Below are 144,179 nucleotides of genomic sequence, written 5' to 3'. Positions count from 1 at the left end.
TAGCAACAAATAATTGTTGTATCAGGGCATAGTTTTAATCATCGTGGTAAATGATGGATTATCAACCAATGACATTGGCTAAACTGTATCAATTATAAATTCGACAATAAGTTTATAAGCCAGTTTCTGAGAAATATTGGCATGTACAATATTATTTATCAATTTAGCTTGAATTGAATTTGTCGTTTTGAATGTAGTCTCCTTTATAACTAAATTATTAAGATATTTTTCTATCTCTTAATAACTATTGGCATGAACATTCTCATAAAATAAAAATATTATTAGAATTTAAATATGACAATTACCTTTAGGTGTTATTTGAGATTCATTTGAGGAATATTTTTTTACAGTTTGAACAAATAAATAGCCATCTTTTGTTTTTACATTAATTTAAAAATATTTTTCTTTTGGAAATGAAAATTTGTATTAATCTTATCAAGAACATTTCCTTCCAGGGCTGTCTAACTCACTTACATCAATTTGGATATCCATTTGTGATGATAAATAATTTACACTAGATGAATTATGTTTATAATACAAATTGAAAATATAAATTTCCATTTCAAAATTAAATAATGAATTATAAAAATTATAATTAAGTATGATATTATATTTAAATTTTCATGTTATTCATTATATTTTTAAGCGTGCTTAAAAATAAATATTTGTAAAAAAAGTAACACGTTATTAGCTATAGCTACCAGAAATGATAGCACACTACTTTAATAACTCTAGGTGAAAGTCATCTTATGAAGAGTTAAAATAATCTTTCATCTTTAAAGCGATTTTACATAAATCTGCCTATACCACATCATCAATTTTCCTTGGAAATAGTAATTAAAAATTAGATTTTCAAAATGATTACAAGCTTAAAAAATTTATTTGTTAACTATATTTCTAATAATTTATAAAATGACACTTATAAAAATATTAGAAATAATATATGAAGATATGAATAAATGGTGCTGTACATGAATGTTTTAATGCATATTAAATATATTATTTTTTAGAAAATTAATAAAAATAGGAAATAAATTCCCATCAAATATTTAAAAATTATTGAAAAAATTAACATAATATATATATTTCCTAGAAAATATATTCCTGAAAAAGATTCCCAAATAAAATTATTTTACAAAATTATAATGTTAAACTCTTTAACTAATTAAATATTACAGATTAATTCTAAACCATATAATGTGTAATGTTATGGTCTTATCCCAGATCCAGTTTTAATGAAATTTTTAACAAAAAAAATAAACTAATATTTAACTATATCATACCTCTAACCTAAATTACCTATAGCTTCTGTGATACTAAGCAAATTATTATTATAAGTTAACATTTAACTGAAATCAGCCCATATTTTTATTTTATTAAATTCTTAGTATCTACTTTTAAATCATACCAATTTTTGGTCTTGACCAGCCAATCTTTGCTTTAAATAGATCTTAATTTGTTCTTTAAATTCACCTCTCAAAGTTTTGAGGTTTCAAGTAATTAAAAAAAATTAAATATATTTTTGCTTGCCTTCATTAAATATTTAGGAGTAAATCCATGACAAATTAAGGCAATTTTTCGAATACAATTTTAATAATAGATGAAAATTGATATGAAGGTTAATTAGATTGTTTAATTTATACAAATCAAAATTTTAATGCTCTAGTTCATATATATCAAGTTAAAACCCTTCGAAATTCAATGAGAGCCTTTTATTTTTTAGCGAATATCTTAATACTCAAAATATTTTTGGTTAGTAATAAATTATATATCATTTTGTAGCCCTCAAATATCTCCTTCAGAAAATGCAGATTATTTTAAAATATCTTCAGTGATGTTTTATTTCCGGTATAATTAATTGAGAAGGGCCTAATATAGAACTCACTAAATATGTTTATTACCAACATACTTAAATATTTAAGAAAAAATATTAATGGAGAAAATAAAAATTTAATTTCTTTTTGTAATTTTAGGTATAAAAAATCAATTATAAATGCTATTTTATGTAACTCAACAAATGTCTATTACTAAAATATTTAAATATTAATGGAGAAAATAAGAACTTAAATTTTATTTAAAATAAATTATAGAAGGTGCTATTTTTGAAGATAATTATAATGTTTTTTCAAATAAAAATATCAATTTGATATTATATATAACTATTAATATTTCTATAAAATATTGTATATACAAGAAATTTTTTAAAAATACGTTTTTTTATACCCCAATAAAAAGAATATACATTATAATGATTTATTTATTCCTAAAATTATAAAAACTAAATAAAATTTTAATTCAAATTATAAGTTATTTTCTTTTGAAAAAATATTCAATTTTACATTTAAAACCTAGTTTTTTAAAATATACAATTTAGGAGATTTTAATGATATCACAATTGCCTTCAAAAAAGTTTGGTCATAAATTTTTCTTTAATTAGCTGGAAAATATATTATTTCAGATATTCCCAATTCTCGTTTAAAATATAGTTATCACTATAATTCTTTATTTTAATATTGTAATAGTTTCATTTCATCATAGGCATTACTTCTTAATTTAATGTCACATTTTCTTTCCAAGATGTCAAAAATATTTGAATACTTTTATGCTATCACTGCTAAATCATTAAGCATCAAAGCTATTAGCAGATTTATGGAGTCTCATCTTTCAAACAAAACTACCAACAGATTTATCGAGTCTCATATTTGAAACAACGCTACCTTCAAAATTAACCTATCTAATACAGCATCATCAAAATAAATAGAGTGCTTAAAGCTCATTCAAGAATTATTTCTTAGTGCTGTATAAAATTTATATTCAGTGTAAAAAATAAATTGTTCAGAAAAATATATGTAAGAATAAAATAATTTCTTCTATTTATTTTTTAAAAAAAATCACTATTAGCAATTAATGCAGTTATGCTTTTGCATTTTTTCCCTGATTTATGATTCGTTAAATTGTCTTCGCAGTATGATTTCATCTTATCTATAATATTTTTTGCTTTTGTAAATTAATAATAAAATAGCTGTTAGGTGTTAGTATAAACAATCCTCTGTAAGAGTTCTGACATAAAAAATGATCATTATGGTCTTTGCTAATAGCATGCAAATGAGGATTCACAATAAGTTTATCCATAAAATCAATACTCTTTAATAAACATCCACAATAAAATCAAGGATGTGAACCCATACCTGGACCTTAGTATTTTAGCGGTACCCAAACCTTGACACAGATCCTTTTTAAAAGTGGAGGGTCCAAGGATTCTAGATGTCATAAAAAATAATATAAATTTTTTTATTTTATTAACTTTTTTTGTAGAATCATTTATTTTATCTTCACGTTTTTCTTACAATTTTCTTCCTGAACTTCCATTTTATTTAGAGGTTGATATCATAAATTATTTTCTAGTGTATGTAATATTTTATTATGTAAATTATATTGCATCAGATGTGCCCATGCTCTACAATTGGCTATTAATGATTGCCTAAAAAATAATCACTTTAAAACTATTATTGATAAAGCATGCAAAATATTTAGAACTCCCACAATTGTAAGAATATTAAAATCAATGAAAAGGTCAATGACAATATTAAATTGCACAACACATTGATCCTTAATTTTATGATGTTAGAAAGATTAATAAGTTTAAAAGATTTCTGTAATGACTTTATTATAGGAGCATGTGAAGTCATTTTGCAGAAGATTATTGGTGCCAAATAAAGGACCTAACTAATGTATTAGTTCCTTTAAAAATAACAAAATTAAATCAGAACAATTATGTTTATCTTATTTTTATTGCATATGGATTAGATACTGATTAGAGTTAGAAAGAATTACTAGTCTTTTCATATGAAATATTAGAAACATGAAAATTCGAGAGCAATAATATTTGCAAAGACCCTCAATATCAAGTTTCATTGAATATTGAGCAAAAACTAATGGCTAAAGACAAAGGATTTATGGCATACACAAAACTCCATAATTTGCAATATATTGGAGGCTATGACAATAATACCTACTGATTGTAGTGATAATAATGATAGCAATATTGATGATCTTGAAATTTTACGTTTAGATAGAGAAAAAAAAACAAATTATCATCAGATAGAAAAGAGGATCAAAAAATACTTATCACATCTTTGATAGAAAAGTTCTCGGAAGTTAAGATAATAAATAAGGATATAAATATTTTAAAATTTTGGAAAGAAAATTCTTCAATATATCTAGAATCATCTTTGTGTATCAGCAACACAAATACAATAATTTATGTATTAAACTCTAAGGTAAGTGTATATGAATTTTACTCTTTGAAATATATATTGCCTAATTTAAGTGGAAATCTCAAGGATATGTTAGAAGATATTATGATTGTGTGATTGAATAAAACATTTATAATATAAATTGTTTCATTATTAAATATTTTATTTATAAATCATGAATGTGTATATATTGAAGTATAATAATAAATTAATGAAAAAGAGACTTATTTTAAGTCATTTTTTATTTTCCCTGAACCTGGACCCTTTTTTTGTCAAAGGGTTTATCTGTTAAAATTTCCTAAGTTTTGTTGTCTTATTGGTTTGTTAAATTTAAAACGGTATTGAGTTTGAAAAAAAAACTTCAAAAAATTTGAGAATTCATTTTTAATATAAATTGTGATTTTAATTTGAGAAATTTTTTATATATAGAAATTGCAAATATACATACATAAAAGAACTTTTATAAAAAATATTTTTAGGTAAAATTTGATCAATCCATCTTCTTCAAAAAAATATTTTTGCTCAAAATATTATAAGGATTAAAACAATGAAAATTTTTAATAAATTATTTTTGACCAAGACATCCATTATATTTCTATTTAATATTTTTGAAAATAGAGAACCCCCTTAAAAACTTTGCAGACACCCCCCCCCCTCCCTTGTTTTCATTGAAATCATAATATACAAAATGATTTTACTTATTTTTTTCAAAATAAAGTTTAAGAATAACAATTATGATAATTGTTTATTTTTATATATTTCTTCTTCACTAAAATTATAGACATACATAGGTACCATTTGCACAGCCCAGCAAGGATTTTATTAAAATATATTTTACTTATTTTTAATTTTATAGCTATAATTGTGATTTAAAACATTTGATTTTAAAATAGAAGGTCTTATGTAATTTTCCTAAAAAAATTTAGACCTGGCTTGGAGATTTTTAAAAAAATAATTTATGCCCAGTCCAAGCTTTTTTAAAAATACCTAGTCCTGGAGGTCTCTGATATTTATATTCATTTTTAACAATATATCTTCACTAAGGCAATATTTTAAGAAATATAATTTTTTTTTGTTGGCAGGATATATTTATAAGAAAATTGTTAAAATTCTTTTTTTCCTGCAGAATAATTTCCACTTAATTTTTTTTAAATCAAAAAATGAGCAATTATCTAGGGAATTTGTTTTCAGAATTATTTTAGGTATCATATATTATGTTACATATAAATAGGTTATGCCTTAAATGGTTTTAAACAATAAAAAGAGGAGCCTTTTATTGCATTTGATTATAGTTAAAATAATATTTAAGTCTTGAGATTTTGCTCATAAATGGCAAAGATTTTGACATCTATTTGCCAAATCTTGAGGCTTAAATCTTAATAGGGCCTTAAAAAATCAACCCAAATCAGGGTTAAACATTAACGAATTAGAAAAAATCATTTAGGCCAACATTTTACATTAAAAATGGTATATTTTTTTTAATTTATATAATTGTCAAGTTTAATTTTTTTTATATTTAGGACATAGGATATAAAGAAAAATTAATATTTTAGGAACACTACATAATATTTATAATTAAATAATACCAATTTGGTCAACTCTCTCATTCTTTTTTGAATTTGCAAAATTTTGATTATAATATTGAGGTACTTCATTCAGTTTGTTTTTGCTTAATAGTTGGGCATATGTTTTAGTTGGACCATTATCTATTTATTCTTTTACTAAATATTTTGTAAATTATTTTAACTTATGTCTTGAATTTCATCTGATAATTCTATAAATTTTTCTTGATTACAATTTGTATTTTTGTTAAGTAATAACTCATCCTTAATTAAAGCAATATTGTTTAAATTTTGAGATGAATCTACCAAATTAAGCTCATCATTATTTTTTATATCATGCTCTTCAGAATCCCAATTTTCATGGCCATTAGTAAGTAAATGATTTTGACCTAAAGAAATATAAAGTGTTTAGAATTAAATCTAACTTGGCAAGTAGTTATTTTTATCTAAATTTATATTTGTCAGGGTTTCTTCCTGTGTAGATCTTAAATTTGATGATTCCTCAAAAAAAGAAGCATATTGTGTAGTTGTAGAATTTGCTATTGGCAGATTATATATATTTCTAAATATTTCTTTTTATTATTAAAATTTCTAGTTATTAAACTTAATGTTTTTAGAAGGTGATTCATGTATAATATCTTTAGATATAGTTGTTAAATTGTTTGAAAAAAGTACATTTTGATGTGAGGAGTCAAATAAATTATTACTAATATGTGATTTATTGTTGTCAACCGAAGTTTCATTATCATATTCAGTATTATTAAAAATATTCTGATTTTGTCTAGTTTCAAGTGAATGAATAGATGGACCTAAATAAAATAATTTTTTTATAAAAAAATTTATAATTTCAGTTTAAATTTTCATCATTTTCAGTGAGGGCAAGTTTATCATCATTAAAATAAAATTATTACTTAGATTATGATTGGATTCCTCGTGTTCATCAAATATTTCATCTTGATAACGAAATATATCATTGATAACATAATATCTTCTAGGTTTTTGAAATCCAAGAACAAATGTTTGCATAAACCTTCGCATAGGACCACTATTATTTGATATCTCACCAGCTACCTAAATGGATTATTTTGAAAACAATTGTTTTTAAAAAATTACTTGAAGTACAATCCCATCACTTAAAGTAGGGTGACTATCTACTTTTCTAATTTTAGTTCTACAATCACGAAATTGTAAAGATTGAATTTTTTTATAAATAGCCTAAATCAACATTTTAAAATCTCAGTAAATATAAATATTAACCTTTTGTCCAATAACTGGGAGTTCTTCATCGTCCTGCCCAATCCCACCATGAACAAAAGATGATTTATCAGTATAAAATCTTTAAAAAAAATGATTGATAAAAATAATATTATCTACCTAAAGAGAAAATCAGGGATTTTACTAAGAGTTGTGTAATATTGCTTAACAAATTCTGAGCCTACGCATTGTGGATTAGGTTGTTCATATTCGTCATTTTCATTTTCTAAATTTAGTATTTTATTCTCCTTAACCATCTTGACTTAGATTATTCAACTTTATTTACAATAAGATAAACAATGGTATAAATTGGATTAAAAACTTTTAGCACATGAAAAGCATAATGATTACTAATTTTAATCCATTTAGAAGTATACCGGAATAAAATTTGGTTGGTAATTGGCTAAAATTAAAATTTATCAGGAAAGATCGAATTGAAACAAGATGTTATTTTTAAAAATAATTAAATTAATTTATTCTGTATTTTTTATCAACCTATACATTTTACAAAAGATTATTTTTAGGTTACATTTTATAATTATTTTATTGAATCATAAAATTATAAAATTACTGATTCTTGTATAATTATTAAAGGATCATATAGATATATAGGTATTAATAATATAATACAAATCCATATTACTATTCTTTGCTAATTATAAAAAAAATCAAACATATATATTTTTTATTATTATAAGAATGTTTAAAGTTTTTTGAATTTTATAAGTCATATTGCAGGAAAAAAAATATAGATATTAAAAATATGATTTATTATAAAATTTATTAGATAGATACATTAAATAATATCACCCCCTCTTTAATTACATCTTTCCAATTATTATATGGTTATAGGAGTTTTTCTAGGTTTATTATAAGCTTAATTACAATGCAACTTTATTTAGATTCATGGAATATTCCGATTAGAAGGGTCATTAAGTCGCATATGTCTATTCTCCTAATTCGATTTATTACTCTGAATTTACGGACTCAATTTTCAACTATTGAACCGAATCTATAATTCAATTAATGACCTCCTGACCTTGAAACGACTTGCGAGTTCAATTATTTTAGTTATACTCGTTTTAAAAATTATTTTTACAATTATTTTGATAATAATATGATGTTTAACTATTTTGCTTAACAGACCTTTTAAGTTAACTATTATGAATTAGGATTAATTATTGAAATAAATACTGTGGTAAAAATTTTTAGTAAGTTTTTCTGTTTAAAGTTTAATTTATTAGTATGTGTCAAATTCAATAATAAATTAATGATAAAAGAAAATAAATATACGAAATATTTAATAGATTAAATGGATAAGTGGTTAAGTGAATTCATTTAATTTCTAATATTTAATTGTGGATATACATACTAAGTGATGGTATGATAGTTGTTAAATATAAAGTTATAAATTAAAATGTTTCATTATTTGAATATAAATTTTGTAAATTATTTAACCATAAAACAAAATTTTATTCTTACTTTGTTAATTTTTCACTTTGTTATATGTAAAAACCTTCAAATAAATTCTTTTTCTTTAACCTTAAAATAAATTCTTTTTTTCTTAAATTTTATATATGTAAATAATTATAATATATATTGTTAAACATGGATTATTATTTTATTATAATGATTGTTATATAGCGCAAATTTTTATTTTAATTAACACCATTTATATTAACTTAACTTAATAGTTTCATTTAATTGTTTAATAGATTTTTTGTATATATAAAGAATAAATTTATTATACTTTTTTAGTTAAATTGTAGTTGTAATATTTTTAAAATATATTTATTTAATAAAAGTTTTAAATCTTTTTGTCTAATCTTGCTTTACTCCCTGCCAACCTTAACATGGTGGCAGCGAAATTTACAATTTTAAAATCTTTTAAATTTATTTTTTTCCACAAAATATAATTTAGATCAAATGGATCAATCAACAATGAGGAGAATTGTTAAACTAGATATCAAACTAGAATGAAGTTGTTATAAATGGAAATGATTATTAAAATTAGGTATATCAACTTACAAGAACCAATATGATAGTTAGACAATAGGTTATGAATTCTATGTAGTAAAACCAATGATGATTTATAAAATATTCTAAATCCAAGTCAAAAAAAAAAGAAGTTATTATAAAATTCTAATATAACTTAATAAATTAAATATAAATCAGTCATAATGAATATATATGAATACTTAGATAACCTTAAAAAATATTTGCTTATTAACGAATTAACAGTTAAATTTCTTGATGACCTACCCCTGGGAATTAACGAAATTGCCTAAAGATAAATTCTTAGCTACAATTAAAATATATTACGTAAATAGGCCGTATTTAATTCAATTCCCAGATCATTATAGATATCAAATTGACAAAATTCAGTCTAAAAAAAATAACAATACTAGTGACATAGGTTATTATTATAATAATAGAAATATTAATTATAACAAAAGAAATTATAATGATTATAAATCTAATGAGCATTTTAAAAACAACTTTGGACGAAATTAAAAGATATGATATTAATTATAATAATAATTGCAATTTTAGATATTATGAAAATTGTAATTGTAGGAAATTTTAACTTTAGAGGTCATAACTGTGAATCCCATGATAAGAAAAATGTTCATAATAAAAATTTATTAAATCTAATAATGAGAATAGAAAATTAGACAAAGAAACACATTATAATAAAAGAAGTTATCATTGTAATTGTAAATCTCTTAGTAACAAGAAATTAAAATATTGAATTAGAACCAAATATTCAATATGAAAGAGATTCTTATAAAATAAGAGAGATAAATTATATAATAAAATTTGAAACATTTGTGATTATAGAAAATGAGGAAATATAAATATTTTTAAAATCATGTTAATTGGCAGGGAGTTAGGCAAGATTAAACAATAAGATTTAAAACTTTTATTAAATAAATATATTTTAAAAATATTACAACTACAATTTAACTAAAAAAATATAATTAATTCTTTATATATACAAAAAATATATTAAACAATTAAATGAAACTATTAAGTTAAGTTAATATAAATGGTGTTAATTAAATGAATGTAACATATAAAAATTTACGCTATATAACAACCATAATAATCTAATATATATAATCTCCATAATCACATGATGATCGTTTTCGTATCTCCTTAATGTATTTAAAATTTAAGGTTTTAAAATTTTTTTTTGCCATCCCAGGGATTCGAACTTGTGACTTCATGATTGGAAAGGCAAACGTTCTTTCAATGCAGCACTCATCAACTTTTTATTTTACGATAATAATAAATTTACATTTTTTTTATTTTTTTTTGCCATCCCCGAGATTCAAACTTGCGACTTCACGATTGGAAGGCAAACGTTCTTTCAACGCACTTTTTATTTTACTATAATTCTTCATATATATTTAATTTAAATTAACAATCATTTTATGCACCAATTTCAACATAATTAATTATATAGATGTTATTATTTAGTTTTATACTTTATTAATAAATTTTATATAAATATTAAAATTTAAGAATAAGATAGGTAAAATTGTCCAATGTATACTGTGAGCATGTATAAGAAATATCAAATTAAAAATGTGATGGAAATCATATTGAATAAAATTTAAAATAGAGGTGCTAAGATTTTTGAATTTTAAATATGTATAGATTGGTCTGAAATTTTTTTTGCAGACAGCCAGAACTGATCAAAAAACCATGTGTTAAAGGGTAATTATTTAGTTTGTGTGTATGGTATTAAATATACTTTATTAATAAATTTTATATAAATATTAAAATTTAAGAGTAAAAGAGATAAAATTGTTAAATGTATACTGTGAGCATGTATTAGAAATATCAAAATTTAAAAATGTGATGGAAATCATTTTGAATAAAATTTAAAATAGAGGTGCTAAGATTTTTAAATTTTAAATATGGGTTATAGATTGGTCTGAAATTTTTTTGCAGACAGCCAGAACTGATCAAAAAACCATGTGTTGAAGGGTAATTATTTAGTTGGTGTGTATGGTATTAAATATACTTTATTAATAAATTTTATATATATATTAAAATTTAAGAGTAAAAGAGGTAAAATTGTTGCAATGTGTACTGTGAGCATGTATTGGAAATATCAAAATTTAAAATGGTTTGTTTAAAATTTAAATTAGGATGAACATATTTTCAGAATGGTACTTTAATATGTATTCATGAATTTCATATAAATACCAGGAGCTCACCAGTAGAATCATAGGCAAATCAGAAATTTACCCTTCATTTGATTATAATTTTGAAATTAGACAGATTTAATTCTTATAAGCCCCTTACATCAGACCTATTTTTCTGGATCAAATAAATTATTTAGGATTTCCTGGGCTTGGGAAATATTTTTCACCATTAATATGGACTTGGACCTAGCTTGAGAAACATTTTTCATAATTATTATAGTCTAAGATTCCTGTGAATTTTTTAATTTTAAATATGGACTAGAAATTGGCCTGAAAATTTCTTTTGAAGACATGGCAAGGCCTGATCAAAACCAAGGCCCATGCAAATTTCATATTCTGATTGTATTTTTAAATGCATTGTGACTTTTATATATTTTATTTCAGTCCTCAACTATCAAAACTATTATGGTCTTTTGCGGGTTTAAGAAAACCAAGTGCGAGGACCTGGCTTGGGATTTTTTCAAATATTAGGTATAGGTGTAATATTTAACACAGAATATTTATATGGCCCTCAGGTAAAATCTAATTTAAATATATTTTTATTCAAAAAAATAGTATTCACTCTTAGTCTTAATGGATTGGCCTTGGTTGGAGTGAGCTAGGTTAAAATAGACAAAAAAATAGATATGATTTTTAGTGATTTACCTATCTCCAGGCTTGGAAAATTACTATCGGTTAGCCAGGTTTGAGAAATTTTTTTTATAAAATTATCATGGGTTGGGCTGGGCTTGGAAAATATTTTTATATATTATATTGGGCTGGGCTTGGGGAAAATTTTTCAAAATTATTATAAGCTTGGACGCTTGAGAATTTTTTTATTATTAATTATAGGTCAGGCATTGGCCCAAAACAAATATTTTTGCAGGCCTGGGCTCGACCTGATCAAAAAATTAAGGCCCATGAAAATCTAAATTTTGATTGTATTTTTATGATTATTTAAATATTTTATTTCAGTTCTCAACAACCAAAATTATTATGATCTTTCATTGGGCTTGGAAGAATTTCCATAATTAATATGGCTTTTGACTTTGCCTGGAAATTTTTTTTAATATTAAATATTAGGTATAAGTAATCAGTAATATTTAACAAATAATATTGGTATTATCAAGTAAATGCTTTAAATTTATTTTTACTCAAACCATAGCACTTAGTTTTAATGGATTATCCCTAGCCTGAAGGGATGAGGGGGTAAGAAGAATAAAAATTGGATATTATTTTCAAATAACAGGTAACATGAGGGCCATTCTATGTCAAACGATCAAAAAAGGCCCATTTTCGACCGACCCCTTTTAAAATTGTTAAAAATTTCTGGAATTATTTAGAAGGGGAAATAAAAGAGAAAGCCGTTTATTTTAGCTCGCTAGCACACCTGGTTCTTGAGATATAGGGGCTTATAGGTACAAAAAAGAGCCAATTTGGAATCTGTAAAATTTTTAAAATGCTTATATCTCAAGAACTATTTTTAGTAAAAAATAATATAATATATCATATTGTAGGTAAAAAAAATCTCTAAAGGACTATCAAAATAAAATAAAAATTGAGCCAATTTGAGTCTTTAACTTCCGGTTTACCTATAATGCTTTACCTGTATTTTTAAGCAAAAAAGGGAGTTTGTTTTCGAAATTTTTTTAATGCTTTTTATTTAGACACCTTTTATAAATATATGTATGATGTCAAAACCTTGGCGATGCTATCGACTCCTCCAAAATATACATTTTTATCAAAAATCGTAAAAAAAAATAGATGGCGCTAATGTTTAAAAAAATATTATTTCTAAAAATGAAAATGTTTATTAGTTTATAAGAAATGCGATAAAAATTTCCAGTTCTGCCCCCCCCCATCACCATCCTTAAATTTTTTTACATATTTTAGATCTCTGCTTTACTACTATAATAGCGAATGACTTTTTGGCACGATAATGTATAACAGCTGCATCAAAAAAGAATTTATATTAGACATATTATCGATTATATTTTACGATAATAATATTTTAAAAAATTAAAAGTTTAAAACAATCTCTCTTTCTGTTTAATATAATTTTTTTTCTGATCAGATTAATTTTAAACTAGCCATATTCTAGGTTCAAATTAAATAAAATTTTATTCTTTAAAAAAGATGGATATACCAAATATTAAAATATCAAGATGTTGTAACCCATTTAATTAAAAACATGCAGTAAGAATCTACGAAAGATTCAACCTTGGATGACCAAAAAAAATTTACCAATCAATTTAAATATGCTAATATGCTCTTCATGCCGACAAAAATTAGCAAAGCTTCCTTATAATGACAATGATATTGATTCTCCTCCTCATATAGTTAATCAAGAGACAATTGAAAACATTAATATATCCCTACAATCAATTGGGGAATCTCCCATTAAAATAAAACGCTTACGTGAAAAGAAATATCCAAAGAAAAAAATATCTAGCATGAAAAAAGTTTTAGCGACTAAAATTATACCATTATCTTCATCAAATGATGAAAAATTCGATGAAATTCTCGATACCTTAAAAATCAATTTCCCACAGCTTTCGATAACAAACAAATATAGATTATTAACATTATTACCATCAAATTGGACAGTAAGAAGAATTATAGAAGAATTCAATATTTCATATCATATGGCGATAAAATCTAAAGGTTTAATAAAAGAAAAGGGGTTTTTTTCAACACCTAATCCTAAACCCGGCAAAACAATAGATGCCTCCACCGTTGATATTGTCAAATCTTTTTATAACAATGATCAATATAGTAGATCGATGCCTGGGAAAAGGGATTTTGTAACCATAATAAAGAACAGTGAAAAGATTCAAGTCCAAAAAGATTAATTTTAATTAATTTACGAGAGCTATATCTTAAATTTAAAGATATTCATTCAAATATTAAAATTGGATTCTCTAAATTTTGTGATCTTCGTCCCGAGAATTGTGTATTTGTTGGCAGTAGTGGTACCCATTCAATATGTGTTTGCTCCATTCATCAAAACACAAAATTAATGCTGTTGAGTTTACTCAAAATTACTTTAAATGAAGATTTAATTAAGATTACATATAAGGATATATTACCAAAAATAATTTGTAATCCAGCATTACCAAAATGTTTTTTTGGTGATTGTGCTCAATGCCCTGGATCTTCTAATTTAAAGGCCATGATAAGTGAAATATTATATTCAATTGATATCGAATATATTACCTACAAGCAATGGGTAACAACAGATCGTACAGATCTTTTAACTATCACTTCATCAACCTTTAATTTTTTAGAAACGCTTTTCGAAAAGCTAAATATTTTACTATTACACTCATTCATAACAAAGCAGCAAACAATATTCATGAATTCTCTTAAAATTAATTTAAAGGAAGGAGAATATATCGTGCAGGCAGATTTTGCTGAAAATTATGTCTTTGTGGTTCAAAATGAAGTACAGGAGTTTCACTGGAATAAATCTCAAGTTACCATTCATCCTTTTGTCATTTATTACAAGTCACTTAATAATTTAAATCATTTAAGTTTCGTAATAATATCTGAATCTCTCGTTCATAATACAATTGCGGTTCATATATTCCAAAAATATTTAGTTCAATACTTAACAAAGAAATTTCAATGCCTGCCAAAAAAATTCTTCTATTTTTCAGATGGAGCAGCAGCTTAATATAAAAATCGGAAAAATTTAATCAATCTTTGCCACCATGAATATGATTTCGAGATAAAAGCTGAATGGCATTTCTGGGTTACATCTCATGGCAAATCAGCTTGTGACGGGGTCGGAGGTACCGTCAAGCGTTTAGTGGCTAGAGCAAGTTTACAAAAACCTACTTCAGAACAAATAACTTCTCCTAAAGAGTTTTTTGCCTATTGTAAGGAAAGTATAAAAGGTATATGATTTATAATTTATTAATATATATATTATAATTTTTTTATTAAGGAATAGAGTTTTCCTATATTATGGAAGATGAATATGAGAAAGAACAAATAATTTTAAAAGAGAGATTCGACAAAGCCCGTACTATAATTCATGCTTTTTATCCAATTTCTCAGGATAAAATTGAAACAAAATTTTATTCTAATTCAACAGAATCGCAAATATTAAATATAACATTTCACAAATTTTAAATTATGGAATGAATATGATTTTCTATCTCTATTTCTATATTATTAATAAGAATGAATAATAAAAAAAATATACGAAAGATTTTATTATTGGAAATATATTACATTATTAAGTGTCTAATGGGCATTTACCCACACTGCCCCTAATTTATTTAGTATATTTAATAGAAATTTAAAATATTTTTAGTATAAAAAGTGAAAATATCCGTTTATTGATAAGTTTGCAGCAAAATTTTAACCAAAATCCGTAATTTCATAAAGCGCCATCTATTATTTTTTAAATTTTTGGAGTCGATAGCGTCGCCAAAGTTTTGACATCGTATATATATTTATAAAAGGTGTCTAAATAAAAAGCAATAAAAAAATTTCGAAAACAAACTCCCTTTTTTGCTTAAAAATACAGGTAAAGCATTATAGATAAACCGGAAGTTAAAGATTCAAATTGGCGCCAATTTTTATTATTTTTTGATAGCCTTTTAGAGATTTTTTTTACCTACAATATGATATATTATATATCTTTTTACTATAAATAGTTCTTGAGATATAAGCTTTTTAAAAATTTTACAGATTCCAAAGTGGCTCTTTTTTGTACCTATGAGCCCCTATATCTCGAGAACCATGTGTGCTAGAGAGCTAAAATAAACGGCTTTCTCATTTATTTACCCTTCTAAATAATTCCAGAAATTTTTAACAATTTTAAAAGGGGTCGGTCGAATCGTGATCGATTTGACTTGGAATGGCCAATAAAAGTAAGAAGAAAATTTTCATTTCCCGTCATTTTTGACAGGCTATTTACTAGTAAAATAATAATTCATAAATACTGTCTTGCTAAACTGTCTTGCTAAACTGTATTGCTAAAAAGCAATTAATCATAATCAATCATAATTTGATGATATATCTTTTAAAAAAAAATTTTTCAAAAACATTTTTTTTATTTTATATAAATTAATTTTTAATTAATTAAAAAATTGATATTAAATATCAAATAATTTAAAATTCTATTTTTACTTAATATTATTAGAAAAAAAATATATTTACTAGCTTATTACAACTTATATTTTATTTTTCAATTACAAAATTTATAAAATTTATATCCATAAGAGGGCGTTAAATACATATATATGAAAATATATTCTTAGGAAACCAGAATAAATATTGGATAGCGCTTTTTTTGTATTTGGGTGTAAATACATGTGAAAAACCTAAAAAAAATTTAAAAAATAGAGGTTTCTTTGAGATTTAATTAATGAGTAGGTTTAGAAGCGAAAAATAGTAGAAAGTTTGTAAGGAACATATTGCTGGCGTTATTGATCAAAATCTCTTCATTTTTGGTTTATACGTGTATATTTAGGTGTTAAACATTATCCTAAAAAATATTTTAAAAATATTATGATTTGACCGAATGCCGGGCTTAAAACCGACCAATTACTAAATATTCGATCGACCAAATTTGGTGTTAATATTATTTGGAAAATAATCATTTTTGGTTTATTTATCTATAAATACGTGCAAATCATTATCCCAAAAAAATATTTTAAAAATATCGTGATTTGACAGAAAACCGATTTGAAACCGGCCCAATGACTAAACACTGTCTTGCTGGCGTTATACATTGAAAATTCTTTATTTTTGGTTTATACGTGAACAATAACGTGTTAAGCATTATTCTAATAAATTTTTTGAAAATATTATGATTTGACCGAATGCCGGGCTTAAAACCGACTACTTACTAAATATTCGATCGACCAAATTTGGTGTTAATATTATTTGGAAAATAATCATTTTTTGTTTATTTATCTATAAATACGTGCAAATCATTATCCCAAAAAATATTTTAAAAATATCGTGATTTGACCGATAACCGATTTGAAACCGAAATACTGTCTTGCTGGCGTTAATAGAAAATTCTTCATTTTTGGTTTATACGTGAACATTAACGTGTTAAGCATTATCCTAATTAATTTTTTGAAAATATTATGATTTGACCGAATGCCGAGCTTAAAACCGACTACTTACTAAATATTCGATCGACCAAATTTGGTGTTAATTATATTTGGAAAATAATCATTTTTTGTTTATTTATCTATAAATACGTGCAAATCATTATCCCAAAAAATATTTTAAAAATATCGTGATTTGACCGATAACCGATTTGAAACCGAAATACTGTCTTGCTGGCGTTATACATAGAAAATTCTTCATTTTTGGTTTATACGTGAACAATAACGTGTTAAGCATTATCCTAATTAATTTTTTGAAAATATTATGATTTGACCGAATGCCGAGCTTAAAAACCGACTACTTACTAAATATTCGATCTACCAAATTTGGTAGTAATATTATTTGGAAAATGTTCATTTTTGGTTAATTTATCTATAAATATGTGCAAATCATTATCCCAAAAAATATTTTAAAAATATCGCGATTTGACCGATAACCGATTTGAAACCGAAATACTGTCTTGCTGGCGTTATACATACAAACTTCATTTTTGGTTTATACGTGTATATTTATGTGTTAAACATTATCCTAAAAAATATTTTAAAAATATTATGATTTGACCGAATGCCGAGCTTAAAACCGACCAATTACTAAATATTCGATCGACCAAATTTGGTGTTAATCGGTTTCAAATCGGTTTTCTGTCAAATCATAATATTTTTAAAATATTTTTTGGGATAATGATTTGCACGTATTTATAGATAAATTAACCAAAAATGAACATTTTCCAAATAATATTACTACCAAATTTGGTCGATCGAATATTTAGTAATTGGTCGGTTTTAAGCTCGGCATTCGGTAAAATCATAATATTTTCAAAAAATGTTTAACACCTAAATATACACGTATAAACTAAAAATGAAGAGATTTTGATCAATAACGCCAGCAATATGTTCCTTACAAACTTTCTACTATTTTTCGCTTCTAAACCTACTCATTAATTAAATCTCAAAGAAACCTCTATTTTTTAAATTTTTTTTTAGGTTTTTCACATGTATTTACACCCAAATACAAAAAAGCGCTATCCAATATTTATTCTGGTTTCCTAAGAATATATTTTCATATTTATGTATTTAGCGCCCTCTTATGGATATAAATTTGTTAAATTTTGTAATTAAAAAATAAAATATAAGTTGTAATAAGCTAGTAAATATATTTTTTTTCCAATAATATTAAGTAAAAATAGAATTTTAAATTATTTGATATTTAATATCAATTTTTTAATTAATTAAAAATTGATTTATGTAAAATAAAAAAAATGTTTTTGAAATTTTTTTTTTAAAAGATATTATATCATCAAATTATGATTAATTGCTCTTTAGCAAGACCGTTTAGCAAGACAGTATTTAGTCATACCCTATATATATATATAGGATATAATTTTTACAAATAGATATACATATATATTTGTTAATGAATTAAATAAAAAAGATAGAAATTAAATTCTTTGATCTCTGCCTTTCCGTGTAGCATTCAATAGTATATACCAGTGGCGTCGCTAGAGCCCCCTGAAAAATTTAAATAGCCCTCTGAAGCAAAAAAAATTTTTTTTAAGGGCTCCTTAATATCCCCTTGAACTAAAAATAAATTTTTTTGATTGCCCACTGAATGATTTCTTTTAATATTCCATTAAGTAATATATAGATATAATTTTATTATTTAGAAATTAATAAGACTATTTAAATTTTTATTAAATGAATAATATTTTAATTATTAAATTGGATTAATACATATAAATTATATTTTCACTATGTCAGCCTGCAAACAAATTTTGTATTAAAAATATAATATCAATAACTCACTAAATATTAATTTAGCTTTAACAGTTGAAGTTCAATTGACTTTTATTATTTAAATTATTATTTAACCCTATGATCATATATTATTTGAAAATTAACAAATTTAATATTGTAATTAGCCGAGTTCAAAATGACTATATTAAATTTTATTATCATACCTTAAAAATATTTTGAAGGTCGTAGACATATAGTTTATAATCCTCTACTATATATAATTTTTTATAAAATATTAGATATAATGCCACTTATAGACGTATTTGACAGTTATAATATATTACAGTTAATATTATAATAAATTTTACTAATAAATGGTTTTGATAATAAATATAATAATAAATTGTATTCAAGTGTTTAACGCCATCTATTTAGATATAAATAATTTTAAAAATTAAACATTTTATTATTCATCTTGCAATAGATGTAATAAATTTGATATCTTTTCTTCTCTTTTTTACGTGTTTTTAGGAAAGCATTTTTTTCTTTTTTGAAAAACAATCTTGAGTTAAATTTTTAATACAAGTATATTTTTGATATTATTACAAACTCCTATTATTTTAAGATATAATATATCAAGGTGGTGTGACAATATGTAAAATCTTAATTGTTTCATCATATCATTCTGGTCTATATTTTATGTTAGAAAATGTTTCATTTCGATGGCATTGCCGTATAAGTAACTCCAGCCTTCAATATATTTGCATAATTATTTCTTCCAAAGATTTTTAGTGTTTTTATTTTATCAATTCATCCAACATAATAAATTTTGATATTAGTTTACATCGTGAGTGTCATAGCTATTACTGCAAATTAACCGGCATCTATTATTTGTGTTGCTATGTAATTTAAGATTATTACTATATGGCTGAGAGGATATAATTGCATATTTTAGATAAACAATAATGGTCAACTGTGCAGTGGCCCCTACACTTTCTGAGCGATTGAAGCAGAATACCCCCTGAAAAGTACCCCCTTGAAAAGTGCCCCCCCCCCCCCGAAAAAATTATAATTATTTTATGACACCCATAAATTTCAAAAATAATTTTTTTGCATAAATTTTTAATATATATAAATAAAATGCAAAAAATATATACTTTATAAATATTATTTTTAAATTAGTAATTTAGATAAATTAGGGAAAGAGAAAGAGAAAGAATTTATAATTTCAACAATATTTAATTGTTTAAATAAATTTTTTTCCATTGATAATATGGTTAAATTATTGAGAAATTAATGTTTTAATTAATTTAATTTTACTCATGACTCTTTCGGCAGTACAGGAGGTTGTAGGAATGGTTAATAAATTTTAAATTAGGGGAAAGCAGAAAAATTTTAAAAGTAGACGACAATGTAAAATAAATGAATAGTTTTTCCAATCTGAATCGTAAGTCCCTGATTTATCATCATCATCAGAAGAAGCTAAATAATGTATTGGTAAAAATATTTTAATTAAATAAATTTAAAATTATCAGAATCTGACAAATCTTTAGATTCTTGAACCTCTAGGTTATGAGTAATAATTACATTCCCTATTTTGGCCATCTTATAAATATTTCTAAACTTCAACATTTCTTCGAAAATTTGACTTGAATTTAAATTGTAAAATTCACAGATATCCTCGATATCTTCTTTAATAAATAATTTTTCTGCCACATTATTTGGCGTAAAAAATGATGTTTGATGTAAAAACTTCATCGAATAATCATTAAATCTTTCGTTAAACTGCATAATAATTAAATCGAGTGCAGCATAAAACACACCTATTTTAAAGCTAAAAAAAATTTCTATATTTAATGATGAAAGTATATATACCTTCTCTGCTTTTGGATTGTAATGTTTGAAGTTTAGAACTTTTAAAATCAAAAGGTAGATTTCTCTTCTTCATAAAATCTTGTGCCTTTGAAAAAACATCCAAAAATTCAGTGTTATTATCTATTAGATTAAAAAATAATTAAGACAATAATTTATATTATACTTCTCAAATTAATCAAGCAATCTTTTGCCAATTTAATTTGATTTATTGCAAACCCTATATCCTTCGAAATGGTTTGCAATTTTGTACAAGCCAAACTTGTTATCAACAATATTTTACCCAAAACACAAAGTGATAAGATAAAATCAAATTTTTCTATTCTAAAGACTATAGCACTATCCATAGTGGAAGTGGCAGGATCTTCAGAATCCTTTAAATTTGTTAAGGCTGCCCTCAAGGCATCATAAAGTAGAAAAAAATTTACAATAGCTTTATATGACGATAGCCAGCTTCTAAATAAAAAACATTTTAAATATAAATAAATAAGGTACTATTACCGAGTGGTATTCTTGATGCGTAGAAATCGTTGCGATTTTTTCAGATCATTACACTGAAATTTTTTGAGTACCTCATATCTTTTTACACCATTAAAATAGTTATAAATCTCATCTAGTATTCCTAGAACATTTGAAGTTTTTTAATTGATTGGCATAATTGAACAATGATTAAATTTAATCAATGACAATAACACCAAATAAAAGCTGCCTTTGGCGCCGCTGCTCTAATCAAGGCCTGCACACCATTGATTCTTCCACTCATGTTTGAGGCGCCATCATAACTTTGCCCAACTAGGAATTCAAGGGGCAAATTCATCGAGCCAAGTTTGGACATTATATTATGCTTAATATCGAGACCTGTGGTATTTCCCGTACAATATATGTCAATCAGTCTTTCAACAGCTTCGGCGTCTCACTATTTTCAACATATCTTAGTCATAGCTATTGCTTCTGATTTCGAAACATCATATGTGCCATCAACTATGATTGAAAAGCACCTGTTAAATTCAATCTCATTTTGAATTTTTTTTATAACCATATTTTTCATGGTTTAATGAGAATATTTATGTTATTATATGTTAATAGATTTGCATATGATTTCGTTTTTAATCCCTTATTGTTTTTCTCCCAGTACAGGTTCAGAATCTGCAATGAGTTTAATAAGGCCCGTCATATTGCCTTCTTGTAGCCTGTTCCCCAGAAGGCTTGGTTACGAGATATTAAATAACCTAGACATCTTATTAATATTCTTATGATAGAACGGTTATTATACACACATTCTTTCTGGGTATTATAAATTGTAATATGGAATTTTTGTTCTGTGAAAGCTTTCCATAATCGGCCATCATATTTGTCTGTGTTCATGGACAATAATATCACTATTAAATTTTATGATCATTATAAGAGTCAGATATTATATTTTTTTCTAACACATTTTATTATTTTTGGTTAATATTTTTAGGCATATTTTGAAATTGGGAAAATAATTTATGGCAAGAAATCTCGGATAACAACCTAATTTACTAAACATCGATCTAAAATTTCCGTCAATACATATTAAATTAATAAATAAGTGGGGGGGGGGGGTCTTATTATTACATACATAAACCAGAAATCAATTGGTTATGGATGGATGTAGCAAAACAATAAAAAAAATTTTAAAATAAAAAATTTTACCACTTAAATTTACTGAAGCAGTTGCTTCAAACCCCCCCCCCCCCGTTGTAGGGGCCACTGCAACTGTGTAGTCGTTTCATTTAAAATGATTGATATACTTTTAAAAATTTAATATCTCACAATAATTTTCTCGATTGTTTATCTAGCTTCCATCATGTCATCTAAGAGGAAGCTCTAACCACCTATATAGTTTTATGATTTGGATTGGTCGTTTATACCTCTCCTTCAAAAATTGTTGATTGGGTTTAGGCCAATGAATTTTTCCTTATTAGTCCATTCTATAAAACATTGTCTAAAATGGTTACAGAGAGCTATGATAACTTTTTGTCAATGTAAGTTGCTAAGAATTATATTATTGCATTATGTCGTTTTTTATATGCCCGTTTATTCTGCATGCATAATATAATAAATGACAAAATATGAAAATCAGAATAATTGTTCAGAGTTAGCAAATTTTAAAAAAGTATAATATTTTAATATAAAACCCGGATAAAATTTTTTTTAGTTGAGCCCCTGGAATTGTGATGGCTAGCAACGCCCCTGGTATATACATAGTATACAGTATACACTCATGTGAAAATATTTATTAATTTATGTAAGCATAATTTGTTCATAAATATAATGAGTAAATTGCACTGTTGTTAAAAAAGATTTAGGTGCAAGGTGCAACAGAGCTATGCTAGTTATTTTTTATTTCCATCTAATTGGATTTAGACAGAATTTAGGGGGAAAATATGACAAGCCCTTTACACGTATGTAGGCAAGCCATACGTACTCGTACGCACAAAAGTCCAAAGACTATTGTTTAAACGTCTGTGGGCTTATTAAAGGGAAAGGACCAAAAATAGATGGCCTACACCAATACCTACAGCCCTATTTGTATTTAAATGTAATTGGGACAAGTGAAGGCTGACTTCAATTTAATGTTTAATAAGTCTGAGTTAAAAATATGATTTTTAAATAAGAAAAGAACCTGTACTCTTGTTCAAGGTATTTGAGTAGTTGAAGAGAAGAAAGAGTAAAGTCGAATGAGGGGATATTATTTTAGATAGCTAGATTTAACATTAAGAAGCTTTTTTTATAGATTTTTTATTGTTATTTAATTTTGTGAATTGTTTCGAATTTATCAGAACTGCCACATCTTTCAGTACTCGGTAAAATCAACGTGTCTTGTACCTACTGTACGATTTTTTCCCTTGCAGGTAAAGATCCATGTTAAAGCATCCTGGACTAAATTGCAGTTGGAGTGTTTCAGTATGCTAGGAATTGGATGCGTTTTTTCTTTATTGTAGTGTGAATTGGAGTATGTTTTGATTATTTCCATAATTTATCATTCGATATTAGTCTAGGGTAGAAAACGCCGTTTATAATTCTTAAGCACTTATTGATAAAACGTCTGAAGTGTTCTGTTGTCAGCTTTGCTAATTTCCGAAGTTTCATAGCCATGCAACAGTATAGAGATCACGGTGGAAATAAAGATTCGTAATTTTGTGAAGGCCGGTATCTCCCTTGACTTACAAAGCTTGAAGTATTTATAGATGGTTATCCTAGCATTTTGTATCCTTAAATTGAGTTCTTCCTTACAACCTCCTCTATTGTACAGGGTAATTCCGTGAAATTTTATTTTAGTGACTACCTTAATCACTTCAGATTCAATATCAATACTCTTTATGGGAGGTGTGTGTCTCGCTAACACAGCGTCTACATGAGCGGGAGGGGTAGGAACAATTTGCATCCTATTCTTGTGGGGGGTAAGGCTGCTTTAATGTGGGGGTAGGATAATTTTTTTGTGGGGTTATCTACTAAATTCTTGAGATGAAATAGGACAAAATTTATTGCTGTAAAAATTAATACTTTTATTATTGAAATATTATAATACAATTATCGACCAAACCTATATATTGCAAACAATTATACACATTGTTTTTCAAATAAAACTTTCTGCTATCCTTTTTAATTTAAAAGGTTTAGATATATCAGCAAGCTCATAATGCCATAATAATTAATCTTCATTGCAAATAATGGAGGTTTTAATTGAATATATTATCTAAAAAATAAATTCTTTATATTCACAAATATCGATAGTTGGTGGTAGAAATAAATTAATTTAAGTTATCCTTATAAATTCTCTGAAAAGAGTGTTAATATAATTATAAAGGTGAAAATAATAATAAAGAGACACCGCCGCCGAAGCTGGCGTGAATTATTTAGGGGGGTAGGCAAAGGTTTTTGAAGGGGGTTTGCATCCAGTAGTAAATCCTTGTCATGTGAGACGCTGCGCTAAAAGGATCATGGTCTTCTTACAATATATCTCCAGCCCAACTTTCAACTTACAGATTTCAGTAAGTGGATAAGATTATAAGTTTCTACAAGGTATTTGGTAATAATTACTACATGATCCGCATAGGTAATCCTGTTCTCTAAATGGTACATATTGTTTGGAACTGAGTTGAGTTTCAGTAAATTGGCAGCATCTAAAGTATACTTTAAAATTTTGTTCATTACTATGTTAAAGAGAATAGGGGAAAGGACATAGCCTTGTTTTACTCCTTTCTTAATCCCAAAAGGCGGAGAGGTTTTGTTATTTGCACGAGGTAAGCAGATTGTTATAATGGTTTCTTATTACCTTAATTATGTTTGTATCAACCCCGATTTCTGATAGTATTTTCAAGAGAGCATCATGATTGACGTTATCAAACGTCCGTTTGATATCAATAAGCGTAAGAGAAAAGATAATTTATATCTATCGCATTTTTGGATAATGATATTAAGAGTAAGAGATGACTCTATTATATTTTTACCTGGGCGATAAACACAAATATATTTTGCGAAGAGGTTTAGCGACGTCTGTTGAATACGAATCTTAAGGGGGGCCATAATTAGATGCTGAAATGAGTGCTATTGCCCTATAATCGCAGAATTTAGTAAGGTTTGAGGTTTCGGGAAGTTGCAAAGAGTAGATAAATTCCAGTCCTTAGGTGTCATCCCTGAAGACCAGATATTATTGAAGATGATTAGCAGGAAACGTGGTACAGCATTTGATATATAGGATGGTATCCAGTGATGTTATCTGGGCCAGGAGCTTTGTGATTTTTGAGTTTCATAAGAACAGTGGAGATTTCAGTTGATGAAAATTGTAAGGTAGATTGGGAAGTAGATTGTTGTTCAGATAGTATTCTCGCTGGTTTCCTTGATTCAAAAATATTCATGTAATGAACTATCTATAGTGTCATCTGATCGTCTTGATCAATTATGACTCTATCTTCAATCCAATGGAAGGAAGTTTTTTAATAGATTTGAAATATTTAAGTTTACCATAAGCGTCAAAAAGCCTATTTCCTCTCAAATCTACATCAATCTTATATGCTTTCTTAACCATGAAGATTCTTCTGTCGCTCCTTAGTAATCTTTGAATAGTTTTCCAAAGTTTCCTGTCAAGGTAACCCCTTTAACGGACCTCCTTAATTTTTAGCATAGTCGTTAATATCCAGTCATTTCTCGTGAGTGGATTGTTGCTTCCTAGAAAATTACTTTTTTCGTGAATTCAACTATTTTGGACCGAGATATGTTTTTAAAATTCACTGCCTTTTAACATAGTCAATAGTCAAATAGCAGTCTAATCCCTGGTATTTGTAGATTGTTGATATTTTGTCTTCTAAGTGTATTTGCCGGTTGATTAGGATGTTAATCAATCTAATTGAGGCTCCCTGTAAATTTCTTACCATGATCTTGGCTTTGATCATTCTATGGTCGGATAAGTTGATATTCATCATGGCATAGGCGTAGCCAGGATTTTCCTAAGGGGAGGGAATTAAAAATTTCCTGAGGGCTTCGCCCCCGACCCCATTTTTGGCGGGAATTCGGCTGGGTTACCTTGGTCTATATATAGTCACAAAATATTTTTATAAGAGAAGAGGTTATTTTTGATAAAAAAAATAATCCTGGAACAAATATGAAATACATTTTTATTAGTTTATATAAAATATAATAAATTACTTTTATATACATTAATATAAAGACATGGTAATAATTTATTCCAAACAAGTATAAATTTTATTTATAAAAAGTAAGCAGAAAATATAGTTGATGTCCCTCTATTATATAAATTGGTTACAAATACTAGGTAAAATTCCACTTTTACAGACATATTTGACAATTGGAGACAGTTAATATTTTAACAAAATTTACTAATCAATGCTCTTGATAATAAATATGTATAATTTGCATTCAATTATTTAACGCCATCTATTTATTTTAAATAACAAATGATATTTATTTCCTTCATATTATTCATCTCATAATGTCTTTAAAAGATATTTTCTGATGTACTTATCAATATTTTAAAGTTTTCTGTAAAATATATAATTCGCTATATTGGTAAAATTATTTGATTGTCATATGATAATTGATAAAATTAGTTATACTGTAAATCTACCACATATAATATTCACTGTTTGCATTGTGCTTTAATTTTTAATTTAATTTATGATTTAATTTTATCAATAGTTTTATAATTATATTTTTACTTTTATTAAAATAAATAAATCAAAATTACTCACTTTATAAAAATATATTTGATATATTATATTATTTATTAATTTTATGGATCTATTATTAATAATTATAATACATTTCACGTCTTAAGACTTATCTTTGTCTTATAATCCATTTCTAAAAACATTTTTTGTTCACTTTTTTTATATATAAATGCTTTCCAAAAATGTATAAATTATGATGAATAGTTTTATAAAAAAATATCAACGTTTACATTCTTTCTTTCAAATTATTTTTAAGATATATTATGCATACATTTTGGGGTCAGGGAGTGGGGGAGGACTAAGGGGGATATTTTATTAGCTTAAAATGATATTCACAAAAGTGATAAATTTTTAAAGGGGGTAATTTCCTCTTGCCACTCACCTACACCTATATGCATCATAGTATTACATCTTTAAACCAGCCATGAATATTTGAGATGAAAAAATCTATCTGCGATTTATGACTCCCTCTTCTAAAGGTGGAGGTATTCTCCAAACTTAGAATCCAATAAAAAAAATTATTAAATCTTGAAGTTTAGGTGAAATCAGCTAAAAAAAATATATATTATAATGAGCCATTTTTAAATGTAAAATTGAAGAATTGTGAAAATTACATTTACAAAAGTTATGCAATTTCTTAAAACTTGGAATTATTATTACATTTTAAAAAAAAATTTGCATCAATATTAAAAATTTCCGTTAGTTTCAGTTAACCAAATATGTTAACATTATTGTGTCTTTCTCCAAGAAGTATGCGACAGCGCAGCGCGCCATGCCGTGGTGCTCTCCTCTTTTTTTTTTTTTTTTTTTTTTTTTTTTTTTTTTTTTTTTATTTTATTATTTTATTTATTATTTTTTTTATTTTTATTTTTTTTTTATTTTTTTTATTTTTATTTTATATTTTTTTATTTTTTTTTTTTTCCCCCCCCCTCTTTTTTTTTTTTTTTTTTTTTTTTTTTTTTATTTTTTTTATATTTTTATTTTTTTTTTTTTTTATTTTTTTTTTTTCTCCTTTAATTTTTTTTATTTTATTTTCTTTTTTTTTATTTTATTTTATTTTATTTTATTTTTATTTTATTTTATTTTATTTTATTTTATTTTTTTTTATTTTTTTTTTTTTTATTTTATTTTATTTTATTTTATTTTTATTTTATTTTATTTTATTTTATTTTATTTTATTTTATTTTATTTTATTTTATTTTATTTTATTTTATTTTATTTTATTTTATTTTATTTTATTTTATTTTATATTTTATTTTATTTTATTTTATTTTATTTTATTTTATTTTATTTTATTTTATTTTATTTTATTTTATTTTTATTTTATTTTATTTTATTTTATTTTATTTTATTTTATTTTATTTTATTTTATTTTATTTTATTTTATTTTATTTTATTTTATTTTATATTTAAAAATAATATTACTCGTTTCACTTCACTATAATCGGAAATTATATGGGGGAGAAATTTGTTTATAAAAAATATACATATTGTTAAAAGAAAAGTAAAATAAAAATTAATTTCTACATTTGAATAGATTCTGGCCGTGCCGGTAATTTTTTTTAAAAAAAATTGGGTTCGGGCCGGAAAACATTTTAATCAAAAGCACCCCAACTTTAAATAAATATTTAAATGGTAAGAAAATGAGAAAGCTTTAACTATTAATTAAGAATGTATAATTAATTTAAGATAAGTAAATGAGATTTATTTTTTCTTATCTTACTTTTCATTTATCCGAGCCCGGGTCTAATCCATAGGTGGGTTTTAATTCCGAGTCTAGACCCCGGGTTCGTGCTCAGAGCAGGCGGCCTGAGCGACATAAAAGCGGTTGTAAATTTTACGACCAAGCAAATTAACAACACTACTCTACCCTGAATTGATTTCATTATGTACCCACAGGTTGTGAAACCTAGAATTTCTGAACGTGTTCACATGAACTGCCTTTTGTCGCATGTTAGATCGTTCCATCTCATCCTCATTTGGAAGTAATCAATCTAATCCAGTTTTTAGATTGAACCTCCAGTTGATTGATGCTCGCCCATTCTGTATACTGTCCAAACTTCCTCAAAGCTACCTTTGGCTCATTATTATTTTTCTAGCAAAATATCGAATCTTAAGTGTTTGTATTGTTCGTTCAGCTATTTAATATTTATTTTTATATAGAATCTTCAAATTTATCCAGAAATAAACTGAAGGCCATTATCTGACGAAATTTGTTTTGGCGTTTCAAAACCTGCTAACTATTTCCTTAGTGCCCTGATCATTGTTGTAGACGTGGTATCTCTCATTAACTCGACCTCAACCTTTTTAGAATGTAATCAACTCTAACTAACTATGAATACGAATCGATAAGTACCATGAAATCTAGATGAATGCGTTCCTATGACATATTTGAGATGTTTCACGAATATAAAGGAGCCTCCATTATATTCGACCGGTTACTTTGGCATGAAATGCATTGACGAACATGTTGTACAATGTCTTTGCAATTAGGCCACCAACAATATATTCTAAAAATTGATTTCATAGCATTTATTCCTGGATGCCCTGTGTATGATAGATAATATTGATTTCCTCAACACGGTTGGAATTACCAACTTTCCATTCCATTCAATGATATCTCGATCTGCTGATAATCCCTCCCAACGATTATTAAAACAAACTAAAACTGCATCATTTCTCGCATCAAACCTCACCCACTCGTTTGATGCTTTTATTGCAATCTATCAATCTTTATTTCTTTCAATATTTATATCTAGCAAATTTAAAGCTCTAATTTTTAATGCATATTTCTAGCAGAAACCTTCATAGGCCGGGCCGTCCCGCAGGCCCATACTCACCCATTTTCTAGCGGGCCTGGTTAGATTTTTAAAATTTTTAATGGGCTTGGGTCTAAAATTATTAAATTTAAATTTAGATTATTTAAAACAGTTGCTAATTTAAAGAAATATTGCCTTTTTTCCTTCTAATAATAATAAATTTCAGTATTGTGTAAACACCTAAATATATTTAAATATTATTTATTTTCATTAAATAAAGAAAAACTAAATTTTTGGATATGGGCTTGGGCCGGGTTTGGGAATTTTTTTGAAACTTATCATGGGCTTGGGCCGAACTTGGGAATTTTTTTTAACATTAGATATGGGCGGGGCTTGGGCCTAAAATTTGTTTTACTGCGGACCTGAGCCGGGCTTGGTCAAAAAATTAAGGCACGAAGGTCTCTGACTTCCGGTCGTTATGTGACTCCTACTGGAAGTCTAGATAATGTATCAGCCATTATGTGTTCTTTTCCTGGGCGATATTCAATTTCAAAATTATGTTGCTTTATTTTATTAAATACATCTTGCTCTTTGTGACCAACCCCATGAACTTTTAATGCTTGTTAATTTAAACAGCGGAGCGGCTATACCATTTAAATGTGGTAAAAACCTCTCGTGATAATTCACAAGTCCTAAAAGAGAAAGCAATCGTAATTGGTGTATATTCTTAGGAGTTGGTATCCTTCGAATATTATCTACTATTTCCTTCGCTAGGTGCATGCCATTTTTATCTATTACGAATCCCAGAAAAGAAACTAATTAATGATTTGTTGGAAAGTGTTAATATTATGGAAAATGAAAAAAATAGAGAGATAAAAAAGGCAGTACCATGTAGGAAGTGTGTTAATGCGGGAAATAATGATGAAATAAAAATAATTATTAGTCAAGAAGTATGCAGGGAACTGGATAATGGAAGGAAGAATATACAGTGTTACAAAATTTCCCGGCAAAATTTGTAAGGAAAAAAGAGGAAGAGGAGAGTAATGTAGGGAAGGAGAATGAACAATTGCCGAATTTGGAGAGTTGGCGAAATGCCGTGGCGATTTTAATGAATAATTATAGTGAAATTTTTGAGTAGAAATTAGGATGTTTAGTAGATTATGAAGTTGATCTCCGTTTAAAGGAAGGCTTTATACAGCAATATTGTCCGGTGCGACGAGTTACATTTGAATGGAGGGCGGAAATGGGAAAAAAGTTGGATAACTGGGTGCGAGAAGGAATTATTTGTCCGATTGGCAACAGTGAATGGGCAACTCCATTGGTACCCAGAAAGGCTAACGGTAAGTCATTTTGCGTGGAAATTTAAGGTTGACATTGAATCCTTGAGTTGTGGAGGTGAAATACCCGTTACCGCGAATAGAAAAAATTTTGGCCAGTTTGAAAGGGGGAAAATATTTTTCCAAAATTGATTTTTCGTGCGCATATTTGCATATTTGCCATTACAGATGGCAAAAACGACTCGGAAGTTATTAACGATTACGACGTTTAAGGGATTGTTACTTTTAGTCGGTTACCGCTTGGGTTAAGTGTAACAGCCCCCATTTTCAGCGTACAATGGCCGCTGTTTTCCAGGGTTTAGAAGGTGTTTTTTATTATATGGATGATGTTTTGGTTGTTGAAATAACGATGAAACAGCATGATAATAAGCAGGAAGAAGTGTTCATTAGAATTCGAAATAAAGGGTTTTAAAGGCTAGTCGTGAAAGAGTGTGTTGGGAGTAACTGAAGTGACATATTTGGGTCATAAAATTAGGAGGTTAAACCGTTGGATAAAAATTTGTTGAGTATTGCGAATTTGAATAGGCCGACCAGTAAGGTAGCGGTCCAGTCGTTTATGGGAATGGTGGATTATTACCATCGGTTTATATCGAGTTTTGCGGAAATAGCTGCACCTTTATATGAATTATTAAAGAAAGGAGTACATTTTGAATGGGAAGAGGAACAAAAGATTGCCTTCAGAACATTGAAGGAAAGAATTGGAAAAGAGCCAATTCTGGTGTGTTTTAATAGTGATTTGGAAGTAATTTTGGCTGTAGACGCATGTAATAGAAGAGTAGGTGGGGCTATGTTGTATCTAATAGATGAGATAGAAAGACCTGTTTTATTTTTCTGGAGGATGTTTTGAGAAGTAGAAAAGCGATATTTGGTAATAGAACATGAAGCTTTGGCTATAATTTTTGGTTAACAAAGTGTCGAGTACCTTATAGGTAGGAAGTTTGTTGTTTTACATATCATAAGCCATTAATACATTTATTTAAAAAATATAATATTCAGCGATGCTTATTGTTAGTAGGAAGTTTTGATTTGGACTCAAAGTATCGAAGAGGAAAGGAGAATCAATTACCTGATATTTTGTCGAGATTAAGAGCGGGGGAAAGGGTGGATGAATCTGTTGTATTGGAAAGGGATAATTGGGAAGAATGTCTGGTACATACGATAATGCGAGATATAAAAGATAGCCCAACTGCCTGGGAAGATATACAAAAATATACAAGGAAGGATAGAGAATTAGCGGTAGTTAAATTGTGCCTAATGGGGAAAAGGTCATGGAAAGATGATGATAAAGTTTTCAAAATATTGAAACAGAATTAACTGTATTGGACGATTATGTTATGAGGGGACACCGAGCCGTTATACCCCGGCATTTGAGGGAAATATTTGAACGTTATACATGCGGGTCATCAAAAAGTTACTCGATGAAGCAGTGGGGAAGAGAATATGTATGGTGGCCGAGAATGAACGAGGATATTGCCAAGTTGGGAAAGGAATGTGAGATTTGCAATGCATGGTCAGACATGCCCCGTAAGGATAAAAATAGTGTATAGCCAAAAGTGGTAAAGCCAGGATAGGGGATTCATGTTGATTTTTTTGAATATGAAGGGAAAAAGTATATATTAAGTGGAGATGCATTCTCAAAATGGATAGAATTTGAAGAAGTTCATGGGTTAACTGCGAATATTGTGATTAAACATTTTAAGAAAGTATGGCTGAAGTTTGGTATTCCGAAAACTGTGGGTCGATGGAGGGCCAGCGTTTATTGATGAGGAATTTAAGAAATTTTGTGAGAAAATGGGTGTGTATCATGTGTTAGCGCCACTGTATCACCCCAGTTCAAATGGACAGGCGGTACGGATGGTGGCAACGGTTAAAGGATGGTTGAAGAAGACAAAAAGTGGGAAGGGAGAAATATGAGTGAAGCATTTGTATTAATAATGCGGTGGGAAAAGATGGTTTGTCTCCGGCAGAAAAAATGATAGGTCGGAAGGTAAGGATGTTTTTGGATATGTTGGTACTTAGTAAAACGGCTGTAATTATAGAGGATATCGATAGAAGAGAATTGAAATATACGGTTGGCAGTGTTGTTAAAAGATCGAATCAAAAGATCGCCGATCCTGGATTCGATCCTAAATTTGTCAATTTTCTCGGATTTAAGATCCTGACTTTAAATTGTGGATCGTGATCGTGAACATATTTTTAAATATTTGATCCCGATCCTTTTAATATTTTTTTTACTTATAAAGCAATAAATAAAATAAAAATTTTGAAAATTAAATTAAAATATTATTTTAAAAAAAATATCAATCTACATCATATTTTATCAACCACCATTCCATCAGATTTTATATTTCAACAATTTACCAATTGATTCATAATATTTTTAATGATTTTTGAGCCGTGAAATTTTTAAACTGATTTTTTTCCCCCGATTCACGCATAAAAACATGTGAAAATTAAAATATATTTCGGGATTTAATGCTTCAAAATGCCCGGAATGTATCCATTTTATATAGTTGAGCAAAAAGAATTTGTTAAAATGATGGAAGAAATATTATCTTGGGCGGTTCACCCGGTGCAAAAATTTTGGAAGTATAAGTAATTATTGTATGGATGATTCATCAATAAAAAATAATACTATATCATACTGATCAGGCAAATTTTTTTTATTTAATCATCTTTATTTACAGATTCTATGAACATCAAATCTTAATATTGATAGCAATCATTAAGACTTACACTAAAGAATTTAAACTTAAAATCAGCCACCATCCACCCTTAAAGTAATTAAATTATACTGTAGTTCTCGGGTATAAGCTCTTTTTCTGCCCCACTTTTTAATAAACTTATAGAGGTTTAAGTAACATTTTTCGAAATGTTGCGCTTACAAATACGTGCGGCTTGCCCACAAACGTGTTGAGGGCTCCTCATATTTTTACTTTTACACCCAAATTAAATTAGTTCCAATTAGATGGAAATGAGGAAAACCTAGCGTAGCTCTGTTGAACCTCCAACGCTAGAGGGCAAAAGTGCTATATATCACGTAACACAATTTACCAATTTTTTTATACTAACAAGTTATATTTATTTATTAGTTATATTATAATAAGATAAATAAATTCTAGGTTTTAATAATGTCCTCGATTATAGATTTAGAAGATGATACATCTTACTTCTATTGATGTGACAGCAGATATAAGAATGAGAATCTTTTACCATTTCATAATTTACGTAAGTATTTTACTTTATGTGAAACGGATGGAAGTAATGCTCTTTATGCAAAAACAAAATATCTTCTTCAATGATTAGCAGTTAAAACCTAAAGAGGTATTTAGAAGTAATTAATTCTTTTAAAAATACAATTATTATTTGTGAAGATCATAACAATATGCATATAATAAGAATTATTTACAATAATTAATAAAATATTTATTGGTGTGTTAATCTTAATTAAAATAAACAGGAATTTAATATTATTATTAATATTATCCCATTCTTAGCATTGATATGAAAGGGAGACTAATATTTTTAATGGGAGTTGAAATTAATTTTTAGCATTTAAAACCCTCCAACCACATATAAATATTATATTTAACAAAATTTGTGTTGAACCCTTTATTCATAAGTTTTTAAATGCTAAAAAAGTCTCATTTTACTCATATCATAGGAAAATATTTTCTTAAAATCTTTTACCCATATCATCTTGGGCAGCTTTTAATGATATACAATTTTAACTTGAATTTTTAAGATAACCTATATGACCCTTTTAACCACATGTAAATAATATAAATTTGTGTTGAACCATTAATTCGTAAGTTCTTAAATAACTAAAAAGCCTCATTATTCAAATGATAGAATATTTTCTCACAGCTTTTAATAAAAATTTTAATGGGCCATCATAGGCATTAAAAATTATTAAATTTAATCAATATTATACAGATGATTGGTCAGGCCTGACTGTAAAATTTAAAAGGGCTAACTTTTGCAGATACCTGATTTATATGAATGAACACTTATTTAATAATAAATTCATTATCATTTATTAATATAGATTTCCTTTACTATGTAATGTATTGGCATCAATAATTCACCCAAAGTTTAAGCTCAATTTGTTGCTAAAGGAAAGGTTAATTGCCCATTTAGAAAATATATAGGGTCAACCACATGCAGACCCTTCAAATGAAGGCATGGATGAAATCGATACCTTTTTTGGGAAAAATTCGTCACAAAATGCTTTTTCCATTAATAATTTTTTTTATTTTAATGAAGATTCTGTGAATATTTTTAATAATTATGTTAATTTAAAAAAAAATGTATTGAATATAAGACACCTTTATCATCAAGCTCTCCTGTGGAGCGTTTGTTTAGTAAAGCTAAACATATACTTAATGAAAAACATGGCTGTTTAAATGATGATAATTTAGAAAAAATTTTATTATTAAAGGCTAATTTTAATTATAAATATATTTATATTATAATTGTTATACTTATATTATATTATTCAATTACAATAAATTTATACCATATTTAATTAGTTTTTATATTAGTTAATTTTGATCGATCAGAAATTTAAATAAGAAAAGGATCATGAGCGCGATCCTTTTTTAAAAAAAGGTCGATCCTGGATTTCGATCCTATTTTTTCCAAAAGATCGTGATCGGGATTCAATCTTTTTAAAAGGATCGATAACAAGCTTGACGGTTAGACAATTAGTATGTATTAGATTATATGGAAGTTCAGAAAAATGGGAGAAAGGTGTAGTAATAGAAAATTTGGGAAACAAATTAAATAGGGTAAAATTTGATGATAAGAGTGAAGGGGTCAGGCACAGGGATCAATTACGGAAGAGATTCGTATAGAGATAGTTTAAAGAGAAAATTGTAAAAAAAAATAATTGTGTAAGAAAAGTACCGTGGGATTTTTTTGGGGTAATATGGGCATGAAAATTATAGTAAAGATGTAATATGTGCTAATTGAGTTGATACTGTAGTTTGGTGGCGTAAGATGTGGTAGTTTAATACGTGCGTTTTGACCAGCCATTATATGTATACTGACCAAGGTACGCAGTAACGTATATCGTTTTTTGAGAGTATTGTTACGTGAGGATGAAGTTAAACGCATAAATCTCTGATTTAATTAAAATCAAGGAAATTTGATATTGAATGTTTTTGGGTAATGGTTAAATAAAGGAAAACGAAATTGAAGGGAGCAAAACAAGGTTATAACGTTTCCCATAAATATGGAAAACAATTTTTGAAATTGCTGTGGGGTAATTAAATGAAAATGATTTTGAATTGAAATATTGCCTAACATTTGTGGGTAATTATTTGTTCGAAGAAATATTTGATTTTTTTTTTAAATAAAAATGGGGCAGTAATTTGTGTGTGTTGGAGTGTGAAAAATTGTTTGTTTTAATAAAATATAAAAAATGAGGTTAAATATAATGTTTTGAAGGCAAGGTTGTGGGAATTATGAAATATGGGTTTAATGAAAAATGTTTTGGTGTAGCTCGTTGGGTATATAATGTGCGTATTAATGGGAACGGGAATTGTGAAAAAAAATAGTAATAAATTAAACAGTATAAAATAGTGAAAAAAGTAGAATATATGGAATAATAGGCAGTTGGTGTTGTGAAAGCAGACGAAAATAAAATTGGGGTATGTAAAAAAAAGAAGTATAATAAAAAAATAATAAAAATTAAATAGTTAGTATTTTGGAAATGAAGTTGTTATTTATGTAAAAAATGGTGTAAAATATTTTTTTTGTATTTAACCCGATTAAAAATTATTTTTTTGATTATTAAAATTATTATTTTTTTGTAAATTAATAAATTTGTAAGTATTAAATAAATTTTGAATAAAATTGAAACGTGCAATGGAAACCTGGTATATTAAGACGAAAGGTGGGATGATAATGGAGGTGAATTTGGTAAAGAGCGATATACTATGGGTGTTGTATGGAATGAAAAATGGATGATTCAACAAGGTGTTACATTGGTGGATGGACAGATTGAAGATGAACTGATGGAGTCGATTCAGGGGTCGAGAGATGACGTGTTATGGGTGTGGCGGTGTTGGACATATCTCGAGGCATTGTCAGACAGTGACGACTTTTGGTTCTAGGAAGAGAGAGGGAACTGAAGCTCGTTTGTCCGTACATGACAACCTCCCGTTTCCAATATGGAGAAATTATCATGTGATGCGTAGAAGGGAAGTGGCGGGACGATGCTCGGCGGTGGGGAATGTTAGAGAGGATCCGTGTTCTAATACAGGAAGGGAAGCCGGCTGTCAAGATACGATAGGATTGATAAGAAAGAAGGTAACTGATACAGAGAAACGAGTAAGACCGGTGGGGGTGTTTCCTGTGACAACTATACCGGACGAAAGGGGTAATATTAGTGCAATGGGTGCAAGACGAGACACTGAAGATATAATGGAGGATTTGGAGGAATTATTATTGGAGCAATGAGTACATATTCATGATAATGAGTAAGCAATATTTTTTTGGGGGGAGGACGTGTTGTATTTAGAAGAATTATATGTTTCTTTTTATTATTATTTGTACGCGACGTGGTATATTTTAATTTTACCATCGATTTTGTTTATGTATTTTTGCGATATTATTTTTAATAATGTATTGATTATTTTATTTTTCGCATAAAATTATTAGGAAATTTTTTGATTATCGCTAAATAAATTAATTTTTGATTTTTTTTAATTGTGTCGAAAAAAGATTATTTAAAAATTGATATAAAAAGTTTGATTACAAAAATTGTGTGATATAAAACTATTATCTCTATATTTAAAATTGTTATAATTATTATTAAATAATTAAAATTTCCTTTTTCTTTTTATTATGTGGGTAATTTTGATTAAAAGGATTTCCTTGATTATTCTCCCTGCTCCTTAGGTTTATTGACCCTTTTTACCATCATATTTGTAACTTCATTCTCAGCTCTTTCCATTCCAAGGCCATATTTAAAACTTGTTGAAAGCTCACCCTTTCTCCAAGGTCATTTATTTATTCCAACTGGAAATCTGGCACTAATATCTTTATCCAATGTTGCTATTTTTGTTCTTGCCACCAATCTCTTAATCTTCTATCAAGGTCTGATTCAAACTTATATTCTTGTGCCAATTTTTTAAGCCACTCTGAAAACTCAGCAACTGTTTCGCATTCCCCTCTTTCTATTCGAATCAACTTAAAAATAGAGTTGTATTGGTCTAACTGCCCTACCTATTTCTACTATTAAGCATAATTTAGTTCCTTAAATTCTTGGATGTATAAATGACCTCATCTCTGCCAAATTATTAATCCACATGAATGCAAATGATTTTATTTTCTCTTGGTTTTCTTATATACCAATATTCCTCTTATCTCCAAAATATAATCTATATATTCAGTGTAGTCTTGAAAATAGTTTTGTTTCAAATTATTAAATTTTACTTGAGTTATATTTGTTTTTTTACTTGATTACCATTTCGTTTCACTTATAATATTAATTTCACCACTTCATAATTAGAATGTTTGATTCATCACTTTTACCAATTACAGTAGTTGACTTTTCTTCTTTATTCATAATAAGAAAATCACTCGTCGCCATCGAAGTAAAGTCTAAAACACAGTCACTTTATTTATTGCATTTCAAACGTCAATCATGTATATGATACATAATAATATTATACAAATAAACTGTAATATAAAATGCATTAAATATAATATCTAATATAGCATTTATCACATATAGCTCAAAATAGATCTAAAATCTTTTTTAGAAAATATTTTGTGATTTTTTAAAGATAAAATATTTGAGGTAAAATCCTTTATTTTATTTTTTGATCTTTTTTGAATAATTTTAGGCTTTAAATGTGACAATTGTCATATTACATTGTATATTTTTATATATTTGGGATAAATAATAATGATTATTTTAAAAATATATTGTCATAATTTTAATGTTTAATATTTAATGTAAACTAAAAGTGACAATTGTCATAATACTCATCTCAGAATATTTAAAATTTTTCTAGTTAAAATAGAATAAATATTCATGTTTCGAGATGGTTTTAGTGATTGTAAAACATATAGGTTACAATTGTCATAATACTCATCTCAGAATATTTAAAATTTACTAGTTAAAATAGAATAAATATTCATGTTTCGAGATGGTTTTAGTGATTGTAAAGCATATAATGGTTCTCATAATACTCATCTCAGAAAAATAAGTTTAGTAAAATAAGCTAGAATAAATATTTTGAGCATGTTTCATATAATTCCAACAATAATGTATCACTTAGATGTGACAATTGTCATCATACTCATTTCACATATTTTTTATTTAAAAATAGGTAAAAATGATTATTTTAAACATTTTTTGACATTGTATACTTGAAAAGTATTGTCATAATATTTATCTCCAAGGCCGTGCATGCCAAATTTTGTAATTTTACTCAATTATTTTAGTCTTGAAAATAAGAATGTAATATTATTCAATCACATTCCTCGAATTAAGAAAAGCAAAATTCATAATCATTACCTTGAAAGAATTCAATGAAATTATTAACTTGCTAGGAGATAAAATCGTAGAAAAAAAAACTGTTGATGCAATTAAAAACGCAATATTTTAGTATTTTTAGCCTGCACACCAGAAACAATTAACCGTAGTTATATGTTGCGTTGTACTTAACAACGACTCCGTTAAAATAAGAGCAATTTGTTAATCGATTCCAGTACTGGCCAGGGCTTAGTAGATGCATTTTTATTATTATCTAAAAAAATGGGTTTAGAGATAAAAAATAAACTGTCGTGGACATGTTTACGATAATGAATCAAATATAAGAGGATGTTATGAAGGGGTTCGAGCTCGAATATTACAAATAAATCGGTGAGATTTATGCCATGTGATTGCCACAGCTTAAATCTGCTACTTGATCTAGTGTTGTTAAACGGTTCGATTTAAGCTGATTTTTAAAAATGTCTAACTCAATATTTTAGCCAGAAAAATATTTTCTAGGCCTCGAGATTTTGCTTATGGATATCCAAACCTTTGTGCCATCTATGAACAAAATTTTAAGCTTTGAGTAATATTTTTCTGAATAAAATATTGAGTTAGCCGCTTTTAAAAATCTGCTCAAATCAAACCGTTTAACAACACTAATGACAACGATCATTAAGTCACAAAATCATTTTTTACCGTTGTATAAAAATATATATTCACTTTTTTGTTTCGACTGAGAGATGACAAATTTTGAAAGATTATATGAATAATTTTACGTTAACCCTGTTATCCGAAACTAGGGTGTAAGGTTAAGAGTGTAAATGCAATTAGAAATCTGGTTTATGATATTTACGATCACTAATAGACATATCCGAAAAAATGAATGACCCCAACTGGCACAAAAACATTTCATCGCATTAAAGAATTAAATTTTTCCATTTTTGGTAACTCTTGTCATCTGGTTTGATATATTAACCCAGGTGAATTTAGTAAGCAAGGTCATGCAAAGTGACAATATTGTGGAAAGAGGCACTTTTAGAAAGTAGGCAAGATATTTTAGTTAAAATAGGCTGGAATATTTTGACAATGTTTCATATAATTTCAATGATAATATACTAGTTGACATTTGTCATAATACTCATTTCATATTTTCTTAAATTAAAAATAAGTAAAAATGACTATTTAAAAAATATTTTGCATAGTTTTAATGTATTGACATTTAATGTAAACTAGAAAAGTGACAATTTTCTAATACTCAACTCAGAGCCTTAAATGATTTTAGTATGAATATTTTGAAATTGCCAAGATACTCATTCCCATTCTTTTTATTTAGGATAATATGATCATATTATTGGAAACAATAGTATCATTATTGTAAAATATTTAGACGTAATCGGGGATGGAGTTCAACTAGAAAGATCAATAATATAATATAATAAACATGTTTTGGGGGCAAAAACTTGTTTAAAAATATTTTTTCATTGACCTTTTAAAACAATTTTAGATCTTAGAAACTACCCTTAATTCAAGTAAGATACACCCCCCCCCCCCTACCCCATATTAATTTATAAAAAATCTAATATATTCATATTGTTATCACCCAAATTAGTGCTTTTATATGAATTTTTATTTATTAAAATTTAAATGTAAACTATATATATATAATTAAATAGATTATATAAATAATAATTTAAAACATCACATTATTTAATAATGTACGATTTGGTTTTACATTTATAATATCATCTAGTGTATCATTATCTAATCGTGTCCTTAGAGACTGCTAAAGCACTAAATTCTCACACGATTGTGACCAGAGCGCAAGGAACGGCAAGAATCACCTGAGATAGTTAAAATAATTCTATATCCTTATGTTTTCTTGAAAGCCAATATTTCAAGATATCTTGGTGAGATGGTAGTCATTTGTTGTATAGATATTTTATTTTTGTCTTGATATCGCTATTCTCCAGTTCATGATTTTGCGATCTCGCTCGATGCAGAGGCAGGGTTGCCAGGTCAAAATTTTCAAATTGCGGGACAAATTTGGTATTATGCGGGAGAAATATAAAAATTGCAGTAGAAATATAAAAATTGCCAAAAAAAATTTTTGCGGGCGCCTATTATTTTTTATTTAGTTTATATAAATACAAAGTCGCTACCTATTTTTCAAAATAAAATAGCATCTTGATTTATTAAAATATATAATTTATAAAAAAAACCAACGATCCTTTTTAAATATAAAAGAATGTAAACAAGATAAAATTTTATAAAAAAAAACGATTTTAATCTTACAATTAAAAATATATTTTATGAGAATGTCCCGCAAAACGACCACAATTGGAAATCGACCGTGTGTGTATAACATTATGGGGATAGGGGCTTAATTATCACGTATCACGTTTAAATACATAATGAAATTACAGTTGCGGCAATTGTAATCACTTATCTTGTAGTACAACATTCACAGAGATACTTATCATCACAATGTTGGTAGAATCTTCTTCCCATAATATTTAACGACTCTAATATAAATGAAAACTATACTTGTAGAACAAAAATGAGCAAGGCTATCATCAATGTTTTAGGATTTAAATCCATGAGGTCAATTCTTGATGATTTGAAAAATGGATATACATATGCAATTCTAAAAGATGCATCTAATAAGGGAAATATTAAAATATTTCCCTAGATCCTCCGCTATTTTATCAAAATTAAGATCGTTTCAATAAAACCATTAAATATTTTCCACCCAAATAGTGAAAAATCCAAAGACATAGCTAACCAGGTAAATATAGCAGATTCGAGATTATCATAAATTCCATGTCAGCTTTCTGATTTGATAATGTCTCAGTGAATTTGGTAAAAACAGAGTGTATTTACAGAATTGAGTCAGCACAATGTTGGTTACGATATGTTCCTAATACCCTCCATCGGAATTTTAAAATTATAAACCTTTAAAAAAATATTTCTTAAATAAAATATAAAAGCTGTCCTAATATTTTGAAATTTTTTTTCAATAATGAATGGCAGAGGCATATTTAGGAAAGATTTCACATGAAGGAAATCCCCTACATGCTGTTAATGTAGTTGCAGTCAGAAGAATCTTAACAAATATTCACAAAATTATGTTGCAGATGTGTTCATCTTTACAATTAAAAATTGACAATAAATTTTATGGCGCCATTGCTAAAACTTAATTATATTTTACTTGAGATTTAAATAATAGAACTAAATGTTTACCGTCGTTATTGAGATATTTATAAAATTCCTGGCATGACATATTATATATTTGTTTAACCATTTGCTCAGCCTTTAATGTTGTTAAAGCAATCCGATTTCTCTCATTTTTCCAGGCAGTCCTCGTCAGGCTAAAAATGCGCTCGGATAAGGCATTAGAATGAGGTAAGGAGAAGACATACTAGCATATTTTTTCCAAGCATGGGGATTTATCGTTATTACGAAAAAATTCTACTCCTCTGCTTTTAGACCATCTAACTTTAAGTATTTTGGCGAATCATAAAAAATAAAGAGAATTACAATCTCCTCAAACAAGAAATCAATGTATTTCGGTATTTTGAATGTATTTATTAATTATAAAAACCATCAATTGATGGTTTCTGTTCCAAGGTCATAATATTTATACATTGTAATAGAGTTATTAAAATCAAATTTTGATTGTAAATATTCAATTGTCTCAATAAAAATATCTGCTTCATTTAAAAATGTATTAATTAGAGTATTATTTGAACATTTTAATATAATATTTTTAACAATAGCGCCATAAAATTTATTATCAATTTTTAACTGTATAGATGAACAGAGTTGTAGCATGATTTTATGAATCTTTTTTATAAAGAATATTCTGATTGCAACTGAATATTAACTGCAAGAAGTAGATTTCCCACATGTGAAACGAATCCCAAATATGCCTCTGCCATTCATACTCGAAAAAATTTTTCAAAATTTTAGGACAGCTTTTAAAATCTTTATTTAAGAAAAGTATTTTTTTAAGGGTTTGTAAAATTTTCAAATTCTATCGATGGCAGGTATTAATGACAACCACCTGATAGGTTTATAACGCAACAACTCACACCATTCCAAGTCAGATCACTTTACAAACTCTTGTAATTCATTAACTCCTTTAGTTATTCGTTAAAACATTTCATCACAATTATTTTGACATTCAGATAGTACAATTATTGCCTTCTTGCAAAAATTATGAATTATGTAGTATATGGCATATACAGCCAATTATTAATTCATTATTGTGCTGCCTCAATTCGGTAACTTTGGTTTTTGCCAAAATTTACAGAGGCATTATCAGCGCAGAAAGTTGACATGCAAATCATTGATAACTCTGAATCAGCTATATTTACCATTATGTGGCTAGCTACATCGTTGGATTTTTCACTATCCGAGCAAATAGCGAAGGATCAAGGGAAATGTTTTAATATTTCCCTTATTAGACATCTGTTAGAATTGAATATGGATGCCCATCTTTCAAATCGTCTAGAATTGACCCCTAGGATTCAGGTAGTAAAACACTTGTGATAGCCTTACCCATTTTTCTTCTGCCACAAGTAAGGTTTGCACTTATATTGGAGTCGTTAAATATCATGAGAAAAAGATTCGATCCACATTGTGATGATATAGCTCTGTAAATGTTGAACTACTTGGTAGATGTATACGATTTCCGCAAATGTAGTTGCATCTGTATTATTTATTATTAGAGAATATTTTTGTATTGTAATCGATGTTGATATACTCCCCTGTACTGACTTATATGAATGAAATGATGTTGATTTATTATTGGATAAAAATAAAACAGGATAGAAAGAAATTTACAAACTAGACATGTTTTTCGAATAAATATTTAAAATTATTTTAAAAATATAAAAATCATCAATTAATGTCTCTCAAAATTATTATTTATATATTAAAAATGTTAAAATACAAAAAAAAAAAATTCCGGGATAAATTAAAAAATTGCGGTAGATTTTTGTGGGAGATTTCCAATTGCGGTAGTTTTGCAGGAGAGAGATGTCTGCGTATAAAATAAAAAATTGCGGGAGTCTCCCGCTGGTGGGGGGAGACATGGCAACCCTGTACCTGAGCATGCTATTGATGCGCTCAATCGGTGTAAAGAAACCTTGGCTCAAATTCCTAATATTTTGAAGTTGTTTTATATTCTACCATGTTTGTCTATTATAACATGTATGAATGAAAGGACTTTCCAGCTTAAGAAGGTTGAAAACATATTTATGAAGTACTACTTCCGAATCTCGGGTAAATGGGTTAGCTCTGTTAAATATCCACGGAGATTTGGTTCTAACGACAATCAAAATTCTTGATGAATTGGCACCATTCCCACGAAATTAAAAATCACATTATAAATAAAGTAATTAATAAAAAAATTTGTATAATATTGTATTTGATAAAAAGTTTGAAAAAACTTGTTTTTTAGATTATTTTCTAGTCAATATTTTATAGTGTTGTTAAACGCCTCGTTTTGAGCCGATTTTTAAAAACGGCTAACTCAGTTATTTATCCAGAAAAATATGAAAATTTTGCTCATAGAAGGAGCAAAGGTCTAGACATATAGTATCGAAATTTCGAGGCTTAATTAATATTTTTCTGGCGAAAATATTGAGTTAGCCGTTTTTAAAAATCGGCTCAAAACGAGCCGTTTAACAACATTAATATTTTATACACACTACTATTAGTATTTTCAATAAAAAAATTATATTATACTTATATTGTATGAGTATTTAAGTTGAGGCTAGTTTTTAAAGTAAATTTTATAAAAAAAATGACATTAAACTTTATTTCAACTTAACATTTAAAAAACTTTATTAAATATAATATACCTAACTAAAAATAATAAAAAATAGGCTTGTAATATCCATTAGCACGAATTAGTAAATAATAGTTACAAATAGAAATATAATTATTATTAAATTATAAATAATTTAATGGAATAGCTAAAACATAAAACCCGGCCAAAGGCCGGGGGAAAGCTGGCCGAAGGCCAGATAAGGAGAGTTTGGGGGCGAAGCCCCCCAAAAATTCCCCTCCCCCCACCCTTTATAAGAAAATCCTGGATACGCCACTGAAAAAATGTTTTATTTTTTTGACTCATTTTGTGTAAACTAATATACATAAAATGAAATAAATTTTCCTTGCAGTTATGATGTCAAATCTCAGTTTAGTTATATTTTTTAAGATTTTAAAATTTGAAAAGACCCGGGTCCGGGTTCGGGGAACATAAAAATAATGATACAAAATAAGATTTTTTTTTCATTCATTTATTTATTATACTTCAATATATACATATTCATAATCTACAAATGAAAAATTTAAAAATGAAATAATTTATATTTTAAATATTTTATTCAATCGCACAATCATAATATCTTCTAAAACATCCTTGAGATTTCCATGCAAATTGGACAATATATATTTCACAGATGAAAATTCACGTATACCCTTACCTAAAATAGATAGTTATCTTTATAAAATTATTGTACTTGCGATGCCGGTACAGCTATGAAGATTCTAGATAAGATTTATAATTCTAAATATATCGAAGAATTTTTTCCCAGAATTTTAAAATATTTATATCCTTATTTATTCTCTTAACTTCTGAGAACTTTACTATTAAAGTTGCAATAGGCATTTTTTGATCCTCCTTTCTATCTGATGATAATTTGATTTTTTTTCTCTATCTAATAGTAAAATTTAAAGATCATCTATTGCTATCATTATTATTATGACTACTACCAGTAGGTTTTGTCGTAACCTCCAATATATTGTAAATAATGTAGTTTTGCTTTTGAGTATGCCATAAATCCTTAAGATGGTCTTTAGCCATTTGTTTTTGCTCAATATTCAATAAAACTTGATATCGAGGGTCTAAATATATAGAAGCGTATATAACACTATTTTGCAAATATTGTCGCTCTCGAATTTTCATGTTTTCTAATATTTCGTATAAAAAGAACTGTAAATTTTTCTAAATCTAATCGGCATCTAATCCATATGCCATAAAAATCAAATAAACATAATTGTTCTGATTGTAATCGTAATATTGTTATTTTTAAAAGAACTAATACACTAGTAAAGTATTTTATTTGGCAACAATCATCACCGACAAAATGACTTCACATGCTTCTCTAATAAAATCATTACAGAAAATTTTCAAATTTAATAATCGTTCTAGCATCATATAAATAGAGGACAAACGTGCTGTGCGTTATCATTTAAATTAAAATATTATTAAACAATTCACTTTAAAAATAATCAACGTATTTTTATAACATAGCATATCACGTCGCTAGTTACAATCTCAGGGGCGCAACTAAAATTTTTTAGGGGGGCTTCGCCCCCATCCCCTTATTTGCAGGTGCTAACTTTAAACAATTATTCTAAATTCCATATTTTGTCATTTATTATATTTTGCATCAAAATAATCTAGCATATAAATAATTAAAACACAAGACATTTCTAAAAATAAAATTTTTTAATACAAAATTAATTAATTACAGTATAAAATATTTTCGATTGCTAATATAAAAAAATTTGCGTCTAAAGAATTACAAGAGATAAAAAAAGTTTATTTATTCATACATATGCCTCGATTGATAATAGTTTTTAAAAACCACATAATGCACTAATATAATTCTTAGCAACTTACATTGACAAAAGGTTATGAAACTAATATAACTTCTGTTGCCATTTTAGACAATGTTTTATAGAATGGACTAATAAGGAAAAATTTATAGTTCCAAACCAAATTAACAATTATTGAAGAAGAGATAAACGACCAATCCAAATCATAAAACTATATGGTGGTTAGAGCTTCCTCTTAGATGACATGATGGAAGCTAGATAAGTAATCGAGAAAATTATTGTGAAATATTAAATTTCTATAAGATTATCATCCATTTTAAATGATATATAATATATAAATACACAGTTGACCATTATTGTTTATCTAAAATTTGCAATCATATGCTCTAGGCGGCTGTATTTAAAATTACATAGCAACACACAAATAATATGCTGGTTAATTTGCAATCATAGCTATGACACTCACGATGTAAACTAATATCAGATTTTATTATGTAGGATAAATTGTTAAAATAAAAACACTAAAAATCTTTGGAAGAAATAATTATGCAAATATATTGAAGCCTTGAGTTATTTACACGGCAAGGATGTCATATTAGAAATGAAACATTTTCTATAAAATAAGGATCAGAATGATATGATGAAACAATTAAGATTTTATATATTGTCCAATGATATATCATTTATATTTTCGCACCACCTCTAGTTGGTATATTATATCTAGAAATAATAGTAGTTTTTAAATATCAAAAATATATTCATATTAAGAATTTAACTCAATGTTTTTCAAAGAAGAAAAAAATAGCTTTCCTAAAAACACGTAAAAAAAGAGAAGAATAGATATTTAAATTATTACATTTATTGTGGGATGAATAATAAGACGTTTAATTTTAATAATAAAATAAATAAATAGATGGCGTTAAATAATTGAATGCAAATTGTTACTTGTATTTATTATCAAAAGCATTTATTAGTAAAATTTTAAAAATATTAACTGTAATATATTATATAGATGCCAAAAACGTCTGTAAAGATGGAATTTTACCTAATATTTTATAAATAATTAATTATATATTATAGAGGATTATAAACTATATGTCTACTTACTTTTTATAAATAAATCTCTTATAGTTATTTGGATTTGGACCTTGAAAATAATTTTAGGAAGAGACATGATAATTAAATTTAAAAATCAATAATAGAGTTGATTAGTGATTTTGAACTCGGCTAATTACAATATTAAATTTGTTAATTTTCAATTAATAAATGATTATATTTATTTAATTAGGGTTATATAATAATTTAAATAATAAAAGTCAATTAAGCTTCAACGGTTAATGGTAAATTAATATTTAGTGAGTGATATTGATATATTTTTAACACATAATTTGATTGTAAGCTGACATAGTGAAAATATAATTTATATGTATTAATCTAATCTAAGAATTAAAATAATATTCATTAAAAATTTAGACAGTCTTATTAATTTTTAAATAATAAAATTAAATCTATATATTACTCAATAGAATTATAAAAGAAATCGTTCAGGGGGCAATTATTTATAGTTCAAAGCAGGGTTTCCAGGTCAAAATTATCAAATTGCGGGAGAAATTTGGATTATGCTGGAGAAATATGTAAATTGAGTTAGAAAAAAAATTGCTAAAAAATTTTTTTCGCGGGCCTCGGCCTTAGGCCGGGATTTTGAATTGATTTAATTATCGGCCTATTATTTTTTATAATTAGTTTATATAAATACAAAGTCGGTAACTATTTTTCAAAATAAAATAACATCTTGATTTATTAAAATAACACCAACGATTTTTTTTAAATTAAAAGAATGTAAACAAGATAAAATTTTATAAAAAAAATATTTTAATTTTACAATTAAAAATATATTTTATGCGAATGTCCCGCAAAACGACCGATTGGAATTCTACCGTGTGTGTATATAACATTATAGGGATAGGCACTTATTTATCACGTATCACTTTTAAATGCATAATAAGGAGAAGGACTCCAAAATAAGAAATAATACAGATGCAATTACAGTTGCGGCAATTGTAATGACTTATCTTGTAGTACAACATTCACAGAGATACTAATCATAACAATGTTGGTAGAATCTTTTACCCATAAAAAATGAAAACTATACTTGTAGAACAAAAATGAGCAAGGCTATCATCAATGTTTTAGGACCTAAATCCAGGAGGTCAATTCTTGACGTTTTGAAAGATGGGCATACATATGCAATTCTAACAGATGCATCTAATAAGGAAATATTAAAATATTTCTCTTGATCCTCCGCTATTTCAATAAAATTAAGGTGTTTCAATAAAATTATTAAATTTTTTCCCTCAAATAGTGAAAAATCCAAAGACATAGCTAACTAATGGTAAATATAGCAGATTCGAGATTATCAATAAATTGCATGTTAGCTTTCTGATCTGATAATGCCTCAGTGAATTTTATAAAAACAGAGTGTATTTACAGAATTGAGTCAGCACAATGTTGGTTGCGATATGTTCCTAATAGCCGCCATATATAGAATTTTAAAATTTTATAAACCTTTAAAAAATATCTCTTAAATAAAAATTATAAAAGCTGTCCTAACATTTTGAAATTTTTTTATCAATAATGAATGGCAGGGGTATATTTAGGTATGATTTCACATGTAGGAAATCTACTACATGCTGTTAATGTGCTGTTGCGATCAGAAAAATCTTAACCAAGATTCACAAAATTATTCTGCAGATGTGGTCATCTTTACAGTTAAAAATTGATAATAAATTTTATGGCGCGATTGCTAAACCTTATATTTTATTTGAGATTTAAATAATAGAACTAAATGTGTACCGTCGTTATTGAGATATTTATAAAATTCCTGGCATGACATATTATATATTTGTTTAACCATTAGCTCAGCCTTTAATGTTGTTAAAGCAATCCGATTTCTCTCCTTTTTCCAGGCAGTCCTCATTAGGCTAAAAATGCGCTAGGAGAAGACATACTCGCACATTTTTTCCAAACATGGGGGTTTATCGTTACCATGAAAAAATTCTACCCATTTCGCCTCTGCTTTTAGACCATCTAACTTTAAGTATTTTGGCGAATCATAAAAAAAATAGAATTACTATCTCCTCAAACAAGGCATCAATGTCTTTTAGGTATTTTTAATATATTTATTAAATTATAAAAACCATCAATTGATGGTTTCTGTTCCAAGGTCATAATATTTATACATTTGTAAATAGAGTTATTATAATCAAATTTTGTAAATATTCTAAAATTGTCTTAATAAAAATATCTGCTTCAATTAAAAATGTATAATTAGAGTATTATTTGAACATAATATTTTTAGCAATAGCGCCATAAAATTTATTTAAAATTTTTAACTGTATGGATGAACAGAGCTGTAGCATGATTTTGTGAATCTTTATTAATAAAAATTATTCTGATTACAACTGAATATTAACTATATTAAGTAGATTACCTACATGTGAAACTGATCCCAAATATGCTTCTGCCATTTCATAATCCAAAAAATTTTTCAAAATTTTAGGACAGCTTTTAAAATCTTTATTTAAAAAGTATTTTTTTAAGGGTTTATAAATTTTAAAATTTTATCGATGCAGATATTAATGATAACTACCTGATAGGTACATATCGCAACAACTCACAACATTCCAAGTCAGACCACTCCACCAACTTTTTTAATTCATTAACTCTTTTAGTTGATGAACTAGATTCGTTAAAACATTTCATCACAATTATTTCGACATCCACAGATAGTACTTTCATTGCTTCTTGCAAGAATTATGTAGCATATGGCATATACAGCCAATTGGTATTAATTCATTATTGTGCTGCCTCAATTCGGTAAATACACGGTTTTTGCCAAAATTTACATAAGCATTATCAGCGCAGATAGCTGACATGCAATTCATTGTTAACCCTGAATCAGCTATATTTACATTATGTGGTTAGCTACATTGTTGGATTTTTCACTATCCAAGGAAAATTTTTTAACAGTTTAATTAAAATGTTCTTATTCTTGTTGAAATAACGAAGGTTCAAGGGAAGTATTTTAATATTTCCCTTATTAGATGCATCTGTTAGAATTGCATATGGATGGCCATCTTTCAAATCGTCTAGAATTGACCTCTAGGATTCAGGTACTAAAACACTTGTGATAGTCTTGCTCATTTGTGTTCTAACACAAGTAATGTTTGCACTTATATTGGAGACATTAAATATGAGAAAAAGATTCGACCAACATTGTTATGCTATAGCTCTATGATTGTTGAACTACATGATCGGTTTATACAATTTTCGCAGCTGTAGTTGCATCTGTATTATTTATTATTTTGGAGAATATTTTTGCATTGATATCGATGTTGATATACGATATACTCCCTTTACTGACTTATATGAATGAAATGATGTTGATTTATTATTGGATAAAAATAAAACAGGATAAAAAGAAATTTACAAACTAGACATGTTTTTCGAAAAATATTTAATTTATTTTAAAAATATAAAAAATAATCAATTACTGTCTCTCAAAATTATTATTTATATATTAAAAACATTAAAATATTATTTTAAAAAAAATTAAAAATTACGGTAGATTTTTGAGGGAGATTTCCAATTGCGGTAGTTTTGCGGGAGAGAGATGTCTGCGTGTAAACTAAAAAATTGCAGGAGTCTCCCACTGATGGGAAGAGACATCAATTTTTTTTTAAATAATCTTGTGGGAGGCAAAATTAAGGATGGTGATTTTGTATGTGCCAACGACTTGCAATTTCCAGGCTGCAATTGTATGCCTTCTCTCATGTTTAAACATTCAATCATCATTATGAATAACTCATTATCCATTTATTCTGAAACAGGACCAATTTACGGCGATATTTAATATATTAATGAAAATAGGATAATGATGTCTAATGTTGAAAGTTATCGATTTTTCAATGTGTTTTTATTAAAATATAAAATAGCATCGTAATTTATACTTATATATATAAGAGGTCTGAGGCCAGGCCTGTTTTGTTCCGTTAAGAATTTTTGCAAGATATGTTTAGCCCATAAATTGTCAGCCCAGTCCTCTAAAATTTTTTAAAAAATTTATGTCCCTAGTCGGAATTACAAAAAAATTAGGCCCGGCTCGTTTTTATTTAAATAAATGATTTTATATAAAAAGAATGATATTTATAAAACACAATTAAAATTTCCACGCCGTAATAATATACATCTTAAATTAGGTTAAAATATACATTATGTGACTGATTAGTAGTCATATGCAATTAGTATTAATCAAAATATTGGCTCGAAATTCAAAAAAAATATATCAAAAAGTTTGTGCTGTCATATAAATTTTACCAAATGGTCATCCCCACCTACAATTTTATATAACATAATAATTTTTAATATGTAAAAATATTGAATAAAATTATATAATTATATTTTTATTCATAATGTTATAATTATCATTTCCATCCTTCATTCAAGATATGATATTAATAGTCTATTTATCTCAATCGTTTTTATTTATTTATTAAACTGTATGAATGAATCATTATTATATTTATAAAATAATATATTTAGGTTTGGTCGGCGGGGCTTAATGCCTCTTGTATGGATATATAGTTGGATCGACATATTTCGATTAATATTCATTGTCGTAGGTAGAAGCTTTCTTTTGGATCACCTGTGATTAAACGTAATCTTTGCCCTATTGTTTTGAATAATTTTATGGGGTCCAAATAATCCACAGGTATCTGAGAATACTAGAACAAACAAAAGATTATTAAGGTGGCTATATCTATTTGTTTTTGTATTTTCCGCTTTCGTGATGGAGGACAGAAAAAGATCTGGCAAAACGATCTACACATGTATATCCCAAGCGAGGGATATACCTTGGTTCCAAGGGACTAGCGTCATTCGATCAGGTTTGGTTTGATAATCAAGGCTGAGGCCAGAGTGTTCCAGCATAGAAGGAGGATGATGGCATAGTGCCTGGGTAATCTGCCTTTTGAAAAACGACAGTGTAGGGAGTTATGTCCAAGGCTATCGATATGAGTTTCCCATAGAGCACATGATGTCGGCAAGAGGTCTGCAAAGTAATTTTTTTGTAGGTAGGCCGAGCCCGAATTTAAAAAACTTTTTTGTCCTAGTCCGACCCGAGCATGAGCACACATTTTTTAGTCAAACCTAACCCAAGCCCGACCCGATCCTGAATAAAATTTTACAATTTGAGTTTGAATATTATAATAACTAAAAAAATTATGTGTATTTATTTATCACCACCTTAAATAAAAGTTTATTTGACGGCCATAATCTAATCAAGATATATATTAAGTTGCATTTTATTTAATTTGTAAAAAATATTATAAAAAAGTTAAAATACAATCGATTCTAAAAATTAAAAATAATTTAACCATATTTTTATATTTTTTCGACCCTTTTTCATATAAGCGTTTAATTTTGGAAATAATTTATTGCGTATACCATCAGCAGTATCTATCAAATTTCTAGAAATTGTCGTGAGATTTGGAATGATACTTTTAACATGAAATTTTTATTTATTGAGCCAATTTTGGCAAAATATTGGCAACAATCAACAAAGCCTTCCCCATGAATTGCATCAAATGATCTCAATTATGAGTCTTTTTACTCTCTACTGTAAATACTCATTTATGCTTTTTTAGTTAATTTATGCCTAAAATAATTTCATAATATTATATATTTTATAGATGTTGTTATAGAATTATAAGCATATATTTGCAAAAATTGAAACTTACATAATTAAGTTTTACTTTGTTTTCATCATATATAAATGAAAACGTCTTCCAGACCGCGGATTTGCCATTGGCATTTTCCCTTACTTCATATTCATTGCTCTTAATCTTTTCACCAATTTTTTAATTTGGCATCCATTGAAATAATTTTTTTATTATGAAAATATGAGGCTATTTAATTAAATAGATATTAGTAAAATATATTTTATTTAACTTGATAGAATATGATGAAAGTAAAGTATATAATAATATTGCTAACTATGCAATGTAATGTACTAAAATATTCACATAAAATAGTTTGGTATATGGTTGTTATGTAAATTATAAAATAATAATTGAAAATGAGATGTTATTCTGATTGATATTTTAAGAATTGTAGTGTGTTCCCACATTTAAAAATAATATATAATTTTATTTCTATCTATTTCTCTTTAAGAATTAACAATATATATATATATTTCTATATATAGAAATTTGAATACAAAAACAAAAAGTAATAAAATAAGTAACAAAAAGTAAAATTATAAAAGGTCAAATTCATTTAAGCCAAATATAATTTTAATTATATAACATTCTTCATCTTCTAAAAAGCCTTCCCACAAAATCTTCTAAGCTGTCATAGAAAGTTTACCGTTCAAATGGTTTATCGTTTTGATTTTCAAGTTGTTGCATCTTTGGCTTGTCTGTTTAAATCGAGTTTGCATGTTGGTTTGTTTAAATCGTAAGCTTGTTATCCTTATCATAAGTTGTCTTCATAAATCGTGATTTTATCAAGTAGCTTTGTTGTACTCAGTCGTTATTATTACCAATTTTCAAAATTGTTATTATCATCAGTCAGTCAAATATAATTAGAAACAATAATTCATCAAGTTGGATATAAGAATAAATGAGATTGTTATATAATATTTTTTGCGTTTCAGTGTTTAATTTATTTTTTGCGTTTTAGTGTTTGATTTATTTTTTGCGTTTTAGTATTTAATTTATTTTTATATTTTAAGTTATGTGGTCTTTTAAATAAGCAGGTTTTTGTTTAATTCGCATTGGTCTAGAAATCTGTGTTGCATTATTTTTATCAGTAGTTTTTATATTCTTGTCCACACTTCCCTCCTTAAAAGAATCCTTAGAATTAGAATCATAATTAATAGGTGTGTTAAAACAATTTCTTATTCTTATTTGATCTAAGTGTCTCCTCAAAATACCTTTATCTGTCTTAATTTGGAACATCATGTCACTTTCTTTGTGTGTGACCATACCTTTCCACCACTTGTACTTTTTACCAAACAAAATCTCCTATGTTAAAGGATCTATTGCGTGGTAAAATAACTTTGATTTTGTTCTCATGTTCTTCCAACGGTTTTAATAAGTCATATTTAACTCTAAAATCGCGATTGAACATTCTTTTGGAAGGAGTGACTCCTGTAGTGTCATTACGCGTGTTTCTGTAATTAAATAATAATTTGTCAAGTGCAATGTCTAAATCAATTTTGATATTCCTTTTCATATGTGTTTTGAACGTTCTCATCATGCGTTCTACCTGGCGATTGGATTGCTGGTGATATGCGGACGTGAGCACATGTTTGATACCATAATCATTGCAAAATTTTTCAAAATCATTACTTGTGAAGTTAGTGCCGTTATCAGTAACTATAGTTTCAGGTATTCCATATAGCAAAATAGTTTTGAAAATTTCTTTTAAAGTAATATCGGTCGTAATATTTTTAACTGGGACAATAATTGGAAATTTGCTATAGGTATCGATTATTATCAACCAATTTCTTGTAAAAAACGGACCCGACCAATGGGGGGGGGAAAGGGGAAAATTTCCCCCCCCCCATCGCAAATTTGACTATTTTCATAAATATCATTTTAAGCTAATAAAAATTTTACCCCCACCCCCCAGACCCCCTGCCCCCCCCCCAATCAAAATTTTACAAATATTTGAATATCAATTTTCCAACATATTATTCAAAAATATTAATAAAATGTAAAAATATTTAGTCAAAGAGATTGAAATCAAACGATAATTTATAAATAAAACTGAGCATGAAAAAAAGTAATGTGTCGTTAGCAGCGATATCATTATTGAATTCAATTGATCAATCAGAGTTTATCATTGCTGCTAGTTGCATCAATAAATTATTTTTAGCTCACTACTTTGTAGAAATTTACAAAAACCAAATTTAGATTTGGTTCAAGTTATTGATTTGGCGGAAAATATACATGAACAGGTAGATACAATAAGAATGAATGTAGATAAATATTTTCATAATATTTATCTAGACGTTGAATCGAAGGCTCAATTTTATGATATAATACTAATTAAACCTCGTCTAGCACCTAGGCCATTATTGAGATGAAAATAAATATTGGCTCAACTGAAGAATATTATAAAATATTCATTTTCATCCCATTCTTAGATACTTTTTTATAGCAAATAAAAGTACGGGTTTTAGATAAAAAACAAGTCTTTAGCAATCTTCAAGTTTTATTACCCAAAGATCCTTCTTCATTTTCTAATGCCACTATTGGTAAAATTAAATATTTAGAAAAATTTTATTCCTATGAGATTGATACTGAAATAAATTTAATCAGTGAATTCGAATTGTGGTATATACGTTTAGCTATTTTACCTGAGCATGCTATTGAAATCGGTGTAAAGAAACCTTGGCTCAATTTCCTAATATTTCGAAGTTGTTTTATATTCTTGCATGTTTGCCTATTACAACATGTACGAATGAAAGGACTTTTTCCAACTTGAGAAGGCTGAAAACATATTTACGAAGTACTGAATCTTGGCTAAATGGGTTAGCTCTGTTAAATATACACAGAGATTTGGTTCCAAAGACAAACTAAATAATTAAAAATCTTGTATTTGATAAGAAGTTAAAAAAAACTTGTTAATTTAATTATTAATTAGTCAATATTTTAAACTACTATTAGTATTTTCAATAAAAAAAATTATATTCTACTTATATTGTATGAGAATTTAAGCTGAGGCTAGTTTTTAAAGCAAATTTTATAAAAAAAATGACATTACACTTTATTTCAACTTTACATATAAATAAACCTTTACATTTAAAAAAACTTTATTAAATATAATATACCTAACTTGAAATAATAAAAAAGAGGCTTGTAATATCCTATCCATAAGCACGAATTAGTAAATAATAGTTTAAAATAGAAATATAATTATTATTAAATTATTCATAATTTAATAGAATAGCTAAATAAGACCCGGCCGAAGGCCGGGGAAAGCTGGCCGAAGGCCAGGTAAAAGGGGTTTGGGGGCGAAGCCCCCAAAAAAATTTCCCCCCTATAAGAAAATCCTGGATACGCCACTGCGTATAATCTATGTGTATCCTTTCAAATGGTTTAGTTGCCGAAACCCTTGGTTATCTTTTTAGGATTGTAATGATATATGTTATAATCGTCACAACTTTTCACTTCCCTGTCTATGTCATTATTTATACCAGACCACCACATATAATCTTTGGCAAAAGATTTGATTTTTCCTGCTCCCAAATGACCTTCATGTAATACTGTAGTACATTTCTTCTCATAGAAGATGGAATTATGATTTTGTTGCTTTTGTAAAGACAATTCTTAATTATAATTTCAATTCAATGTTTTTATAGATATTATTCTTTGTAGGATGTTCTTAATATCATTTATGACTTGTAATATTTACAACAACTTCATTGTGACATTCTAGTGGAAATCTCGAGAGACAATCAGGAACAACATTATATTTATCAGCTTTATACTTTATACTAAAATCATATCCTCCTAATGTTATATTCCACTTCTGGAGTCTTAAGGACATAGTACTATTGTCCTTAAGCCCTTGGTGAAGATGTGAACTAGAGGTTTATGGTCAGTGATAATTGCAAATTTGGTGCCGATTAAGTATTCCTGGAACCTCTATATAGCGAACATAATAGCGAGAGCCTCAGGCTCAATATTGGTATAGTTCATTTCGGATTTTAATAAGGTTCTCGTCGCGAAAGCTATTGGTTTTTCTTTGCCGTCTTTTTCAGTATGAAATAATACAGCTTTTAAACCACATTTAGATGCGTCAGTAGCAATACCTATAGGTAATTCAGGATTAAAATAAGTCAAGACAGGAGGAAGACTAATCAACTTCTTTAGATCATTAAAACTTCTAGAATTTTCTAAGTTCCAAGCCCATTTTTTTTGTTGACGATAAATTATTCAAAAATTTTTTGTAGTAGCCAGCCATTCCCAGAAATGTTTAATTCAGAAGCTGATTTTGGTTCTGGCATATTCACTATTGCTTCAATTTTGTCGTGATTAGCATAAATCCGCTTGGCGTCAATATCAAGACCCAGGAACTTTATTTTTAAAGAACACACTTTTGTTGAAGTTAGGTACTAACCTAAACGATAATATTCTATCAAACACTTTTTTTATGTTATTTAGGTGAGCTTCATCGTTTTATCCGGTTATAAGTAAATCATCATTGTAAAATATGACATCTTTCATATCACCGAAGATCTGGTCCATGATCTGTTGGAAGATTGCAGATGAGGTCTTTAGCCCAAATAAAGTCTAGTAAATCGGTAATATCCCTTGTGCGTAGATATAGTTAAAATATTTCTGCAACTTTTATCAATCGGGACTTGTAAGAAAGCATTTTTAAAATGTAAATTTCTTTCCTTCTGAAAGTTTAGCTATTAGATCATTTATTCGTGGAAGTGGATATCTGAAGTCTTCCAGAGCTGGGTTTACAGTGTCCTTAAAATCAGCGCAAAACCTAATGCTCCCATCATCTCTGTAGACGGCGGAAATAGGACTTGCCCATCGAACATCATTCACCGGCCCAATAATTTCATCATTTATCCATTTTTTTCTTTGCCCACAAGATCAATTTTTGAATAAGGTATACGTCTAGATGGTATAATTTTAGGTTGGGCATCTCTCCTTAAATGTAGTTTAACGCTTGCTTTGTTGATTGGTCCAGTCAATAATTTTTTAATATTCATCTTCGTAGTTTGTGTCAATATTTGCTATAAATTTATTTAAAATATTTTTGAAGGCGTTGATTCATGTACGTCCCAACAAGGCATTTTTTCTTCTCTCAACGACTACTGCTTGTAAATATTTCGTGATACCTTCATAAGTCACTTTAACATGGTAATGCCGAGGATCTTAATTAAATTTCCGTCATAGGCGGTATGTTGTAACTAGGATCTTTTGATATCTCTAATACCAAGTTTTCCAATTCATGAGGTATAATAGTATATTTGGAGCCCGTGTCGACTTGCATGATTGTTATAATATCATTTATTAAAGTAGTCATAAATGCCTTATCTTTATCATTAAGCATGTCCCCAGATAAGTTATTAATGTAAAAATCGTTATCATCTTTATTTCCTGTAGAGTCGACTTTATCTTCAGCAATTTCTTCAATATTCACATTATGGTCGTTGTTGTTATATTGTATTTGCTTTCTCTGATTGTTGTCGCTACCTCTATAATTATTTGAATTGTTACTGTAGGACTGGTAATTATTGCGATTTTGATCACAGTATTGGATCTGTTTCCTCTGATCATTATCATACCATGTACTATTTCTACAGTAATTAGATTGATTATTATTGTTGTAGCAATAGTTGTTGTAGTTATTGTTATTATAATTATTATGGTATCTAGAATTATTATTATCGTAATTCATATCATGGTATTTAAAATTATTATTACCATAATTCTTATTTCTATTCCTATTATAATTGTTATCTCTATTATCGTAATTTTGTCTAAAATCTAAAATTATTATTAGGTCTAAAATAATAATTATTATCGTTCCTACAGTTTTATCTAGGAAAAATGTTATCGGAAGTGCTAACTAAATCTTTGTGCTCATTATTTTTAATATTAAAGTTTTTATCTTTTTCGGACTTTTTCGTAATTAACATAACTTACATTATCAATATCTGATTTTTAATGCTATCTAATCTACTTCCTATCTCCACCATTTTATTTAAGGTTAAATTAATATTTTTACTTAATTTATATTTTACCGTTAAAGGTTGATGTTCTTAACTTTTCTTTTATCCTAATTTCATCAGAAAAATAACATTTTTTATTTAATTTGGATAGTCTAACGTACCATTCTAAAAAAATTTCGTTAGGGGTTTTGACATGCTAGATTAATTGAAATGTTTTTATCCTGTGTTGGTAAAAGGTCAAGTTTTTTAATCACTATATTAAGGTCCAAAATCTCAGTATTTGAGCAAATAGATTTAATATTGTTGAACACTCATCAGATAAATTAGCAAGTAAGGCATTTATTTTATCCGAGTCCGAGTGCTGGTCGAAAAGTAGTCAAGTACCCTTTCTATATAAACTTTAAAGGTCCGATTAACTTAGAGAATTTGTAAGATATACAATAAGATATCTTATTGGGTGCCAATTTAATATCCATTTAAAATTTATTATTATTTTTTTTTTTAAATTAATAAATTAACATATGATATTTAAAAATTTTTAATATATCTTTTCGTAATATAAAGAAATGATATTGTTCATATCTTGACTAATGTGCATCTTATTTGCATAAATTCGGAATCGCCGTATATAAAAAATCTGCCATTTAAGGCATCATAGTATCGCAACATATCCTTCAAGTGATAAAACTCGAAGAATACTTCTCCGTAAACGGGTCCTCGCGTGTATTGTACGTCTGAATTATCCGTCAGCTCATACAAAATGTCATACACGGAGACGGAGGATGGGATATTAGTAATTTTGAACGTATACATGATATTACGAAAAATCTTGTAATAATATTTTATCAAATCTTTTTTACCTTTTTATAGAAATAAGAGAAAAAATATTTTTTTATATTTTTTTATATTATTTTATGTTTTTACATAATAAATATTAAATTTCACCATTGTAAAAAAAAGAAGAAAAAATATTCAAAAAAAAAATGTATAAACAAGTATGGTGAGTTTTTTCTACCATTACATCCCGGGGCACCATGTAGTGTGTTCCCACATTTAAAAATAATATATAATTTTATTTCTATCTAACTCTCTTTAAGAATTAACAATCTATATATATATTTTTATATATAGAAATTTGAATACAAAAACAAAAAGTAAAATTATAAAAGGTCAAATTCATGGCAAATATAATTTAAATTATATAACAAGAATAAAATGTAATAAATAAAATAATATGGTTTTATAATTGGCATTATGAATTATAATGATAATTTAGGATATTTATATAAATATTTTTTCGGGTCGGGTGCTACGAACAGCGCGTGCAGTTTTCTAATGTCGGCGTTACTATTTTACAGTTTAAAAGAAGACCTATAGCTTTTCTAAGTTCTTCATTGGTTAGTAATAAGCCTAAATTAGAACTAAGTATAGTTTTTAACCATTCGTAACTAAGGTGGCATATGGATTAAGCTGGAATTATTTGATCCGGCAAAAGAGTCGTATTATTGTCATTCTGTATACACGGGGTTTGGTTTAGGTGGAGAAAGAGCGGTGGAGATTTTGTTTGAACAGCTGTGAAGTGTAAGTATTCGACGCAATGCTGTATCAATGGTAAATGTCTCTTTGTTTTATGGAATTTGAATATGAGCGGTTTGGAGCATTTTTGCTCCAGAGGTCTAATGCTGCCATATGATGTGGATCGATAGTTTCCAAGTGTGTAATTTAGTAAATGAGGATAAAAAAGCTGAAATGCTTAAGGATATGGGGGAATGGATACCTATACCATCTAGCTTAAGTGGAAGAGCAGCTTGCATCCAGGAGAGTGATGAGAATTTGATATTTAAAATAGATTTAAGAATATTTTTTAAATGAACTTCGAGGTCAATTAATATTTCAAGAGACATCATAATTGTTGATGAACTAAAGGCATGTAAAATTTTGGGAATAAATAAAAAAAATTTAAGTAAATAAAAAGTATGATGAGCAGGTAAATGTTTTAAAATATTTTTCATTCTATTGAATTTGGCAAGAAATTTATCTTTGAAATGAAATATAGAACTTTTACCTCCAATGAGTGAACCTAGGTGGGTAAAGCTAGTTTTGGTCACAACTTTCAGGTGGGCAATCCGATTCAAGAGGGAATAAAATTTACATTTATTAGGATTTAGTGACTTTCCAGTTATGGGAGCTAAATTGAATATAATTTTACTAGCTTTCTTTTCCTTATAAATAACTAATTGCCCAGCCCCTTTTAATTTATTTTAAAATTTTCTGCAGATCTTACACATTACACTTTTTAACAACTATATCTACTAATGTATTTTAAAATAATTTTAAGGAAACTATATCTACTAATGTATTTAAATGTTTTCATTTTTTTACGTCAGATATCTGTAAACAACCGGATAATATGTCTAAAATAAAAGGAACGTCATTCACAATGTATTTTTCAAAAAGACTTAATTAACGAACTTGTTTATCTTGAACGAAATCGTTAAGTAATATTTTGCAACAAATGACTGAATTAAATGATATATTAAGAATAATTTATTTAAATTCCATTTACTTTTAAATGCATAAGAAACAAAATTTGGCGACCCTTAAAATAGTCTTAGCTCTTGCGTAGGGTGTGCCTCGATGGATGAACAGATTTCTGTTATTCTCAGTGTGATCTATACTGTTTTCGAGTGCATGGCCTGATATATCACCAATCCTATGTATTCTTAAATTCTATTTTATAGCCTCATTTTGACTTTGAGAAATAATATGCTCGATTTTAACGAGCAGATTTAATATAGTAATTGATTGTTTAATTTAGGTGATAATTTATAACTGAATGATAATAATCTTTAACGAGATTATGTCGAATATCCGGTAACCGTAACATGATTGAAACCAATTCATCTATTGACAGTATATTCCATTAAAATATTGTAATTATCAAAATTAGTTTTGCCCTTAACCTTAATGATTAAATTATATTTGATTCCAGAACTATTAAATAAGTTCTAATTGATTCTATGATGAATATAATAACTACCCTATTGAGTTTTTGCATTCCAATTTCTTCGGGCAAACCTCCTTAGATATTACGTTTTCGATCGAAAATAGAAAAATCTGTACTCTTAGAGGGCTTAAAAAATTATCAAGGATTTGATTTATTTATTTTAATCAAATAATATTTTAAAGAAAAATTTAAATATTTTGGATTAATTTATTTAATCATATAATAATATTTAAAGGTGTATTAAAAAGTTGTAATAATTTGTTATTAATTTAATTAAATAAACAATCTAAATATTTTTCTTATTATGCAAAAATAAAATATTTATTTTATTTCTAAGTTCTTCATTGAAAAATAGGTATTAACCATTTTAAATAAAAAGTTTTGGATGCCGATATATAAAATGTATTGGACTAAGACAATGATAATTTGAATGCCAAAAGCATGGTCAATAAAACACTTTTTCGCGAATCCACATTGACAAATATTATCCCGGGAAGATTGTGATATATGAACAAATTGTATTTTTGTTATAGGATATAATTTACTCAATATTAAATGATTGGTATTATCGTTAATGTATATTCGATTAATATAAATACATATCATTTTTGAAATTGTTTTATCTTTGGAAATTTAAAACTTATTTTGTTAAAATAAAATAATATTTATTTTTATAATCCTTTTATTAAAATCTTATAACGTAGACAATATCGCGAATTTTTTATAGCGAAACCCCTTATCGTGAATACATTAAGCAAAATTTTTGTCGCCAATTAATAATCGAGAAAATTATACAGTGAAGTCATTGTCGCGAAATCCAAATGGCATAAATTATTTGGCGAAATAAATCAATATCGCCATAATCGCTAATAGTGACTATTTTATTTTGGAACATTTATTATTAAGGCCATATAAATCAGTGACCGGTAGAGGTACCATTTACAAGGCCCTGAATTTTTTTTAAAAATTTTCAACCTAGCCCGGTCAGGGTTTTATATTTTCAGGGCCCATTTGGGCATTTAAAAAAATTCTTGGTCCCACCCGACCCGGGCATATTTAAAAAATAGAAATACGGCCTGCGCCACGTACCCAGGCTTAGGGCCTGAAGGTTTCTGATATAAAATTTTAAAAACAGTTTGAAAAATTGATTCAGTGATAGTTTTTAATTATCTTTTGACAAAATATGATTTAGCAATCAATTTTTTTTATTAGCTTTCATTTGATATTACCTATATAAAGCTCTCTCATTCTAAAAAATTACAGGCTGCTACCCTCCTCCTAAAGTATAAATCTCCCCCCCCCCCCCCAAAAAAAAGTATAAATATGTAGAGTAAATAAATTTTTACTTAACCCGCTTTGCTCGGTTTCCAGATACAAAAATTAGAAATCTGCAATGCCAGGCAACAATTTTTGCACTAAAAATTTAATAGGTCCGTTAAATATTACTAAAAGTCCGCTATGAGCGCAATTTTTCTGTATTTCCTGCACATTTTATCTAATTTTTTCCCAATGCTAATTAAGGCTCTAATATCTCTCTTCTATGGCTATCTAATTCTACAACTTTTCTATATTAGAAATCACTGAGTTTGATATCTGTATGTATTTGATCATAATAACTTGTTTAATTTTTTGTTACTACTACATTATTTTAGACAGTTCTTAAAAAACAAAGAAATAAACATATTTGTAATTTATTTTCAAATAGTAAATCAAAATATTAGCTAAATATCCAGAAAAATATATCCAAATTGTAATGCCCGAGCTGGCCTATTAAAATTTTACGAAAACTTAGAAATACTCTGCCTGATTTTTATATAAATTGTCACCTGACCCGTTTTACTTAATTTCCCTGCTTGAAAATATATCATGCATGACTTTCCCAGCCTAGTAGGGTATATTCTTTTGCCCAATTTTAAAATTATCCGGAACAGTTTCTATTTATAATTTTAATTTCTGTTCTTTGTTGATTGATGTTTTAATGAGTCCCTTTTATTATTTATACGAAAAATCTTTAAAAAAATCAACTCATAAAATTTAATAAAAAAAATTACTCAGCAAAATCGTCTCTGATTTTTAAAAATAATTTGGAAAAATCAGTAAAAAAATTTTCAGGTAATGCCCTGGTACGACTTATTTCAAGCCTTTGAACTCAGACAAAATTGTTTTAAGAGTTTGGTGGCGTTGTTTTTCCTATTTTTTATAAAATATGCTATTTTTTGGCAGCAAATTTGTTCCAACTAAAGCCTTTCTCAAGCAATATTCCGATTAATCACAATTGATAGGTTATTACTAGAAATTTGAGGTTTGCAAATAGCAAAATTTTATACCTGGCCTGGTTAAATTTTCATTGGGTCTAGCCAAATTTGTACTGGCCCTGCCTAAATAAAAAATCAGACATTACATGTTCCAACACGAACCATGGACCGGGAATTACTCTAAGGAAAATGACAAATAATTAAATTTAAAAAAAAACAATAATTATTCCAAATAACTGAAATACTCAATCAAATTTTACGTATCAAATAATTCTTTATTAGTATTGGACAAAAATATACATTTACATTCGTTATTAATAGATCTACTAATTCGAAACGTATATTCTACTCATTGAATAGGCCTAAGCTATACAATTGTTTATTCGTAATTTTTTCAATTCAGGGCTGTGAATCAAAACCCTCAATATTTTAGTGAATCTAAAACCTTTTATAAAAATTTAGGTTCAGAGTTAAATTTTTTTTAAAATATTTTAATTTTTATTTAAAAAAATATATTAAAAATAACATAAAAACTATATTAAAATTAAATATAAAAAAAAATATTTAAAATATATAACATAATTATTTTTAAATTTATTGGTGGTGGAATCTTTTATAATATATTTTAGAGTGCTCCATTTTAAGTAAAAATTTTACCATATTTTATAACTTTTTTATAATAATATATATTTTAGAAATATTTATTTTTGTTTGTTGGCTTATTAAATTAAAAGTAAAATCAGAGAAAATAACATAATCACGTAAAATATTATTAATTGTATGCAAGTGCAATGCACAGTCAAAGTTACACATAAAATATTGATATTTTAATTTTAAGATCTCGATTTTGAAAGATACCATAATCCACTTATATTCTAAATTATTTTTATGATAAGCCCCAAATATAATAAAATAATGTTTGTAAAAACTGATGTTTTTGTTATTTTTACTAAATTTTATAAGCCTTTATTTTTCTAGACCACAAACTCTAAACCCATCTGAATCTGTTTCAGAGATATTTCACTGAACAATAACCCAAACTTGAATATTTTTTTAGTAAAGGTTTACAGCCCTGGTAGAAATTTCTGAGATTATTTTATAGAATTATAAAATTAAGGAGGGGGTTTTATCAATTTAAAAGGAATGAAGTTTAATTTTGGTCTAGATATCAATAAAAATGGTTATGAAAACTAATTAATAGGTGGGGAGGCTAATCACCCTGTTTCATTATATAAATATATATGTAATAATTAATAAAAATAACTCAAATCTTAGTTTGGGAGATTTAGAAATTTGCTTCTTCTCATAAAATAAATATAATTTAGTGCTAAATAATTTCTCCTACACATCCCTCTCCTCCAAAAATGAATATAATATATAACTATAAACAGTAATTTGAAAGAAAAATAAGCAAAAGTTAATTTTTTTAAATAAAAACTATAATTTCTTTTAAAAGTGAAAAAAATTACAATTTAAGAAATACAAATACACATAAGCTGCAATAGGTAAACATAAAGATCTCCAATAAAATTTAAGGAAGATCCCAACCGAATAGTGCTCCTTCCCTAAAATCCTGGCTATGCCTATAGAATAACAAAATTGATAGAAAAAGAAAAAATGATTCAAAAGAATAATAAATTTCATTTTTATTCATGTTTAACACAACTGAGGGACTTATTAAATGATGTAAATCAAAAGCCTAATTAATTATAAGTTAAAAAAGAAAGACAAATGAAAATAATGAATTTAAAAATTATTCTTAAATGGTAAAAATATGCATCAAAGTTAAAAAAGAATAGTGAAAAAATTGATTCCCCATAGCATTTAAATGGTTTCAACTTTATAATCATCAATAGTAATTGGTATATTTTTAATCAAATATAAATAACAGTGATATCAAATATGTTTAAATAATAAATATGCTAAAGGTCCTTTTTATATCTTGGATTTGTTATTCGGTATATGATGCTATCTTTACCAGGATCAACATGCCATAAACTTACTACAAGAACATACACAGTCAAAGCCAATATTAAACTTGTCCAAAATATTATATTAAAAATTGCTGAATATTTTTGTGGTGTTGGTTGTGTAAGGGATTTTTTAATATTCATCAATTGCACCTAATTATAAATATAAATGCATTGATGATTATAATAAAGTACATCCTGTGGGGGAATGTTTTCATCTACAACTTCCCTTATTGACCTTTGATGATGATCTGATGTTAATAAAAGAACTAATTCTATAAAATCTGAGGATGAGGAATTCTTCAAATCTTTCTATTTATAATTTAATGTAACATTTATATACTTAAAATACTTGAATATCAATTATATTTTTTAATAAATCTGGTAAATTATCATGCTAAATACCAATTTTAATATATCATATTAAAATAACTACTTTTATGTTATTTTTCCAAACAAAAACAAAGTCACTTTCATTTAATTGATTAATATTTCTAATATTTTTCAAGTTTTCCTTCAAAATTTTTAATTTTTTTTCAATTATTTCCTAAAATAAAAATATATATGAAAATTATTTGAAAATTGCCTTGTTATTGCTTTCTTCATAATCTAAAATATTATGCAAATGATCAATTTCTTGTTTGTATTGAAAGGTTGTATTTATATAAGAAATAGAAAGTGAAATATGACAGGGGTATATAAATGGATATTTAAATTCAACTGCAAGTGGTTCCTAGGATATTTAGCATTGACATATCAGACAAAAATATATTACTTCACAATTGCAATCGTCAAATATTCCATATAAGTTCATTATAAACTTGTTAATATTTTGAATCACATCAATTTTTATATCTAAAAATGTGGGCTTATGAATAACTATGAGATTTGAAGCTTCTGCTATTTTGATAATATAAAAATGAATATAAATAAAATACCAATGTTAGTTAAAAAACTAATAAGCAATAATATCCAAATAGATTGTAATTTAAGTTTAATCATCTTTCATAAATATATACTTTGCCTTATATTTGACATTGAAGGAAAATATTATTAAAAAATTTAAAGTGAAATTAATTTTACTATATTCTATTTCATTATTTATTAAATAAAATCTGCTAATTTAATTTATATTTTATTTATAAAACAAATAGATTTTTGATTAAATATGGACAAAAAAATGAACACATTCGTTGTCTGGCAACCATTATTATTTTATTTATTATTATTAAATGATTTAATATTTATTTTTTTATTAATAATGATTTAATATTTATTTTTTTATTTATCAAAAAAATGGTTTATTTATTAGTTTAGTATTTATTTAAAAAATAAATTTAGTAAATCATAAATATCAGTCAAAAGGAAAACAGCAAACAATGAAAATAATTGCAGTCTTTTTAGTTTTTTAAAAATTATAAAAATTTTTACATTTCTTTTACAAAATTTGAATGAACAACCATAAAGTTTTTATTGTAATAAAATCACAATTCGGAAATTTTCACAATTTTTATTAAGCTTCATTCAGGATATTTTGATCACAAGGTAATATATTTTTCAATATATTTGTATTTTTTTTTTTTAATCTTAACCAACCTTTTTTTTTTATTTGAAGCTGAACGCAAGGTTTATAAACATAATAGCGACAATAAAAATCTTATTTGCCCTTTTTATTTAATACGCATTGATAATTATAAAAAATTGATCAATAAAAAGTTAGGACTTTAGCTTTTACTCTTATTTTATGTTTCAATTCAATAACAATTAAATAAATTTTACAACATTCTAATAATGAAGGATTAGTAACTAATAAGCAATATACGCTTCCGCATAGCTGACCCCACTCAACAAAGAGCTTGGCTCCACAGACCCCATATTATAGATCCTTGGCCGGATTATACATATTTTAGTTTCACACCCTTAAATTAATCACTTTCCTAAAAATTTTCAATTGTATTCATTTTTATGTATGAAAAGGGTGGGGTAGTGTAGGTGAATAATTTATAAAACTTTCAAATTTCACAAGAGGAGGAAAAGCTCCTTCATTTAGTGTTGTTAAACAACTCGTTTTGAGCCAATTTTTTAAAACGGCTAACTCAATATTCATCTAGAATAATATTACGCAAGCCTGAATATGTTTGTAGAAGGAACAGAGGTTTGGACATCTATTAGCTAAACCTCGAGGCTTTGGCAATATTTTTCGTTAGCCGTTTTTAAAAATCGGTTCAAAATGAGCCGTTTAACAACACTACCTCCATTGGCTACACTGGGCCATTCATAATTAATATAAATAAGCATGTGCTTATCCAGTGCCATAGGCAGGGTGGTTTTGGGGTACCTCCCCTCCCCCAATGGAATATGATTAGGTAAAATTTTTGTTTTCTTATTACATTTATATTGAAATAACAAAAATTTGCTTTTATTTCTATTAAATTGATAAAACCCCCTCCTTAAATATCTAGTTCTATATAATGGAAAATTTTTAAAAAAATTTAAAAAACGGGACGCTTCCTTAAGACGCACAAATTCTTATCTACAATTGTATTATTTTTTTAGACAATCTCGCGCTTGAGGATAATAAATCAGTGATAACAACCGTTTTTAATTTTACTATAACCAATCTAGAGGTCTGCAATGGGCGGGTTTTAGTCTACAAACTCGTCCGTATATTTTTAAAAGTTTAACCCGCTCATGGTTTTAAAAATAAATATATCTGCTCGCTCTTTAGTCTAAAATTCTTTACCCGCCCACCCATTATTTATAAAAAATTTTTAACCCATGCCGCCTATATAAAATTTAAATAAGCTCATTCTTTTACATTTTTTAAGCATTAATAAAAATATGATTTAGTTTCAGCACTACATCTCCATTAAAGAGTTTTATAATTTAGGAAATTCCTATATTAAGCATAAAAATTATTCAGCTTAAATTATGGATAAGGAATTTATTTGATCTAATAAAATATTTATGTCAGGGACCTGAGGTACCATTTTTTCAAAAATTTTTTACGGCCCGGCCCAGGATTAAAAATTTTAGGCCCGGCCCCGATATTTAAAAAAAAATTTGGGGGGTCCGGCCTGGATTTTTAAAAAAAAATTTTTTAGGCCTGGCTCGGAATTTTTTAAAATTATATTCGACCTGTTATATACAAAAAATTCATCTATTTGGTATTTTATCATATTTTTAGCGAGTGTTATCATTTAATAAGCAAGCATATCAGCTAATGTTGTTAAACGGCTCGTTCTGAGCCGATTTTTAAAAACGGCTAACTCAATATTTTCGCCAAAAAATATTGACTAAGCCTCGAAATTTCGTTACTATACCTTTGCTCCTTCTATGAGCAAAATTTTCAGGCTTGCATAATATTTCTCTGGATATAAAACTGAGTTAGCCGTTAAAGAATCGGCTCAAAACGAGCCGTTTAACAACACTACACATATTTTATTATTTTTTGTATTCTAAACAGATATTTAGTATATTACAAATTGGTATTGGTACTATAAAAAATTTGTGTAAATAATATTTTGAGAATATACTATATTAATTGTATTTATAAAAAAATAAAACTGATATTTTAATTAAAAGAAATATAACATATATTATATAATAATGTATTTAATCCTTTGCGTATTTATTCCATGGCAGGAAAACTAATTATATTATGTAATAGATAACTATGAGTGTTAGCTGGTGTTAACTTTCACCAAACATTATATTAATCGTAACTATATATAATCATTATAACCATATCTAATTGACGAATATAATAATTCATGTTGTATAAATTTTTTAAAAAAATACGGCCCGGCCCGGGTATTTAAAAAAAAAATTTTCAGGCCCGGCCCGGGTATATTTAAAAAATTTAAAATACGGCTCGGCCCTACTGCCCGGCCGGGCCTGCAGGTCTCTGATTTATGTTATAACATAAAATTAATATTTATTGATACAAAAAACCTTCCAGCAATGCTAATTCCTCTTTACTGGAATTGGCAATAGTTCTAGCTAATCTTGATAGCTTTATAAATCTTTTTCTTGTCGTTTCCATCAAAGTAGGATATCCGGTTGAAGTATATCCTCTACTCAAGTTAGATATATAAATAAAAAGTGAAAGCATTGATAATAAATAAAAAAAGGTAATTTAAAAATTAATTGTTTATAAATTGTAAACTTAAAGTAAACTAAATAGCCTAAAATCTTGCTAAATATACAAAAACTCGTACTTAAATATTTTGTTGCTAGGTAACACTCGCCTCTGTAACAGCCACATCTTCTCATCTGTTGTTTAATTTTGACGTGAATGCTATCTATTTTAAACATTTCATTTAAAATTTAATAATCTTTAATTGAATTCTCTTTGCTTTCTAGGGAAACCTGTAAAATCAGATTTCATGTTTTCGATATATTTTTTACCTAATTAATTTTTTCTGACAACATCCTCAGTTATTGATAATTTGGTATTAAAAATGTTAAAATTTCAGAATCATATTTTTTAACCCTCTCGCTACCCACTTAGATGATCGGGTGTGCGGGCTGGCTAAATACCTGCCCAATGCAGACCTCTAAACGAACCTATCTTCCAAAGATGCCACAAGTCTATTTGACTAATTTTTTATGCCCCTATTAAATATAAAAATGTCAAAGCTACAGCCACAATGAGTCTCATATGAAAGATGATAAAAAAAAATTTATGATGGTAGTAAATTTTTTTTAGATTTGTTTATTTAATTTTTTTATTATAATTGCTTTTGTACTTCTAGAATCTTCCTTCTATCGTGAATCTTATATCAATTTTAGTAATTTTCGTATTTTGCTAATAATACTGTTTACCAAGCGGTTGAAGATTAAACTAAAATATATATACTCTTTGAGCATTACATATTATCCTGAGCTTTGGAGTTGGTGCTTTTAAAAGTTTGGCAAACTTCATGCTTAGGACTGCGTCTTATTATTAGCTTCATATCAAATTTTAGAAAATATAACTCGAAATTTAATGAGATTTGAACTATTTTTCTTCTATCTTTATTAAATTAACTGAAATGAACATACAATTCTTATAAAGATCATAGAATCATAAGATTCAAAAATATTTTGAATCGGGGAATAAGAAACCTTAATGTATTTATACCAGGGCATGCCAGTCAAGTGACCGGCGGAGTATTTGACCTGGTCAAATACGGTCAAATACTCTATAAAATCTGAAGAAGAAAGAAATTATAAATATGTTAGAAAAAAACGGTATAAAATACATTTGATCACAATATTGCTTATTTATTGGGTCCCAAATATTAAGAGGAACATAGTAGTGAATTTAATGAAGTATGTGATATAATAAACGAATTAGGCCTTTTACAAAACGGTGATGATCAAAATATTTTAAATGAATGCATAAATTTCAGAAGTAACAGCATGTTTAATAGCAAATTATGTTGGTAGTAATTTCCATAAGAAACAACCAGATTCTGGCCTCAAGTTAGTGGCATGGCTTTGCTCACCATTCCCATTAATAGAAGCAGCATTTTGATAACAATTACTAGTTCTACTTATTCTTCAGAAAGAAATCGGTCAATTTCGGTTAATATTCTTACTAAAACAGTAATTGATCGAAGATCTATACAACAGGAAAATTGATTAAAAAATATTAAAGAAAATGATAATATTAAATATGAATCAGAACAATGCCACGTAGAACGAAATATTTTTATTTTACTATCATATATAAAATAAATATTGTTTTAAAAAATATTTATCTGAATTTGATTATATTTGACCGATTAAATATCGGTCAATTGGCCTAATCGTATTTGATCGGTCAAATACATCACCTTGTTTAAACATTGATTTTTCAATCCTATTTTAAAATTTGAGATTCAGCCTAAATAACTGTTTTTTATTTATTCACCGGAAAAACTGATTGATAAATTAGCAAGTATCAAGCATGCATTACATATGGTTCTTTGCATAATTTTTTTTCTAAACTTGATTATTAATTTATATTTTATCAGAAAACTGCAGACCCTCACGAGCCGGGCCGTATTTCAATTTTTTAAATATACCCCGGGCCTAAAATAAATACCCTGGCCGGGCCGAATATTTTAAAGCATCATTATTATCTATAAAAATCGAAAATAAATATAATATATTTTAAAAAAATCCGGGTCGGACCTGTAAATATAAAACTGGGACCTGGCTGAATAAAATTTTAAAATCCGAGCCAGGCTGATATTTTATTAAAATCTAGGCCGTGTAAATGGTACCTCTGCAAGCCTCTGTATTTTATGATAATCATTCATACCTTTTATCTCATGTGTATCCCAATTTTCATTTATCACATTCACAGTAGAAGTTAATACGTTACTAATGTATTTTATGAAATAATATCGATTTCAAATATTCCTTGGCGTTAATTTTATCTTAAAAATTTCCCATTTCAAAAAAATGGCATCGATCTAATTAAGACAATGAAAATAGTTTAAAGCATTATATTAGAACTTAAGGGAATTAGGGCAAATATAAATGACCAATTTCATTGATTATATGTCATTGGTGAGTTACTGCTCAGAGCTATCTGAATATAATATTTGTCTACCTCTACACGCAGCAAGGCAAACCCATCGTTCCAATATTAATATAGGGTAAGTAGAAGAATACTATAGAATAAATCTTGAATACTTTTATAATTCAAATGAATGAAAAGTTCTTTATAAGTCACCACTTACAAATCTGCAAATATTATTACAGCAAAATCCTTCCGAATCTATTTCAAATCTTGATATAGATAAAAATTAAATATTTGGCAGATTAGCTACTATTTTTTAAAAGTAGCTTTGGCTACTTTTTAGGCTACTTTTTATGAAAAATTTAGAAATAAATTTGTTTCATTTTTTGCTTATAATGTAATTGCATAGTATATAATACATAAAAGCATCATAAATATTTAAATATAGTTAGTTTTGATTATAAAATAAATTATGTAAAAAGACTATAATTTATGTAATAAAAATAACTATTTATGATAATATTCATTTTTTTGCATTTTAATAATAAAATCATTTCTATACTACTATCACCCCAAAGTCTAGAGCGACGATCAGAAAGTATAAATTTCGCCTTACTAAATAATCTTTTAACACTACCACTTGAGGACAAGGCAGTTTATATACATATTTTTAATATAAGAAAAATTAACAATTTGTATTAGATAAAAAACGTCTCTAGGGGATTTTTTATTTTATTAGTATCCTATATTTCAAAAAAATTATTAATGGAAGTCGTTTTTGATTGTAACTAGGGCATCTTTGTTTCTATTTCAATCATTAATGTCTGGCGACTAAAAAATGTTGTACCAGGGAATAGTTTTAATCATCGTAAATGATGGATTGTTAACCAATGACATTGGCTGAACTTTATCAATTATAAAATCGTCAATAACTTTATTAGCCAGTTTTCTGAAAAATATTGGCATGTGCAATATTATTAATCAATTTAGCTTGAATTTAATTGGTCTTTTTGAATGTAGTCTCCACAATTATTAAGATGTTTTTCTATCTCTTTAAAACTCTCAAAATAAAAATACTATTAGAAAAATAAAAATGATAATTACCTTTAGGTGTTTTTGAGGTTATAGCTACTATATTTATTTGAGGATATATTTTTTTACAGTCTGAACAAATAAATTTGTAGCCACCTTTTGTTTTTACATTAATTTGAAATTTTCAAATTTTGGAAATGGGAAATTTGTATTATTGTTTTCAAGAACATTCTCTTCCAGGGTACCTTCCATTTCATTAATATCATAATTGTCTGACTCACTTACATCGATTAGGATATCCATTTGCGATGACATTTTAAATAATTTACACCATATGATTTAGGTTTATAATATAAATTAAAAATATATATTACAAATTGATTTCAAAAAAGGAGCACGCTAAAAAAATAAATAATTGGAAAAAAGGTAGCGAGCTACTTTAACAAATATGGTTAAAGTATCCCATGATATTTTACTAGCTGAATGGAAATTATGGTATAAATAGTTAAATATAATTTCAAACACATATCCTAATATGTAAAAATTATTATATATTTTGCCAACTCTACCGATTACTCTTTTTAACAAGATTAAAAACTTAGAGGAGTAGTGTTGTTAAACGTCTTATTTTTAAAAATGGCTAACTCAACATTTTCACTAGAAAAATATTGCCTAAGTCTTGAGATTTCGCTATTAGATGTCCAAACCTTTGTGCCATCTATGAGTAAAATCCTCAGCTTGAGTTATATTTTATGAATAAACGTTTCAAAAATCGGCTTAAATCGAACCGTTCAGCAACACTACTGAGAAGGATTACCTATGAAAATAGATTGAATGGGTTTTAGCCCTTTTTAATATGTGTAGGGAGTTTGACACCAAGCACTGATGAAATCATTGAAATATTAGCTCATTCCCAAAGAAGATTGAATTTCACATTATAAATTTAAAATATGCTTCTTAATTATATATTTTCCCACATTTTTTAATATACCATATTTTTTTTCGTAAATACTTTGTAAGTTTAATGCAATAATTCTTAAGAATATTTTTGTTCATCAATCTATATTTCCAACGTTTTTTTTATTAATTTTATATATCAAATTTTTAATACTTAAAAAATTTATATTTTTTTTTACAAAGTTCTTTTTTGAGACATTTATTTTAGAATGATTTATACGCTAATTATATACATTTAATATTTTACCATTCATTTATATTTGAATTTGTGCATTAGAAATTGACAATATTTTATAGCCCTAATAAATTTCTGAAACATATTCTTAAATAACTCCTAGAATATTTCTGTAAAAAATAAGAATTATCCCCCCCCCCCCCATAGTTAGTTCTTGTGTACGCGCCTTAAGCATTGAATATTTGAGTGTACCAAAATGTAATTACTGATTATTACTTCTAATTCATTAACCAGATTTAGTCAATTAACAGAAATCAATAAAAACTATATTGCACGCCTTAGCCTGAGTCTTAAATATCGAATTTTAAATTACAATCGAAAAATCAAATACATTAAGGTTTATTTTTTCCCGATATAAAATTTTTTGAACCTTATGATTTTACAATCTTCATAGAGTATTTGTTTTTTTTCGATTTATTTAATAGATATAGAAGTAAAATAGTTAAGATCTCATCATATTTTGAACCAGATTCATCAAAGCTAAAAGACTGGAATTTAGGATTGGTATGGTATCTCGTTCTTTCGCTTACCTCAACTTGAGCGATGATCACCAATTCAAATCCCTCATCAGGACCTTAATTTCAACAACTCCGGCTATTAATGGCTTGATTCCTACCCCATTATCTTAAATAATCAACTAACCGATTACGACTCTTTTCAATCAACTAACAGATTACGACTCTTTTCAATATGCAATTAGTTTGAGCCTGGGCATGCAATTTTTAAACCAATAAACTTACAACAAATTAATCAGGTCGCAGACTGTATTAGATGCCATACTCCATTATAAATTCATATCAAAAATTTATCGACACAACAAAATAAATTCACTCATTGCTAACTCAGTAAGGCAAATCTCCCGTGCATTCTTGAACCCACGCTCAACATAGATAAAAAAACGCCCTGACGACTAAACTATAGTCTCATTTGTATCAGGCAAACTCTTGGTCTGGGATTTTACTTCCATAGACCCCATTGCCCCTTCTAACAATATACACGGCTCTCTTCTCAGGGCTGAGTCATTAAAATTCCATAAATATTCTTATCTGATGGGTGATAACCACTTCATTTCCATCATAGCTACATCATTACTCATTTGGGAAAGCCGAAATCCATAATGAATAAAACACATATCCTTTTTATAAAATAAAACAAAACATTGCTATCACAATAATTCGTTCCAATTATTTAATGTTTAAAAATTCTTGTCCTGAATTATTCAATTAGCATTCTCCCTTTTATGTATATGTTTTTTTAAAAAATTTAATATAATATTTGTTTTTTTCATAAAATATGTGTTATTTTAATGTAAATTTTTAATATATATTTTTTTTAAATAGAAAATGATTTCTTATAATTGGATTTAAAAAAAATGATACCCAATATTTTTTATTTAATTTATTTAAAACGAGTAATACACGACAAGTTTAATTATAATTTTTAAACTTTCAACTTGGCTAATATTACATAGTAAATAATAAACTGTCGAAATTCTTATATTTTTATTAGATAATAATGGTTTAAACAGAAATAGTCAAAAAATTGAAAAAATTTATTTGGATGCAATATAATGGTGATGAATAAATATTATATTACCTAAATTTAGTATTTTACAATAACATTATAATATTAAATTTAAAATTCGTTTTATGCATTGATATTTTGTTTTGTTTTATTGCCTCTAACTAAAGCGACCAAAACATCCTGAAATTTTGAAGATGAATTAATCAGTTTTAACGCACGTTCTGAAATGGATCTAGGCAAAATAAGAAGTGTGTATCAAAAATATGGAACTTGGAAAAAGCTATAAGAGTAACTTCTTATTACTCGTTTCAAGGGAAAATTTCATGATGTTTTGGTCGCTTTAGTTAGAGGCAATAAAACAAAAGACAAAAATATATCATTATATTCAATATCAAAATAATATAATTTAAAATCATTTTTTATTTAAAAAAAACGTATAAAAAAATTAGGAGAATGCTAAGTAATTCGGGCCAAGAATCTTTAGACATTAAATAATTGGACAGAATTATTGTGGATAGCAATGTTTTGTTTTAGTTTATAAAAAGGAGAGATAAGTGTTTTTTCCTTATTGATTTCGAAACCTTTTTGAAAAGATTCAAAGAAGCTTGCCCAAATGAGCAGGATAATGTAGCTACGATAGGGACGAAGTAGCAAGTATTGTTAAATGGCTAATTTTTAGTCAATTTTTAAAAACGGTTAACTCAGAATTTTACATAAATATTATCTAATCCACGAGATTTCGCTAATAGATGTCTAGACTTTTGTGCCGTCTATGAACAAAATCCTCAGGTTTGCGTAATATTTTTATGGGTAAAATATTGAGTTAAAAATCGGCATTATCACCCATTAGTTAAGATTTTTTTGGCATTTTAAAGACTCAGCCCTGAGAAGAGGGTCATGTATAATATTAGAAGAATCATATACGAGTAAAATCTCAGACCAAGGGTTTGCCTGATAATGAATCTCATAAGACGCAGTCTTAGGCATTATGCATGAATTTTGCCAAACTTTTGAAAGCAAATTCTAAAACTTGGGTCAATAATAATGCTAAACAAGTATTAAATATAGTTTAATACTTTAATCCCTTTGGTAAATAGTATAAATCAAAATCAAAAAATATCTAATAATTGATATCAAGATTTAAGATAGACCGAAAAATATTGAAGCACTAAAGCAATTATAATAAAAAAAATACTATCATTAATATAAAAAATCAATTTTTCATCGTATTTTAAAATATGAAACTCCTAATGTCCTATCTCATTTAAAATTATTTAAAGTGACTAATTTTAGCCAGCAGATGATAACTTAACTAATATTAATAAATCAGGGCCACGCCAAAAGTAATATTTTTTTGAAAAATTTAGTGGGCTATAGAAAATAAATTTCATTCATGTCGGGTCTGATATGTAGATCACTAATTTAGCTATATTTGTATTAATTTGGCAATAGCTATATAGAATTTATATTACCATTTTTCTTGAAAAAACCCTGAGCTTAAATGCATTATGTTTGTATGGGAGTGACATTTTATTTAGTCAAAATTAGTGTTGTTAAAAACTTTGATTTATCTGATATTTAAAAATCGGTAGAATCAAAATTTTAGCTAAACAAATATTACCTAAGCTTCTATGATTCGTTTTAATTCTATAATAATCAAATTCAATTTTATTTACTTGGACCTAAGAATACATCTCGGAATTTTTCCTATAAATTTATTCAGAATCATTAAATATAATTTGTTTTTTTTTAAAAATAAATTATATATTTTACCGTATATTGTTTTTATACCAAATTAAAATTTAGAACGTTATCAAATTTATGACTGCGGTTATCAAAGCTTTTACACATAATATAGGGAATTAGGAGTGCTATTGAAATATTTTTGATCTGGGTATGCTTACTAACACTTCTTTCCCCCTCCATAGAAACGAGGATTTTTTTTAAAAAATTTGATATTTCTATTTTCTAAACTTTATTTTTAATTTAACTAAATAATTGTCCATGCTAAAATTTAGGAGATCTTGCAAAAAAATTTGATTTTACTTAAAACTAAGATGTAAGGTTATTTGACTCTTTCATTTAATGTTACTTTATGCGATTTTAAAAATCAATAAATTATACCCTTTCATTTTATGAAAAGTTATTATTAGATTTCATAGAAAATGGTGCCTTGATTATTTGAATACGATTTTCTACATGCTTTGATTATGAATTAATTGCCATAACTTATGATATCATCTGCCCAAACAGAAAAAACATTATCAAATAATAACCTTAGTATGCCCCCTTTGTCGATTTTATCCCAAGTTCACAAAAATGATTTACATTTTCCATTTTCAGGTGCGCCCATGACTTATTTAACCGATACCATGCATAATCTAAACTATTCATTTTACCCTTTCAACAATTTTGAACGACTAAAGAATCCATTATCAATTGACAACTCATATCCAGCATCTTATCCAAATAATATTCGATACGATTCTATGAATTGTCATCTTCCAAATAACAATGAATTCCCGATGATAAAAAAATTATTAGAGTGCGATCCTTTGAAAAAACCAACCAATAAAGGGAAAAAGAGACAATTGCATAATGATGCTATACTTCTGAAAAAAAAATGCAAGGAAACAATTTCTCTTACCTCTAAACACGACTCTCTTCTCATTAACCGTAAACTAAAATCTCCTCCTTATCAACCCCCATTTTTAGATGCTAATTTAAGGGCAAAAGAATTTATCCACACTAACTCGTACCTGAGCCAATTTAACAACTATTCCAAAAATCCAGCACCTTCGCATAATTTTATGATAAATTCTTTGTTTACTAACAACATTTACCCAGTTAAACATGAATCCCAAGATGTAAACTCTAAACACCACTTCGTTAACAATATAAAATATTTTTATCCAGAAACGATGAGCAATTTTAAACATGAATTAATCACAGAAACTTGTAATCAAAATCTTGATCTTCCACATCTTAGCTACCAGAATTCAGCCTACACCCAATCATATATGATGTCAAAAGAAAACACGAATAATGTATGGGATCTGCCTGGAATTGATACCAATAATCATACTTCTGTGGCGATTCGAAATTACGCATCCCCGAATTATGATTATTTTAATGGTTATAATGACTCGGTAATTATATCCCCTTATTATAATTATTACAACAAAGTCACGCATCCCATCATAAATAACGATTATAAAAATTCTCACCTTGATTATCATCTACCGACTTTGCAAATATCTCACAAAAATTTTAACAATGATTATCCAGCTTATTTTGATAATTACTCACCCGGCCAATGCCATTTTAATAACAACGCAAGGGATATTAAACATCAAATTACTTCGGCATACACTAATTCACGTAGCATAAATCATGGCACCTCACTTGGATATCCCTATCCCTATTCGTCAAATTGCAACACGAGACAAATCCAAACTATTTACCCTGTTACGAAACCTCAACCGCAAGAAATTATATATCCTAAGCTTATTCCGGTCAATCATTCGAACTCTCAGGTCATCGAAAATGTGCCATATACTTATAATAAATCTTGTACTGTTAGTCCAAAAAGTATGGATAAATCCTATTCTTTGTCCACATCATTTCAAAAAGACAAGTTATTTGACACCAGTTTAATACGGGCTAGTCAAACCTTTCCTCAGATTTCACATGGAGATTCTTTAACAACCATGAATGAACTAAGTAATATTTTTAAGTATATTATTATTCTGATATAGTTTAATATTTATCTACCGTGCGTGTAATTAATTTCTCATGATTTAAAAATTAATATCTTTAAAAAAATACATTTAAAATACCCATAATAAGATTTATTACTCACCTACCTCACATTGTAAGCCAGGATCAATCCGATCCATTCACCGAAAGTATATTTGACCGGTCAATTATAATCAAATACTCTGAAATGCTATTTTTAATATTTTTAATTATATCATAATTATTACTATTTTAATGAACCTGTTTATCAAATAAATCACCTAAAATTTTTATATAAAAGGTTTATTTAAAGAAATTGCCCTATTTATAACTTGCCCAAAAACAGTTGACTAGACCTTTCCTAGATAAATTTTTTGAAAATATAGAAGTGAAGGTGCGGATATTATACATTAATCTTCCCATTTATTTATTGTTTCAGATGGGGGGGGGGATATTCGTAATGAAAGTATTATAAATTTTATGGTAATAATACCGGTCTTCGCATTTTATAGGTTTTTAAATATCCAGGAAAATTACCATATGGCAGAATTATATTTCCAGCAATTTAAAAATATAATTGAAGAATTAAATCTTACAAAAATATATCCTTTAGTTGCGGATAATGCGGCTAATATGAAAACTGCTTTCAGAATTTTAAAATCTAAATCATCTTTTACCCATATATTCAATTTTATGGATGTGCCACACACATACATTATGATTATTTTTCATAATCTTGAAAGAATAAAGTTATTTAATTCACATAAAAAATGAACATATACCAAGTTCTATTTTTCCGCTACAGAAATTAACATGCCATATCGTCTACTTTACGTACCATTAGTTCAACAAGGTAGGTCAATAAAATGTATGCAACAAATAAAAATTATAACTGACGAAAAACAATTTTGGATAAAAAATTTAAAGTTTTTAAAAATATCTAAACCGCTAGCTATGTCATTTTTTTGAGAATTCAAGGGGAAGGTGCATTTTGTCCAAAGTAAAAAATAAAATGTTATCTTTAGAACATATTATTCAAGTGCCAAGATCAATAATTTCTCCATCCAAAAAAAATAAATATAAATGTTTGAAATGCTGTATACTTATTAGATACCAAATATCAAGGATCACATCTCACGAATGATGAATTCAACTAAGCTTGTGATATATGACAAAAGAAATAGAAATTATTAAGTGATATATTAAATCTTGCTGTAAAAGAGGTAGGGTTGGCAAAATTTGTGATTTTTTTGATTTAAATTGCTATTTAAACCAAATACTAATATTTCATTTAGAGAAGTTACAGATTTAGATTGAAAAATATCATACAACATATTTTTCTTAACCTTAGTATAATATTTCTTTGTAAGCAAAAAGTTAATGCTTCAGGAGATCTCGTCAGGAAATTATTGAATATATATTGATAATCAAAAATATGTAGGATGTGCAAATATCGTTTAGGAAAACTAGTTTTCTTTGAATACTAATATTAAGTATATGAAAAGTTGCAATGCACTATCAAAGTTAGATATAAAAAAATCGATCTTTTAATTTTGACATCTAGATTTTGGCAAAGTTGTTAAATCATACTTTTAAAAATAGCGAGCTACCGCTATCGCTATTTGTCAAAAAAGTAGCATAAAAGATCGATCTTTTTTTAACATCTAGATTTTGGCAAAGTTGTTAAACCCTACTTTTAAAAGTAGCGCGCTACCGCTATCGCTATTTGTCAAAAAAATTAGCGCGCTATTAGCAAAAGTAGTTTTGGCTACTTTTAAGCTACTTTTTTTAAAAAAATTTTAGAAATAAATTTGTTTTATTTTTTGCTTATATTGTAATTGTATAGTATATAATACATAAAAGCATCATTTTTAAATATTTAAATTTAGTTAGTTAATATTATAAAAAAAATCTATGTTAAAAGACTCTAATGGTAATATTCATTTTTTATTTATTTTTTTTGAATTTTAGTAATAAAATCATTTCTATACTATCATCCCCAAGTCTAGAGCGACGATCAGAAAGTATAAGTTTCACCTTAATAAATAATCTCTCAACACTAATTGTACCAGGAAATAAAGTTTTTATCATAATGGTAAATGATGGATTATCAACCAATGACATTGGCTGAACTGTATCAATTATAAAATCGACAATAACTTTATCAGCCAGTTTGCATGTGCAAATTATTAATCAATTTAGCTTGAATTGAATTGGTCTTTTCTCCCCTATGCCAAAATTTTTAAGATGTTTTTCTATCTCTTTAAAACTGTTGGCATGAACATTCTTACAAAATAAAAATACTATTAGAATTTAAAAATGACTATTACTTTTAGGTGTTTTTGAGGTTATAGCTATTAGATTTATTTGAGGATATATTTTTTTTACTGTTTGAACAGTCAAATTTGTAGCCACCTTTTTTTAACATTAATTTGAAAATATTTTTAAATTTTGGAAATGGAAAATTTGTATTGTTATCAAGAACATTTTCTTCCATTCCATTTCATTAATATCATAATTGTCTGACTAACTTACATCGATTTGAATATCCATTTGCGATGACATTTTAAATAATTTACACCAGATGATTTAGTTTATAATACAAAGTGAAAATATAAATTAGAAATTGAAAGTATAAATTTCAAAATTAAATAAAAAAATTATAAAAATTCTGAATATTTAAATTTATTTATTTTATTTTTAAAAAGTAATAAATAATTGTAAAAAAGTAGTGGGCTATTAGCTATAACAACCAAATATGATAGCGAGCTACTTTAACAATGGATTTTGGAAGATATCATGATAATTCTCGTAAAATTTAAAAAAAAAACAAATAGAAAATATTATTTTTTAAATTGCATTTGTATTATTCTAATTATAGATTAATATAATTTAGTATTTTTCTTATAAAAATTATTCAATTCTAAAATAATCTAGTCTTTCCTCATATTAAGTATTTTGATCTTAAATAGAATTTTATTTAAATTATTGATTTAAATCAAATTGAATTTTATTTGCCAACCCTAAAAAGCTGAATCTTTGTTAAATAAAATATGTGAAATGCGGTAGACTCCATAACCATTAATCAGATTTGTATCAAACTTGAGGGACTTTGTCCACCATGGAAATAGCAAATACCTTAATGATCCTTCCAAGTTCAACTTCTTCGGAAAGAAATGTCCGTCTGGGGTTATATTCATATAAATAACTGAAATAGATTGAAAATTTGACCACGGGAAAATTAGTTAGGGTTTATCATAGTTTACGATTAATTAAAAACATAAAAGAAAATGATTATTCAATTGATCCAGAAAAAAACTTTATCACAGAGTGAAAACGAAACAGTATTTCAAGATTGAATCAAATTACCAAATTTAATCATGCATTTATTTATGAATATTTTGCATATTTGTTATTTTACATATCATATACCTAATAAAGCGAATACTGTAATAAAAACATTGAATTTAACCTGTCAAATATCGGGACCGAACCTAAACTTTGACTTGAAAAATTATTTTTATTTGATCTGTCAACCCTGATTAAAAAGAAAACATTTAATATTATATTGCTCTTCTATGAGCACAGATAGAACAGATTATGTTAATAACATGTTGCGATATTAAACTAACTATATTTTGCTCTGACCTATTCTATTTAATCAATTTAAGAAATTGGTTTTAATATATATACAAAATAATTTGCTATTTTTTAAATGACATGAGGTAAACGTCCCGATTGAGGGACACATGATACCTGATAACCTCTTGAAAAACCTATCGCAAATAATTTTAGTTAATTTAAAAATATATATTATATAAAGGAATGAATATAATGTAAGAATCAGCCGATTTAAAATGATATAATCGGCGCCGATTCCATTCATTTCTATTTCAAAGCATTTGACAAATAAAATTGTCAACATATTTCAATTTCTCCAACACATTACTCTACACCTTAAAATACCAAGCTGCACGATACTTGGTATCAATACGATACTCTATCAGTATCTGTCTTGGTTAATACCTGCAATTTTAATCGATATAATGGTAATTCAAATACTTTTTGTCCCATATGAATTTATAAAATAATTCATATACAAATATCTAAACCGTTGAAAGAAAGATGCTTTTAATTTTTTTCCCCTATTTTTCTTTTTAATTTAATTTAATTTATAAAATATTTCCTAAGTTAATTATAAATGATAAATAAATGATAATATTGACAAATTATATTTTTGCTTCTTTTTGATAAATAATTTACAATATTATTTTTTGTTATCAGTTATCGGCAGCGTCTACCACTGCAGGAGTAAGAGGATCAGAAATAAAATTCCAAAGAGGTAGGGGGTAAGACGTAAAATCACATAATTAAAATTCTCGTGGGATATGAAATTTTGGATTATGGAGCCCCCATTTTTCATAGGGGATAATTTAGATATTTATAATGCTAAATATTTACTATTTACATATATCGATGCAACGACATCATTTTTTTTATGATATGCACGTTAAATTATTATAAATGTTGATTTATTTTTTTTAAGGTAAGTTAATCATAGTTATTTAGACCGTTCCGGAAACGCAGAGTTGTTAATCACTACTTTTAAAAGTAGCGCGCTACCTCTATCGATTTTGTCAAAATATTAGCGCGCTACCGCTATCGCTATTTGTCAAAAAAAGTAGCTCGCTATTAGCTAAGCTAATTTTTATAAAAAAAATTTAGAAACAAATTTGTTTTATTTTTTGCTTATAATGTTATTGTATAGTAAATATATAAAAATCAACATTTATAAATATTAAAATATAGTTAGTTTTGATTATAAAAAAATTTATGTAATAAAATATTTTTGGTAATTTGTTGCATTTTATAAGTTTTTACCTAGTGTTATGTGTCCAACTATCTGCCGTGGTACATATATATGATATCTCTGATAACTCTTCTATTAGAGCATCTTACATCACTTTAAAGTTATCTGCTATTTTATTCATTAGTGTCTGGCGACATAAAATTGTTGTAAAGGGGATAAAGTTTTAATCATCATGGTAAATTATGGATTATCAACCAAGGACATTGGCTGAACTGTAAACAATAACTTTATCAGCCAATTTCTGAGAAATATTGGCATTTAAATTATTAATTAATTTGGTTTGAGTTGAATTAGTCTTTTTGGATGTAGAGTCGCCTATACCAAAATTATTTAAATGTTTCTCCATTTTCTTAAAGCTATTGGTATGAACAGTCTTATAAAATAAATACTATTAGAATGTAAAAATAATATTTTTTTTACATTTTAAACAAATAAATTTGAAGCCAGTTTTGGTTTTTATATTTATTTCAAAATTTTTTCAAATCTAGGGAATAGGAAATTTGTATTATAGTTATTAAGAACATTTTCTTCCCTAGTCTTCCATTTCATTAATATCATTGTCTGAATCACTTTCAACGATTTGGATAGCCATAGGCGATTACATTTTAAACTATTAACACGTGATTTAGGTTTATAATACAAATGAAAATATAAATTACAAATTTAAAATATATTTCAATTTCAAAATTAAATAATAAAAATTATAATTAATTATAATATTATATTTAAGTTTTCATGTTTATACTTACTTTCATTATATTTTTTAAAAGTAGCTAAGTAGCTCGCTTAGCTACTTTCACTAAAAGTAGCGCCATAAAAAATTAAATAATTACAAAAAAGGTAGCCGCTATTAGCTATAGCTGCCAAAAAAGATAGCGCGCTAAGTAGCTCGCAACTTTAACAATACTGCGGAAACGGAACATGGGGAAAGTATGTAACGGGAACAGGGATTCTGGCAAATTTCCTGGAACAATTCCAAAAAATAATATGGAAATTTTAATTGATTGCTTTATAAACATAATGTATATTTATAATGGCTCATTCATAAATTTTTATTTTTCTTTCTTTAATATCAGTTTAATTTACATAACAATATTTACTTAATTATTGCATAGTTGCGTACCAGTGTTGTTAAAATAGCGCGCTACTTTTTTCAGTAGCGGTAGCTATAGCGCGCTACTTTTTAAAAAAAATAGCGATAGCGGTAGCTCGCTACTAATTTAGAAACTTTCAATTTTACATAATAAATACATCTAAAAATTATTAAAATATATTTTTTATAAAATCTAAAATTATAATCCTTTTATTTAATTTAATTTTGAAATTTATATTTAAAAATATACATTATTGTTATATATTAGATAAAAACAGTTGTTAAATAGCAATCTGTATTTAATTTATATTTTGCGCATTCATTAAATTATATATTTTTGAAATTCCGTTATTGGTATGTCCTAGCTTTTATCTTATTTTATATTTCATTTTACATTTTATATTAAGCAATATAAATCTTGTTATGTGTGAGATTTTTGAAGATATTGAAATTTCTTTGGAAAATGAGCGAAATATAGATGATCCTTTCCCAAAATTCAAGAAATATTTTAACCTTGAAGAAAATATTAATACTGGATATCGGTTTCGGTGCAAGATGTGCCGCAAAATTATCTCTTCAAATCATACGAGCAGCTTTAATTTGAAAAAACATCAAAATGTAATATATTAAACAAATTTAATATCAATGTGTAGGCTAATCTTTAATTTTTAAAATAAATTAAAATCAAAAACCAATCATTTTTTTTATATATTCATAAATTTTATCTAAATTTTTTAAAACATTTTAAAATAGTTATTTCAATCATTTTTATGTACTTATCTCCTACATAATTTTTATTCTAAGTATTTTATAATTTTAGACTGTGCACACTTCAAATTATAAAGAGATTGAAAAATATCTCAAAAGTTTTGGGGTAATGGAAGAAGATAAACCCACTTCCAAATCAAATTTAATACAAACAAAATTAACCAATTTGGATTCATCAACACCTGGTGTATCACAAAAATTGGCTGACAAAGTCATTATGAACTTTATAATAGATACAGTTCAACCATTATCCTTGGTGGATAATGATTCTTTTATAAAGATGATAAACACTTTTTCTCCACAGACCAAGATATTTTGCCGGCAGACATTGATGGCAAGAATTTTGGAGAGCTTTAAGGAAATGAAAGAATCTTTGATATTAAATCTATCATGGACTCACAATAGAAGGTAAAAATGTTTATTTTCTGATTTATAATATGTCATATTTTTAGAGCTTATTTAGGAGTAACTGCACATTGGATTGATCCTAAAAATCTTAAACGAAAATCTGTAGCGTTAGCTAAAGAATATAATTGACTGTCAAACTTATGACATTCTAGCCAATATTATTGCAGAAATCCATAGGTCTTACAAAATTCAAAACAAGGTTTGTAAGATGATTACGGATAATGGGTCTAATTTCCTGAAGGCCTTCAGGTTTTAAATTTATTATAATTTTTTTATAATATGATATAAATAATATAGAGTATTTGGGGAAGATAATAATAATAACAATACTAGTAATAATCCTGACAAAAATATTGAAGATGGAGAACAAGTAGAGGATGTTGAAATGGAGTTTGAGATAATTGATGTTCATGACATCCTCGGTTTTAAATTATTTTATATTTAATTTTTCACCAATATAAAATAAATTTATAATATTTAGGATCTTCAATAAAGTCTTCTATGTTACCTACCATCATCGTTGTTCCTGCCACAACCTAAATTTAGTTGCGACAGTGGATGCTGAAGAAGCATTATTAAATGAGGATTATTTTCTAAATGCCAAGCTCTTTGGAATAAACAAAATAAGTCATCAAAGACGTCTGATATTTTCAAAAAAAAATTAGGACGTTATGTATTGACACCAAACACTACAAGATGGAATAGTGTTTACAATGCTATGAAACTTTTATGTTTCTAGATGAGAAAAAAATGTAAATGAATTATATATTGGATCAAATGGGAATACAGTATTTTAATGTGGAGGAGCATACTTTTATTAAAGAATATACTGAAGTATTTTTAATTAACCTCTAGATGCTTTTTTTAAATCTAAAAATACTAATTTAAATTATTAATACTGCGTTGCCCTCAAGTGCTAGTGCTGAACGATTATTTAGTATGGCAAAGCTTATACTTTCTGATTGTCGCTCTAGACTTGGGGATGACAGTACCGAAATGTTATTATTATTAAAGTGCAATAATAAATAAATTATATATATATATATATGTAACAAATTATAGTCATGTTTTTATATCAATATTTTATTTGTGGAAATAAAGTTATGTAAAAAAAAATATTAAAAAAAAAAATCAAAGTAGCGTAAAAAGTAGCTTTAGCTACTTTTTTTTAAAAGTGCGCGCTACTCATTTGAAAACGATAGCGGTAGCGATAGCGCGCTACTTTTTTTATAAAATAGCGGTAGCGATAGCGCGTTACTTTTAAAAGTAGCGTTTAACAACACTGTTGCGTACGCAACTGGTGGGGCTGGCAACAACCCCCTCCCCCTTTCAAACAAAAAAATCAGATGATGATTAAAATATTTTTCAAAAATATTACTGTTTTATTTATGATTATTATATTTTATAAAATCTTTCCTACCTCTTATCACATATATATTTCAATTTACATTTATATATCACATTCACATTAGAAATAAATGCGCTACTAATTTACTCTATGAATTGATATCGATTTCAAATTTTCCTTGTCGTTATATTTAGCTTTAAAATTTTCCACCAAATCATTTAAAAAATTTTTATAGCAAAACTAAAGGAAAATATTTTAAAAAAATGACATCGATTTTATTGAGATTATGCGAATAGCTATTAGAACTAGTATGGTTAGGTAGTTGGTTTATATATTACCACAACCCTGGTTTTTGGTCGAAAAAATAACCCAACCAAATGGGTCGATCTGGTCGAACAAATCCATAGACCCTAGCACCAACCCAAAACCAACTTAATATTATATTGTGAATATTAATTATTTTTTGCAGAGAGGACGAATATTTCAATATTGGCATAGAAACAATTATGCCTAAAAATATTAGATTTCTTTTTTAAAAAAATTGTTCTCTTCTTATAATCTGAAAATATTGTATAATTTTTACTTTAAACTACAACTCAAGTTATGATCGGGAACCCAAATTAAAAGCTAGAGGACGAGTAGTTCAATATTCACATATGAATAATTATCGTATTTAAAAAAAGAATTTTATAAAACGTTCTTATCTTGAGATATAAATATAGTGATCGATAACCATATTTAAAAAATAAAGAACGAGTAATTCAGAAATAATTATCTTCTAGGACCGGGCTAACTTTATTATAGGAATTTGTCGGTTTTAAATAAATTCATATATCACCAAAAAATGCGGGTTATGTTTATTTAATTAATAATTTTCGGGGTCTCACCAAAAGTCTTAAAAATTGGCTTAGACTCAAGCCGACTAGATGAGTTGGCTTTGGCTCAAGTCGGATTGGGAGTTGGATTCGTCCTAATATTTGGCACTAGTTGGTTGGTCCCTTGAGTTTAATTTTGTATAGAAATATATTTATTTGCTATTTAACCCTATTTCGCTAATGGATATTACGATAAAAATTAATTGCTTTATAGCCAAAAATTTCCTTCCCATCAAAATATTTTGCAATTTTTGGTATCCAAAAAATTATAAGAACCTGTATTACTGTAGCGATAAATTGTAGCTGATCCTTGCTCGCAAGTATCGATGGATAGATCCTTCAGTACACTACGATTAAGTAAAACCCCATTACGAACTAGATTGGACAATAATTTACACTATATTTTAATCATCAAACTTAATAAAAATTTGTTAAACTACGTTATCTATTGAGTTTTGATATTTATTTTTATTTATATAAGATTTTAAATTAAATCCGCTATTAATATTTGAGAATAATTATATATTGCAAGTGCACCTAAAAGAAACTAATTTGGATATTTGTCGAATGCGCTACGTAAATCTATTTATGAATGTGTAGGATTCCTATAGGGTTAAGTATTTAACATGTTCCTTGCGAAACTTTTTATTTTTTTTACTTTTATTCCATATCTATAAATAACTATAAATTTTAATAAACTATTTTTTCATTTTTGTAAATCTTTTTAAAGAATTTAATTTTCGAATCGAATGTTGATGAATCAAATCGAAAAATGTTTTATTATTTATTATTCATATGAATACGAATTAAGAAATTACTCGAATCGTATGATACGAATAATACAAATATTCGATCCAATCGAATACCAGATAATGCCTATATTTGATTCATATTTTGGAAGGTATACTTGGTAAGAAAAAAATTTGAGAGTAATTTCGCCTTGTTTTTAAAGTAGTTTAAGATTTTGTTATAAGAAATATATATCTACCAAATTTCAAGATTATTGATTTGATATTTTTTAAAATATTTCGAATTTGTTGAGCTTGGAGTGTATGGGGTAATTCAGGACGAAAATCGAAAAAATATACTTGAGCCAACGATTATTTAGCATAATGAAATTTTAACTTAATGATGGAGGATCCCACTCATATAATTTTTGTGAACATTAATTTTTTCACAATTATTTAGTACTTTAAATCAAAAAGAAAATAGTGTCGGTTTCTTTATATTTTTTTAACAACCTTGTATTAATATCATTAGTTAAAGATCATACTTATAACGTATAATTCTGATTTTTTGTTGCAATTGACAAATAATCGACCTTGATAATTTTCAATGGTGTTTTGATTTATATAACCATAATATCTAAACAATAGGTCATAAATAGCTAAAAATTGCTAATTTTCTTTTATGTTCTATAAAATAGTATTAATAATATATTGTAGTTTCAAGTGATATTTTAATAATATTTATATAATATCTGTATAATATAAAAAGTTAAAAAATGGCGAATATGAAAATTGCCACTTTTATATGGTTCATATTCACTGAAATTAGAATTTAATATATTTATAATTTAAATAGCATTTGTTTTAAAATCTTCAAAATAATGAATATGACAATTGTAACTTTTCTATAGTTCATCCTCTCTAAAATCTCAATTTAACATGTATACAATTATTTTTTTTTACCTATATGTTAAAAATCTATGGTACATCCTAATTTAAATTTAACATGTTTGCAGTTTATATTTTTACCCATTTACTTCAAAAATTAACGATTGTGCAAGTGTCTTTTAAGGTACATTTTCATTTAAATTTTAATTTAAGATGTTTACGGTTTATATTTTTACCCATTTACTTCAAAAAAATTCTGAAAAGTTAAAAAATAAGGATTATAACAATTGCCACTTTTCTATGATTAATCTTCCCTAAAATTTCATTTGGAATTAATTTTTTACCCATTTGCTTCGAAAAAATCAAAACAATTTAAAAATAACGTTTATGACAATTGTCATTTTTCTATGACACATCTTCGCTGAAATCCTATTAACATGTTAATATTATATATTTTTTCTCATTTGCTTCAAAAAAACTTAAAAAATAAAGATTATATGGCAATTGTCACTTTTCTATGGTTCATCTACTGAAATCTCTATTTACCATGTTTACAATTTAATTTTTACCCCGATTATACAGTGATACTTCAGCTCTAAATCAATTTAGTCGACTATGGGTCAACTATGCCGACTCAACTGGATAAACTTTAGTCTATTTCCTCGACTACATTTATTAGTCATAGTCGGAAGAACTCGACATTAAACAATTATCCCGATATTGACCTCGTGATATTAAATTTAGTTTTCGCTTTATTGTCTTCGCGATTTGGGTTTCCCTATAATGACCTCGTTATAAAATTTTAGAAATTATTGATTCGCGATATCGGAAAAGTATTCGCTAATGTAGATTCGCCATAAAAGTTTCTCTATAAAATTCATTCGCGATAAAAGTTTCGCTGAATTGACATGGAACCAGTGATAACCTCTTTTTTTTATTTATTTTTAATTTAATGGTCCGTAAAAATTCCATCAAAACTATCAAAAATCATAAGATTTTGGAAAGATATAGTGTTCTTATATGGATAGGATAACAATGTTTTGCCTAATAATAAATTTATGTTTTTATCAAATTTTTATTTCGTTTTATGCAATGATCGGAGAAATTTTTTTATAGATCCGATCCAAAAAAATTTCTTTAGAGTGTTAAAAAATACGATATTTTCTGAAATTTTATCATTATGAAAATTCTGTAGTTCTCTATATTAATAGTTTTAAGCAAGAAAAATAATTATTGCCGAAATTCAAGTCCATTTGGATTTAAAAAATTATTTTAAATTAAGGAGCTCGAAATCTGTCCCGTCTTTTTTGATGATGTCATTTCAAAATTAGTATCCCTAAACTTTGTAACAATTTTATTAAATTTTATTTATTCTATGATAGTATATAATTATTCACAAATATGAATAACGAATTCGATTCAGAATCTTATATAAATAAAAATGAACAATTCAAAAGATAACGTTGTTTAATAAATTTTTATTAAGTTTGTTGATTAAAATATCGTCTAAAGTATATTTGTCCAATCTAGTTCGTAATAGGGTTACTTAATCATAGTGCACTGAAAGATCTTTCCATCAATACTTGCGAGCAAGGGTCAGCTAGAACTATTCGCTAGAGGGTATATAATACAGGTTCTTGAAATTTTTAGGATAGCGAATATTGCAAAATATTTTGATGGAAAGGCAATATTTGGCTCATTAATTTTTGTAGTAATATCCATTAGCGAATTATGGTTAAATAACAAATAAATACATTTCGGCTCAAAATTAAACTCGAGCCCACTATTGGGCTTAATAACTAGAGCCAAATATTAACGAATCCAATTCCTAATATGACTAGTCAAAGCCAACTCATCTAGTCGGCTTCAGCCTAAGCCAATTTTTACGACTTTAGACCAGACTCCAAAATATTTTAATTAAATAAACATATATTACCCGCATTTTTTTGGTGATATATGAAATAAATATCTGAATACCTAGAAATTCTTTTAACAAAGTTAGCCCGGTCTTAGAAGATAATTATTTCGAATTCGATGCTTAATATTTAATTAATATTGAATTGAACTACTCGTTTTCTGTTTTTAAATTGGTTTATTGATCAAAACTCGAGTTTCTAGTGAAAAATAAAAATTATCAAATATTTGCAGTTTAAGGTGAGAACAATTTTAAAAAAAGTAATCTTAAAGATAATTATTTCTATGCTAATATTGAAATACTCAACCTCTATGCATAAAAATATGATTGAGTAATATGTTCACAATGAAATATTATAAATATTATATTAATAAGTTAGTTTTGGGTTGGTAGTCGGGTCAATGTTAGGGCCTATGAATTTGGTCGACCAGATCGACCCATTTAGTTGGGGTTCTGGTTTATTCTTTCGACCAATAATCATGCTAATTCTACCCAACCAAGCAATTTAACCCCACTAATTAGAACTAAAGGAAATTAAGGCAAATGTATATAGCGAATTTCATAAATGATATATCTGTTCAAAGGCAGAGATCTATGTTTAATATTTGTCTATTTCAACTTGCAAGACAAGCCCATCGTTCCAATATTAATATAAGTTCAGTCGAAGAATTCTATAGAATAAATCACTTTATCTCCTCTTGTATAATTTTATAACTCAAATGAATTAATGGTTCTTGATTGATCATAGCATTTGCAAATCTTAAATATTATTACCACAGATTCCTTTAATTTTGAAAAATTGTAACCTACCATTTTCATCATCTTTTTTAGTAATGCTTTTAATAGATATATCTGGAAATAAATTACAATTCGTGTTGATTGAACGATATTTTAGGATCGAATTGATAATTAAAAAATATTAAAATTTTTTTGAACATGAGTATTTCATTGTTATTTTCAAATCACTTTAACATTAATTAGTATATTTTATTGTCTGAAATATTGTGAGAATATTATTTCCAAAATTTTAATTTTTATAAATTCTTGAGATATATTATTTTAAATAAATTCTGTTTAATTAAATATACTTTGATTTATTTTCTAGAACCTTTGGTTATATTATGTTTTTTTGCAATAAATTTTTACCTTTTAAAGTTAGATGTAATGAATGCTTAATAAATGCTTTTATAACTAGACAAATAAAAAAAGAATTTAAAAACAAGATGACTTGGAAATGGATTATATTGGCATTTATTCTAGAATCATGTATATCTAATAATTCGCTAATTATTACACATGCCTTTTCTTCATTAAAAATTTATTTTATACAATATAAGTTTCAATAGAATACAAAGTTGATGATCGATATAAAGAATAAAGCATTTTAATAAACATTTATAATACGAGGTTGTCACTTGAAAGACAAACCTGAAGAGGTCAAGACAGAGATATTCACAACTGGAAGTTTAAATTTTAGGAGACTCTAAATATCTTTTTTACGCCCCCCCCCCTCTTTTATCAGATTTTATTCAATCATCATATTCATGATTCGATTTCATGAATTCGGAAAATATTCTTGCAATTTTATTTTATTAATAATCGTCATTTTAAATATAAATATCCATTTTGTTATGTGTATGTCTAATAAATAGAATATTATAATCTTTGCAGAACAAACACCGAACAAAGCGTTGCTTCCTAGTGGCAATAATTTAGACTTAACAAAAGATACCTTTGGAAACATAAGTTTGAATAATGGTAGCGAATGGTCAATCGAGCCCACATCTCAGTATCATATTACAGATTCTTGCAAATATCGAAATGATAGATCACCATCGTCTAAATCAACTCATTCTATCCACGAGGATCCATTGTCTCCATTATGCCCCGATTCTCCTAGACATTCTATTTTTACCTTGAAAGTATTTTACATTTTATTTTAATCAGGATCCTTATTTCATTTTATTTTGTTAAAACTCTTATTTTTTTGCCCAGTAATTTAACATCCAAATATTTACTATTGAAAAAATCGATTTTTATAACATTATATATTTATTACTTTGCTAAACTTAATATTTTGGTCGATCAAATATTCATTGATGCTAATTAAATTTTTATAATAGTTATTAGTTTGATAATCTAAATTTAAGACTCGAATATTTTTTTTATTGATGTAATATTAGTGTTCTACTTTGCCAATAATTAAATGAATCAAAAATTTAAGTTCAAATTACCAAATCATAACTTATATAAATTTTTATATGATAAAAGCTTTGAATTATTCTAAAACTTTATAAAATATAAATCAATTGTTCGGGAATATAATCTATCAATCCTTATATTTATTGGCCTGGCGATACTTAACTCACATATGCTTACATTTTTTATCAAAAATCGATATATTCATTGCAACATATCTAAGAGAACTTTTAATCATTGGACCAAATCTTTGGTCTCCAATTATTTCTCATTATATACATTTACTTACTAAATATGTATAAAAAAAATGTTCCAACTGATCAAGTTATAGAGCACAGTTATCATTTATAAAAATATCGATAGAAAACTTGAAAAAATATAATATCGATTTACATCACTCATTGACCAAAATTTAGAAATATATATGTACATATTACATTTGCTTTCTTAAAATTTAAAATTTTACTTGGAATAGAGAAATGGGATAATCTTGTATTTTTGTTATGCCATAAGTAAAACCGAATTATAAACCTGAGTCGACGCCAATATTATATTTGTTATTTCCTCTGGTTCTAATATAATAGTAGCTATGATTAATTATTTTTAAAATTCTGATTACATTATTATACCCCACTCTCATTTTCTGGGTTCCTTACTTTCGAGTAGTTTTTTTTACTCTCACGGAAAAAAGCTTATTGTTATGCTATTCATCGCCTTGAACATATTTAGAACATTCTATCATGATACCAATTTCGGAATTTTTTTTCTAATTTTAACAAACAATCCCAATCCCATCCCCCTTTAAACTAGATAAAAAATAAAATACACGAATTAAGCATTCGGTATAAGTTTCAGAATTAGCCTTTCCAAAATTTTGATTCATTTCAAGCTTAAAGCGTTACGTTTTTTATTTTTCTACAACTCGGTTTCTTTTTGGTTAGCAAAACTGATTGGGAGTGTAACCCAACTATTTAGTTTTTCTATATTTTTTATTTTGGCAATTTTTTTTTCATCTTGCTAATGCATCTTTTTCTTTACACCGCGTCTAACAAACTAATTAAAAAAATATATAGAATTAAGCACTAAACACTGATAAAATCTTTAGAATAAAGGCTTTCAGTATCGCTTTTTAATCGTAGGGCTGGCCAAAATTTTGTTGCAAGTATTTTTTATTATTTTCCTTATATTTGTTAAAGCATTCATAGCCCCTGTTACGTAACTGGATAATAATTCCTTTTTTTGTAACTATGGTAGTATAACTGCTTTGATATTGAATAGCTACACATTTCATGTTAATAAATTTAAATAAGTGAGGCTCTCGACCAGAACCAGTGATCTTCACCACATAGTAGATTGATTCAAAATATAAGTACACATATTTTAGTCTTGTTAATCGTGTTTCAAATCAAAAGTTATCCACTTATAATTTTTTTAACTATTATAAATTTGAATCAAACAATTGAAAAGAAACATCCAAAAGATTAAATACTATTTTTTTTAAAAAGATTTAAGAATATTAATTTATAAGATAAAATCTGAACTCTCCTTAAGTTTATGGGGCCAAACTTATTGACACGATGACAAATGAATTGACAAAATTAAAAGTAGATCAACAGTTATTACATTGTTTTCTATTTAATATAAAATAAATACTCCTTACCTATATCAAAATAGGGTTAACACATGTGCAGCCTTTAATTATAGCGTGATTTTTGTTTTGAAAAGGACCTTATGAAAAAGTATAATGAAATTTTTTTAATAATTTGCAAATTAATTTTATGGAGTCTACTTTCAATTTCTATAACCACAAACTATGCAAACTTTGAAAAATCCATAAACCATTATAGATAGCTTACATATATGGCAAGTTAATATATCTACGTTTTTAAGGGATAGGTTATTTTTTTATATTCCTTATGAACTTGATGAGGGTTGTTTAAACAACTAATATAGCAAAAATATATAATGGATATAAAATATCCTATAACAAATTACAGTATGTCATTGCCGCAATCATTTTTCGCATGGGGACATTTTCGATCATTAATATTTAAAACTATTTCCAATAATAAGATAACCAACGTTATTACCGATGGATAAGTGTTTAGATATGGTTAGACATGTGCGTCGACAACTTTATCTACGACGACGTTTTTTTTAAATGAAGAAATGTAAAAATATTATTTTTCAATCTTTTTATTTTCCCTTTTTCTTCTTGCTTGGTAATGCTCAGTCGTTATTATTATCAATTTTCAAAATTGTTATCATCAGTTAGTCATGAATAATTAGAAATAATAATTGATCAAGTTGGATATAAGAATAAGTGAATAATCAATAATCGGAATAATATATGAATTATATGTAGAATATGGAATAATGTGTTGAATGTGAATCAAATTGGATAAATTGAATAATCGTTGCGTTTTAGTGTTAATTCATTTTTTGCGTTTTAGTGTTAAATAATTTTTATTTATATATTCATGTTTTCAATCCATGAGGTTAAAATATGCAAATAAATATTATGCACATTTCCCTCTCTTTAAAAAAAAGTTTTGAATTTAACACCCTTGTTTTTTAATTTTTAAAATGTTTTAAAATAATAATTCTTCATAAGATTGCTTTTAATAAAAAATAATTTCTTAAGCCTCAAATTTTTAGAAAATGATCTCATATTTAAATATTTTTCTAAAATGAAGACGTTTAGTTTTTACATAACTTCTTTTTTATAATACTTATATTTGTCTTCAAAGTTTTAAGTTTCAAAAATCTTTTATCACATTTAGTATTACTTATAAGAGCTTTTTGAATTTTATAATTTTCTTTAATATTTGTATTATTAACTTTTTAATCACAAATGTTTCTTTAAATTCAATCATATGATTTATATCTTTTAAATCTTTTAATTCATATGTTTCAATCACATTTTGATATAGACTTAAAATTATAGTGTTATAATTTTCATGATATCTAAAATTATTATTATTGTAATTTCTGTTTCTATTACAATTATTATCATTTCTAAAATTATTATTATTGTAATTTCTATTTCTATTACAATTATTATCATTTCAAAAATTATTATTATTGTAATTTCTATTTCTATTACAATTATTATCATATCTTTTAATATAATTTTGTCGTTTTTAAAATACTCATTAGGTTTATAATCATTATAATTACATTTGTTATAATTATGATTTCTATTATTATTATAATAACCTATATCATTAGTATTATAACTTTTTTAGACTTATAATATTTTTCAATTATACCTAAGAATTCATCTTTAGGTAATTCAGTTAATTCCCATATTTGGTCAATATCCATAAGTCAAAAATACGAAAAATATCAATAGGTAGTTCCTTAAGAAATTCAACTGTTAGTTCATTATTAAGTAAATATTTTTTAAGGCTTTTTATGTATTCAAATATGTCCATTATGATTGATTTACGTTTAAGTTATTTTATTAAGTTAATTTACAAGATATGACTTTATCTCAGCATAGAATTTTAATTTATAATAACTTTTCTTCTTACATGGATTTAGAATGTTTTGTAAATCATCATTGGTTTCACTAGTTAGAATTCATAGCCTTGTCCAACTTCTATATTTGATCTTGGTCATAAGTTGCACATCTAAATTTTGTTTAAAAAAAATGGAGTAGAATTATTTTTAAAATCATATCAATATTATCTATCTTGACCAGATGTTTTATTCCCAGGTAAAGAAGACCTGAATTTTTTTTTTTAAATATAGCTTTCCGATCCTCACCCGATATACCATGAAGAAATGTAAAAAATATTATTTTTGAATCTTTTTATTTTCTCTTTTTCTTATCGTTTATATAACATTTTTACAAACTAAAATTAGAATATAATATTAAAAAGGTTAACTTTAAAATAAAAAGTAAAATAAAAATATAATTTTCCGTGATCCGTGATATATAGCGCATATGCCCTCTGACGTTGAATAAACAACAGCTACAACATTTTTACAAACTAAAATTAGAATATAATATTAAAAAGGTTAACTTAAAAATAAAAAGTAAAATAAAAATATAATTTTCCGTGATCCGTGATATATAGCGCATATGCCCTCTGACGTTGAATAAACAACAGCTACGCTAGGTTTTCCATGTTTCCATCTAATTGGAGCATAAGTTAATTGGGGTGTAATGTAAAGTTTAAAAAAAATATGAGGAGCCCTCTACCCGTTTGTGGGCAAGCCGCACGTACTTGTGCGTGCAACATTTCGAAAAATGTTACAGACGTCCATAGGCTTTAAGAAAAAGAGCCTATGCCCAAGAAGTATAAGTTAATTACTTTAAAGGCTGGTTGTGGCTGATTTTAAATTTAGTTTTTTTATAATTAAAGCCGTGAATTCATACTATCAAAAAAAAATTTTAAAGAGCATACCAATTCCATTTCGGTTTGTCCTGAAGTCCTGAAAAGGTTTAGAAAATACTAGTTGAGATTAACGTTATAAATTTTAATCAAGCCCAGATATTTTTCATTTAAAATATTTATCTTAATTCTGAAGAGTTTCTTGATGGAATTTTTGCAGTTGTTTAACTTGTTAAATTGTTTCATATTTAAGTTAATTTCCATTATATCGTTCATAGTTTTATAATACCATAAAGATTTACATTTTGTATATTCTTTCCTATTATAAGTGTAGAGCCATGTAATGGCATCGTGAACTAGATTATGGCCCGAGTTCCTTATGATGTTAGCTAGGAATTGAATACGTCGTTTCTTTAATGTAATATGAATTGGAGTGTGTTTTAATATTTTCCATAAATTATTATTTGATATTACTTTTGGGTAAAAGATGCCATTTATAGTTCGGAGGCAGTTATTTATGAATGATTGTAATCTTCTATTCTCTGTTTTATTAATTTCCCATAAGTCCCCACCAAATAATAATATAGGAATTATAGTAGAGTTGAAAATTCTTAGTCTGGTGTACACAGAAATCTCTTTCGTTTTCCAAATTTTCATATATTTATAAAACGCCCCTCTCGCTTTTTGTATTCTAATTTTCAACTCTTCTTTACAGCATCCTCTATTGTCAAGCATAACTCCTAAATATTTTATTTTATCTACTATCTTAATCACATTTCCTCCAATTGTAAAATTTAAATTTTGGGCTGAATTTGGGAAAGGAAGAATAAAAGTTTTATTAAAGTTTATTTTTAGACCCAATCTCAGACTTAATGTTTCTAATATAGCATATTTTTTGTTTCTTCAACACTTGTAGATATTATGGCGATATCATCAGCATAAGATATTATTCGATTTTCCACACTTATTGTAACATTTAAACCCATATCTATTAGTTTGCAGCTCCCAGGGCTTCTTTTATGATTTTATACATTATGATATTGAACAAGAAAGTTGAAAGTGTGCATCCTTGTTTCACACCTTTTTTTATTCTGAAAGAGGGGGATACTTTATTGTTTATTTTAAAACAAGCGGATAAATTAGAATAGTGATTCTTTAGGATGTAGATAACATTAGATTCAATCCCGCATTCCAAAAGTGTTCTCCACAGGGCATCATGATTTACGCTATCAAATGTTCTACTAAAATCTACGAAAGTGAAGAGAGCTGGAATTTTATATTTCCACCATTTTAAATCATTATTTTCAAAGCAAGAATAGGTTCCAGAATATTTTTATTTGGTCTGTAAGCACAAATATATTTAGGGAGTAGGTTTGGTACATATGACATCATCCTGTTTTTTAGCAGGACCATAAAAATCTTAGATACAGTAGATGTAAGAGCTAGAGCGCGATAGTCATTAAATTTCTTTGGGTCATTTATCTTAGGAAAATTACATAAGAAAGTAATAAACCATTCTACAGAGTTTTCCGGTTTCCCATATTTTATTTAAAAGAAATAGTAAAAAGGAGGAGTAATTTTGATATGTTCAGCTGTTATTTTATCTAGTTCAGGAGCTTTATTATTACGCAATTTTTTAATTACTTTTACAATTTCATCCGTGGAGAAACCCGACGGGGGCGGAACTAAGTGTTCGTTTATATTTGTTGGGCACATAGCTCTTATTAAGTCGAAGACCATCATAAAAAATATTTCAATTTTTTATAAGCATCATAGATTCTATTTTCTTTCATAACCTTATCAATTTCAAAGGCTTTTTTTGCAATGTATCTCCTTCTATCACGCCTCAATAATTTTTGTACATCTTTCCACAATTCTTTATTCAGATTGTTACCTTCTCTAAGCTGACTAATTTTTGCTATTGTCTCGATTGTTAACCATTCACTCCTTGAATAAATATTTATATTTGGTAGCCTATTATAAGAATCTGTAATATCCTTTTTGAAAAGGCTTCAGCATTCATCTACACTTCCATTCAAGGTCATGTTTAGAAAATTATCTCTTTTTCTGAAAGTATTTGAATAGCAGCAAATCATCTTGCGACTGAGCTTTAATTTGTTTTCTGAAGAGGAGGGGTTTAAGGAGATTTGCCCTGTGTATAGATGTATTTGGACTAACCCCATTATGATATCCCCATATATTTTTTATAGTTATTTTGGCTACTACTATTCTATGATCTGACAATTTAATATTGATAGACACTAAAACATCATCACCACCTATGAATATTGGATATGAAGAAATCTATTTGGGATTTCCGATTTGCTCTTACAAAAGTATAAGTGTTTATCTCACGATGGTGAAAAAAGTATTTTCAATTTTAAAGTTCTTGTTTTTACAAAAATCGAGTAATCTTTTACTATCTTCACTATTGGATTGTTGTATAGTTGCATTTCCGATGATATTCTTATTAGCATACTCTACAATTTTACCAATTTTCAGATTAAGGTCACCTAATATTATTATATTATATCTTGATGGCGAAGAATCAATCAAGGTGGTCATTGTGTCAATAAAACTTAGTCTATTATTTTTCCTTGGGGGAGTATATAAATTTACAATTATTGTAGGTTTAAATTTAGTATTCAGATAGAGGACACCACATCTTTCAGATATGTTTACAAATTTGATGATTGATTTTTGCATTCTTTTGTTTATTAGGAATGCAATTCCAGACCAGTTATTGGAGGTGGTACCTGAACAAAAGAGCTTATAATCTTTAAAGTCTGCGGTATTATTTCCTGGGCAGTTGGTTTCTTGGATACCTACAATATCTAATTTCATGTATGCAAAATCTCTTCGTTTATATAACATTTTTACAAACTAAAATTAGAATATAATATTAAAAAGGTTAATTAAAAGTAAAACTAAAATAAAAATATAATTTTAATTTAAATGAATGCGCGTTACATTATAAACATATACTATTTAATAACCAAAATATATAATATTTTAATTTATGAATTCCTATAATATAACATAAAACGATCGACATGCGGTATCTTACCAAATTCCATGCCGCTATGAAAACGACGGCGGCGGCGCTGATTATATTTTTTAGTAAATATTTAAATATTTTATTGGAAAGATAGGACACTTCTTAAAGACCTTAACTAATTTTGGGATTTGCATGTAAAGATTACGTTATAATTATCATGTATATACTTTATTTCGATTTGAACAACATGATAAAGATCTTATAGAGTTTAAAGTTAACTCGCTCGCTGAGTATGCCTTTTGCTGAAACGCACATAATTTTTCTAGAAAGAATCGGAAGTTTGGGAAGATCAAATGCTCATATTTTCAAGAATCTAACTCATAATTTTCAGGGGCGAAAATAATGAATAACACGTTTTCTAGACTAGACAAGGTATCCTAAGTGTTTTTTTCATTAGCTAATATCTTAAAATATGCTAATGTCACCTTGGTGGTTCTACAATCTACTCGATTGTCCATTTAAGGCAGCAGAAACGTAATGTTGGCATATAAATAGTACTGGGGTAACATGTTTTCTTTTAAATATTTATTCACATGTTTATTCATTGAAAGTAAAAGTCTAATAAAAATAGTTAACAAAGAGAAATGTATAAAAACCCAACTAATTTATGTTTAAAATGTTACCTGTAGATCGGGTATGGAAAATCTACGATTAAATTTATTATTTTTAACCGGTATTGCATGGGTATATTTATAGCTTAGTAAATTTATGTATACTACTTCTATGGTTTGCTAAAACTTATATTTTTTACCGTGCTTTTTAAAGGTAATTTTGAAATATGTATTTAAGTGCGTATATGCATTAAGATTAAAAAAAGTCTGAAATATTTTCAACTTATATTATTTAGCAATCATATGTTCTTTACAGTAAAAAAAAATAATTTTCGAAACAATTATTATTTGCTGTAAACCAAAGAGATTTATTGCACAGTTTACATTTTGGCATTTTACACCGACCTTTATTTTATAGAATTTAAGCTAGTGTGCCATTGGATCTTGCCGAATTTTTTAAGGAACAGTATTTGTATTATATCCTTTGCGTTTATATACAAATGCACTTTCCATCGATAATCTTTCTCGGTTAGCAATTTTATTGGATACTTTCTTAAACTATATCAATATTTCTGCAATCTGAAATTTAAAATATCTACAAATAATAAATGTTGGTATAAAAATATGACTATAATTTCAAATATTTATAATTTTTTTTTATATTGCATTTCGGTAAATAATAATATTTCTATACTGTCATCCCCAAGTCTAGGACAATCAGACAATATGCCGTAAAGTAATTGTTCAATATTGAAACTTGAGAATGCTTTATTAAATTTTTTATATAAGAAAAATATCAAAAATATTCATTTGAGTATTTTTAGATTTAAAAAATGCCTTATAGGATTTTCAATAGTATTATTATTTATTTCAAAAAATCTTCTACAGTAGGTGCCGTTTTTTTTATCTGGATAGGGTATCCTGGTTTGGTATAGTATTATGCTTTTGGATTAAGTCAAATTATTATATGCCCAATTCTAGTGTTAAACTGTCCGATTTGGGTCGATTTTTAAAACGGCAGATTAACCAAAATAATATTAGGTAGGACTGGTGATTTTGCTCATAGATGGTAGAAAAGTTTTAATATATAATTGCCAAATTTTTGGCCAAAATTTAAATTGGGCCGGGCGGTTTAACAACACCAGCCAATTCAACTTAAAATTAGGGTGAATAGCAGCTATGTTTAACATTTAGAGCTGTGCCGATACACAAATTTTTTTCCGATCCGATATTGCAAAAATCCGACCCGATATTTTTATTTACCATCTATCTTTGTATCAATGTCATAAAAATATCAATTTCGCAATGTGTTTATGAGTAAATGTAGTGTTGTTAACAACTCCATTAACTGATTTTTAAAAAGGGCTAAATTAAGATTTTCGCCAAAATATTATTACCTAAGCCTCGAAATTTCAATAAATGTTCAAACCTCTTTGCTATCTGTGGGCAAAATCAATAAGCTTGAGAATTAACTTTTGGCAAAATTCTTGAGCTTAACGTTTATAAAAATTGGCCAAATCGAGCCGTTTAACAACATTCGCTGAATGTGACTCGTTATATATTTTAAAATATTTTTCTTGTTGCAGATAATTTAACAAAAAATAGTATAAAATTTTAATTATTTTTTCAAACATTACAACAAATATTTTTATAATTTATTTATAAAATAACAAATATCGGATCGGTAGTCTTATTTGATAATTAAAAATATCGGATCGGTAGTCTTATTTGATGATTAAAAATATCGGATCTGTAGTCTTATTTGATGATAAAACCCTGGCACATCTTACAACGAATTTTATACCCTGTGTTAATTTTATATTATCAAGATTGAAATATTTTGCAAATTTAGGATAAGGAAATTTCATATTATCATTATTTTCCAGGGAAATTAATTTGTCTATATGATCTGTACCAAAATTATCTTCAATATCAATCTCTATCTTCGACATTTTAAAATTTTGAAAACTAGATTTATAATGCATATTTTTAAATATAAATTTCAATTTCAAAATTAAAAAAGATTATGATTTTGGAATTAATTTTAAAATTATAAATATATTTTAATAATTTTTATACGTATTTATTATATAAAATTGAAAGGAGCTTTCAAAATTAGTAGCGAGCTACCGCTATCGCTATTTTTTTAAATGTAGCGCAACAAACCTACCACTACTTCATAGGCATAGCTAAGATTTTCCTAGGGGGGGGGGAATTAAAAAATTTCTGGGGGCGAAGCCCCCAGACTCCATTTTGGAAAGCGGGCCTCTTTTACCCGGCCTTCGGCCGGGTTACTTTAGTCTATATATAGTCATATAATATTTTTACAAGAGAGGAGATTATTTTTAATAAAAAAAATAAACCTGGAACAAATATGAAATTCATTTTTATTAGTTTATATAAAATATAATAAATTACTTGTATATATGTTAGCGGCAATGTGAAATATTCGGCAATGTGAGGTAGTGGTAGGCAGGGTAATTTTGTTATTTCGGCAATGTATACTTTGCCGAAATAACCAGGCAATGTGCACATTGTCGGGTTAAATCAGGCAATGTATTCTATTTTACAAATTAATAAATTTATTATTTATTTTAGATTTATTTATTATTATTTAATATTAATTTATTATTATAAATTTATTTTATATTTTTTTTTAAATATATTTTAATTTGTTACAATTTATTTTTTGATTGATATTTTTTTTTTAATATATTTTGATCGCTAATTTTTTTTATTTTTTGTGTTATATGTTTTTTTAATAAATTTTTTTAAATATATATTTTTGATTGATATTTTTTTTTGTATTATATGATTTTTTTAATAAATTTTTTAAATATATTTTTTTGATTGATATTTTTTTTTATATTTTTTATTTTTTGTGTTAATATGTTAAATTAAATTTATATTTGATATATCTTTTGATCGCTAATTTTTTTAATTTTTGTGTTATATGATTTTTTTTAATAAATTTTTTTGATTGATGTTTTTTAATATATTTTTTTAATAAATTTTTTTAAATATATTTTTTTTAATATATATTTTTAAAATGATTATTATATATTTATATTTTACGTAATTTTATCTATTATATATCTTTTGATAGATAATTTTTTAGGTAATAGTGACAAATGTCATAATCATTATTTTTGAAATTTTTTGAGTTTTTTTAAAGCAAATAGATAAAAATATGTTTTGTAAATATGTTAAATTAATATTTCAGTGAAAGTGTACTATAGAAAAGTGACTATTGTCATAATCGTTATTTTTGAACTTTTTTGAGTTTTTTTAAAGTAAATGGGTAAAAATATGTTTTATAAACATGTTAAATTAATATTTCAGTGAAAGCGCACTATGTAAAAGTGACAATTGTCATAATCGTTATTTTTGAACTTTTTTAAGTTTTTTTAAAGTAAATTGGTAAAAATATGTTTTGTAAACATGTTTAATTAAAATTTAAGTGAAAGTGTACTATGGAAAAGTGACAATTGACATAATCGTTATTTTAAAACTTTTTTAAGATCTTTTAAAGTAAATGGGTAAAAATATGTTTTGTAATATGTTTAATCGAAATTTCAGTGAAAGTGTACCATGAAAAAGTGACAATTGGTCATAATCGTTATTTTTGAACTTTTTTAAGTTTTTTTAAAGTAAATTGGTAAAAATATGTTTTGTAAACATGTTAAATTAATATTTCAGTGAAAGTGTACTATGGAAAAGTGACAATTGTCATAATCGTTATTTTTGTACTTTTTTAAGATCTTTTAATGGGTAAAAATATGTTTTGTAATATGTTTAATCGAAATTTCAGTGAAAGTGCACTATGGAAAAGTGACAATTGTCATAATCGTTATTTTTGAACTTTTTTTAGATTTTTTAAAGTAAATGGGTAAAAATATGTTTTGTAAACATATTAAATTAATATTGCAGTGAAAGTGTACTATGGAAAAGTGACAATTGACATAATCGTTATTTTAAAACTTTTTTAAGTTTTTTTATAGTAAATGGGTAAAAATATGTTTTGTAAACATGTTAAATTAATATTTCAGTGAAAGTGTACTATGGAAAAGTGACAATTGTCATAATCGTTATTTTTGTACTTTTTTAAGATCTTTTAATGGGTAAAAATATGTTTTGTAATATGTTTAATCGAAATTTCAGTGAAAGTGTACCATGAAAAAGTGACAATTGGTCATAATCGTTATTTTTGAACTTTTTTAAGTTTTTTTAAAGTAAATTGGTAAAAATATGTTTTGTAAACATGTTAAATTAATATTTCAGTGAAAGTGTACTATGGAAAAGTGACAATTGTCATAATCGTTATTTTTGTACTTTTTTAAGATCTTTTAATGGGTAAAAATATGTTTTGTAATATGTTTAATCGAAATTTCAGTGAAAGTGCACTATGGAAAAGTGACAATTGTCATAATCGTTATTTTTGAACTTTTTTTAGATTTTTTAAAGTAAATGGGTAAAAATATGTTTTGTAAACATATTAAATTAATATTGCAGTGAAAGTGTACTATGGAAAAGTGACAATTGACATAATCGTTATTTTAAAACTTTTTTAAGTTTTTTTATAGTAAATGGGTAAAAATATGTTTTGTAAACATGTTAAATTAATATTTCAGTGAAAGTGTACTATGGAAAAGTGACAATTGTCATAATCGTTATTTTTGTACTTTTTTAAGATCCTTTAAAGTAAATGGGTAAAAATATGTTTTGTATGTTTAATCAAAATTTCAGTGAAAGTGTACTATGGAAAAGTGACAATTGTCATAATCGTTATTTTTGAACTTTTTTAAGTTTTTTTAAAGTAAATTGGTAAAAATATGTTTTGAAAACATGTTTAATTAAAATTTCAGTGAAAGTGTACTATGGAATGGCAATTGTCATAATCGTTATTTTTGAACTTTTTTAAGTTTTTTTAAAGTAAATAGGTAAAAATATGTTTTGTATACATGTGAAATTAATATTTCAGTGAAAGTGTATGGAAAAGTGACAATCGTTATTTTACAACTTTTTTGATATTTTTTAAGTAAATGGGTAAAAATATGTTTTGTAAACATGTTAAATTAATATTTCAGTGAAAGTGTATTATAGAAAAGTGACAATTGTCATACTCGTTATTTTTGAACTTTTTTAAAGTAAATTGGTAAAAATATGTTTTGTATACATGTTAAATTAATATTTCAGTGAAAGTGTACTATGGAAAAGTGACAATTGTCATAATCGTTATTTTTGAACTTTTTTTAAAGTTAATGGGTAAAAATATGTTTTGTAAACATGTTAAATTAAAATTTCAGTTTAGATATGTTTTATATTTTTAAGTCACTAACAGTAATATCAACAATAAAATTCCTAAATTCGCTTTTATTTATATATGGGCCATTCCACGTCAAATCGATCACGATTCGACCGACCCCTTTTAAAATTGTTAAAAATTTCTGGAATTATTTAGAAGGGTAAATAAATAAGAAAGCCGTTTATTTTAGCTCTCTAGCACACATGGTTCTCGAGATATAAGGGCTCATAGGTACAAAAAAGAGCCACTTTGGAATCTGTAAAAATTTTAAAAGGCTTATATCTCAAGAACTATTTATAGTAAAAAGATTTATAATATATCATATTGTAGGTAAAAAAAATCTCTAAAAGGCTATCAAAAAATAATAAAAATTGGCGCCAATTTGAATCTTTAACTTCCGGTTTATCTATAATGCTTTACCTGTATTTTTAAGCAAAAAAGGGAGTTTGTTTTTGAAATTTTTTTATAGCTTTTTATTTAGACACCTTTTATAAATATATATACGATGTCAAAACTTTGGCGACGCTATCGACTCCAAAAATTTAAAAAAATAATAGATGGCTCTTTATGAAATTACAGATTTTGGTTAAAGTTTTGCTGCAAACTTATCAATAAACGGATATTTTCACTTTTATACTAAAAATATTTTAAATTTCTATTAAATATACTAAATAAATTGAGGGGCAGTGTGGGTAAATGCCCATTAGACACTTAATAATGTAATATATTTCCAATAATAAAATCTTTCGTATAATTTTTTTATTATTCATTCATATTAATAATATAGAAATAGAGATAGACAATCATATTCATTCCATAATTTAAAATTTGTGAAATGTTATATTTAATATTTGCGATTCTGTTTAATTAGAATAAAATTTTGTTTCAATTTTATCCTGAGAAATTGGATAAAAAGCATGAAATTTTTGCGTCCCTGGTATAGTACGGGCTTTGTCGAATCTCTCTTTTAAAATTATTTGTTCTTTCTCATATTCATCTTCCATAATATAGGAGAACTCTATTCCTTAATAAAAAAATTATAATATATATATTAATAAATTAGAAATCATATACCTTTTATATTTTTCTTACAATAGGCAAAAAACTCTTTAGGAGAAGTTATTTGTTCTGAAGTAGGTCTTTGTAAACTTGCTCTAGCCACTAAACGCTTGACGGTACCTCCGACCTCGCCACAAGCTGATTTGCCATGAGATGTAGCCCAGAAATGCCACTCAGCTTTTATCTCGAAATCATATTCATGGTGGCAAAGATTGATTAAATTTTTCCGATTTTTATATTGAGCTGCTGCTCCATCTGAAAAATAGAAGAATTTTTTTGGCAGGCATTGAAATTTCTTTGTTAAGTATTGAACTAAATATTTTTGGAATATATGAACCACAATTGTATTATGAACGAGAGATTCAGATATTATTACGAAACTTAAATGATTTAAATTATTAAGTGACTTGTAATAAATGACAAAAGGATGAATGGTAACTTGAGATTTATTCCAGTGAAACCCCTGTACTTCATCTTGAATCACTTCTCCTTCCTTTAAATTATTTTTAAGAGAATTCATGAATATTGTTTGCTGCTTTGTTATGAATGAGTGTAATAGTAAAATATTTAGCATTTCGAAAAGCATTTCTAAAAAATTAAAGGTTGATGAAGTGATAGTTAAAAGATCTGTACGATCTGTTGTTACCCATTGCTTGTAGGTAATATATTCGATATCAATTGAATATAATATTTCATTTATCATGACCTTTAAATTAGAAGATCCAGGGCATTGAGCACAATCACCAAAAAAACATTTTGGTAATGCTGGATTACAAATTATTTTTGGTATTATATCCTTATATGTAATCTTAATTAAATCTTCATTTAAAGTAATTTTGGACAAACTCAACAGCATTAATTTTGTGTTTTGTTGAATGGAGCAAACACATTGAATGGGTACCACTACTGCCAACAAATACACAATTCTCGGGACGAAGATCACAAATTTTAGAGAATCCAATTTTAATATTTGAATAAATATCTTTAAATTTAAGATATAGCTCTCGTAAATTAATTAAAATTAATCTTTTTTGGACTTGAATCTTTTCACTGTTCTTTATTATGGTTACAAAATCCCTTTTCCCAGGCATCGATACTATATTGATCATTGTTATAAAAAGATTTGACAATATCAACGGTGGCGGCATCTATTGTTTTTCCGGTTTAGGATTAGGTGTTGAAAAAAACCCTTTTTTCTTTTATTAAACCTTTAGATTTTATCGCCATATGATATGAAATATTGAATTCTTCTATAATTCTTCTTACTGTCCAATTTGATGGTAATAATGTTAATAATCTATATTTGTTTGTTATCGAAAGCTGTGGGAAATTGATTTTTAAGGTATCGAGAATTTCATCGAATTTTTCATCATTTGATGAAGATAATGGTATAATTTTAGTCGCTAAAACTTTTTTCACGCTAGATATTTTTTTCTTTGGATATTTCTTTTCACGTAAGCGTTTTATTTTAATGGGAGATTCCACAATTGATTGTAGGGATATATAATGTTTTCAATTGCCTCTTGATTAACTATATGAGGAGGAGAATCAATAACATTGTCATTATAAGGAAGCTTTGCTAATTTTTGTCGGCATGAAGAGCATATTAGCATATTTAAATTGATTGGTAAATTTTTTTTGGTCATCCAAGGTTGAATCTTTCTTAGATTCTTGCGATAATATGCATGTTTTTGTAAATTAAATGGGTTACAACATCTTGATATTTTAATATTTGGTATGTCCATCTTTTATATAGAATAAAATTTTATTTAATTTGAACCTGGAATATGGCTTGTTTAAAATTAATCTGATCGGGAAAAAAATTATATTAAACAGAAAGAGAGATTGTTTTAAACTTTTAATTTTTTAAAATATTATGTTAAAATATAATCGATAATATGTCTAATATAAATTCTTTTTTAATGCAGCTGTTATACATAATTAAGATTACATATAAGGATATATTACCAAAAATAATTTGTAATCCAGCATTACCAAAATGTTTTTTTGGTGATTGTGCTCAATGCCCTGGATCTTCTAATTTAAAGGCCATGATAGAAATATTATATTCAATTGATATCGAATATATTACCTACAAGCAATGGGTAACAACAGATCGTACAGATCTTTTAACTATCACTTCATCAACCTTTAATTTTTTAGAAACGCTTTTCGAAAAGCTAAATATTTTACTATTACACTCATTCATAACAAAGCAGCAAACAATATTCATGAATTCTCTTAAAAATAATTTAAAGGAAGGAGAAGTGATTCAAGATGAAGTACAGGGGTTTCACTGGAATAAATCTCAAGTTACCATTCATCCTTTTGTCATTTATTACAAGTCACTTAATAATTTAAATCATTTAAGTTTCGTAATAATATCTGAATCTCTCGTTCATAATACAATTGTGGTTCATATATTCCAAAAATATTTAGTTCAATACTTAACAAAGAAATTTCAATGCCTGCCAAAAAAATTCTTCTATTTTTCAGATGGAGCAGCAGCTCAATATAAAAATCGGAAAAATTTAATCAATCTTTGCCACCATGAATATGATTTCGAGATAAAAGCTGAGTGGCATTTCTGGGCTACATCTCATGGCAAATCAGCTTGTGGCGAGGTCGGAGGTACCGTCAAGCGTTTAGTGGCTAGAGCAAGTTTACAAAGACCTACTTCAGAACAAATAACTTCTCCTAAAGAGTTTTTTGCCTATTGTAAGAAAAATATAAAAGGTATATGATTTCTAATTTATTAATATATATATTATAATTTTTTTATTAAGGAATAGAGTTCTCCTATATTATGGAAGATGAATATGAGAAAGAACAAATAATTTTAAAAGAGAGATTCGACAAAGCCCGTACTATACCAGGGACGCAAAAATTTCATGCTTTTTATCCAATTTCTCAGGATAAAATTGAAACAAAATTTTATTCTAATTAAACAGAATCGCAAATATTAAATATAACATTTCACAAATTTTAAATTATGGAATGAATATGATTGTCTATCTCTATTTCTATATTATTAATATGAATGAATAATAAAAAAATTATACGAAAGATTTTATTATTGGAAATATATTACATTATTAAGTGTCTAATGGGCATTTACCCACACTGCCCCTCAATTTATTTAGTATATTTAATAGAAATTTAAAATATTTTTAGTATAAAAGTGAAAATATCCGTTTATTGATAAGTTTGCAGCAAAACTTTAACCAAAATCCGTAATTTCATAAAACGCCATCTATTATTTTTTTAAAATTTTGGAGTCGATAGCGTCGCCAAAGTTTTGACATCGTATATATATTTATAAAAGGTGTCTAAATAAAAAGCTATAAAAAAATTTCAAAAACAAACTCCCTTTTTTGCTTAAAAATACAGGTAAAGCATTATAGATAAACCGGAAGTTAAAGATTCAAATTGGCGCCAATTTTTATTATTTTTTGATAGCCTTTTAGAGATTTTTTTTACCTACAATATGATATATTATAAATCTTTTTACTATAAATAGTTCTTGAGATATAAGCATTTTAAAATTTTTACAGATTCCAAATTGGCTCTTTTTTGTACCTATAAGCCCCTATATCTCAAGAACTAGGTGTGCTAGCGAGCTAAAATAAACGGCTTTATCTTTTATTTCCCCTTCTAAATAATTCCAGAAATTTTTAACAATTTTAATAGGGGTCGGTCGAAAATGGGCCTTTTTTGATCGATTTGACATGGAATGGCCCATATTCAAAATTAATGATGAGATATTTTCCTGCAAATCGTCATTTTTTGATTTGATTAAATTCAAGATTTTATTAATAAAACATTTATCACTTTAAATGATAATAAATTCCACTATTATGATTAAACTTTAATCTTCATAACATCCGGAAATGTTTTTTTAAATATAATTTATAATAGTAGACCAATATAAGAATAAAATAATTGTAAGATTAATTTATTTTTTCCTAAAATGTTAACTACGAAATATATTTAAATATATAATCCTGCATCGGGTATTTGTATATCAACTAACTATAATATCTTTGACTTATTTATTTCAATTCTGTGAGTAAATACATTTTAAATATTTATTCACTTTAGTGAACGATCTGTTACTTTAAAAAAACTTAAAAAAGCCTAAAAATAACGATTATGACAATTGTCACTTGTCCATAGTACACTTTCACTGAAATATTAATTTAACATGTTTACAAAACATATTTTTACCCATTTACTTTAAAAAAAGTACAAAAATAACGATTATGATAATTGTCACTTTTCCATAGTGCACTTTCACTGAAATATTAATTTAACATGTTTACAAAACATATTTTTACCCATTTACTTTAAAAAAACTCAAAAAAGTTCAAAAATAAAGATTATGACAATTGTCACTTTTCCATAGTAGACTTTCACTGAAATATTAATTTAACATGTTTACAAAACATATTTTTAACCATTTACTTTAAAAAATCTAAAAAAAGTTTAAAAATAACGATTATGACAATTGTCACTTTTCCATAGTACACTTTCATTGAAATATTAATTTAATATGTTTACAAAACATATTTTTACCCATTTACTTTAAAAAATCTAAAAAAAGTTCTAAAATAACGATTATGACAATTGTCACTTTTCCATAGTGCACTTTCACTGAAATTTTAATTTAACATGTTTACAAAACATATTTTTACCCATTTACTTTAAAAAAACTCAAAAAAGTTCAAAAATAACGATTATGACAATTGTCACTTTTCTATAATACACTTTCACTGAAATATTAATAACATGTTTACAAAACATATTTTTACCCATTTACTTTAAAAAACTCAAAAAAGTTCAAAAATAACGATTATGACAATTGTCACTTTTCCATAGTACACTTTCACTGAAATATTAATTTAACATGTTTACAAAACATATTTTTACCCATTTACTTTAAGAAAACTCAAAAAAGTTCAAAAATAACGATTATGACAAATGTCACGTATCCATATTACACTTTCACTGAAATATTAATTTAACATGTTTACAAAACATTTTTTTACCCATTTACTTTAAAAAAACTTAAAAAAGTACTAAAATAACGATTATGACAATTGTCACTTTTTCATAGTGCACTTTCACTGAAATATTAATTTAACATGTTTACAAAACATATTTTTACCCATTTACTTTAAAAAACTCAAAAAAGTTCAAAAATAACGATTATGACAATTGTCACTTTTCCATAGTGCACCACTGAAATATTAATTTAACATATTTTTATCTATTTGCTTTAAAAAAACTCAAAAAAGTTCAAAAATAACGATTATGACATTTATCACTATTACCTAAAAAATTATCTATCAAAAGATATATAATAGATAAAATTACGTAAAATCTAAATATATAATAATCACTTTAAAAATATATATTAAAAAATATCAATCAAAAAAATATATTTAAAAAAATTTAATAAAAAAATACATTAAAAAATATCAATCAAAAAAATATATTTAAAAAAATTTATTAAAAAAATATATTTAAAAACATCAATCAAAATAATTTATTAAAAAAATCATATAACACAAAAATAAATAAAATTAGCGATTAAAAGATATATCAATTATAAATTTAAAAAAATTTATATTTAAAAAAATATATTAAAAAAAATCATATAAACACAAAAAATAAAAAATATAAAAAAAAATATCAATCAAAAAAATTTATTAAAAAAACATATAACACAAAAAATAAAAAAAATTAGCGATCAAGAAGAAAAATATCAATCAAAAAATATATTGTAACAAATTAAAATATAATATTAATCTTAAAAAATTATTAATAATAACGAAAAAATTATTAATAATATAATATTACAAAAATTACATTGCCTGATTTAACCCAGCAATGTGCACATTGCCGAAATAACAAAATTACCCTGCCTACCACTACCTCACATTGCCGAATATTTCACATTGCCGCTAACATATACATTAATATAAAGAGCATGGTAATAATTTATTCCAAACAAGTATAAGAAATTTATTTATAAAAGTAAATAGACATATAGTTGATATTCCTCTTATATAGAATTGCTTACAAAATACTAGGTATAATTCCCCTTTTACAGACATATTTGACAGTTAGAGAATATATTACAGTTAATATTTTACAAAATTTACTAATCAATGCTCTTGATAATAAATATATCAACAATTAGTATTCAATTATTTAACGCCATCTATTTATTTTATAAAAAAATGATATTACTCACAATGTCTTTAAAAGATATTTTCGGATGTCCTTATCAATATTTTATAATTTTCTGTAAAATATATAATTCGCTATATTGGTAAAAATTATTTGATTGTCCTTTGATAATTGATAAAATTAGATATAGTGTAAATCTACGACATATAATATTCCAATGTTTGTATTGTGCTTTAATTTTTTTTAATTTATGATTTAATTTTATCTATAGTTTTATAATTATAATTTACTTTTATTAAAATAAATAAAAATTACTCACTTTATAAAAATTTATATTTGATATATTATATTATTTATTAATTTTATGGATCTATTATTATTATAATACATTTCATTTTTGTCTTAAGACTTATCTTTGGCTTATATTCCATTTTTTAAAAAACATTTTTGGTTCACTTTTTATATATATAAATGCTTTTTTCCAAAAATGTATAAATTATGATGAATAGTTTTATAAAAAATATCAACTTTTACATTCTTTCTTTCAAATTATTGTTTAAGATATAGGCATACATTTTCGAAGGTCAGGGAGTGGGGGGAGGACTAAGGGGGATATTTTTTATTAGCTTAAAATGATATTCACAAAAAGTAATAAATTTCTGAAGGGGGGAATTTCCCCCTGCCCCTTCCCTTTGGCTTTGCCTATGCACTACTTTAATAACACTGGCGCTAACCATTATGATTTGTTCATGATTATTTTTTTTCTTAATACTAATTTTGTTTAATGCATTAAATAAGTCATATTAATATTATTTTTTGAAAAAATTAAGTCATCAATTAAGGGATGTGCCAATATTTTTTATGAGAATGGACCGATTATTTACCTGCATCGAAATATGAGTTATCCGCTGATATTATGACATAATTTGAATTTTTTTAAAATTTATTGATAATTAAGAAAATATTTTCATTTATAGGTTTGGTCATTCTTATTATAATTAAAGTGATAAATTTTTTTATAAACCTATAAATAATTAAAATTTGTCAAAAAAATAAATAATATACATCATATTTTTACAAGGATAATAACTTTAAAATATGAATAATTTGTAAAAACTTTTAACATTTTACTTTAATCATAAATAGACTAATTGAATTTTTGGTTACTATAGAGATACAATATATATATACTTTTTGATCACTAGAATTAAATAAATAAGTGTAAATAGTTACATTTCATTTTCAATAAGGTAACTATGCTATGAGTTACGTTTTGGGCAAGGTAAGCACTAATTTTTATATATTCATCAGAGCTGATTGATATTTGGAAATAAATTTTCGATAATCATCTTTCTGTTTTTATTAAATTACTTTAAATTTAATATTAGAGTACTGCTATTATACATTTTTAAAATTATTACATTATTTTAGGATAAAAAGGTGGAACGGTTTGCTGATTCTGTTAAAAGAGAGAAAACTTCTAGTAATTTTTTAATCTATTAACTTATTTTTACTTTGTTTAGATAAAGCGCTTAAAACCTTATCTTCTACGAAAAAATGCAAATCACAGATTTTATCCATTAAAGAAGATAATAATGTTACTAAAGCCAATATATCTACAGTTTTTTCTTTCACGGAGTATTCCGGTTTAATTTTTTTAAGTATTCAGCCTAAAAAATATATAAAGGTTCCGAGGATGATGAAACAGTTATTGATATAAATAAGATGCTAAAATGTGGGAAAAGATTTTACCGGCACCTTTCAAAACCAACTATCATGATTCACTTTCCTCTTCATTTACTCATTAATTCGCAAGATCAAAATACGAAACCATCTGACCAAAGTTAATTTTTTAAAATTATTTATCATTTATTTATGTTACTAAGTTTATAAATATGGAATGAATGTACCGATTTTTATCGCATCAGATGTAACCGATTTTTTACCTTTTTGAAATATCGGTTATCGGCCGATATTAAGTTTGCCGATGAGATCCGATAAAATGGCTTTTTTATTTAAATTTATTAATATTTAAGAAAACATATTTATGTATATGATAAAAAATTCTTATATATATAATTGAAGTGATAAAAAATTTAAAACCTATTTTCAAAAAATTATAAAATATATGATTTTTTTGCAAGGATGTAGATGATTTTAAAACTAAGTAAATAATTTTAAAATATTCTAACAGTTTACATTGCATACTTAGATAGACTTTTGGAGCAAAAAAAAATCAACGATCCCTTATAAATGATAAATTATATACGTTAACATTGTTTTAATATAATCATAGATGTAATATCGGTAATATCCGATCGGCCTCCAAAAATTAGTATCGCACCCCAATTTATAAAGATAATATTCATATTTTTTAACTGTTTATGGGATACATTAATATTCTTTTATATTAAAATATAGGCTGGGAACGAAAAAAGGCAGAGTCTGATTATACGATTAATTTAATAGAAAATATATTGGATATAGCTCACTCATCCGTTTTTCATAGCAAAAAAGGAGCAACTTATTTACATGAAAATAAATATCCTCGCCATCTCGACCAATATAATCCACCCTCTAAAGATATTAAAAAATCATTAATGTTTAACAATAGTAAACTCATGGTTACCAACATCCAGCTTAATAAGGTTTGCTATAATATTCCACTAATAATCCTTGTTGATTTTTTTAGTTCGATATTGAGCTTTATTAACAATTATCTATATACCTCAAATTTTTTATTCTAATAGATTAAAAGTTTTAGATAGTATAATACACTATTCCAGATATTTTTGCCCATTCCGATACTTAAATATTTCAGTAAACACCGATATCTTCCGGTTTTTTTTATTTTTGCAAATATTTAATATATATAAAAATAATCTCCATAATAAATTTAATAGCTCAGAAGCATGAATTTTTAAATTCATTTTTATAAAAGTGAGTTTTTATCATATCAAAACCTTAGAATATGAAATATTTTTAGATAGTATGTCAAAAATTTTAAATTCCAATTTGTACAAATTCCTGAAATATTAATTTAAATTTGGGGTTCGAAAGGACTCCGCAACCTCATATATAATTTTTTTTCACGTCACTCTTATTTATTCATAAATAATAAATCTTGAGGGTCATTCCATGTCAAATCAATCACTTTTCGGCCGACCCCTTTCGATTTTGATGAAAAATCGTAGGCTGGTTATATATGTTCCCATTAGATTAGAAATAAAATTTTAGCGGATGAGCAACTATATTAGCGGAGATATTCGGGGTTAAAGGTCTAAAAAACGTCTTTTTTTGCTTTTTACTGATGTTAAATAACTAGTTTTTAATTTTAAACTAAATATGATCAAATATTGAATATAATATCAATAGCTAAGTTAATAATTTATGATTATGGCAAAAACATCAAAATTAATTTTTGATAAAATATGGGTCATCTTATGGTCAGTTGAAAACTTGAAATTAATATTTCGAAATGTATATGATCTCCGATTTTTAATTTTTTTAAGAAATATTATCCGCTTACTATTTTTTTAATAATTTCTTCAACAATTAGCATGGCTGGATATTTATTTTAAAAAATATTGCGATTTTTATACTTTAAAAAAAATAGATGGCGCTATATATAATAGTTTTAATATGTTAAAATTCATTTTTTTATTGATTAAAAATATTTTAATGTATATATATCATACTAAATCGATTACAATGTCCATTATATATATTTATTTGTAATTCAGATCATAAATTTTTAAAATCTTCACAAATTTAGCCTAATTAAGATAGTTTATAAATTAATTAAATCTTACTTCATCTAAAGGAACACAAAGCCTGGCTAGCTTGTGAGATTTCTTCAGGAGATAATATATATGTTCGACCGGTGGGAGTAGAAGGATTGACCAGCGAAAGAATATGAGATTTAGGTAACACTAAAATATCATCTTTCAGGGGAAATTTAAATGAGGCTGAAGGTCCACAAGGGTATAAAAATCGGATTTTTACTTCTTCATTTGTATCATATTTATCGATTATATATCCTAACCACCATTTATCATCATATACACATGTTACATATCCATTAATATTTTTAAATATAATTTTTTCATTTAAAAACGAAACTTGTTTTATATTATATTTTTTAGAATTTGAATATATTTTGGTTTTTAGTCTATTTTGATCAATGGGAATAACCACGTGAATTTTTAAGGTCCCATGTATGGGCAGTGCAGAATTAAATCTTTTGCGAAGGGCTAATTCCCCTTTGATATATTCTTGATTGGATATATATTCAAATTGAATTCCATTAATATTTTCTTTAGCATAATTATATAATTCTAATGGGGTTAGGATTTGATTTTTATTTGGCCTTTGAAGACTAGCTCTGGCAACTAATCTTTTGACAGTTCCCCCGATACCGTCACATGCATTTTTGCCGTGAGCAGTGGCAAAGAAATGCTATTCGGCAGGAATATTAAAATCGTATTTATGAAGGCATATGTTCAGAAAATTTTTGCGATTCTTGTATTGAGACGCGGCTCCATCTGAAAAATATATTATTTTTTCTGGTTTAGAATTAAATTTGGCTGTTAAGAAATTAAGAAATTTTTTTTGGTAAAGGTGGACTGCACTAGTATTATGGTTTAATGATTCGGATATAATAACAAAATTTATATTTTTTAAATCTCAGATTTATAATATGCTACAAATGGATGTATAGTGGCCTGCACGTTGTTCCAATGAAATCCCTGAACTTCATCTTGTAAAATGAAGGAATAATTTTCAGAATAATCTAGAATTGTTAAAAATTCCCCATCTTTTAAATTTTCTTTGGAATTCTTCAAAAATAAACTTTGTTGTTTAGCTATAAACGAGTGACGCAGTAAAATTTGAACTTTTTCTAATAAATAATCGATGAAATCATCAACGGACTTTATAATAGTTTCAAGATTTGTTCTATCCACCGTGATCCATTGTTTAAACGTGACATATTCTATACGATTTCTCTGAAACAATTGGTATAATTGTCCCTTAAGAGATTCTATACCAGGGCATTGATCACAATTTGTTAAATAACATTTTGGCTGAGATGGATTACAAATAATTTGCGTAATCTTCTCCTGCTGTAATTTCAACTATTACATTTGTCATTAATTTCACATTCTGATGAATAGCGCAGACACAAACAGTGTGTGTGCCACTAGCTCCAACTAAAATACAGTTTTTTGGTCTAAGTTCGGCAAATTTAGAGAATCCAATTGATATATTTGGGTATTCTTCCTTAAACATCTTGAATATTTCTTTAAGATTATTTAATATAAGTCTTTTTTGAACTGGTTCTTTCTCGCCTTTAACAGATACACAATCTTTTATTCCTGGCATGAGTCGGCTTATTTCATCAGAACTATAAAAATCCTTGACGAGTTTAAATGTTTTTTCGTTTAGTGTCTTTCCTGCCTTATGTTTTGGAAATGAAAGAATTCCACTTTCTTTTACCATCATTTTAGATTTTCTTGCCATGTATGATGTTACGTTGAATTCCTTTTGAATTTTATTTACACTCCATCCTTGAGGCAAAATTGTAAGAATTTGATATTGTTGATTTTTTTGATAATTTATCAAAGTTATCCTTTAATATAATAAGAATTTCCTCTTTCATTGGACTATCAATCTCGGAATCAGATATTTCTAAAACCTTACTCTTTATTGCTTTTTCAATATTTTGAATTTTATTTTTAGGATATTTTTTCTCCATTAAACGTTTTCTTTTAATTGGTGATTCTCCAATATTGTGTAATGTTTCATTAATCGATTCAAAGGCATCCTGATTATGGGTTATTGGGGATATAAATTCTTCGGGAATATGTGGACCAATTTTACTTAACTGGTATCGGCACGAATTACATATTTTTTGTTGAAGATATAAATGATTATTTATATTAAGCATCCATGGAAGAACTGATCTTAAATTTTTTTTAAAATTTTTATGATTAACTTTATTCAGTGGATTGCAACATTTTATCTTATCTTTTAAGGGTTTCATTTAAAAAAATTTATTTATTTTTAAATGACAAGTAAAAATATTTATATGTAAAAGATATGAATCGGTGTTTGTGAAAAAATATTAAAGAAATCAATTTGTATTTTTAGCAACTGTGATTTATTGATTAAATTCGCTAATTAATTTTGCTAATCAGTTTATTTTTAATAATTTTAAGAAAAGATAAAAACAGCTGACTTACTTTTATTAATTTTTTCAGTGTTAAACATATGCTCAAAATTCAAAGACTTTGATCAAAAATTTTATAGAGAATGCTCAAATTCATTTGATACCCAAAATTTTATAACTAGTTAATTTTTTGTTAATTATATCGCTTAAAATTTTTTTAAAAATCTTTGAAATTTTCTGGTTAATGACAATTTTATAACATTCTTGGTCTTGATGGGTATGACTTAGTCTGGAGGGGGGATGGGGGGTAGGCCGGGTAATTATATGATTTTCGATTTTTCCCTTAATAATTTTCCTGCACTCCTTTAATCCTGCTTTTTTGTTCGCATGTTAGTCGGATTTTTTAATTATTTTTAATTTACATTGAAATATTAAAAAAATTATTAAAATTTTTTATCCTGCGAATATCTCAAGGGAATAAGGTTTACAAAGTTATATAATCTAATTTTATGATATATTATACATTAAAATATTTTTAATCAATAAAAAAATAAATTTTAACATATTAAAACTATTATATATAGCGCCATCTATTTTTTTTAAAGTATAAAAATCGCAATATTTTTTAAAATAAATATCCAGCCATGCTAATTGTTGAAGAAATTATTAAAAAAATAGTAAACGGATAATATTTCTTAAAAAAATTAAAAATCGGAGATCATATACATTTCGAAATATTAATTTCAAGTTTTCAACTGACCATAAGATGACCCATATTTTATAAAAAATTAATTTTGATGTTTTTGTCATAATCATAAATTATTAACTTAGCTATTGATATTAGATTCAATATTTGATCATATTTAGTTTTAAATTAAAAACTAATTATTTGACATCAGTAAAAAGCAAAAAAAGACGTTTTTTGGACCTTTAACCCCGATTATCTCGGCTAATATAGTTGCTAATGCGCTAAAATTTTGTTTATAATCTAATGGGAACATATATAACCAGTCTACAACTTTTTATCGAAATTGAAAGGGGTCGGCCGAAAATCTTGATTTTTTTGCTCATTTGACATGGAATAACCCTTGAGTGGATGAAGAAAAGCAATTTGTTGGAGGAAGGGGGAGGGAAGGGGGGTCATATCTCACCCCCATTTTAAAAATGTTTTATCTCACTTAAATTTTTATATTACCCTGTGATATTTATAGAAATGAAAATATTAGTATTTAATATTTTAGAAATTTTTTTTAGAATTTAGTAAAGAGTTTTTAAAATAAAACAAGATTGATTTTGGTACTATATTTCATACCTTACTATAAAAATCTTTTCAGATAATCAAAATTTTTATTTAAATGATATTAGTTTAAAATAAAAATAGTTATAGATAGGATGCTACTCAAAAATCCGGATTAAAATATCGATTAGTTTTTTTTTGTAGTAACAATTTTAAACTACGGTGGGGGGGGGGCATCCTTTAAATATATTCCACCTCTTTTAATTTCGATAAAAATTTGTAGGCACATGGTATATGTTCTAGTTTTATTAAAAACGAATTTTAGCCCATCAACAATTATATTACCTGAGATAATTGGGAGAGGTAAAATCGAATTTTTTTACACTTTTCCAATGTTAAATAATTTGTTTTTAATTAAAATTTTATAAAAAAAAATTCAATATGATGTCATTCATAAATAATTTATTGCCTTAAAATAGTTTTAAACAATAGGAAAAATCTTTTACTATATTGAAACGTTCATATACCATGCCATCTATACATTTTTATACATTAATCGTGATATTTTTTTAAATAATTAGCCGCACTAAGTATTTAAAAAAATAGACATTGGAACTTCTGCTCATTTCTAAATATTAATTTTTAATTTTCTACAGGCCAAAATAAATTAGATGTTTTCCTCATAAATAAAATCAGATTTTTATTAATCCACACACATTATCTCGGGTAATTATAATTAGGAAAATATGATCTGCCCACAAATTTTTACATAAATTAAAAAAGGTATGCTAAAAATTTCATATTTTTGCTCATTTGACATGGGATGACTCTTTATGTGTTGCTATACCGCAATATACCACTCAAGGTTAAATAAAAATACTATTGATAATATATTAAGATCGGTATAGTAGGACCAGTATCATTATCTCTAACTATAAAATGAGAAATTTATCCCTTTCTATTTTTAACTTATATTTATTCCATATTTTTTTGGTAAGAATCACACCAACCCGAATTATATGCTCTTATTTTATTATATAGTTTTTGAAACTAACATTTTTTGCCCATTTTAATTTAACTATTACTTATTAAATTTATTTAAATATATATATAAGAAACAGTCCTGTGAAACAATCGTTAACCAATGCGATTGTCCAATTGACAGTAAAAGTATTTTAAGTCAAGAATCTTACAATGTAGAGCTTAAAAAAATAGTTCCTAATAAGGCATCCGGTGAAACTATATTACATACTGTTTGTCGCCGAAATCTCACCGTATTATTTATTTATTTACATATATAATTTTGTGTTTTAGTTTAGTTATTTAAGCCTTTTTTTTATCTCGTAGTTCCAACAAAAAGTTCCAATTTTTAAAATAAGATTACATAAACTTTATATTTTTATAAAACTTATTCTAAGCTTTGGTATAATATTGTATATCCTTTATTAATGATAAATTCGAATATAGGATTTATGCCTATATCTAGTTCACGGAAAAGAGTTTAAGGAGAGCATAAATGTGAAAGAAAATGCAGGTTACACACCACTACATGAGGCGTGTTTATCTTCGAGCATTGATTGCGTCAAAATACTCTTAAAGCACGGAGCCAACCCTAATTGCTCTTTGTCAGATGGCACCAGGTCCTTGGCACATATTTTTTCTATTATATTATTCTATAACCTCACTTACCATAAAATTACTACTATACATATTATACTAATGGTTTATATATTTTAGGCCCATACATGAAGCAATTGAGATGGACGATATTTGCTTAGTCAAAATATTGATATCTTTTGGGGCCGATCCTACTCTTAAAACATACACCGGGAAAAATTGTATTGATTATGCAAAATCTAATAAGATGAAAAAATTTCTTAAAAGTTGAATTAATTTTTGTGAATTTATATCTATTTTATACATAAAGAATATATGAATCTTTATGATACATATCGGCACAACATTAAAAACCTATCTGTTTCTTCAGATCATAACGGTTTAATTTTTTATATGAAATATTTATAATGTAAATATCTTAATTAGCATCAATTAGTAATCGCCCTTATGTCAAATTTGTCAACGAATTATATAATGAAGATCGAAGTTCTTCCAAGGATATTATTTTCGAAATTTCTGATCAACCATTTGTTCCCGCTTGTAACCTTAAAATTAACAAGTCGATCTTTTTATTTTACAATAAATATTATGCTAAATTTAGATAAAAAATTTATAAAAGATAAATATTTTAATTTTACAGACAGCGACTTAATGTGATATCCTTGGATCAAATAATGATATCTCAAAATTATACACACCCAGACTCAAATTTTTGTCAAATGAAAAATCGCAAAGATATTGAAAAGTTTTATGATTTGCATCCAAATATCAAGAATCTATCACTTGCGCATTATAAGGAAGGAAATGAGCTTGTTGGTTATTACGTCAGATTGGAATCGGACACGAGAATTCTTCTTAAAATTACTGATATTTGCAAGATTTCTCTCTCTTAAATAAAGTTAAGTAAAATTATATGTTTCGACTTCAACCCCTGACGTCAATTTTCTAGAAATTCAACCAAAAAGAAATAATTTATTTTTAATATTTAAACATAGATATATATATTATAATATATGACCAAATATTTAGAGACACAAATAAAACCATTAAAGTTTATATGTCTTATATTACGCGACATTTTTTAATAAATATTTGTTTATCTAATAAGTGCCAAAATTATGACAGTTCGCACAATTTATTTATATATAAAAACAGGGCTTGACCGATTATTTTGAAATGAATTGATTAATCAGATGGAAAATCATATAAGAAATCATTTAACATTCATTTAGTACTCAAAATACAACCTAAATTATTTTAAGAAACGAGATTGACTATATAAATAATCAGCATGTGTCTGGTAAATAAAAAAATTTTTAAATCCTGTCTTAGCTTGGAACTCTGGGGGCTCTAATTTATATAAAAAATAAATTATTTAGATTTTCAATATGCTTGAATAACTTTAAAATTTAATTTCACAAATACCCATTTAAATAAAGTATTTCTTGACAATTGTAATGAGATGCAAATGATTGACCAATTTGTTGGACTTTTATGATAATATAAATTTAATTAATAAAAATAAAGCTCAGTTTTTAAGTCTATTTCTTTTTAAAGCTTACAATAATCATTTTTTTCCATAAGCATAGCAAAATCCCCAAATATTTTTTTAAATAATATTTAAATCAGCCCCAGCTCTGGTTTTTATTTAAATATAATTTGCAAGCATTTACCCTAACTCACAAAATTTTTGCTCTTAGATAAATAAATTTTGAGAAAACAAATAAAAATAAACGACTATCAAAATTGAAATGTTCTTAGATCAAGTCAGTCATGTGACGAAATATTTGAGTTTACTAGCAAATTACCCATCAACGGATGCAAGGGTGGACTGGCGATGCTGGAGCTTCGTAGGAAAAGTTTGGTAACTTATTTTTATAGGGGCATCTATTAATACTCCCAATTTTACAGGCCTTCAGTCAATTTACTCGGCATTCGCTCTCCTTTAAAGGCTTGTTTTTATTCATATTTTTCTACAAAAAGATGTCCAAAATGATGGGGTAAAATTATACTGCTGCTATTGTCCCTTTAATAATGAGATTTTTAAAAAAAGGTTAATATATATGTTTAAATCCCATATTTTATTTTAACCCGTTACTGGTTAACGGTGCATATATGCACCACCTCCTATATACCTTATTTTAACATAGTAGTTTTTATTTTAAAAAATAATAAAAAAGATTTTTATATAGTTCAGACATTGTACTTCAAAACTGGAAAAGAAAAATATGAAAAAAATATTTTTTTATGTCCCTAAGAAACCCTCAAACTTTTCGAATTTATGAGGTCTAAAATGCAAAATTTTCTAAGTTATCTCACAAGCATATTATAAAATTATTTCGATGAAAACTAGTGTGTATATATTCTTTATAGATATATCAATATTTATCAATCACATTTGAATTTTTAAATAATTAAAATTTTAATAGGTAACCACATAAAGTTGACTGGTGCATATATGCACCGTTAACCATCTAGCAGTATAAATTATTTAAAAAAATTCAAACAAATGAAATTTAACATAATGAATTATAATTTTTTATACCACTACCGTCACTAAGGGAGGGGGGGGGGAGGAGGGGTGGGTGGCTCGAGCCCCTAAGATTTTTTTTTAAAAAATTTTATACCCAAAAAAAGACCTTTTGAAAATAATTTAAAAATTTTTTTTAGCCCCCTGAGATTAAATCGAATAATATATTGTTCCTATTATAATTTTTTATCCCGATCAAATTATATGAAATTATTAGGTTCATAAATATTCAAAAGTTTAAAATTATTTTTAGCCTCTTCCTTTCTGAAGATTTAATTTTATTTATATAAAATATTATGCACCTGTTTTGTCAATTCAATCAAAATTATCAAAATAATAGATGACTAATAAAAATATCAAGATTCTACGAAAATAATTTGTCTAGATATTTAATTTTTAATAAATTTTTTTAATGAAACGTTTTCTAATAATTGAAGCGCTTTCTCAACTTTTTGAAGAGGAACCAATTGAAGAAAGATATATGGTTATAATTCCGCCAAACCCCTCTGCAGTTAGTGATGAAGAAGATTTCGATGAAAATGACTTAACAAATGTCGGAGTTTTGCCTTCAGATACAGCTGGAAAATTGGAGATTCATAATTCAGTTGATGACGACCTTCCAGAACCATATTCTACAAGAAGCTATTCTCGAATTTCTCACAATTTAAAATGGAGAAAACGGATGCAATATATTCTTCAAGCCCTTTCAATGGAGAAAAGGAAGATGTAATAAAACTTGAAAATGATTTACATGGTAAAAGTCCATCAGATATATTTTCTTTAATTTTCGACGAAGACTTATATTCCCTAATTGTAGAACTAAGTAATATTTATGCTAAACAAATGAATAGACCTAACATATGCATAACCATCCAAGATATTCAGAGATTTATTGGAATTCTATTATTTACTGGATATCATTCTCTCCCACAAGAAAGAATGTACTGGTCTAATGATAGCGATATTTCTATTCCAATAATCCGGGATACAATGACCCAATTACAATTTCGAAATTTGAAATGTAATATCCATTTGGCAGACAATACTAAAATAGATATACATTATAGATTTTATAAAGTTAGGCCTTACATTAATATATTGAATAATAAATTTCAGCAATTCGGAATTTTCAAACATCATTTATCAATAGATGAACAGATGATACCATATCGAGGAAGACATTCTTGCAAAATGTTCATAAAAGGAAAACCAATTAGATTCGGATACAAGTCTTGGATATTGGCTTCTTCCGACGGTTACGTATTCTCATTTGATATATATCAAGGAAAAAGCGAAAATAAATATGAATTAGGTGGAAATGTAATCATAAAATTATTAAAGGCATTGCAAAAACCAAATTATCATAAAATATATTTTGAAAATTTCTTTACATCATTTAAACTCTTGTCATACTTAAAACAAATGGGATATTTTGCAACTGGAACTGTGAGGGATAATAGAATAGAGCATTGCCCAGTTGAATCTATAAAGGTTGTAGCAAAAAAAGAAAGAGGATATTATGATTATAGGTTTGAAAAATTAAGCGAAATATTTGTAGTTCGTTGGAATGATAATTCGGTGGTGACCGTTGCATCGACATGCCACACTATCTCTTTGCTTTCTAATGTTTCAAGATATTCTAAGAAAATATCTTCTAAAATAAAAATTCCTCAGCCAAATATGGTAACTGCTTATAACAAACACATGGGTGGAGTTGATCTATGTGATAATCTAATATCTACATATAGAATAAAAATAAGAGGAAAAAAATGGTGGTGGCCAGTTTTCACCAATTTTATTGATGCAGCTTTGGTAAATTCATGGAAAATCTGGAAATTCGTGAATCGAGATGACAAGAAGATTTTGCTTGCATTTAGATGAGGAGTTACTAACTACCTCCTTCGAACGCCAGTAAAAATTGAAAAAAATTCAAGTACAGGTCACGCCAGCCAGTTTGCATTACAGTGTGAAAACCCTATTGATTCATCTGGACAATATTTATCCAAAATTATAGATGGAAAAAGACGAAGATGCAGATATTGCCATACGCACTCAAGATATATGTGCCAAACATGTCAAATCGCACTCCATATTAAATGTTTCAAGGATTTTCATAATATATAAACATTTTCTCGTAGTTATTATAAATTACAAAAAAAGAATAAAGATATTTGTTGTTTTTTAATCTTATAGTATTTTATATAATTTTTATCTTTTTTAACCTCTTAATGGTTAACAGTGGATATATGCACCAGGCTAGATTTTCTATTTAGGATTATTTTTTTTGGCTGATTTTTTTAGAATATCATATTTGAGAATTAATCAATATAATTTGAAAAAATTGAGCATTTTTATCCACTAGAAAAATCTTGACCATTAATGGGTTAAGAATCGCACATATAATATACTTATTTATTGCACATATAAAATAAGAAATGATACGGTACATGTAAAATTATACTTGTTGTGGATATAGATTATAGAAAGTATAATGAAATTTTTTTAAAAATGTTTTATAATTACAAACATGAAATTGCTCCTAATTAATAGATTATATAATAAAGACTATCGTTTCGTAAATAAAGAGGAAATTCAAATCTCATTTTTTATTAGTTTTAAATTACTGAATCTCCACTAACTGATTAATTGTGTAACTGACAATGTTAATAGCACGAAATCGATTCAGCTGATTCTGAAATATGGAGATTGTAACTATGCATATATGCAATTTTCGCATTATTGCAATAAAATTCATTGTCCGAAATTTCTTCCAATTCTATTATATTTTTTAGATATTTTTATTTTCATATATCTTATCAAACAAAGTAAATTTTTATCGTAATTCTTTTGCTAATTCGGCTTTTATATCTACCGATTCCTTGATACCCTCATAATATGCCAAAATTTTTTGGGTGAATATTTTGAACATCATTAATGAGGCCTTTATTTTTAGAAAACTTTAAATAGGATTATTTGAACTTTCATCTATATTTATAGAAATCTTTTCTTGCGACTTCTCTGACATGGTGATTCGCATTCCGTGATAGTCAGGTAACCTCATATTCTATCCTTTTATTTCAATTGAAAAAAAGTCCAAATGGAAACTTTAACCATGGTCCAATAAATACCATTATTCTTTGTTTGAAGATAGTTCGGTGATGGGCCTTTAAAATTTTCTAAAAATATATTTGCCATATATGTATAAAATTTTAAAGTTTTTAATAATTGATTGAGCTTCGAAAGTATTAGCTTTTGATTCTGAATCTACAATACATGGTATTATTATTTATTGTAATAAATAAAATAATCTTTTCCATATAAACATATGACGATTTTCCCTCTAGGCCACCATTTATCTCATTTAATTTTTGTTTCGTAAATTTTTCTGGCCTACAGAATTATTTCTATCTCTTAGGCCGCACACGTTTATTAGATTGTCCAAAAAATTTTGCGAGTTTATTATGGGTGTCCAAATAAAATCGTAATCCAGATTATTACAGGAATCACATATATTAAAGATATGAGTAACATATTCACAATTATTTATCAAGAAGAACCTGTTGACCTTGTTTAAAGAGTCTGTAATCCTTTATTACTAACTTACCAAATAAAGCTCAAATTTAATAAAAGTATACATATATTATTTTAAATAAACTATATCTCTAACCAGTGGCGTAGCTAGGAATTTTCCTATGAGGGGGTCCATACATATAAAAGCCTGGGGGATTCGCTTCCCAAACCTCCTTATACGGGCCTTTGTCCCTTTTGCTCGGCCTTCGGCCGGGTTTATCTTACAAATCATAACCATATCGTCGGTAATATATAATAAATATATTTTTTAAATGCATCAATAATATGTTATTATAATTTAGTGGATTATTCTCAATGACTTTATGATAATACTATCCAGAATAATTTCAATAGTAATATAATACCTTCCACAAACATCAAAACCAGAAAAATATAAATATTAATGGTATTTATTTGATATAAAGTCACTTTTAACTCATTTGAACGTATAATCTAAAAAAATATTTTTGCTCTGGTAGGGGTCCAAACCCGAAAACCACCCCCGTAGCTACGCCACTGTCTCTAACCCTCTAAAAGTTACCAGTTTGATTTCACTAAAATATATTTCAGCGAAAAAACTTTTTTAATCCGCCCCAAAATTCTGTATTTTGTCGCGCTCCCGTGAACATTTGCCCTTATGTCCAATCCACCTCTGGGCGGATAAATCAGAAAATGGCTCTCAATTTGATGAAATTCTCCAAAGAATGACGGAAGAATAAGAAAACAACTCAATTGAATATTGTTATGCTCTTAATATTATTTTTTTTGTAGGGGATAAATAACCTGTATCTTTATAATATATACTATTATTCATCATTTTTTTAAAGTTTAGTATCCTTGAATTTAAAAATATTATCAAAGTTTTTTTTGTGACCAAAACATAATCATTGCTTGTTATTTTAAATGACAGTTTACGTCTTCATCGAGGTTATGTTTAGTTTGAATTGAAAACTATTTCTTATTCCCTTTCCTGTAGTTGGATATCATAGTTCTTGTGTCTAAGAAACTCATTTAAAGGATTTGTAGATAAATTATTCATTCTTATTAAAGGATGCCTCAAAAAATGGAAATAACAAAACGTTCACAATAATACTACACCTATTATAATAAAACAGAAGTTTCAAGTTAGCTTTTAAAAATATTTTATCGGACTTGGAAAAATCGAAGGATATGGAATATATACTTGTACAGATTTTTGATTTTAAAATAAAAATTTAACTAATAATGTAAAAATATATAAGATTTATTTTATATACTATTTTTACAATATTTTTTATGCATATTATGTAAAAATTTACGTGATAAAAAGCATCGCTCTCTAATCTTTCTAGATACAGCCGAGCTACCTGGTATTCATCATTTCCTTCAAACTGAATTTTAAATAGAACCCTTTACCTGTAGGTGGGTAGGCCGGTTCCATGTCTCAGCGAAACTTTTATTGCGAAACACTTTTTCGCGAATGAATTTTATAGCGAAACTTTTATCCCGAATCCATATTAGCGAATACTTTTTCGCGTAGACAATATCGCGAATTTTTTATAGATAAACCTTTAAAGTGAATACATTACAGCGAAACTTAAATAGCGAAAACTACTTTGCGAAATATATCGCCAAGATATTATATCGAATTAAATATCACGAGGTCTCGCCATAATTATTTAGTATTGTTAATTAGTCGAATTCTTCCGACTGAGGAAATCGGTTAATAACTTTAGCGACCAAATTAGTCAATAGTTGATTTAGTAGGCTTATTAGACCCAGTAGAAAATTGAATTAGAGTCGAATTTGCATCACTTTATAGTTGGGGTAAAAATTAAATTTTAAACATGTTAAATTAAGATTTCAGTGAAGATGAACCCATAGAAAAGTGACAATTATATAATCCTTATTTTTCAAGTTTTTAAAATTTTTTAAAGAAAATGGGTAAAAAAAATTAATTGTAAACATGTTAAATTGAGATTTTAAGGAAGATGAAACATAGAAAAGTGACAATTGTCATAATCTTTATTATTAAAATTTTTTTAATTTTTTTGACGTAAATAGGCTAAAATAAGTAATACTAACATGTTTAAATAAAACTTCAGTGAAGATGTACACTATAGACAATTATCATAATCGTAATTTTTAAAGTTTTTAAAATTTTTTGACGCAAATGGGTAAAAATATAGATTGTAACCATGTTAAATTAAAAATATAGAAAAGTGATAATAGCCATAATCGTTATTTTTAAATTTTTTGACGCTAATGGGCAAAAATAAATTTCTAACATGTAAAATTAAAAATTTAGTGATGATGTACCATAACAATGGTCATAATCGTTATTTTTAAAGTTTTTTGAATTTTTTTGACTCAAATGGTAAAAATATAGATTGTTATCATGTTAAATTAAAATTTCATGAATATGTACCATAGATAAGTGACAATTGTTAATCGTTATTTATAAAGTTTTTTGAAGTTTTGTACGCAAAAGGGTTATAAAAAGGAATGTAATCCATTTTACCATATGTTTATAAAGTTCAAAATCTAAATTTATAGGATGTTGATTGTATCACTTTGATAAATAATATTCATATGGTTTTTAAGTTCTTTTCATAAAAATCTTACCCTGAATTCAGACTCAGCACGATTTTGCCGTGAGTATACAAAAATATTTGCCAACTATGAATGCAGGGTTATACATTTTAATAGATGTAGAATTAAAATTTATTAATTAAAGGAATAAGATTGTGAATTCACATCTTAAATGTTTAGAATTTAACATGAGTTACAATACTCTTTAGTAATCACTTTGCATATTTTTATCAAATTTTAAGCAGGATAAAAGGAACAACGATTATGAGCATGAAAATTAAAATAAACGCGTTACCTTTGTTCGTTACGACTGAAAAAAGGAGCGCGTTACCGTTACTCGTTACTGATGTGTAAATTGTTGTTTTTGTTATTTTTTGTAAAATGTTTATTTTTTTATTTTTATATAATTTGATATTAATTTGAGAAATTATGATTTTGATCTTGTATACTAAATAAAAGAATAAAAAGATTTCGATATTTTACTACTACTGAAACTACATTACAAAAATGGCGCAGTCTATAAAAAGCCTAACGGATTCAAACCTGTGTTACAAGATTGGTACAACTTATTTCAAGAATTTAAAAACACAACCAAGTTTAACATCATCACAAGAAAAATACTCTGTTATTAACAACAATAGGGTGTGATCTTACAAAATATTGGTAAATTTATGTGCACCTGATAGTCCGGGAAACAAAGAGGTATTAGAAATACATAATATTTTAATCAAACATTTTCATCCCAAACCTAATATAAAAGTAGAGATATAATTTTTATCAATATAATCAACAAAATGATGAAAAATTAATAGACTATATACAAAATCTACGAAAATTAGCAGCGACTTATGATTTTGAGGAATATTTAAATACTGCATTAAGAGATAAATTTATATTCGGAATAAAAAATCCAAAAATTTTACAAAGATTACTATCCGAAGACGATATAGACATAAATAAAGCTATCTGATAGCTACTGCAGTAGAAACAGCAATAAAAAATACAAAATTATACAAAATGATGAAACTAAAATCGATCATTTAGAAGAGGAACATAATGATAATATAAATAAAATTAAAAAAGTTAATAATGATAATGATAAACAATCAAAATCATATAATAATTATAATGCGAGCTACCAAAAACCAAATCCATGCCTATCTGTGGCGGAAACCACAGAAGGGAAAATTGTCTTTCAAGAATGCCACTTGTTATAAATGCAACAAAATTGGGCACATGGCTCAAGTCTGTAGATAAGAAATAATCAATTTTGTTAATAATAAAAGAAACGAATATAATCCAGAATTTTGAGTAGATGTCAAAATAAACAACAGCGATATAAGAATGGAAATGTACTGGAGCTGGGGTCAGAACTAAATAGATTGGAAAATAAACTTAATCATCCTGAATTAACAAATTGCATGCTAAAACTTAAAAGCTATACAGGAACCAATATACCACTATTAGGTCAGACTTAGTAAAAGTACAATATAAAGGGCGAACATTAGAACTACCTCTCATAATTACAAAAAATCTAATTGGAAGAAATTGGATTATTAAATTTCCCAAAATGACTGAATTACCTGAAAGGACCATACAAATAAATAATATTAATATACAAAATGAATTTCCTCAATTATTTACCAAAAAATTAGGCTGCTTGAAAAGATTTTAAGGCACAAATATATATGAAAAACGAGAAACCAATTTTCTTTAAATCACGTCCCGTACCATACGCATTAAAAAATTAAGTTGAAGAAGATTTAGATAGATTGCAATAGGAGTAGGGGAGACCAGGGCTAGTCGGCGCAATTTTTGTCAAAATCATCATAGCTCCGAAAATAATGATCATATAAGATCTTACAAAATACCAATAGATACCTTAAACATCTACCTATAAATATATACTGTTATTTTAAATATTTAATAATTATTTTTCTTGAAAGGTTTTAGTAAAAGTCATTTTTTGAACCTAGTAGCCCCGAACCCGTGGTTAGTCGGATCATCGATGGGACTAGTCGAATCAAGTGGTTTATTTAGCTTCTTATGGGACAAAAAAATTTTTCCGCAGATTTTAATATATAACTATGATACTTTATTTATATAATATTCAATTTATAATTATAACAAATAAAATAACAATCTTTTTTGACAGAGAAATACTCTACATTGAAACCAATCTTCAAAATTATGAAAACTTTTATAATCCTGTTTACATATAATACACACATCTTTTATTAATGTTTATATTTATTAATAATAAATTTACTCAATATTTATCTAATTCTATATTTAAATATATAACATCATTTGATTTTATTATCAGGCTAAATATAATCTGATAACTAAAATGTTCATGTCCAATAAAATGAATTAATTTGAATTATGTTATATTGTCAATTAAAATAGATATATATATAAATTATGTTTGTTAGATATAATTCATTTTAAATATATTGATATTATTATCAGGCTAAAATTTATATGCTAAAATGTTCATATCTAATAAAATGTATTAATTTGAATCATATTATATTGTCAATTAAAAAAAATATATATATATATTATATTTGTTTGCTAGATATAATTAATTTAAATAATTCATCTTATTATCAGGCTAAAATTTATATGCAATATATATAATATCTGTGACAATATATAATATATATTCACAATATGTATATAAAGATTTTAGTTTGCAAGATATTTATATAGGTCTGATATTATATTAAAATTGAAATGTATTATGAAAAATCAATCACATTAATAAATGTATATAATAATTATTATTTAATATATTACATTTATAAAATATTATATTTTAACCTGTAATAAATGGTATTTTTCTTAATGAGATATCATTTTCATACAGTTTTATAGTTTCTCATAATCTTTTTTTAATAAAAATTTTATTTTGAATTTTGCATATATATTTGGGTACCATAATAATATAATAAAAATTGACTGATTGCGCCGACTAGCCACGATTCTACTAACCTCAATGGTGGTAATATTACTAATTTGATCTTAACATATATTTAAGCATTATATATCAATCTAAAACTTTCCCAAATATTAAAATAGATATTTAACTTTCATATAATGTTCATTTTGTCATGTTTAAACTTTTAATTTTTTAATACAACCTAATAATATAAAGTAAAAATATTGTAATTTTTACGTCAAAAACATGTCATAACGGATAAAAATTTAAATAGCTAAATATTATAAATTATTTTCATCCCCAATTATGGATATTATAGAATTCTATTTTAGAATTAAATTTCAAATTTTAATCTTTACTGGATTTAAAATAAAATCTTTTGAACCGACAAACCCCTTGCGCCGACTAGCCCTGGTCTCCCCTAATTAAAAAAGAAAATTAATCATTCACTTTATGCATCACCCATAGTAATTGTTCAAAAGAAAGATATATTAAGAATTTGCGGGGATTTTAAAAGAACTATAAATCAAAATATTATTATTGATTCATATCCAATACCAAAAATCCAAGATTTATTAGCCAATTTGGGAAAAGGAGAGGAATTTTCAATATTGGATCTCTCAGATGCCTATTTTCAAATTAAAGTGGGGGAAGAGTCTCAAAAATATCTTGTAATCAATACGCATAGAGTATTATTTAAATACCTTTTGGTATATCGTCTTCTCCAGCAATATTTCAACGAGCCATCGAGAATTTATTAAAAGGTTTTGATGGAGTAGCTTGTTATTTAGATGATATTATAATAACCGGGAAAAATAGAGAGAAACACGAAACAAATTTAAAAAAGGTACTAAAATGTCTAGATTAAAATGGAATCAAGCTAAAAATAGAAAAATGTAAATTTTTCAAACAAAATGTCGAATACTTAGGACACAATATTTCAAAAAAGGAATTACAACTACCGAAAAAAATACTGAAGCAGTAAAAAAAGCACCATGACCAACAAATTTGAATCATTTACAGTCATTTCTAGGGTCAGCAACATACTATTCAAAATTTATTTCAAATTTTGCAGCCAAAGCCAAACTATTATACAAATTATTAGAAAAAGCAGTTCTTTAGAGATTGACTAATGAATGCAAAGACGCGTATAAAAAAATAAAGCAAGAAATAATTAGTACTCCAATATTACAACATTATGATCCAAAATTACACTATATTAGCAACAGATGCATCAGCCATAGGAATTGGGGCAGTAATATCACATATAGAATAGGGGTAAAGAGAGACCAATTGCATTCGCCTCAAGAACGCTAATGCAGCTGAAAAAAATAATTAGAAAAAGAAGCTCGGCCATCATATTTGGGGTTACAAAATTCAAAGAATTTATATATGGAAAAAAGTTCACATTACAAACAGAACACAAGCCATTAATGAGTTTATTTCATCCAAGAAAAGATATACCAACAACATCTACTGCCAGAATACAAAGATGGGCTCTATTATTAGTATTATTTAACTATATTAATGTATTGCTTTCTTATATATATATAGGCGGTTTTATACTTCCTTTATTAGAATATTTCGTATAGTTTATAAATAAAAATATAAGACGTTAAAACCCGATTATAATTTTAGAATAAAAATTATTTGTAAAAAAAAATAATAATAATTGAAAACAAAAATAAAAAATAGTTATAAAAAAAATAATTAAAAAAAATGAATTCAAAAAAAAAATGAATTGATTATTTACAATTTTCGCTTCCCTTTTATAGGGAAGCAATAATCATCACAAATAAATAATTAAATCCCATCATCATAATGACTTTACAATAATTCACTTTTATAAATCTAAAAATAAAATGTTAACGCGATTAAACTAAAACATAAAATTATAAAAATAACAATGATTCACCAATTTAACTAAAACATAAAATTATAAAAATAAAAATGACTCATCAAACGCAATACATACTGACTTTACCAAAAATCAAATTTTACAAATCAGTCTCCCAATTATGACAATTAGCATGTTAACAATATGAAATAGAAGTCAAAAGTAGTAGACAAATAGAAAATGCTGACATGCTATCTAGAACTCCAATATCAAAAGAAGAAGAAACGCTAGATCAAATACAGGTGGGAGAAACAACTTCAAGTGAAATTGAAGAAACAATGCGAGATAATATACTTTCGAAAGTATACAGATATACAATAAATGGATGGCCAATAAGCTATGATGCATGTTTAAAGGAGTATAGCCAAAGGAGAGAGGGAATTACAACAGAGAGAGGTTGTTTATTATGGAGAACTAAATTGATAATACCACAACAATACCGAAACAACGTGTTGGACATGATACATCAAGCGGAATGGTAAAAATGAAGATGAGAGCGTGACAATATGCGTGGTGGCCTAATATAAACCAAGATCTAGAAACATGGGTCGAAAAATGTAGAGAATGCCAGGAACAACACGATATGCCTCAAAAGACAACAGTTCAAAATTGGCAAAAACCACCAAAAGCATGGCACTAAGTACATATTGATTATGCTGGACCATTTCAAAATCATTATTGGTTGGTAGTGATAGATGCTAGCAGTTGCTGGCCAAAAATAGTTCCCATGACTAGCACTACAACCGAAAGTACGATAAAAATATTAAGAAATATTTTTGCAAGATTCGGATTTCCCAAGATAATCGTTTCTGATAACGTACCCCAATTCAGCAGCAAAGATTTCAATTATTTTTGTGAAAAAAATGGGATTCAATTAGTGCACGGAAGTCCTTTCCATCCTCAGACAAACGTTATGGCCGAACGTTTAATTCTAACTTTTAAACAGAGTATGAATAAAAGAAATGAGAGGGATTTAGAAATCAGTCTAGCTATTTTTCTCTACAATTACAGGAATATACCAGGGACAGAAACTGAACAAAGTCCCGCTGAAATACTACTAAAATTTAAACCTAGAGAATTGTTAGATTAAATATTCGAACGGGGAAACAAAAAGGAGAAGTTAGAATACCACAATCAAAAATTCCAGATAAATTAAAAAGTTTAGTCGCGCCTTTACAATAATAAAGAAAAAAAATGGGAAGAAGCCATTATTAAAGGTATACCTGGATCCCGACGTTATGAAGTAAGTATAACGGGTAATACGATTATAAGTCATACGGACAAATTAAGGAAAAGAACCGAAAATAATTAATTGAAGAATACGAATTAGAAGAGAGAACTGAGTAGAAGAGAAAACCGAAGAGATAGTAAACAAAGAGGATGTAATAAAAAATAACGATGAAATGAATTTAAAGGGGAGAGAAGAAGAAACAAGTCAAGATCGATATCCCAAAAGATTACGATAGAAACCAGATAGACTGGGGATAAATGATGTGTATTAAAATGTTGTTTTTGTTATTTTTTGTAAAATGTTTATTTTTTGTTTATTATATAATTTGATATTAATTTGAATAAAAAATGATGATTTTGATTTTGTATACTAAATAAATGAATGAAAAGATTTCGATATTTTACTACTACTGAAATTATATTACAGTTACCTTTTTAAAAAAGGAACGCTACTCAAAAAAGTAACAGGTTACTCGTTACTTAAAGAATAAAATATTATATACAAAAAAAATATTTATTTTATTCCTACAATATATAATATAAATAAAATTATACAAAAATAATATATTATTCATAAGATAACATCTTTTTTTAACAATTTATTATTTATTTTTAGCAACAATTCTTCTTACTTAATTACTTGATAACAAAAGAATACCTGAAAAATAGCTTTCTAATAAAAATTCCCTAAGAATTTTACATATAAATCTACTTTAATTTAAATATAAACTAAATCATGTATAAAATGAGTTAAGATTATATATGACATAAGTTTATAATTATTGAAAATGGTTATAATTAACATGTATAAATAATATTTAACATAATGATAATCCTTTAGAGCTCAGAGTCAGCCCAGCTATAGAAAACACGCTGGGTTTTCTCTCTGGATCACACAGGATATCCTAGCTAATATTAAATAGGAAGATCCAATGCTCTTATTCCAAATATCTAAGACATCTTTTCTCTCTAAATTATAGGGCGAAAATAAAACGCCTGATTCTTGTGATGAATTGTTGAATGTATTGTAGCTAATATTTTAAGATTCAATTCTGAAGTAACTTCTGCAGTTTCACATTCAGTTAATTTTTTTTATAAGGCAAGAAAGAGGTATCCATCATTTTTATCAAGTATTATTTGCATGTATGTTATAAAAGACTTTATCTGCCTTAGAATTGATTGTCTTATTATTTGTGTCAGTTTTTAATATTAATGATCCAAAATGTTTCCGCAAAAGAAAGTATTGCTCGCAAGAATATTATGTATTTTGCTACAGAATTTCGTAATGCTGCATCCATTAAAAATGTTTTAGTCATGTTATAATGACAATAAAATAAAAATCAGTAATTAAAATTTCCTTTTAAAATAAATTATATATTTTATATAAAGAGCATAGGATTGCATTAACCCTTCAATACTCCAGTGTAAAAAATGACGAGTACTCGGGTGGGGTTTATCCCAATTTCAAATGTGTATATCTCTAGTTATATTCATTATTTTCATTTGATATTTGGATAAAAGATAGATCTAACTTAAGCTTGATAAAATATTTAAATATTTTTATTTCTTAAGCCTAGATTAAAGATGATGAGGATAGTTATAATTTGTGCTAAAAAAAATTTTAAAAAAATTTACTTTTTTTAAATTTAAAATATAAAATTAAAAAAATAACTTATCCATCATATAAATGTTAATTCATAATAAGGATCTTTATTCTTCAATATAAAAAAAAATTACACTAATACATTCTAATATATAAAAAATATAGAACATTGAAATATGCTAAATTTGACATGTAAAACATTTATTACAAAAAAAATGTGTTCTAAACATAAATTTTTTTACATATTTGACAAAAATATTTTTTTTTATAAGGAGTATAGTTTTATGCCATATTTTGATGGTTTATTTGACATGTATTGGGCATTTACCAGGATTGCATATTCTGATACTGTATAAGATCTGTAGCAGTTATCAACAAATTCTTGAAAAATATTTCTAATGTGAGTTGCTTTGTCTACCATTTTTCTCTCTTATATGTCATCAAATCTTATTGTATGAATTAGAATTCTGAATCTTTTGAGTGTCATTGTTGCTCAAAATATCTCAATTCCAAACATATCAGATTTCCATAATTGAGTCACCTTATTTTTAGCTAATTTTACAGAGAAATAGATATGATAAATAATTCCATATTTACCTAAATAATATTTAAGGTTATTGTTTGGTATATGATCTTATCTTATCTAGTATGTTGGTCATAGACCTGCCCAAAATGAGCGAACGTGAAAAAATTATGCCGATTTTTTTTTCTCTCAAGGATACCAACAAACCTTGTACCCAGTTGTAGTTTAACTAAATGAGTGGAACTTACCCTTTCCGATATTGTAATAGTAATTTAGTAATTAATATAAATCTTATCTGTTTTTGAGTCTTGATTAACCATATTCATGATAAAGAGTGAGTTAAGAATATTTGAATCCATAGACATCAAAATTCCATTTCATTTGTTAAGTCATATTCTTCCAAAAAATGAACCGGAAAATCTTCGCCATTTGGGATGAATAATTTGAGAAATGAGCCAGATAGTGAAAATAAGAATGAAATAACTCCACCAAAAAAATGTTTAAGCTTTCTTTTTCATATATCTCAATCAAAATAAAAGATATTTAAATTTTGTTTTAATAAATTTTATAATATAGTAGTATATATTTATAATTTAAAAAAAAATTTCTTAAAAAATTACAAATTTACTCTGGTGGGGTCTCACAAACCCCAATCAGTCACAAAATGCTTATATCTTAAAAACTACTCAACCGAAATATATGAAATTTTGAATATAGATTCTAAGATATATTTGATGAAGCTACTGAAGAATCCAGATCATAATATTTAACCGTTTTTATGTAATATCATTTCTAGCATGCCTATGTAATTGCATTTTAGATTCCCTGCCTAATATCAAAACATTATTAATTATTTTAGCTACCTTGCCAATTAGTACCTGCACTAATGAAAGGTCTTTTTCAACTTTAAAAAGGTTAAAAACCTATTTAAGAAACACAACCGGTGAAAAACGTTTAAATGGATTAGCCCTATTGAATATTTATAAGGAGATTATTTTAGATAAAAATTTGATTCTAGATGAATTTTACAAAATCTCAGAGAAAAGTAGATCTCTCTTTTTAAATTCAAATCAAAAAATAGTAATAAAATTTTATTAGTTTTAATATATAATCAATTTTTTTTGTAAAAAAAGTATTATTTATAAGATAATATCATCATATTTTTTTAAATACCATTATTTGCATAAGAATTACACATATTTTATATAATTGTAAATAATTACTTTTTTTTTAAATAGAGTCTTTATACATTATAATTTTTAATAT

General features: G+C 26.4%; 4 protein-coding genes across 12 annotated transcripts in view; 2 read left to right on the top strand and 2 right to left on the bottom strand.

The window, feature by feature from the left end:
- Window positions 1–7,505, bottom strand: part of LOC135923448 (ras GTPase-activating protein-binding protein 1-like) — a 9,784-nt gene extending 2,279 nt beyond the window's left edge. Inside the window, exons 1-10 of one of the 4 annotated variants that reach the window (XM_065458194.1) lie at window positions 7,395–7,505; window positions 7,193–7,348; window positions 7,076–7,154; window positions 6,932–7,033; window positions 6,730–6,889; window positions 6,423–6,627; window positions 6,244–6,380; window positions 6,125–6,207; window positions 6,004–6,082; window positions 5,843–5,962 (exon numbers count right to left, since the gene is read on the bottom strand). In XM_065458194.1, coding sequence (XP_065314266.1) covers window positions 5,843–5,962; window positions 6,004–6,082; window positions 6,125–6,207; window positions 6,244–6,380; window positions 6,423–6,627; window positions 6,730–6,889; window positions 6,932–7,033; window positions 7,076–7,154; window positions 7,193–7,329 — 1,102 coding nt within the window. In that variant the 5' untranslated portion in view covers window positions 7,330–7,348; window positions 7,395–7,505. Of the gene's footprint in view, window positions 1–5,842; window positions 5,963–6,003; window positions 6,208–6,243; window positions 6,381–6,422; window positions 6,628–6,729; window positions 6,890–6,931; window positions 7,034–7,075; window positions 7,155–7,192 lie in introns of all 4 variants that reach the window. The other 3 variants (XM_065458191.1, XM_065458193.1, XM_065458192.1) reach the window with 3 other exon arrangements.
- A 59,356-nt stretch (window positions 7,506–66,861) lies between these two features.
- On the bottom strand, window positions 66,862–68,553 carry LOC135923675 (uncharacterized). 3 transcript variants are annotated; one of them, XM_065458551.1, is made up of 7 exons: window positions 68,376–68,543; window positions 68,213–68,337; window positions 68,024–68,170; window positions 67,874–67,984; window positions 67,790–67,834; window positions 67,633–67,749; window positions 66,862–67,590 (listed from the first exon to the last, which is right to left on the bottom strand). In XM_065458551.1, the coding sequence occupies exons 1-7, from the start codon at window positions 68,437–68,439 to the stop codon at window positions 67,390–67,392; spliced, it is 810 nt and encodes a 269-aa protein (XP_065314623.1). In that variant the 5' UTR covers window positions 68,440–68,543; the 3' UTR covers window positions 66,862–67,389. The 3 variants fall into 3 exon arrangements, with proteins under 3 accessions (XP_065314623.1, XP_065314624.1, XP_065314625.1); XM_065458552.1 differs by having other exon boundaries at window positions 68,213–68,334; XM_065458553.1 differs by lacking the exon at window positions 67,790–67,834 and having other exon boundaries at window positions 68,376–68,553.
- Window positions 68,554–68,821: 268 nt separating this feature from the next.
- Window positions 68,822–127,114, top strand: LOC135923673 (uncharacterized). Of its 4 annotated transcripts, none has more exons than XM_065458548.1 (13): window positions 68,822–68,982; window positions 79,825–81,404; window positions 95,984–96,234; window positions 118,454–118,505; window positions 118,546–118,668; window positions 118,710–118,865; window positions 119,444–119,670; window positions 125,550–125,702; window positions 125,896–126,068; window positions 126,166–126,311; window positions 126,356–126,424; window positions 126,472–126,604; window positions 126,686–127,114. In XM_065458548.1, the coding sequence occupies exons 2-13, from the start codon at window positions 79,913–79,915 to the stop codon at window positions 126,936–126,938; spliced, it is 3,228 nt and encodes a 1,075-aa protein (XP_065314620.1). In that variant the 5' UTR covers window positions 68,822–68,982; window positions 79,825–79,912; the 3' UTR covers window positions 126,939–127,114. The 4 variants fall into 4 exon arrangements, with proteins under 4 accessions (XP_065314620.1, XP_065314619.1, XP_065314621.1 ...); XM_065458547.1 differs by having other exon boundaries at window positions 125,544–125,702; XM_065458549.1 differs by having other exon boundaries at window positions 68,823–68,982; window positions 80,025–81,404; window positions 125,544–125,702.
- Window positions 127,115–129,418: 2,304 nt separating this feature from the next.
- Window positions 129,419–130,456, top strand: LOC135924259 (piggyBac transposable element-derived protein 3-like). Its single transcript, XM_065459314.1, has one exon. The coding sequence runs from the start codon at window positions 129,419–129,421 to the stop codon at window positions 130,454–130,456; it is 1,038 nt and encodes a 345-aa protein (XP_065315386.1).
- Window positions 130,457–144,179: the final 13,723 nt, after the last annotated feature.

The sequence above is a fragment of the Gordionus sp. m RMFG-2023 genome, chromosome 2 (assembly GCF_954871325.1).
Source record: "Gordionus sp. m RMFG-2023 chromosome 2, tfGorSpeb1-WG-v2, whole genome shotgun sequence".
NCBI lineage: Eukaryota > Metazoa > Nematomorpha > Gordioida > Chordodea > Parachordodidae > Gordionus > Gordionus sp. m RMFG-2023.
Note: the sequence above shows the minus strand (reverse complement) of the source record. Positions and strands in the feature narration are given on the sequence as shown.

Coding starts and splice junctions, on each gene's coding strand:
- LOC135924259 (XM_065459314.1), top strand. CDS start 129,419: ATGAATAGACCTAACATATGCATAACCATCCAAGATATTCAGAGATTT.
- LOC135923673 (XM_065458547.1), top strand. CDS start 79,913: ATGATATCATCTGCCCAAACAGAAAAAACATTATCAAATAATAACCTT. Junction 118,669..118,709: donor TTCTTTCACGGAGTATTCCG/GTTTAATTTTTT, acceptor AAATATATAAAG/GTTCCGAGGATGATGAAACA. Junction 118,866..119,443: donor TACGAAACCATCTGACCAAA/GTTAATTTTTTA, acceptor ATTAAAATATAG/GCTGGGAACGAAAAAAGGCA.
- LOC135923675 (XM_065458551.1), bottom strand. CDS start 68,439: ATGATTAAACTTAAATTACAATCTATTTGGATATTATTGCTTATTAGT. Junction 68,338..68,375: donor TAGTTTTTTAACTAACATTG/GTATTTTATTTA, acceptor TTATCAAAATAG/CAGAAGCTTCAAATCTCATA. Junction 67,591..67,632: donor AAAACATTCCCCCACAGGAT/GTACTTTATTAT, acceptor ATTTATAATTAG/GTGCAATTGATGAATATTAA.